The following is a 144,179-nucleotide window of genomic DNA, read 5'->3' on the forward strand; positions in this document are numbered from 1 at the left end:
TAGTAAAACTCGAGATATGGGAAGAGGCAACAAAAGGGAAACATCTCCTGAACCATAACAGACTAGTAAGACGGTCGGTCCAGAGGCTTTTGGCTGCTGTTAACAGGGCCAAGTCCAGTAATAGCACATTGAGTTACCTATCAATGAACTCCTCACCCGACGTGGGAACGAGCATTCCTAGCATCTCATGAAATGCCTCCCAAATCTGGATGAAATTAAGACTGAAAGGGAAGGGATTGTAAAATAATGTTGCCCACTATCCAGTTCTATAAGAATCAAGTCATTAGCCACGGCAGATGCTGACTTATAATACACCCTGAAAAGAATTCAGAGTGACAATCAGGATGAGGCACTCTGTGCTCTGGGAAAACTGGCAGAACTGGCCTTCAGACAGCCAGAGATTTTCAGGAGAAAACTTTAGGAACTCAGTTTCTTGCATCTTCCCATACGTAGAAAAGCTCTAAAACCATTAACTAAGATAGCTGTTCCTCAGAAAGGGCAGCAACCTTCTACCAAGATGTGATTGATGGCATGTACCCTCCCCAAGTGACTAACATTTTTAATGGTTCCTTGTAATCTCTCTGATATGGAAACGTATGCAAGCGCACGTGCACTCAAAAAGATTCCTTCTTTCTTCTTTTCATTCCTGTGTGCTTTAGTCAGAAGAAGAAATGTTTTAGGAATGAAGGTATAGTGAGAAACTCGAGAAACCATTGATATTACCTGAGATGAGCTGTGGTTAAGGGGAACCCAAAAGAACGACATGAAGTAGTTCTTTCTTTCCAAGTATAGCCAAATAATGATTAATACATTTATTTAATTCCCTTTAAATGAATCAGGTACCCCTCTTCCATGGGTAAACTGTTGCACCGCCTTTCCCTTGTGTTTCTCAAAAGACTACAATAAAAACATTCTCCTGAGAGGTTTACTTGGTATATTTCACTACCTTTTTTTTTTTTTTTTTTTTTTTTTTTACTGCTTTTTATGTTAGATGTACACACTTCACATAGTGGTTGAACATATAAGAAAGATATATCTTTATGATGGCTTGATGACACTCTGCCATCCTTACAGGAGATTGCATTTATTCAGAAACTATGAAGCTGTCTATTTGAAATTATCTCTAATAAAGTTTGTTAAAATATCAATACAGGGACTTCCTTGGTGGCACAGCGGTTTGGAATCCGCCTGCCAATGCAGGGGACACGGGTTCGAGCCCTGGTCCGGAAAGATCCCACATGCCGAGGAGCAGCTAAGCCCTTGTGCCACAACTACTGAGCCTGCGCTCTAGAGCCCACGAGCCACAACTACTGAAGCCCGTGCGCCTAGAGCCCGTGCTTCGCCACAAGAGAAGCCACTGCAATGAGAAGCCTGCGCACTGCAACAAAGAGTAGCCCCTGCTCGCCGCAGCTAGAGAAAGCCTGCACGCGGCAACGAAGACCCAATGCAGCCAAAAATAAATAAATAAAAAATAAATAAATTTATTAAAAAATAATTAAATTAAATTAAATTAAAAAAAAAAAAACAACAACAGATCCATTTGTCAAGCTGCAATCCTCCCCACACCCCAGCCTCTACCCCTGTCTCAGCAAACTTAAAAAAAATGGAATTGTTATAAAGTTCAGTAGATTCCCAATAGGGTAATGCCCTAGGAAGATAACATAAATAGAATCTGATATATCTGTCTCAAATGGTTTTACTGAATTATGCCCCAATGATTTTGGAATCTTGATAATAATTTATGTGGCTAAAATATTTCCTTAAATGATACAATATTCTATAATATACAAATAATAGTGCTTCCCATATGACTTTTGTATTTATATCCATTTATAATATATCAAGGCATAACTCCAGGTTATTTGAAGAACATTGCTTGATAAAGAGCAATGAAGACTTAGGAGTTTATGGAAATTCTGATATTACTTCCATCATCTTCCCCTACCACTGCTCTTATCATCCACAAGAAAATAGTTTGTTCATGACCTCAATTTGAAGTCTTTTACTCAGGTATATAGCATGTACAACAGGTATTGTAGCGCTTTAAAGATGGCAAAATTGCTTTGACACTCCTCCCACCAAGAGGTTGTGTCCATGTCCTTCTTTTCTAGAGTCTGCATACACTTTGTGACTATTTTAACCAAAACAGAATAGCAGAAGTGAGCTGTGCCAGTTTCTGGGACCAGGCTGTAAGAGACTGGCAGTTTTCACTTCCTGTCTCTTGGAGCACTGTCTTGGATCTCCACCTCTGGGAGAAGCCAGCTGCCGCGCAAGAAGCCTGACTATCCTGACACAGTTGTGAATGCCAGGAGTACCTGCTAAGTCTTTGCTGGTCCAGCCATCCCAGCCTAGGCACCAAGACAATTGTCAAGGAGCCATTTTAGGCCTCCTAATCCCAGCAAACACCCCATGAAGAAAAATGAAGATCTCTTACATATATCCCCAATCTAGCCATCCCAGCAGCTCCCAGCTATTCAAGCAACCCAGCTGTGGCCACAAACATCATGTATCAGACACAAGCTGTCCCCACTGTGCTTGCTCTAATCCCTGACCCACAGAATCATAAGCATCATGGATACGGCCATTATCTTGATTTTGGTGAGAGTTTCACAGGTATGTATGTATTTGTGTGTATCAAATTGTGCCCTTTAAAAATATGCAGTTTATTGTACATCAATTTTGTAACAATAAAGCTATTGAAAAAGAAAAAATTTAAATTATTGCTGTTCTATACCACTGAGTTTTCAGGTGGTTTATGATCTGATGAGAGATAACATGAATATGCACCTTCTATATTTTATGTTTATTTTTTTCTGATATTTAGTAAAATTAAAAGTATAAATTTGGGACTTCCCTGGTGGCGCAGTGGTTAAGAATCTGCCCGCATAATGCAGGGGACACGGGTTCGATCCCTGGTCTGGGAAGATCCCACATGCCGAGGAGCAACTAAGCCCACGTGCCACAACTACTGAGCCTGCACTCTAGAGCCCGCAAGCCACAACTACTGAGCCCACGTGCCACAACTACTGAAGCCCACGCATCTAGAGCCCGTGCTCCGCAACAAGAGAAGCCACAACAATGAGAAGCTCACGCACCGCAACGAAGAGTAGCCCGCGCTTGCCGCAACTAGAGAAAGCCCATGCACAGCCACAAAGACCCAACGCAGCCAAAAAATAAATAAAATAAAATAAATTAAAAAAAATTTTTTTTAAATAAATAAATAAATTTGACATATACACTTAAAAGATATATCAAATACTGTTTTCTATAATACTCAATTTGTTTTTATCTAATGTCTATGTGATCAAGACTATAACATAATTAAATGTGTTTGATTTAAAAAAATCATATTATGGATTGGTAGTAGTAGTATTGGTATCGTTTTTAAGTTGAGTGGTTTTCCCACCAGAACAGATTCTAGGCATGCAGTATATTCAATCCTATGTTCCTAGATCCCAGTCCTTTCTCTAGACCATAGCAGGTGTTCAATAAATATTTACTAAAATAATAAATGAAGTATGAAATAAACACTTAAGTAGAAAACTGTCCTTTTGTTTTAATATCTTCACCTTGGACATCTTAATTAAAACATATTGCAAATAATTGCAGTGCACCAGCAGAGTATCTGAGGTACTCAATATTAAACCAAAAATGCAGACACTATGGAGTACATAACGATAGCAAACATTGATTGAATACTTCCTAAATGCCAGACATTAGACTTGGTGTATTCATTCCTACTATTTGGCATTCTTTTCATTCTCAGTTTTACACACGAGGACACTAAGACTCAGATAAATAATGTACCTAATATTGTAAAAAGTTTGCATGTGGCAAAGCCAGATCCTTTTTTTTTTTTATAAATTTATTTATTTTATTTTATTTATTTATTTTTGGCTGCTGTAGGTCTTCGTTGCTGTGCGTGGGCTTTCTCTAGTTGCGGCAAGTGGGGGCTATGCTTCGCTGCCCTGCACGGGCTTCTCATTGCGGTGGCTTCTCCTGTTGTGGAGCACGGGCTCTAGGAACACGGGCTTCAGTAGTTGTGGCTCGTGGGCTCTAGAGCGCAGGATCAGTAGTTGTGGCGCACGGAATTTGTTGCTCTGCGGCATGTGGGATCTTCCCGCATCAAGGGTCAAACCCATGTCCCCTGCATTGGCAGGCAGATTCCCAACCACTGCACCACCAGAGAAGTCCAAGACAGATCCTTTTGACTCCAGAACCTAAGTGCCTAATCACTACTTCATTCTTGTGCTTCATTAGAAAATAACATTATGACCACAAGTCTAACCAACAAGATAAGACATATAGAAGAACACAAAAGAAAGAAAAGTCAATAATCTTTATTCTGCCCATTTCTTTTTTATTATAGGCCAGATGTGCATGATGGTTATTGCAATTGCATGTTATGAAAGATTACGCAATGGTAAAAACCAAATTAAAGATTCTCATGCAAAGAATTTTTAGAGAAATCAACTTCTGGTCAAAAAAAGTCTTCCTTTAACCAAATCTTAAACCTCATTCCATCATTGTTCTCTGTAATCTTAGGAAGCATTCAGAAGATATGATAATATTTTCCAAAGACCTCAGGTAGCAAATGAGGGAGATGAACAATTAAATATAGAGGAGATATTTTGTTTAAAATTTTTAATATTAATATTAGCAAGCACACTTTCAGGTTTATGCCTGATTTATATATATATTAGATTTATATTAGACTTATTAATAATAGCGAGCATATTTGTATGCTTGCTATTATTTATTATATATATATAAATTAATATATTGACTACATATGTATTACTTGTAAATATACTTTTGATAACAAAACTGGTATCCAGGACAGTAAGAAATTAGGGAGGAAGTATGCTTTATGAATAACTAGTTGTAATGAGCCTTCTTGATCTAAACCAAAAAATATCAAAACTTTTTATTTTCTCAATAAATGTTTATTGTTTTAAGTTATGGCAGAAATGTTTCAAAAGAGCTATTCTTCATTTGCTGTTACTATGACTATATTTTTTACTAATTGTACTAAATACTTCTTTGTCCACTAAACATTCATAAGCATGAAAAATCAGATTGGTTCAAGATGGCAGAGTAGAAGGACGTGCGCTCACTCCCTCTTGTGAGAGCACTGGAATCACAACTAACTGCTGAACAGTCATCAAAAGGAAGACACTGGAACTCACCAAAAAAGATACCCCACATCCAAAGACAAAGGAGAAGCTGCAATGAGATGGTAGGAGGGGTGCAATCACAATAAAATCAAATCCCATAACTGCTGGGTGGGCGACTCACAATTTGGAGAACAACTATACCACAGAAGTCCACCCACTGGACTGAAGGTTCTGAGCCCCACATAAGGCTTCCCAACCTGGGGGTCTGGCAACAGGAGGAGGAATTTCCAGAGAATCAGACTGTGAAGTCTAGCAGGATTTGGTTGCAGGATTTGATAGGACTGGGAGAAACAGAGACTCCACTCTTGGAGGGCACACACAAAGTAGTGTGTGCACCAACCCAGGGGGAAGGAGCAGTGACCCCATAAGAGACTGAACCAGACCTACCTGCTAGTGTTGGAAAGTCTCCTGCAGAAGCGGGGCAGGGGGGGCAGCTGTGGCTCACTGCAGGGACAAGGACACTGGCAGCAGAAGTTCTGGGAAATACTACTTGGCCTGAGCCCTCCTGGAGTCCGCCATTAGCCACACCAAAGAGCTTCTAGGGTTGAGTGCTGCGTCACCTCAGGCCAAACAACCAACAGGGAGGGAACTCAGCCCCACCCATCAGCAGACAAGTGGATTAAACTTTTTTTAAAAAATTAATTTATTATTTATTTTTGCCTGTGTTGGGTCTTTGTTGCTGTGCGCAGGCTTTCTTTAGTTGCAGCGAGCCGGGGCTACTCTTTGTGGCGGTGCGCAGGCTTCACATTGCGGTGGCTTCTCTTGTTGCGGAGCACAGGCTCTAGGCGAGCAGACTCAGTAGTTGTGGCTTGTGGGCTCTAGAGCACAGGCTCAGTAGTTGTGGAGCACAGGCTTAGTTGCTCCGCGGCATGTGGGATCAGACCAGGGATCAAACCCATGTCCCCTGCATTGGCAGGCAGATTCTTAACCTCTGTGCCACCAGGGAAGTCCATGGATTAAAGTTTTACTGAGCTGTGCCCACCAGAGCAACACCCAGCTCTACCCATCACTAGTCCCTCCCATTAGGAAGCTTGCACAGCCTCTTAGATAGCCTCATCCACCAGAGGGCAGACAGCAGAAGCAAGAAGAACTACAATCCTGCAGCCTGTGGAATGAAAACCACATTCACAGAAAGACAGAAAAAATGAAAAGGCAGAGGACTATGTACCAGATGAAGGAACAAGATAAAACTCCATAAAAACAACTAAATGAAGTGGAGATAGGCAACCTTCCAGAAAAAGAATTCAGAATAATGGTAGTGAAGATGATCCAGGACCTCGGAAAAAGAATTGAGGCAAAGATCGAGAAGATGCAAGACATGTTTAACAAAGACCTAGAAGAATTAAACAACAAACAAACGGAGATGAATAATACAATAACTGAAATGAAAAATACACTAGAAGGAATCAATAACAGAATAACTGAGGAAGAAGAATGGATAAGTGACCTGGAAGACAGAATGGTGGAATTCACTGCCACAGAAGAGAATAAAGAAAAAAGAATGAAAAGAAATGAAGACAGCCTAAGAGACCTCTGTGACAACATTAAACACACCAACATTCACATTATAGGGGTCCCAGAAGGAGAAGAGAGAGAGAAACAGTCTGAGAAAATATTTGAAGAGATTATTGTCGAAAACTTCCCTAACATGGGAAAGGAAATAGCCACCCAAGTCCAGGAAGTGCAGAGAGTCCCACGCAGGATAAACCCAGAGAAGAAACATGCCAAGACACATAGTAATCAAACTGACAAAAATTAAAGGCAAAGAAAAGTTATTAAAAGCAACAAGGGAAAAATGACAAATAATATATAGAGGAACTCCCATAAGGTTAACAGCTGATTTCTCAGCAGAAACTCTACAAGCCAGAAGGGAGTGGCATGATATATTTAAAGTGATGAAAGGGAAGAACCTACAACCAAGATTACTCTACTCAGCAAGGATCTCATGCAGATTTGATGGAGAAATCAAAAGCTTTACAGACAAGCAAAAGCTAAGAGAATTCAGCATCACCAAACCAGCTCTACAACAAATGCTAAAGGAACTTCTTTAAGTGGGAAACACAAGAGAAGAAAAGGACATACAAAGACAAACCCGAAACAATTAAGGAAATTGTAACAGGAACATACATATCGATAATTACCTTAAATGTGAATGGATTAAACACTCCAACCAAAAGACACAGGTTTGCTGAATGGATACAAAAACAAGACCCATATATATGCTGTCTGCAAGAGACCCACTTCAGACCAAGGGACACATATAGACTGAAAGTGAGGGGATGGAAAAAGATATTCCATGCAAATGGAAATCAAAAGAAAGCTGGAGGAGCAATACTCATATCAGATAAAATAGACTTTAAAATAAAGAATGTTACAAGAGACAAGGAAGGACACCACATAATGATCAAGGGATCAAGCCAAGAAGAAGATATAACAATTATAAATATGTATGCAACCAACATAGGAGCACCTCAATACAAAAGGCAAATGCTAACAGCTATAAAAGAGGAAATAGACAGTAACACAATAATAGTGGGGAACTTTAACACCTCACTTACACCAATGGACAGATTATCCAGATGGAAAATTAATAAGGAAACACAAGCTTTAAATGACACATTAAACAAGATGGACTTAACTGATATTTATAGGACATTCCATCCAAAAACAGCAGATTACACTTTCTTCTCAAGTGCACATGGAACATTTTCCAGGATAGATCACATCTTGGGTCACAAATCAAGCCTTGGTAAATTTAAGAAAATTGAAATCATATCAAGCATCTTTTCCGACCACAACGCTATGAGATTAGAAATGAATTACAGGGAAAAAAACCTAAAAAACACAAACACATGGAGGCTAAACAATACACTACTAAATAACCAAGAGATCACTGAAGAAATCAAAGAGGAAATCAAAAAATACCTAGAGACACACGACAACAAAAGCATGATGATCCAAAACCTACGGTATACAGCAAAAGCAGTTCTAAGAGGGAATTTTATAGCAATACAATCCTACCTCAAGAAATAAGAAAAATCTCAAATAAACAATCTAACCTTACACCTAAAGGAACTAGAGAAAGAAGAACAAACAAAATCCAAAGTTAGTAGAAGGAAAGAAATCATAAAGATCAGAGCAGAAATAAATGAAATAGAAACAAAGAAAACAATAGCAAAGATCAATAAAACTAAAAGGTGGTTCTTTGAGAAGATAAACAAATTTGATAAACCTTTAGCCAGACTCATCAAGAAAAAGAAGGAGAGGACACAAATCAATAAAATTAGAAATGAAAAAGGAGAAGTTACAACAGACATGGCAGAAATACAAAGCATCCTAAGAGACTACTACAAGCAACTCTATGCCAATAAAATGGACAACCTGGAATAAATGGACAAATTCTTAGAAAGGTATAACCTTCCAAGACTGAACCAGGAAGAAAGAGAAAATATGAACAGACCAATCACAAGTAGTGAAGTTGGAACTGTGATTAAAATTTTTCCAAAAAACAAAAGTCCAGGACCAGATGGCTTCACAGGTGAATTCTATCTAACCTTTAGAGAAGAGCTAACACCCATCGTTCTCAAATTCTTCCAAAAAATTGCAGAGGAAGGCACACTCCCAAACTCATTCTACAAGGCCACCATCACCCTGATACAAAAACAAGACAAAGATACTACAAAAAAAGAAAATTAGAGCAATATCACTGATGAATATAGATGCAAAAATCCTCAACAAAATACTAGCAAACAGAGTCCAACAACACATTAAGAGGTTCATACACCATGATGAAGTGGGATTTATCCCAGGGATGCAAGGATTCTTCAATATATGCAAATCAATCAATGTGATACACCATATTAACAAATTGAAGAATAAAAATCATATGATCATCTCAATAGATGCAGAAAAAGCTTTTGACAAAATTCAACACCTATTTGTGATAAAAACTCTCAAAAAGTGGGCATAGAGGGAACTTATTTCAACACAATAAACGCCATATATGACAAACCCAGAGCAAACATCATTCGCAATGGTGAAAAATTGAAAGTAGTTCCTCTAAGATCAGGAACAAGACAAGGATGTTCACTCTCCCCACTATTATTCAACATAGATTTGGAAGTCCTAGCCACGGCGTTCAGAGAAGAAAAAGAAAAAAAAGAAATCCAAATTGGAAAAGAAGATGTAAAACTATCACTGTTTGCAGATGACATGATACTATACATAGAGAATCCTAAGATGCCACCAGTCAACTACTAGAGCTAATCAATGAATTTGGTAAATTTGCAGGATACAAAACTAATGCACAGAAGTCTCTTGCATTCCTATAAACTAACAACGAAAGATCAGAAAGAGAAATTAAGGAAACAATCCCATTCACCATTGCAACAAAAAGAATAAAATACCTAGGAATAAACCTACCTAAGGAGGTAAAAGACCTGTACTCAGAAAACTATAAGACACTGATGAAAGAAATCAAAGATGACACAAACAGATGGAGAGATATACCATGTTTTTGATTGGAAGTATCAATATTGTGAAAATGACTCTACTACCCAAAGCAATCTACAGATTCAATGCAATCCCTATCAAATTACCAATGGCATTTTTTACAGAACTAGAACAAAAAATCTTAAAATTTGTATGGAGACACAAAAGACCCCGAATAGCCAAAGCAATCTTGAGGGGAAAAAACGGAGCTGGGGGAATCAGACTCCCTGACTTCAGACTATACTACAAAGCTACAGTAATCAAGACAGTATGATACTGGCACAAAAACAGGAATATAGACCAATGGAACAGGATAGAAAGCCCAGAGATAAACCCACGCACCTATTCTTAGCTAATCTATGACAAAGGAGGCAAGGATATACAATGGAGAGAAGATAGTCTCTTCAATAAGTGGTGTTGGGCAAACTGGACAGCTACGTGTAAAAGAATGAAATTAAAATACTCTCTAACGCCATACACAAAAAGAAACTCAAAACAGATTAAAGACCTAAATGTAAGATCGGGCACTATAAAACTCTTGGAATAAAACATAGGAAGAACACACTTTGACATAAATCACAGCAAGATTGTTTTTTTACCCACCTCCTAGAGTAACGGAAATAAAACCAAAAATAAACAAATGGGACCTAATGAAACTTCAAAGCTTTTGCACAGCGAAGGAAAGTATAAACCAGATGAAAAGACAACCCTCAGAATGGGAGAAAATATTTGCAAACAAATCAACGGACAAAGGATTAATCTCCAAAATATATAAACAGCTCATGCAGCTCAATATTAAAAAAACAAACAACCCAATCAAAAAATGGGCAGAAGACCTAAATAGACATCTCTCCAAAGAAGACATACAGATGGCCAAGAGGCACATGAAAAGCTGCTCAGCATCACTAATCATTAGAGAAATGCAAATCAAAACTACAATGAGGTATCACCTCACACTGGTTAGAATGGGCATTATCAGAAAATCTACAAACAACAAATGCTGGAGAGGGTGTGGAGAAAAGGGAACCCTCTTGCACTATTGGTGGGAATGTAAATTGATACAGCCACTATGGAGAACAGTATGGAGGTTCCTTAAAAAACTAAAAATAGAATTACCATATGACCCAGCAATCCCACTACTGTGCATACACCCAGAGAAAAACATAATTCAAAAAGATACATGCACCCCAATGTTCATTGCAGCAGTATTTACAATAGCCAGGTCATGGAAGCAACCTAAATGTCCATCGACAGACAAATGGATGAAGAAAATGTGGTACATATATACAATGGAATATTACTCAGCCATAAAAAGGAATGAAGTTGGGTCATTTGTAGAGATGTGGATGGACTTAGAGACTGTCATACAGAGTGAAGTAAGTCAGAAAGAAAAACAAATATCGTATATTAACGCATATATGTGGAACCTAGAAAAATGGTACAGATGAACCAGTTTGCAAAGCAGGAATATAGACACAGATGTAGAGAACAAATGTATGGACACCAAGTGGGGAAAGTGGGGGTGGGTGGGTGGTGGTGGGATGAATTGGGAGATTGGGATTGACATATATACACTAATATGTATAAAATAGATAAGTAATCAGAACCTGCTGTATAAAAAAAATAATTAAATTGAAAAAATAAGCATGAAAAATCATTGTGCTCTGTGTAAGAATGTTGAAAAATATAGATTTTCTCAAGAGATATGAATGACAACTTTCATTATAGTTTTGAGAATAAACTCTAGTATTTGCATATTATTTTGTTTGTTTGAAATAAATACATCATTGGAGTGCTGATAAATTTCACTTCTGGATCAAATGAAATTTTAAATTTAGAAGGTATATACCAATAAATTTTTTAAAATTCGCATTAAAATTTTTAAAAATTCTCATTCCAAAATTTCTACCAATAACTTATGTTTTTAACATATCAAAACATATATGTTAAAAAGAAAATAAGACATTATTTGTACCAGTTTATTCCAATACTTAAACTATAATAGTGCCCCAGAAATGGGAGGAAAATGACATTGTCAAGGTAATTAATTTTTCTAGTTAAAAATTAATATTTGGTAATATGACCTGACCAAGTCCATTGGCTTCTTTTCCTTTATAATTTCACTGTGTTCTCATATCTGTTGAAATGTTATCTATTTTAAACACTCAATTGCCTCATCCAGCGCTTGCCAATTTTTTAAAAACATTAAAATAAGTAGCTCTAGTTGGTAGTTTCCTTAAAAGAGAATATTACCTTACGGTACTTAAATTCAACTTCCTCAAAACTTCTGTATAAAAGCAGCCAATTAATCCTGCCATAGGGGGCTCTGAGCTCTACAGTGAGTAAAATTTTTCTTTAAAAATTGCCAGTTTCACTGACTTATGCTCCATCACAGATGTTTTAGTATTCTGCCGGGGAAATTAGTAATGCCTGCCGACCAACATGTTATATTTAGTGTACTGCTTCATCAAGTGCTAAAATGTATGTCTCCATGACTAGTGATTGCTGAGGCTCCTCAAGTTTGTAAATTTCCAAACATGTTTCTTACTATATGGAGTAAAGTGTTAAGTTCATAGATTTTGATGACATTTAAAATGATTACCCAGCAGTAATTATTGGGTAAGAGAAAAAATTGCAATGCTTCCTATTTCTTTGAAATTATGTAAACAGAAGCCTTCTCGACATGACACCTCAACTAAAATTTAGGGGCATGCCCACATTTAAATATGTAAATCCAATTCATTTGAGTAAATATCGAGTTCCATTTATTTTTTGCACATTCCCAAGTAGCATCTTAATAAAATTTAAACTGATTTCATCTATTGAATTCTGTAACTTTAAAAGATAATCTACCATGAGTCAATCAGAGCATTATTTACATTGCTTATATCAAATAAGCTTAAATTGATGAATGTGTAAGGATACTAAACAACAAATACCATCATTGGTCACCTTTGGAGGATATTAAGGAACCAACTCATTATTCCGAATATCAGTAAATAGAGGGAAAGAATCAAACATTTATTCTGCCTTTCCATAAAGAAATGTACCTCAGAACAACCAAATGGTTGATGAAGGAAAGTTTCTTTTTATAGAGTAGCTGCACAAATAATAGAAAAAGGAAAGACAATTAGAGTAATGCCATTTTACAACTCTAAGTTAAATTAATGGATTTAAGCAAAGATCAATGACTTCAAACATCACAAAAAGAGAAACAACCAGGCATATGTGCCTTCTGATAGAAATATATACCATCACCTATGATATAGTCTTTTGAACCTGAATCTGACCAAGTCTCTAGATCTATTGATCAATTTACAGAAAATACAAGAAGTACAGAAAAGAGGAAGGAATGTATTAAATGACAGCGTGAGGTGCAATTGGCAAAATTCACACTGGAAATTATAGGACAAATAACTCAGTTTCTTGCACAAATAAATTGCAAGGAAAATACAAAGAGATGGATAAATTCAGACATAACATTACATTGTATTTTTAGACAATATTTTTTTACTATTCGTGTTTCAGAGATTTTTCCCATCAACTTATTAATAAAAAATTAAGATAGAGATGTAATCTATCTTTCTAATTTTGAAACTATTGTTTCTCTTTTCTAGGGTAAAACAATAATAATAATTATAAAAATCTCAAGCTAGAAAGTAGTCTCTCTTCCACTGAAGGAGGAGAAAAAGCAAGCCTGTAAAATTCTTTAAAACTTCAGCTAAGGACAGACAATCTTTCCATTCTTACCCTGGAGTCCTGTATTAGTTTGCTAGGGCTGCCATAAGAAATACCAGACTGGGTGGTTTTAACAAGAGAAATTTATTTTCTCACAGTTCTGGAGGCTAGAAGTCTAAAATCAAGGCGCTGAGAGGTCTGGCATCTTCTGAAGCCCCTCTCCTTGACTTGCAGATGGCTACCTTTTGTTGTGTCCTCACATGGTCTTTTTTCTATACACATGCGCCTCTGGTGTCTCTCAGTATGTCCAATTATTTTCTTCTTATAAGGACATCAGTCACATTAAATTAGGGCTGACCCTAACACCCTTATTTGAACTTAATCACCTCTTTAAAGACCCTGTCTCCAAATACAGTCACATTCTAAGGTACTGGAGGTTAGAGCTTCAACATGAATTTTGGGGGGGACAACATAGCCCATAACAAGTTCTTTCAAAAATATAACCGTGTTTATTTGTAACATCAATGCCATATTAACTGCTTAAAATGGTTTGAAATCTAGAAAAAACTTGATGTTGAGTAGAGAAACAAATGTTGACTCAAAAGCTAAGCCCTTGAAGCTCATGGAATTAATTACAAAGCTACACTTTGCAAATAGTCTGTAGCCCAACACTTCTAATCATTCCTTGACTCTCACACCCTAATTCTCCAGACATGTGTCCTCCAATATGGTAGCCACATGTGGCCAGTAAGCATTTGGAATGTGGCTGGTCCAAATTGAGATGTGCTATTAGTCTAAAATCACTGAATTTCAAAGACTTAGTAAGAAAAAATATATAAACTATCTCAGTAATTTTTATATTGATTACATGTTCAAATATCTTGGATATATAAATTATTGAAGTTAATTTAATCTGTTCCTCCTTATTTTTAAAAAATTATGGTTACTGAAAAAGTTTAAAATTACATGTGTCTAGAATTATATTTTTATTGGATGGTGCTTTCCCAAAATGCAGGTATGTGTCATTTGAATTAAGACTTGCTTTGAGGGCTTTCTTAGACTTCTGATTTATAACTCTCCCCAAGGATCCCTTTCCTTTTCTCACCCCCACTAATTTACCCAGGTACAGAATTCTAGCACTTTATCCAGTCCATAACACACATTTCAAAACTAAGGAACACTTGCCCAATTGTTAGGAAGACAATCTGTAATGCCAACTTAACAAATTCAACTGAAATGTTATATTCATTGAAATTTTAAGTGATGAGTAATCCTGTTGCCTTTCACCTTTCCCTGGAAATGAGGGAAATTGTAAAAAGATCAATTGACAAAGATATTCTCATTTCGCATTTACTAGTAGTACGAAAAAGTGTTATGCTCTAGTTTTATCAAAACACTAGAACTGAGGACTTCCTCGGTGGCGCAGTGGTTAGGAATCCACCTGCCAATGCAGGAGACACGGGTTTGAGTCCTGGTCCAGGAAGAGCTCACATGCCGCTAAGCCCGTGCACCACAACTACTAAGCCTGCACTCTAGAGCCCACGAGCCACAACTACCGAGCCCCGTGCCACAACTACTGAAGCCCGTGCGTCTAGAGCCCATGCTCCGCAACTAGAGAAGCCACTGCAATAAGAGAAGCCCGTGCAGAGCAACAAAGAGTAGCCCCGGCTCTCTGCAACTAGAGAAAGCCCGCGCAGCAACAAAGACCCAATGCAGCCAAAAATAAAATAAATAAATTTATTAAAAGAAAAAAAAAAACCACTAGAATTGAGATTATCAGGGTTTCTAAAAATTTTGAAGGAATTATTTTACATACTTTCAGCTGCTAGATCTTATGATGGAATAGATATTTTGGTTTGTTTTAAAGTTGATGTTGAACAGTTGAGAGGAAGAACTATAGATAGGAGTATTTCAGGATCAGGAATTTATCACTTTTTCAGGAACATAAAACATGGTTAACATTCACATCTTTTAGAAGTATTTATTTTCCATTTTTGAAATAGCATTGTTGGGTGTAATTTAAAGGAGTGCTACAACTTGAATACCCAGCAGGGACTGGAGCATTTGAAAGCATTTTAAAATTCCTGTTTGCTACACCCTGCTTTAAGCACTTTCATATAGCTGGGAAGTGGAGAGGGAAAAAAATGCTCAATTTGCACAGTGAATGACTAAAGGAAAGATAAAAGCTAATAGCCCTGTTACTTAACTAATTTTTTAATTTTCAAAGCTAACTTGGGCTATGTTAAACTACATGCCCCTCCCAGTTGGACCTACCTAAAATATATAAAAGCAAAAAGCACCCTTCCCCCAAATCCTTAACCTTAACTGCAGTTTTATTAAGTTTATATTCATATAAGGGGAAATATAAATAAATTACGTTTTCTCAAATATATTATCAAGTTCTATCATTAAAATTTTTATTTGACTTGTGAGCATTGTAACTCACCTTCAATGGATATAATTTTATATCCTAAGTATGATGTAAAGCATACCTTCTAAATTCCTTAAATTGAATAAGTTATACTTACCATCAACACTTAAGATTTTAAAAATTTCTCTAAAACTTGCAATTTAAAATTAAATTTGTAAAAAATCCTATTTTAGCAAGCTTGTTTATATCAACTGGTAAAACTTTATTTTACAAGCAATAGGAATTGGATCAAATGATTATTATAATTCAGAGGAATTATTTTATAACCATAGCAAATGCCATTATACATACTGCCAAAACAGATTTAATAGACAATACTGAACTGTACAAGAGTTATTTATTTTTCCTTAATCTCAAAGCTATTTTAGTAATACAAAAAGCCATATTAACATTTTTCCATTAGAAAACAATGTGATGTACAAAACTTTGGATGAAAAGATATATGTCAAATTTCACTTAATCATTTGGTGGAAAACCACCACTCCATCAATACCACCCAAAGTGTTTTAGGCAATGATTAAAATCAAAGTAAGCATCTTAATCAATTCCAGCTGTTAAAAAAACAAACCTAGCAATATAGTTTGCTACATAGTATTTTTGACTACTCAGGAGTTACTTTTTAAAATCTATTTTTTTTCTGAGTCCTACCACATACCAAGTGCTATACTTGTCCAAGTGGGTATTTAAGAAGAAGTTGGTAAGGTGGAAGACCCCATAAAGCGGTCCTTTGGTTACCAGATTTGACTTTTAACTTTCCAACATCCTCCAAGATCAAGAAACACCAACTAAAATTACACACTCCTCCAAGTGTTATTTGATTTTATTAGTGGGGAGGGTAAAGAGGTCATGAACTATTATTTATAATTCATTATTCCAATTAAAACCGTATGTCAAAAGCTAATTTATTTTTCTAATGAGTTTAAGATTTGACATTCAGTTATTACAAATGTGGTTCACTACTGACTTGTGAACCCTACAAGGCACACTGCTCAAAAACAGCAAAGCAGGTGTGCATAAACGCTTTTCTTTGCATTTAGTGAAGTAATGATATTTGATACCCATCTTTATCTTAAAATTCCATTCAGTTTAGGGTCCAGTGAAGAAAATAAATCCAGTTATGGGTGGTAAAGAGCAAAGAAGGTAAACTAGTAAGGATTATTACTATACAAGGAAATTTTATTCTCTATCTTTTCCTTTGAATAACAAGATGCTAACACACTACTTTCATTAAAAAAAAAAATGCTTGCAACTATTGAATTGAGGCAAGTACTAAAGGCCCATAAACTGACAAAGTCGTCCATTCACCACCATTACTTCTTTACATAAGCTTGTTTTCCTAAGTATAATGCATACTCTAAGCTATAATTTGGAAATTAGCCAAGCACTAAGCAATTACAACAGCAGGTAATACACCATCAGTTTTTGAAACACATTTGGTCACTTTTCATGACCCACCTGCAGTTTGGATTAAATAGACTCTCACTCAGTATAAATTTGTTTTGGGATTTGCATGACAAAAAAAAAAATGTAGTTTTATGACATTTTCGCATAAGACATTTAAAGAGTCTTTGGGTCATACCACTTTTGTATTAAGTGATTCATCCTGACATGCTATTAACTACAATAAAAATAATTGTTCAATTTTTAAATGAAAACTAAACGCAGATAAATGGTAACAGATTTGACATGGAATGTTGTAAAATATTCCTGTACGTAATCTGATACTACTGATTACAAATTTCCGAGTTTGAAAACTTCAGATTAAAAACCACAAGAAAATTTACTCTTGATGGCATGCGAGATCTTCTTCAAAATGAAACTAGAACCTCAAAGTCTCAGTATTTTATCAAAACATAAAGAAACACAACAAATTTGTACATTTTATTCACATTTATTTTTCGCTTTTAGTGTGCTCACAGAAAATTAGAACACCTTAAGCAGGAGTTTAATAGCAATTTTTGTAAGCAAAGTTACATTCCATCTCTAAGTCAAATTGGTCAAAGCTTCTCCAGTATTTACAAAACATGATAGACAAGATGCTACACAAAACCATTGCATCTGAAGATTTTTTCCTTATTCTCAAAGACGACTGGAAAAGAAAGCATTGTCTGCTGTAATCAAAAACATACCACAGTATAAACAGTAACCATTCCACTTATCACAGCTTGGTTGAGTTTAAAATTTGTGTTTAAAAGGTCCAAGATGACTGCAGTTTTACAAAAATGGGCAGGGTGGAAAGTTGCAAACTTCATGTGCTTCTGGATATCAAGATTTGTTTTTTATACAATAGTCACAGTTAAAAACACCCTGCTGGTAATACATAATTACACTTTATTAAGGTCATAAACCAGCAATAAACAATAAAGCCTATACAACTTGTAGTTCTACTTAATCACTGACTGGTACAGCTAACATGAGATAAGTGAAAAGTTCCTATGGTTTAAATGAACTCCTAAGACTATGATCTTTTTAAAAATCTGGGTATTGGTGTGTTTTTTTTTTTTCCTCTTTCCTTCTTAATCAAGACTTGTAGTGTTGTAAACCTGCCTCACAAAATACATCGTAATAACTTTTCTTTAAAAAAAAAAAAAAAAAAGACTAAGCCTTTACACCATCCTTTCTAGTGGTACATTATCTTGGCAATGTTATGCACCACTAAATTTCTCCATCGTGGCTCCTATCACTTCATCGGATATCCCTTTTTGACCCACCCATCTCCTTCATATATGGGCATGTCCATAGATTGACAAAGAAAGTTTACATTTTTGAATAAAGATGCAAAGTATGCAAAAAACATTAATACTGATGCAAAAAATAAAAATAAAAGAGAAACAAGGCAGAGGAAGGTAACTAAGCTCTCCTCGACCTGTTGGAATGGTGGTAACAGAATGATCTGAGATGGGATCTGTGGGTAGGTGGTTAAAAACAAAATTTGCTGCTTAAAAAAAAGTAAAATAAGAAAAGACATCTTTAAAATCAATCCCTGGTTGTAGACAAGTTCTCCAAAACCAGTACCTGGCACCACTCCAACAAACAAACGGGGGGGAGAAAAGTTCTTCGATTATCTCAAAAAATCTTGCCCTTTTACTCTGCCGCCTCCGCTGGGGGGGCTTCTGGACTGCACTCGGGCTGGGCCTCCTGTGTGGGAGCTGCGCAGGCTGACGACGCCGCGGCGGCCGCCGCCTCCTCCGCGGGCGCCGCCTCCTGCTCCGGGGGCGCGCCGGGCCCCGCGGCCGAGGGCGCCTCGCAGGTGGCCGCGCTGGCCCCGGCCTCCTCGGTCTTCTCCTCGGCCTTGCTGGGCTCCTCGGCGGCCTTGGCCTCCTCGCTAGCGGACGGCTTCTCGGGCGCGACGGCGGCCTCCTCGGGCTTGGCCTCCTGCGGGTCGCCCCCCGCCGCACCCTGCTCGCCCGCGGCCGCCTCCTCGCTCGGCGCCGCCGCCGGCTCCCCGGAGGCCGCGCCCGCAGCCTCGCCGGCGGCCGCAGCGGCGCCCCCGGCGGCCTCGTCCTTGCCGCCTTCGGCGGAGGCGCCGGCGGTGCCTTCGGCTTCACCGCCCTCTCCCGCTTCCTTCTTGTTCTTCTTGAAGGAGAAGCCGCTCAGCTTGAAAGACTTCTTGAAGGAAAAGCGCTTCTTTTTTTTTTTCGGGGTCTCGTTGCTGGGCGAGGGCGTGGCCCCGTCCTCGGCCTTGGGCGAAGACGTCGAGGAGGCGGCTGATGCGGCCTCCCCCTCCGCGGCCGTGGGCGAGCCGGGCTCGGCGGCCTCGCCCTCCGCGGGGGCCTCCTTCTCCGCAGGGCTGGCCCCGGCCTCGGGGGCGGCGGCGGCCAGCTCATCTTTCTCGGCCGCGGCGGGCGACGCCGCCCCGCTCCCGGCGGCCGCGGGCTCCTCCTTGTCGGCGGCCGGGGCGCTGCCGTTAGCCTGCAGCTCCTCCTTGGCGCCGGGCTCGGCGGCCGCGGGAGAAGCGTCGCCGTTTACCTTCACGTGGCCATTTTCCTGCGGGGCAGAGAAAGCGGGAGGTCACTGAAGGGGGCCTGGGCATGTCATCCCCGCCCCCACTCCTGGACCGGGAGGGACTAGCGTCCCCCGGGGCCCCTCTGGTTTTGGAGACCTTCTCCTTCATGGGGAGGCGAGATTGGATGCCCAGAGGAGAGTTCCTCGAAGACCTGGGGGCAGTGCCGTTTGGGATGCCTAAAGGCACTGAGGAAGCCTCGACTACGCAATAAATGCCCCCGAGGCCTTAAAAGGGCCGAGTCTGAAACGTGGAAAGCAAAGGGTAACCCATTCCAACCTTCGCCTCAAGGGCTTTGGGATAAAGGAGTCACGTAATATATGATACGCCAAACGCCCTTTGGAAGGAGGCACAGAGCCAAAGCGGGTGATCTGCGCCTAGGTTACACATCCCCCTTTCTCCCTAAACTCTAAAGGGGCGCCTTCAAAACACCAAGAACTCCCAGGGGGATCCCAGCGTTCCAGCCAGAAGCGCCTGGGCTGCGCGCGCAAAGGCCCTACGCCCGCCAAGGGCCTGGGGTCGGCAGGGGGCGCTGCGGCTCCACGGCGCGGAGCGGGGCGCAGGCGGGCGCGGAGGGGCGGGGCGGCCGGGCCACCCCGCCCTGCCGGGTCGGGCCCTGCCCGCTGGCCAAGGCGCCCCCAAGCCCGGATAGCGCAGCCCGGAGTCCGCAAACAAAGCTCAGGTGGCATCCTGGTCTGGATAAAACTAACAAGGCAGGGGGAAACCGATTATTTCAGAGGTCTCGCTTCTGCTTCCACGCCCACCTTCGCCAGTGATTCTGCGAAGCCCGGGCGCGCCCAGGCGGCTCATTTTGCATTTTTAACGGGTTCAAAGCCTCTTGGCAGAGCTTGCCTTCCCTATTAGGTTAGGGCAGGCGAAGCAACACGGCCTCTGCTCTAGGAAAAGAGGCGTGGTGGGTGCCCGGTGTTTGTGAAGCAGCCACCCTTGGCCGACCTCTCGGGCCCACCCAACCGTAGCCATCCGCCTGGGTTCGGGCATCGCAGGGGCAGCCCCCGCAGTGGTCCAGGCGGCACGCACACCAACAATCTCGACCGAAACACAAGAACTGCCTCTTGTTGACCACTGGACAGGTTCTTCAAGGACCCACAGAGTCTTCCCACCCTAGGGAGACCATTTAAAAGTCAGATGGGTGTGTAATTCCAGAGACAACTACGAATAAAGATTTAGAACAGTGGGAAAAGCCCACCGAAAGGTAGTGAAGCCCTTCTGCCCAGCTCCAGCCAGCCAGCCAGCCAGCCAACAACCTTTTCAAGAACCCAGGGCACGCCGCCTCGGCATACAATAAGACAGCCCTTCTTCCCTCCTCGCCTTTCTCCACCGCCATCCCTATTCGCCCTCCCCCCCCCCTTCCCTACCCACATACACACAATCACACCAGTTCAGAAATCTTGAAGGCGACCCAGTCTCGACAACAAACACGAGAGACACTCAAACACCTTTGTGCCCACTAAACACAGATGCAACCTGGCTGGGTGCGGGGGTGTGGGGTAGCACCTAGCTAGTCACGTTCTGCCAAGCTCCAAACACGCCATTTTAGACGATTTATCCTTCATTCCTCCCGTCTACACAAGAATTCACCAGGATTCTCCGGGAACCACTACTTTGGGGTGGGGGGAGACCCCACCTATGAGAAATTGACAATTTAAGCTATCGATTTCCATTCAACTTTCAGACTGGAATCTGGTCACGGTCCTCTCCGCCGAAGGCGCTTCGGGCACGACCAGAAGGGAAGGGGAAGCGTCGGGACTAGAGAAAGACACCAAAGAAACGACCAGAACCACAGGTAGAATTTACCTGCCCATTCGCTTTAGAAGGCGACGAGGCCACAGCCGCCTCCCCAGGCCTCTCCGCGGCGGCTTCTCCCTTCGCAGCGGTCTTGGAGAATTGGGCACCCATGCTGGCTTCTTCAACAAAGAAACTCAACAGATCCAAGGGGGGAACAAAGAGCTTCGGGTTGGTGTAACGACGGGGCAAGCAGCAGCGGCGGCAGCAGCAGCAGCGGCGGCAGCAGCAGCGGCACACACACCGGAGGGAGGGGGGAGTGGGGGTGGTGAAGAGGACAGAACAGAACCGATTAAATACACTCCGGATAAAAAAATTTTAGTCGAAGAGATCAAAAAGCAGCAGCGCAGGAGGGAGGGAAAAAGGGTGGAAAAGTCGAGCACAAAAAAAGGAGCCCAAGTGTAGTTTTTTAAAAAAAGAAGTAATAAAAAAATCCCAGATTTGTAGCCGCACTGTAGACAAGAGGAAAATGGAGAAATCTCCCTGGTTGCTAATAAGATGCGGGGTCCAACGCCCAAGTGCACAGATGAATGGGCTCGCGGGCGCTGACGCGGCCCCCGCGCGCGCCGGCCAATCCGCGCGCCGCACACAAAGCAGGGGGCGGGGCCTGCACTGCCGGCGAACAATGGAGCCGCGCTTTGCAAACGGTTTGAAAATCAGCCTCAGACCGAGAATTAATGTCCTCCAAATAAATAAATCAATTAAAAAATACATGCCTCTCGCCTCCCTCTGCTTGAAAATAATAATGCATTACTTGATTGGCTTGCTTTGTTTGTAATTAATTAACGCGGGAGGGGTGGTACTTGTGGATGGGGGCGGAGAAAGCGTTAACTTGACTCGCTTTGACTCTTGTCGGTCTATATCCGTGTCTGTCTCCCTCCCCTCCCTCCCCTCCCTCCCCTCCCCCATCTTTCCCGTGTGTTTCTGTGTATGTGTGTATGTATGCGAGTTTTTAAGACAATGGTGGGGATATGTGTGCAGCATGTTTTCTGTCTCTGTGTTCCATATTGGTTTCACAGATACTGCACAGGGTTTGTTTTTCTAACGGTTGCAAATGTGAATTAGCCCCAAATTGAAAGGTATTTAAACCAAGAAGATCGAATTTCATCAAACGAGATCGCGAGTTAGAATTAGGTCTGTAGGCCAGATGTAGAAAATGCAAAAGCAGCAAGCAGACGAAGCCACACTCCCTTCTCTATCCCACACTGGCATGAAATAAAATATTTCGAGATTGGCCTGCGGCGCTCATCAACCCCCCGCCCTCCCCATTCCCAATTAGTGATTTTCCCCCCAACAATATAAAGTGAGGGCCATGTACAAAAGATCGAAAAGGTCTGCATTTTATCATTGTATGAAATGACAGTTTTCCTCTATGGTGAAATGAGACACAGCCTAGAGTGTACGAATCCATATTTACAGTTGGGATGCAATTCGCGTCGATATGAATCTTTTTCAGCCTACTGCCAGGATCGGAGGGACTCTTTTCTTCCTGAACATGTGTGAATGTGCACGCAATCGAGTGGGCTCCTGGAAGGGAGGGAGGCAGCCGCGACGGAACTCTGAACAACCGGATTGACTATTACAGTTCTAAGGAGAAATTACATATTGAGAGATAGCAAGAACATCCCTGAACGCTCCAAGTCTAACTTGGGTTAGAGAAAAGGCTTCTATAAGGGAACCCAGGGTACCTCCATCTGCGCCCCTTGCCACCGAAGTACCAGACGCTACTTGTGCGTGAAAGACAGCGCACTGATTTAAAGAATGGAGGGGGAGGGGGGAGAGGCAAAAATCAAGGATACACCCTTATAAGCATTCTCCTACCACCTACATTTTTGCTCCCAAAGTTTTCACTCGTGTCCAAATCACACTACTTTTTCTCGTTTACATTTAGTGATCCTGAAATGAATAATCTTTAGCTTATGGAGGTGAGAAGCAGTCGGAGGAATGGTTCACGTCTCCCGGTGCTGGCTCTGAATTCTCAAAGTTTTATTTTCCTGCTCATTGTAGGGAAATGGGTCACAGTCTGAGTGAAAAAGACGGTTGATTCAAGCCAATAACTCTTTGTTCAAGTACTGCTTTGAAAATCACCAAGCTGCAGATCGTTACATGAAGCTTCGTCTTCTCACTGTCCACTTCTTCAGATGCGTCATTATTCAATCACGAAGTCATATTCCCCAGAGCCGACGTTAAGACGTTTCCGTAGAAGTGTATCTTGCCAAACTTGTTATCACCCTAAGGGAGCCCGCTGGCCTGGCCCAAGACCCCAGCCGCCGCGATGGTTACGAATCCCTTGTATTAGCGTCGTTCCAACTTGAAAAGCCAACTGGGCTGATCCAAAACCACCATCCAGGCGATTCTCAAAAGCTCTTTTAAGCTGTTGATTTCCCCCTACCCCCAACGTGAATCATGCCCCTTCCTCTGCATCCCCCTCCCGGTTAAACTTGGGGTGATTGCTAGCTCGCTTTTCGATTTTCTCCTGACGTGTTCTTAGCCCTCCATTTGGGGGCTGCTTTTATTGCTCCTTTGTTACCAGGCTGCGGTGTAGCTTTCCCGTCTTTTTCTTTCTCGAATGCCTATTTGCCTGGTATCGGCTTGTCTCCTTGGCAACGGCCAGGGAAGATTCGGAGCCCCAGGCGGGGGGGAGGGGGAAGGGGCGGAGCCGACGGGGGGTGGGCAGGGAGGTGGTGGAAGGGAACGAGACGCAGAGCGAGAGACAGGGAGACAGACAGCGAAGCAGATGGCCGCGCGAGGGGGCGGAGTCCCGGCGGGGCGTGGACGTCGCGAGCTCGACGGAGCCAATCAATTCCCTCAGCTGCTCCGGGGCTAGAAAACAAGGGTAAACACGTAGATTCACTACCCATGAGCGGTCCCTAGTTTAGGGTAGTAAAGTTGGTTTTCTTTCGATAAGAGAGCGCATTTTTAGCGTAGGTTGGAAAGCCGACAGTCCCCAGTAACTGGCAGGGGGAGGCGGTTTGCGGGGCTCTGCCGGGGGGTGGGAGCGGGGGCGGGGGGCGCTGGGTCAACCTCTCCTCAAACTCTCCCGGCGTCGGGCCAGCAGGGGGGAAGCCGCGAATGCGTGAGGCGAGTGAAGGCGGAGGGTGGGTGAGGAAGGAAGGGGCTGGGAAATGGGAAGAGGTCACTCTGCCTCGGAAACTACATAACGACTGGGAAGGACCTCCAAACAAGACTGGAACCAGTAGGAAGTTGTACAGTGTAAGTACATAGTTCCTCAGGAGTTCCGTGTTCTTACACCCAGAGCTAAAGGTTTCAAATCAAGTTCTAAGTATATAAATATGATTATTTATATATATATATGACTAAAGAACCCAGGTGGTCATAGTGAACATGTAAAACTGGTAAATGCCTGTAACCAACTCACCAGGAGGAAACAGTCATTTATTCTCTTTTCACCACGCACAAAGGTATTTCTAAGAGGATGACGATCTGTATATGGTTTTCTCTAGAAAAAGAACGATTTCTTTAGGATACCTTAAAGTTATTTTTTCCTTAAAATGTTAGCAGTAGAAGGGAATTTTTAGATAGTTCCACAAATTCCTTGAGGGCCTGCTGTATCCCTCAAGGCCTTGTTTTCCCATCAGTGAACAAGAGAGATGCAACGCAATCTTCGGCCTCCAGGAGCTTACTTTCTTTTTCTGGCCGCGTGGCTTGCAGGATCTTAGTTCCCCAACCAGGGATTGAAGCAGTGCTCCCTGTAGTGGAAGCCTGGAGTCCTAACCACTGGACCGCCAAGGAATTCCCTAGGAGCTTGCATTTTAGTAGATTGCTTTAGGTGAATTGGATTATCTAATTTCATCTAGTCTCTTACCAGATGAAGAAACAGCCCCGGGGAAGTTGCCAGATTTTGTCAGTTGGTAGAGCCAGGAATAGAGCTCACCCCCTTGATGATTCCACATCTCCAGCTTCTTCCACTACTCCTGGTGCTGACTAACCTTCCCTAGATGGCACAGATTCATTGGATAGGTTGGTTATTCATAACTAAATTATTTCTTCGGCTCCTGCTAAGTACTAGGAAGGGGCTAGACATCAGTTGACACCAGGGAAGAGGATGAACATGTCTGTCCTCTCATGTAACTTCCACTTCGCATTATTATCTCTTAAAACTTCTTAGAATATGAAGAAAGAGAACAAAGGATGGGATTAACTGTGTGCTTAGAAGAAAGCAAACAAAAAAACAATAACAAAGATGCGGGCCACTTTCTAGATTCCAAATTAAATATGCCTTTTTCATTTGAAAGCATTCATTCAACATTCATTCATTCACAAAGTACAAGATCGCACTGTGTTAATGGTGTGGTGCTCCATTTTTCATCTTAGGTTTTATATTACCTGAACTTTAATTCCACAGAAATTGATTAGTGTGGAATACAGTGTGGAACAAAGCAGGTACAGCCCGTCATTCATTCAACAGGTATTTATTGAGTTCCTATCATGTGCTAGGTATGTGGAACATATCAGTGAACAAAAGAGACAAGAAATCTTTATGGAGCTTACATTCTAGAGTAGGGAGAAAACAAACTTTAATAAATGTAAATAAGCAGATTATATGGAATACTAGTAGTACGTAAGTGTTGGGGTGGGAGCAAAGTAAGGGGCATATGAGTGCAGGGTTGAAATTCTATATAGGAGGTCAGGGAAGGCCTCATTGAGAAGATAAACTTTGAGCAGATTTGAGGAGGTGAGGGAATTGATAAGGTGCACCTAACCTAGCAAGAGAAGGAGAAATCAGAGTTGAACAAAAAGATCACAAAGAGATAAGTCATTATAAATAATCATATGTGTTCTGAAGGGAAATGTAGGGTGCTATAAGATAGTCTAATTTAGTTAAGAGGGTTTCAGAGAGCCTTTTAAAGGAGTGACATTTTAAGAGGAAACCTAAAGGATAAGTAGGCATTAGCCAGGTGAAGTGGTGGAAAATTGTGTTCAGTTGGAGGAAAGCCCCTGAGGAGGGAAGAGTTCAAATGGGTTTGGGGGGAACGTCAAGAGATTGGTTTGGCCATATTTTTGGGTGCCTATAAAATGTTCTAGTGGAAAAGTTAAATGTGCAGATGTAGGAGTCTGGAGCTCAAAGACTGGTTTGGAATGCAAATATAGATATGTGATCATTCCAGATGTAAATATTTTCTGAAGCCAAGTCATGAAAGTATACAAAGAGAGTACAGAAATGCCTAAATACCTAAATAACTCTAAATACCTTCTGCCTTAAGAGGCTGGGTAGATATTTGTCAATTATACCTTAATAAAGCATAACATAACATAAAGTAATAAAGTAAAATAAAAATCAATGAATAGAAAAAAAGAGAGGTCGGGTAGAAAAGGAGGCTAGCTGGCAAAGAAGACTGAGAAGGAACCTCCAAGGAGGAGACAGAAAACCAGGACAGTGTGGTGTCTGGAAAATCAGTGAAGACAGTGTCTCAAGGAGGAGTGATTAGTTTTGTCAAGTGCTGTTGAGAAGTCAAATAAAGACTGAAAAGTTTCCATTGGCTGTTGCTGGTTACAGAACAGCATTCTGTATACAGAATACAGAAGTTACTAGTTATGGGCTCCAGAGCAGTTTTTATCCTGTGTTGAAAGTGGAATCCAGATTTAGTGTGTTAAAGAGTAAATGGGAGGTGAAGAAGATGACAGCATAAATAGTCCCTTCTTTGTGAAGCTTGGCTGGGTAGAGGGTGTAGAGAGACAGGGCAGTAGCTGGAAAGGGATGGTATAATGTTTTTTGTTTGGGTTTGTGTTGTCTTGGATGGAAGATATTAGAGCAAAGTTAACTACTCTGGAAATTAATCCAGTAGAAAGGAAAATGTTACAGATATAAGAGAGAAAAGGAATAGTGAATGGAATGAGGTCCCTAAGAATGCAGCAGGGAATGGAGATGTAGGGCACATGCTGAGATACTGACTTTTGAAAGACTCTACTCCTTTCCTGTATCAGGGGAAGAAGAGGATGGTCAAGATTGACTGGCTGGAAGATGAGAGAGCTCCCTCCTGATGGTTTCTACTTGCCTTTGAAATTCATCAGCTAAGGGTGAGGAAGAGAAGTCGGGGTGTGATTATATTATAGAAGGTATGGAATAATAATTGGGAAGCATAGGATTGAGACTTTTGGGCATAGTAAGATTTTAGAGCAATAATGAGTACCCATTTGAGGTTGATAAATCCCAATGATGCTTAGTCAGTATATCAAAGTTTCTCTCTCAAATAAACTCTTAAGTGAAAAATAGTATCTATTACAATCCTCTTTAAGATTACCAGCTATTCACTTTCCCAGCCTATACCCAGTTTTTTAAAATTGAAGTATAGTTGATTTACAGTGTTGTGTTACTTACTGCTGTACAGAAAAGTGACTCAGTTATACATATATATGCATTCTTTTTCATATTCTTTTCCATTATGGTTTATCACAGGATATTGAATATAGTTTACTGTGCTATACAGCATGACCTTGTTTATCCATTCTGTATATACCAGTTTGCATCTGCTAATCCCAAACTCCCAGTCCAACCCTCACCAATCCCCCACCCCCTTGGCAACCAATCTATTCTCTATGTCCCTGATTCTGTTTCATAGATAGGTTCATTTGTGTCATATTTTAAGATGCCACATATAAGTGATATCATATAGTATTTGTCTTTCTTTTTTTTTTTAATTTATTTATTTTTGGCTGTGTTGGGTCTTCGTTGCTGCACGCGGGCTTTCTCTAGTTGCGGCGAGTGGGGGGCTACTCTTCATTGCGGTGCACAGGCTTCTCATTGCGGTGGCTTCTCTTGTTGCGAAGCTCAAGAGATGGGCTCTAGGCGCACGGGCTTCAGTAGTTGTGGCACGCAGGCTCAGTAGTTGTGGCACACAGGCTTAGTTTCTCCGCGGCATGTGGGATCTTCCCGGACCAGGGATCGAACCCATGTCTCCTGCACTGGCAGGCGGATTCTTAGCCACTGCGCCACTAGGGAAGTCCCTGTCTTTCTCTTTCTGACTTACTTCACTTAGTATGATAATCTCTAGTTGCATCCATATTGTTGCAAATGGCATTATTTTGTTCTTTTTTATGGATGAGTAGTATTCCATCGTATAAACGTACCACATCTTCTTTATCCATTCATCTGTTGATGGACATTTAGGTTGTTTCCACCTCTTGGCTATTATGAATAGTGCTGCTATCCAATTTGTATTATGCCTATACAGTCAATATCTGCACAAAAATATAGATTAAACTAGGTCTGCTTTTATAAAACTCCATTTCAGTTAATCCTGTATGATTTTGTACAGATATGTATAAACAGAATGGAAAAGGGAAGAGAACCTACTGGGTGCTAGGCACTGCACCACGTGAGCCTGTGCTAGGCTTGTGTTTCACCCTTACAACAAACCCATGGACTTGAATCATTATCCCCATTTTATAGATTTGGAAATTGATGTTCAGTAAGGTTTGGAAAGTGAAATTCAACTAGTGTGTTAACCATTGTGTGTTGAGGGATATCTGATTTTAGGAATCTAATAAAATCTCAAATGGTTGTAATAGCAAAGTGGGATCTCATAGTAGGAGCTTTATTAATTTTTTAATTGGTACCATGTACTGAAATTTTAACTTTAAACTTTGCTTTAGTGTTCTTTATTAACTATCCAATAGCACTCAGATAGAAAGATTCTTTCATGGTTAGGAAACATCAGAGCCACTGATTATCTGATCTGAAGGCTCAAGGACTAACACCTAGAATAGGAATGAAGCTTCTGGAATGTTAGATCCCCTCCAGATACTTAGGTGATTACTACAAAACCACTAGAAGCTGGAGTATATTTTTAATTATTGCTCTTCAGGTGTATTGATCGACTTAGCAAGAGTTTTTATATTTGAAAAAATCCCAAAGGGTAAGATACACTCTAGATTAGAGAAAGGTTAAAAAAAAAAAAAGCAGGAAAAACCCCAAAATTTTAAAGAAAAAGTTTTCTCCAGAAATTTTGAATCAAAGCTTATCTACAGTAGCATTTTCTAGAATTTGCAGTATTTACCCTCTAAGGGACAGGCTGAAAACTTTCCATATCAGCTTTTGAAAGAGCTGAGTTAGGAGAGGGAGATAATTCCCTTCCTATCTTTGTTTCCAGAGGTAACAGGCAAGTAAATAAAGAAAAACAATCAAAGTTTACATTAAAAGGATATGGTTCCTAGTCTTATAGAGTTATCTAACTAGTCAGCCAGAAATGAGAGTAGAAAATTCACATGGAAAAGAAGTTGAATTTTCAGTGTGACATCATAGGAACCATGCAAAGGTTAGTTTTTCATTGTTATTTCAAAGTCATGGGGCTTCCCTGGTGGTGCAGTGGTTGAGAATCCACCTGCCAATGCAGGGGACATGGGTTCGATTCCTGGTCTGGGAAGATCCCACATGCTGTGGAGCAGCTAAGCCCGTGCACTGCAACTACTGAGCCTGCGCTCTAGAGCCCACGAGCCACAACTACTGAGCCCGCGTGCCGCAACTACTGAAGCCTGTGTGCCTAGAGCCCGTGCTCCACAGAGAAGCCACCGCAATGGGAAGCCTGCGCACCACAACGAAGAGTAGCCCCCGCTTGCCACAACTTGAGAAAGCCCACGTGCAGCAACGAAGACCAAACACAGCCAAAAATAAATAAATTTATAAAAAAATAAAAATAAAGTCATAAATACTTTCTGATATTAAAAAGTAGATTAAATCCCTGAGATACTTGAACTATTCTATGGCTCAAGAAATTAAAGCATAAAATCATATCAAACATTTATCTTTATTCCAAATGATAATGGAGTTTTTAAAAAAGGATATGTTAACCTTTAGAAATCACTTGTTGCAACCAATAAATTGACAAGTTTTTATTAAGCTGCTGCTAAACCAGACTTCATTAAGGCCCCCTCCAGTCTGATGGACATTTCAGTGCCTTTAGCGCTCTGTTAGGCTTTCTGATGGGATGATTGGGAAGGATGATGACATTCATTTGTTCAACCGATATTTATTAAGCGCCTACTTTATACCAAGCACTGGGTGATAGTGCTTTGCTTACGATAGCTCACTGAATCCGCAAAGTAATTTTATAAGGTAGAAACCATTGCTTCCTATGTCTTCACAAATCAAGTCCTGCAGAGGTTACATAACATGCTCAATTTTTTGCTGCTTTTAAGTGGTCCGGGCTGGGTTGGGTTCTGAATCCAGCTCTTGGTGGTTCCAAAGCTTGTGGCACTGTTTCCCTGGATACCATGCTGTCTTAGAGTAAGAATTTTATGGGCTGTTTCCAGTTCTCCTGGAGGTTACAAAAATGCCCAAGAGACACTAAAAATTAACCAAAAGGCATTCAACTTCATTTATGCATTGTGAGAGAAGTATTTAGGGCCACGTCTATAAAATGAGAATTAGCATTCAGAAAATCACACACACATACACACACACACACACACACACACACACACACACTCAAAATCTGACAGATCAGATTCTTGAACCTGGAAACATCCTTAGTAACTTTATCCAGAATATAGTTATTGCAAATCAGATATTGGTGTAATTAAATAAAAACATGGTTAAGTTGCACTCAGGATCTCACCTCTATCTTTTCTGGAGGCAGAAGTGTGAGTCTGGCTGAGGGCAGAGTGAAGCCATTGGAATGTAGGTAAAATAGAGTGTAGAACTAGAAAGAGGAAGTTACAGTTGGGAAGGAAATCAAGATATGAGATGGGAGGTGAGATCAGAGATGAGAAGGTGCAGGACCACTGTAGGAAGACTGTAAGTATTCCTGGAAAGAAAGAAAATCACAGCAGAGAATGTAGGGGTGATGTCAATGGGGCATTCTTCCATTAAGTCTGCAGTTGGAATTTGATTTACATTGTGGTTGTAGGTTTTAAAATTTAAAGCAATTTTACATATGTTTCATTTAATACCCACAGTAAATTAAGGCATCAATTAAGTTAATCCCCAATTATAAGAGAGTTAAGTAATTTGCTTGAGGTCCTAACTATAGCTGCTCAGACCAGCCAGTGTCTTGTGGTCGGCTGGGACAAACAGGGACTTTCTCACTGCCCCATCCTGCTGTCTCTGCCCTTGTGTAGCATTTTTCCACTCCCATTCCACCTTGATACTTAATAAAAGGATAGTCATGCTGCATTTCTAATTGATTTCGAGTTTTGTTCTCATTGCTTCAAATACTACTTCTATGCCAGTGACATTAAAATCAGAAATACCTGTCGTAACTGCCACCCCAAATTCCAGATCTGTATTTTCTGCTGTCTCCTTACTGATCTGGGCATTGCTGTGTGTATATTTCTCACCACTCCCTCAAACTCAGGTTATCATTTTCCCACCCAAACCAGCATCACATTCTGAAAGGATTTCTTTAGCTTTCTTGGAGACATTTTTGACTCATTTTTCTCCCTCACTTTCCAGGCTAAGAATAGAACCAGATATAAGACCTCCTTTAGGATTCAGTGGACACTCTACACAGTATATACATGTATTAAATCCTTATGTAGTACACAAACTAATACAATGTTAATATGCCAATTACATCAATAAAAAAAAAGACACACACAAAAAAAGAATTAAAAACTAAAACAAACTAACAAACTAAAACAAAGCCTGAAACTTTTGCCTGTTTGGTCAGCTCATAAACTTTTCTTTCCATCTCCATGTCTTTCTTTCACGTCTTGGACACATTTTTCCTTATGTTACCTTTTCTCTCTTTAAAATTACCATTCGTTAGACTTTACAAAATATAAAAATAATTCAGTAGCAAGGAAAGTACTGGAATCCTCATTGTATTATTTATTACAGCTCAGAACACCCCATGGATCATCTTTGTCAAATTATGTTGATTTTTTCCTTTCAAACATCTTTGGTATTTTCTCAACCAGTGCTAAAATTGAAATCTAGGTTTTCGATGTGTTCTGCCCGAATAACCTCCTAGGTAGTTTCTCCCCTCTCTAGGGCATTCTATGCCACAAATATCTCCCCTCTAACTCCCTTGATCAAAAACTGACTTTCAGTTGCCTGGGATCTAACCCTCCTTTCCTGACTTCCAAAATACTTTATAATCTGTCCCCATAATCTCCAGGCAGAGGAGTAGTTTGGGTCATTGAGGGACAATTTATTAAACTCTTCCCTGTAATTGTTTCATCCACCTCCTGGCAAAGAACTAGTAATTACGAGTTGTTAGTATAGCCCCATTAAATATTCGTTATAGAGAGAAGGTTGAAGAACTTCTTCTTCAAGGTATTTCATAATTTAAAACAACTTAGGAAGCCAGTTCTCCACTGGCTTCTCTTCTTAGGGGTGAGAAAGGAGCAGATTTCAAGGAGATGGTGAACTGATCTCCCTTTTTGTCGAAGAGAGAGTCCTGACTTTGAACTTCTCGTGTCCTTTTCCAGTCTCGTATGTTTGACCCAACCACAAGAACCATTGCACCAGAAGGGGCAAAAACCCTCTAAGAGGGAGAGAAGAGAAAACAGCAACTGGTAAATCATAGACATTTCCTCCTGATTACGTAGACAAGACCAGTTTTTCCTTCCTGATGAAAATATTTTTTCATGTCCGTAACATTTCATTTTCTCACACTAACACTTAATTTCCTTGGCTGGATCTCCTGTCTTTTTTTTCCCCCACCATACTTTAAATGTCCTAACTACTTTTCGTGAATTTAAACTACACAATGTCTGTTAATTGACTAAAACAGGTAATATTTCCCCCGTATTTGTTTTATATTCTTTTCACTAGATGGCAAAAACTATCTGCAACTTTTGAATTTACAAAATCCATGTTATTATAATTGTGGTTTCTTGAGAGTATCCCATAATAAGCAAGAAAGAATTGTTATATTTTAGACTTTAGACTTCATCACTACTTTTTTGAAAAGAATTTGATTTTCACTTGATTCATTCAATTTAATGGTAGAAAACAGTAAAACATTATTTGACACCAGATAGGCAAACATCTACTTGTGTTGTTATGTCCGTATCTTTCAACTTAATTCTTTTTTAAGTCCTTAATGAGTCTTCAGGATGATTTCGTAAAATATATTAAGATGCAGTTTATGTCACTGTTTGAATATATATATTACATTATATATTATTTATATTTACATTATATATATTATATATCACATATGATTATTATAGTGTAGTATGCATGGGGTACAACAGGAAGTTGAGAACATTGATTTTCATTGTCATTGTATCAGCACTCATAGGAACAAGCAACTATCCTTTGAAATGATCACTTTGTCAGAACACCCATCAGACAAGTGCCAATCTTCAAATCAGTTTGGGGAACATTCCTCTTTGGGTCAGGCCTCACAAGCCACACAAGAAACTCTGCCTCAATATTTTATAACTGTGTTTTATGATGATAATTTTTATTACTCTAAACTGTATACCACTTTGATCACTGACTTTAATAATACTAACACCTTCTAGGTACATGAAAAAGTGTTCAATTAACTTTCAAAATATAATTTTATTCACTGTGCTTTTGGCTGTCTTTAAAATTAATACTTATCTTTAGAGAGTGTGCCACTCTTGGGGTGAAGCAGCTGTGGTGTAGTGGGACTGCGGTGTTTGAGGACATAGGTTCAATTTCAGGTTCAAACACTTGGTAGCTATGTTGTGACCTTAGACAGTTGACTGAGGTTCTCTGAGCCCTTTGCAAGATATGGATAAAAATTCATATCTTAAAGAGTTTTTCGGGTAATGTATTATTGTTGGTTTAAGATGTACTCTGTAAGAGGTTTTCTGTTGAGATTTGAATGAAAATAGGCAGGAGATAAGAGAAATGTTTTGAGATAATGCATGTAATAGCCTGGGACCCAGCATTTAGTAAGTCCTCGATAAATGCGGGGATTCTTTTTCTTCTTGGAATAAGGGGGAATCAGGGAAAACCTCAGAAGAGATTTTGAAGTAAAAGGGAAATAAGCAAACATATATCAGCAGAGCTGTTATTAAGTACTCGTTTAAGGATTTGCAGTGAACCCATATCTTGACTTCTCTCTTGGGCAGAATTCCTGAAGGAATTCTGAGAGAAGCTGACTAGAGACTAGAGAAGGTGCTAGAAGGCAGTAGAATTGGTAGTTGTCTTTTTCTTCCAGTAAGCCAGCTGCTCTCATGAGGGAGGTGGGATTATATTTCTTAATTAATGTTAATTTTAATTGATGTTTAGACTTTTACATGATTAAGCAAATGCTCTATCTTCACATTTTGCTTTTCTTATAACTGTCTTTTCTCAATCTGTGCTTTTCCTGAAATATGCTACAAACCAGAGCTGTTTAATATAATTCAGCGTTTTGCCCTCCTTCCTTGGACATCTCTTCATCTGAGGCTTAGCCAGCAGAGAGGTGTCAGAATAAACCACAATTTGAAAAATTTACAATATATATTTTTTAATCCCACCCTTCTCATAGGAAGTCCAGATAGAGTAATGAGTATCTTCAGGTTCTCTCTCTTTTTTTTTCCTGAGTGCTAATTAAAAATCTTGTTAGCAGCAATCTATTAATAATTTCTTTATGCCCTGAATTTCTTTGAGCAGTATTTTGTTATCCATATACAAATTTTATTTTTGCAGTTTTTGCTTTTTCCTCCAATTTTGAAAAAAAAATTGAAAAGAGGGTCATAATTTATAACAATTATGATCCTCACAATGATTATCATCATCATGATGATTACAAAATATGAAACACGTGTATACCAGGAGGCAGGAAGCATCATTCATTCTGCCTCGTGTAGCAGTTAAGAGTTCTACGATCAAATAAACTTAGTTTTGGGTCTAGGCTCTGTGAAGCAAGCATTGGTACCATTTCAATGATGGGAAAGATACCAAGGTTTGGAAAGGTGAAGCGATTTTGCTTAGATCACACTGAAAATAAGCAGCAAAAGTACTCTCAAGGGCCTGGAAATTGCGTTTAAAAGTGCCCTTTCCCTTACAGAGCAAGAACCTTAGAACTTCATGGAAGATTGGACATCACATTCAAACTGTGTTCTTGCTATGCAGCGCCACCAGCATCATGTGATTCAGGGTTGATGTCTAGCCCAAATTTAAACGTACTTTCATGTTGAATAATGAATCTGACTGAAGGAAATGTAGCATAATCTCATAAGTCTCTGAATCATAAGAAATTGGAGCAATAGACTCTTATAAGGTTAAAATTTCTCAAATTGGAGTAATACTTAACGTTGCTAGAATTTTGGGATTTATTTATTTATTTATTTTTGGCTGTGCCGCGCGGCATGTGGGATCTTAGTTCCCCGACCAGGGATTGAACCTGCGCCCACTGCATTGGAAGCGCAGAGTCTTGACCACTGGACCGCCAGGGAAGTCTCTGGGATTTATTTTTAAACTAATATTTCTTTAAAGGCCTCACATAAGTGAAACCTCAGCAAAATTTCTTAAATATTAATCTCAAACTTCACCTACAAAATAAAGCTATAAAATGTCATCACATTCATAAAACTGAAAAACATTATAATTAAGCTTAGCATTTGTCTTTTATTTATTATGGTTGCAAAAGCATAGTAGTAGTTTTAGCAATTATCAGTACAGCATGACTCTATCAGCAAGTGCTTTGACACTAGGATAAATCTGCAAATATCAATAAATAAAAGCGATACTAGAGTTCTCTTATCAAAAGCTTAAATGGAAGTAAATGGGTAGATTCTGGCTTAGCGATGCATCCTAACAATTTCTACAGGTGGACAGTCAGGAGGAAGCCTGATGCATTGTATCCCTTGATTATACAAAAGTCTCCAGCAGTTTCTCTAGAATAAGTAGGTATGTATTGCTAATTCTATATCACAAGGAGAAGAACTCTGAAAGATTTAACTACCTCTGTATCATTTTTCTATATTTTTAAGCACAGGGCCTTAAGTAAAATGCAGTTATGCCTGTTAGATTAGATCAAATGTAACAATAAAAATTTGAAATGTGTAGTGTAGTCAGCCCATTTAAATGTTGATCCAGTCAAATATAGATTTAGTAGATGATAAAAATCTGGCTTGTTCTAAATACAGAAAGGGTAGGAAAGGCACTGACTGAAAGGATCAAAGATGAGGGGATCCAGGTTGCCCAGAATGGAGGCCAGTTGAAGTAAAGATCACAAAATAAAATAAAGAAAATATGGTTTGCCTTGGCTCAGGAGGTGCCTGAATTTGCAGTGCTTGTGGAGATACTCATCAAATACTGGAGAGGGTCTGGGTGTCTTCTTGAAGCCGTATGTGAGGATGAGGATTCTGACATCCTTGTTTTCAGGGGTGACTCCTACCTTAATAATGAATCAGTTATGAAGCTTCCTTGATACCTGTTATGCAGAAGCCAAGTGGAGTGTCCCACAAGTGAATGATGGGACTTAAAGAAGTATTGTATTTTAGTGAAACTCTTATATCGCTCTACACAGGGGTCTCACAGAATTTTTTGGCTCCGACTTTTGGTGTCTGTGGCTCTTCTCTGGTGAAATCGAACCTGGGAAGGCATGGCGCAGAAAGTGATCCAGTACATTAAATACTATTTCTGTTCTTTGTTTTGCTGTCTTTCATCCAGGTCCTCTTCACAAGAAAGTTATTATTACTATTATTTTTTTTTTTTAGGAAATTTATTATTTTTAAAAAAGAAGTGTTTCATTTTGAAAATGAAAATGTTTATAATAATTACATGTCAGCTTCAATATCTCTACTATTTGTTCCTTGTTCTCATTGCTGCTCACATGAAACCCTCAAGCTCAATCAGGTAAACCTCCACTCTTTCATGAGGCAGCCACACCTGGAATGAGAGCACTTGGGATCTGGTACCCAGACAGGAGGTGGAAGTAGCCCTCTCAGGATACCAGTGTCCCAGCTTTTCACAGAGGAATTGATGCTTCTTTGGCTGACCCCTGTTTTCTCTGCCAAAGAACATTTGGAAGAGAGCTTTGCATCATGTAACTTGCCTCGTTGGCAATTTTGTTTCTTTCCTAGCCAAGAAGAAGCAAGGGGTTCATCAAACCAAATTTGAACCTTCAGCTACTCCACTTGAAAAATCATGATGGTTGGTGTAAGAATCAGCAAGGTCTTTGAAGTTCTCTGTCATGCAAGGCAAATTATAACTGGCTTCTTAACTGAGATGTATGTGTCCTTTTGAGTTGTTTGGTATCCTGGGCACAGAGTTCCCAGACTTCCATAATCATCACCATGGGTATTTTTATATTACAATTATATATTATGTTTCATCTTTCTCTCACTAGGTATGTTTCATCCTTTATTTGAATAGTTAGGCCAAGAGAATACAAATTTAGTCTTGAGTCGAATAAATTCAAGTTGCACAAAAATTAAGTGATTACTGAGAAAGAAGCATTTCATTACCCTCATACTGGGTTTTTATATCCAGTAGAGCACCAGTAATGGAGTTTCTTGTAATCAAGTATGATAGAAGTTCACTAAGAACCTGAATCTTCTTTAGACATTACCAATTAATAGAAATGAATATTCCATTTAAAGTTATTATAAAATATTGGCTATATTCCCTGTGTTGTACAATATATCCTTGTAGCTTATTTATTTTATACATAGTAGTTTGTACCTCTTAATACCCCTCCCCCTACCTTCCCCCTCCCCCTTCCCTCTCCCCACTGGTGACCACCTGTTTGTTCTCTATATCTGTGAGTCTGTTTCTGTTTTGTTATATTCATTCATTTGTTTCATTTTTTTTGGATTCCACATATAGGTGATAATGTAAAGTATTTGTCTTCCTCCATCTGATTTACTTCACTGGGTGTGATACCCTCCAGGTCCATCCATGTTGTTGCAGATGGAAGAATTTCATTCTTTTTTATGGCTGAGTGATATTCCATACACATATATATGTTTATACACTCATATACGTGTGTGTGTGTGTGTATGTGTGTGCGTGCGCCACATCTTCTGTATCCATTCACCTGTTGATGGTTGCTTGGGTTGCTTCCGTGTCTTGCCTGTTGTGGATAGTGCTGCCGTGGGCATTGGGGTGCATGTATCTTTTTGAATTAGTGTTTTCCTTTTCTTCGGATGTATGCCCAGGATTGGGATTGCTGGATCATATGGTAGTTCTATTTTTGATTTTTTGAGGAGCCTCCATGCTGTTTTCCATGGTGGCTACACCAATTTGCCTTCCCACCAACAGTGTACAGGGGTTCCCTTTTCTGCACATCTTTGCCAGCATCTGTCGTTTGTGGTCTTTTGATGATGGCCATTCTGATGAGCATGGGGTGATATCTCACTGTGGTTTTGATTTGCATTTCCCTGATAGTTGGTGATGTTCAGCATCTTTTCATATGCCAATTGGCCGTTTGTATGTCTTCTTTGGAAAAATGTCCATTTAGGTCTTCTGTTGGGCACTGCTTTTTTGTAGTTCTTCTTGCTCATAGCTTTTACTGTCTGGTGGGTCCCCTGGATTTCTCTCCACTCTACTATTGGCTGAGTCTATGCATCTCAAATGCCCCAAGTCAGGGGATCTTCTAGAGAGTCAGTCACTACCCATAGAGCACATCTGTTGGACCGGGCTCTAGCATCAGGTCAGCACCAGCATAGAGACAGATGGTTATCCTGGTTTAGGAGTTGCTCCAGGCTCTGCCCCAAGCAAACGTGGCCAGGGGATTGATGTCGTGATGGCTACATTGGAGAAACTTCTCAAAGTGGTCTGTGGACACACTTGGCACCAGTGTAACTGGCAGAAGAAATAACCCTTCCAGGAGAATGACCTTTGAGGTCACTTCTATTTCTAAGAGTCTCTGACTGCCAATTCTGAATGAGATTCAATTAGTATGTGTTGGATGATTGCTGCATGCCAGGTATTCTCCCATACACTGTCTCATTTATTTCTTGTAACAAACCAGGGAGTGTTTTTACCTTAGTTCATTGAATCTAAGATGCTACTAGTTATAAGCTGAACCATTATTTTATGTACCATTAAGATTGAAAGAAAATTGCCAGTTAAATTTTGACACAATATTCTCTTATTACTTAGCTTTTCATTGAAGTGTGCATATCAAAACAGCTTTCTTAGACTTATGCAGACATAGTTTCTTATTTACATATCATTTATTGTATATACATTGAAAAGAAAATAGAGTAAAATAAATCAGTTAAGGTGTTCTGGAAAAAAAATAGAAATGGATATTCAGTAAATCAATCAACATGTATTTATTTAATGCTTCTTTTTCTTGCAATGTTCCAGTTTTTTTAAAAAATATTCATTTATATATTTATTTATTTATTTTGGCTATACTGGGTCTTAGTCGCAGCATGTGGGATCATTTAGTTGCGTCATGCGGACTTCTTAGTAGCGGCATGCAAACTCTTAGTTGTGGTATGCATGTGGGATCTAGTTCCCTGACTAGGGATCGAACCTGGGCCCCCTGCGTTGGGAGCATGGAGTCTTACCCACTGGACCACCAGGGAAGTCCCTATTTAATGCTTCTGAGTTTAAAGATTTTAAAGTACTGCTGTCAGACTCTGTCCTGATGGCAACAGAACTCCCTAGAACCTGGAAGGGATGGCATTCTCATTGCGCCCAATTTGAGTGCAGTTATAGTGGATCATTCTTTAGTGAGAGTCAGCTAACCAACCCCTCCCCTCGACCCCTACCTTTGATCATTGGCCTCACACACTAAAACATTGACTTCCTGTTATGCTCACAGAAAATAGAACCATGAGGTGCTCATGAACTTTTAAGTTGAAGTACCATTATTGAAATTCATGCACTGTGACGTAGGTGTGTGATCAACACTTGAAATAAATGATTAGTATTCTTTTCTTCTCTGAGATTAAGAAAAACTATAATACGAGCATATGTGATAAGAACTGCCCTCTCTTCTAATTGCCCTGCTGTCTCTAAGTGCTTTTATGCCCTTTCTAAGCCCAGTTTTGCCCTCGCTGGTTGGCCTGTGGTAACTTAGCCTGTAGGAATTTTCTTCCAGGGCACAATCTTCTGTACCAAGAATCAGCAACATTTTTATGGAAAGGGTCAGATATATTAGTTTCCTAGGCTGCCACTAAACATACCACTAAACAACAGAAGTTCATTTCTGTTAGTGTTTGAAAACAACAGAAATTTATTCTCTTACAGTTTGGAGGCTCTGAGGAAGAAACTATTCATGCCTCTTTTTGAGCTTCTGGTCATTGCTGGCAATCCTTGGTGTTCCTGGGCTAGTAAATGCCTCACTCCAATCTCAGCTTCTATCTCCACAAGATTCCTTCCGTGTATTTCTGTGTCTTTTCTTCTTATAAGGACACCAGTCATTGGATTTAGGGTCTCCTCTATTCCTGTATGACCTCATCTTAACTTAATTTGATCTACTAAGACCCTATTACCGCATAAGACCACATTGTGAGGGTCCAGGCTGACATGAATATTTTGTTTCTGTTGAACCCACTACAGAGGGCCATGAAATTACTCAACTTTGTTGTCACACAAAAGCAGCCATAGACAATACATAAACAAATGAGTGGGCTGTGTTCTAATAACATTTAATTTATAGATACTGAAATTTGAATTATATATAATTTTCACATGTCCTGAAGCACTGTTCTTCTTTTGATTTTTATGCAACAATTTAAAAGACATTTCTTAGTTTGTGGGCTGTATAAAAACAGGCGGGGGTTGGGGACAGCCAGACTTGACCCATGGGCCGTAGTTTGCCGACATCTGATATATAGTGTTGGTCAGCAGACAGAGGTAACTGTAGGGTCATATTTCTTCCTTCTGCTCAGAAACAAAAGAACCAAGTTCTGAGAAAATCTGTTTGTGATTTGCATGAAGCAATTTTTGTTAGATAGCTTCATGTTTCAGCAGAGAGGAAACCAGACTGATCAGTAATGATGCCTGTTTGGCAGCATCATTCCCAGTGTGCTTGCCAAAATTTTGGTGAGGATTTTGCTGTCAAGATTAAGAGGTGATGTACGCTTAAATGAAGAACATGACCTGGAGTCCTTATGTTGAAGGATTAGAGCATTTCCCTCATGGGCTCATAGTACTCCTGGTGCCAAATGTTTGAGTATGCTTTTGAGGTGATTTTAAATTAAAGGCATTTTGTGACTTAGTACTACATGGCATTCTGGTGAGATGTTGTCAATCCCTAGATACTCATTCAAGGCCAGTTATTAGATAATACTCTGCACATCTGAACAGACTTTATCTTCTAATGCTAAGAGTTGTTAAGTCATCCGGGGGTAAAAATAAATCTAAGCATTCTGGTTTATCATGAAAATTGTTTCTAGTAAAATTTATGTAATAAAAATTTGTTGAGGCTGTTATTAAAGATTGTGATTATATATTTGCTTTTTCTAATTATAAAACCAATACATGATCTTTGTAGCAATTAAAATAATTCCAAAAATTAATAATATAAAGAGTGAAAGTTTCCCATAATCCCAATTTCCAGAGATAATTTCTGAAGAGATGTTGGTAGTTATTTTTCCAAAAATTTCCACCCCATGTAATTGTGAAAGCAAATGAAAAAGTATACTGAACAGATATTTTACATGTTTCAAGAGATTTGGGGACAAAGTTTATGAACATAAAGAGCAAAGTATGATTAGGTATAAATACCTAATTACACATTAAACTCATAGTATGCTGATAATAGGATATGAAAAAGTCATATTTCCTGTTCTTAAGACATGTATCTTTTGTTTCCAAAAAGTAGAGAATGACTCAGTGTAAATAATAACTTGTGTGTGTGTGTGTGTGTGTGTGTGTATATATATATATATATATATATATATATATATAGTGAAATCCTGTTATTCAGAAACTTACTATGCCTTGGGTTCAGTGATAGATCTTTTCTCTCTACTACAGAGAGACTCTAAACAGATATCCAGCTTCTTTGATGACATCAACATTTTAATGAGGTTTTACCATCCATAAAACATATTAGTAGAGGTTTTATCTGGCTGGGAATTGAGAAAATCCTGTGAGCTTCAATTTGGTGTAGGGAAGAGTTGATTGCCAGCATCTCAAGTGGATTTCAGTGATGACTGGTGTGGTTTATGCAATTAGCAGCCCAGAGCAGAATGGCTGAATTATCATTATTCCTAGATGACATGGAAATCTTGTATACAAAAGTGGATAGATAATCCTCCACTTGTACACAAAATGGGTAGATAATCTTAACACTTACAATATGCCTACAAGATGCCAACATACTCTGTTACCAGTGTCTTATGGGCTTTGGAGCCAGACAGACCTGGGCATGAATCCTAACTTTATTCTCATTATCTATGGGAGCCTTAAAAACTGAGTCTTGGTTTTCTTATCTACAGAATGGGTATAAATAGTACCCACTTTTGGTACTATTGTAAAGAGTGTTGTAAAGATTAGTGTTACTGTGTGTGTAAAGCACTGAGCCAGTGTCTCACATTTAGTAGGAGCTCAAATAATGTTATTTCTTGTTTATTGCTACTATTTGAGAGGTCTTTAGATGATTGAATCCAACCCTCTTATTTAACAGAAGAAGAAATTGGATTCAGGAGGCTTATTGCTCTTAGGTTGCTCGGGTAGTTGGTGGCAGACCAGAAAGGATAATTTTGACACTCTGATCCTTACTTCAGTTTTCTTTCTGTTATTCATTTATTCATCCATTTATTCTTTATTCACCGTTTATTATGTACCTGTTAAGTTCCAGGTATTGTGCTGAACCTTGAGAAGATAAAGGAGAATAACATATAGAATGTGCTGAGAAGCTCACAGTCTAGTGGAAAACAAATGTATAAACAGATAAATTATCGGTCAGTTTCTTAGAGGCTATAATGGAATGATTTTATACATATTTATAAAAAACAGTTGAGATAGTTGTCTAACTCAGCTTTGGGGAGCCATTAAGGCTTCACAGAGGCAGCATGATATTTGAGTCTAGCCTTGAAGTATATTTTAAAGATTGCAAGGCAGTTAAGTGTGTGTGTGTGTTTGGGAAGGGATTGGTTGTTGGAGGTAGTACTTTAGATAAAAAAAATAGCCTGTGCAAAAGTGATGGAGGTGTTAAAACATGGCCTATTCATGGCAGCTTTGATAGTTTGATGTGGTTTGGGATGTGGAAAGAGGTGAGACCAGAGGATGTAACGCAGCATCTCTTATTCAACTGAAATGCTGTCATGCATTGTCTGGTAGCTAGAGTACTAATGAGAGTTAAATGTACATAAGGGGATAGATGAGCTTCTGTGAACTGATTTGGGAAACTGCTTACCATTTATAGCACTGCTTGGGGATAAAATATGGTCCAACTTCAAAATAACGGGACCAAAATAAACATTTGGAACCCAAATTGTACAAAGAAACTCCTTATAATGGTCGATTTACACATAGTAGGAGCTGAATACATACTGGCCTAATATTTGTATACAGTGGTCCAGTTATTATAGAGTTACTTTTGATATGAAACTTTAGAACGACATAATAATTTATGCAATTCTGTAGAGTACAGTAAGACTTTATTGACCTCTATTACTATTATAGGTCTCTGGTTATTAATTCACCATTACAATCTGATTAATGTTATTTGACTCATTTTCCTGGGACTTAATCCAGATAAATTTGATATTGATGGTTGCTAATTGGGCAAGGGGAATAGTCTGTACTGTCATAACTATGTGTCCTTATTTAATTATATTATATCTCCATATCCAGTTGAAATTTTGTCTCACGTACTCAGTATTTTACTACCTTTGTCTATTCCCTGTTTTTGATTTTGTTGAGGTGACTTATAGAATTTTTTTTGGTGTGCATGTGATTAAAAAGCCCCACCATGTGTCTCTTTTTAGTGTAATCTAAATTATATCATCTTTGGAAAATAATATGTTTTCAGTCTATTGCTCTAGACCTGCTATCCTAACATAACCATATTTCCACATTCCTTCTTATTTTGTTGATTCCGTGATTTATTATTTTTCTTCTTGGTTTTTCATGGAGTTATCACTGGGGCATGTTTATTGCATTGTATTTACTCAGAAAATCTTACAACTTTGTGATATAATTCTGAATATGATCTGATTATAGATATTTTAGGCTTTGTTTTGTTAAAAAGGATTTCTTATTTACATTCACTAATTTATATCAGTCAGGATCATCCACAATTCAGAAATAAGAAAATTTAGATAGGCTGGAGGGAGCTGCTCAGAACTTTGCTGTGCTAGGGACAAGGGTAGGTGAGGAGTGGGCGAAGAGGGTGGCGTAAAGTGTCAATGTCAGGGTTTAGTTGAAGAAAAATGTCAGCTAAGGGGGTCTCTGATAACATTTTTGCAATTGGTTTTAAAAAACTTCACCAAACTACTGTTTACTTCCTGAGTCATCTTTAGGGATTCTGAGTCTTAAAGGATTTGCTTGGTCCCTTGATTCCATTAGTTGAGTAACTTTTTTCAGATAACATGATAACTGCACACAAATATAGTGTTTTAAAGTCTTAGAGGTCTTTTGAGCATAGGAATAGTTATTCCCTAAACAAGTCACTGAAGAGAAGTTTCTGGAAATTTCTGTAGCTATGGCAACCACTTCAGGCCAAGGCATCAGTTAGCTTTTGCTACATAACAAACCACTGTAAAACTTACTTGTTTAAGAAAACAGCATTTATTCCTTCTCCTTTCTTGATGGGCTGGGCTGGTTGAGGTTGGAAGGTTGAGGATGGACTCACCCACTCACATGTATGGGGCCTCATCTGGGTGACCTGGACGATTGAAATGCCTTAGGCCTTTCTCCATATGGCCTCATCCAGCAGGCTAGCAGGTCTGGACTTGTTCATAAGGTCCCAACAGCAAAAGAACACAAACACCAATGTGCCTTTTTCAAGTCTCTGTTGTGTCATATTTTCTAATATCCCATTGGCCAAAGCAGATCATACAGCAAAGCCCAGATTCAAAGGTGAAAATATAGACTCTATCTCTTGATGGGAGGAACAGCAAAAAGGGCTTGAATAGAGGACTTAGAGAAATTTGTGATCATTTTGAAATTGATCCCAGCCAATCACTGTAGAAATTATCCTACATGTTCAATAAGAGGTTATAACAGTGAGCACAGCTTTCTATGGCTTCAAAAATTACCACACTCACATACAATATTTGCTACAAGCTAAGTCTATAAAACTTAAAAAAAAAAAAAACAACCTACCAATTTAGAAGGCTGAATTTAAGAAGGGAAATAAGAAAATCCACTAACATTTCTGTATTGCTTCACATTTTACAAAGTGCATTCACATATATTGCTTTTTAAAAAAATCTTTCAAGCCTTTTAGTGAGGTAAGTATTAGATCATTATCCTCATTTCGTAGGTGTGTAAACTGATGCCCATACATGTTAAGAATCTTACTCAAAATCACTTACCTAATAAGAGAGGTGGGTTTTGGACTTAGTTCTTTTGGTAGCCATGCCTCCAAGCTGTACCCAGGTGTCTCTGGGGGTGCTCCATTAATCATTTAATGCAGCAAGGGACAAATAAAAGTAATTATTAGCGACCTCTGTAATTCTTTAAGCCATACCACATATACATCATGCTCTCATTCAATGAAAAGTCTGAAGATCGGTACTTTTTCATTTCTGGAAAAATTGTGTGTATAAATGATACTCTCATTAAGAACTTAGTGAATTCTTTTTCTGTCTGTGTTTCATTTCTGAAGTTTGTTAATACGTATGTTCAGTTGTTTCCACAGTACACTTATATGTTTACTGAATATCACAAGAATTGCTGAATTTCACAGATTTTTTTGGATCCTAAATATTAGCAATTCGTACATCCATTTTACTGTAGAAAAAACTGGTTTATCTTATATATACATGTATACTGAAATTATGCATATATATGTACATATATATATGTGTGTGAGTATGTATATACGTATATATACATATCACCTTATGTCTTTTATTTCACTCTGCACAGGCATGGTTCTCCAACAGAACTTGTAGACTTTCCACGCACTCAATGTATAGCATGAGGGAGAAGTAGGTTCCCAAAGATTTCTTTAGTGAGAGATCAACATTCCTTAAGCCTGTACTTTCACACAATGTAATACCTTACATGCTTGATGGGAGGTTCAAATTAGGTAATGTAGGTAAAAATCATTTGTAGACCCTTAAAAGCTATAGAAACATGAGCTATTAATATAAACATGCCTTAACAAAATACCATTAAGAGGAGCCAACATAATTATTTTAAATTCTTAATTACTAGATTTATAAAAATTCAAGGACTCTTGGAACCACTGTCTGTACCTTTCCTATTTCTTTAGGCTCATCAATACTCAAGAAATATTCCGGGCTTCCCTGGTGGCACAGTGGTTAAGAATCCGCCTGCCAATGCAGGGAACACGGGTTCGAGCCCTGGTCCGGGAAGATCCCACATGCCGCAGAGCAACTAAGCCCATGCGCCACAACTACTGAGCCTGTGCTCTAGAGCCCACAAGCCACAACTACTGAGCCCACGTGCCACAACTACTGAAGCCCGCGTGCCTAGAGCCGGTGCTCTGCAACAAAAGAAGCCCCCGCTTGCTGCAACTAGAGAAAGCCCGCGCACGGCAACGAAGACCCAAAACAGCTAAAAATAAAAACAAATAAATTAATTAATTTAAAAAAAAATTCCAAGTCTGGGAATAATCACAACTGCTCGTGACTGTACAGAGCCAGGAACTTAGTCTAGCAGTGAAATTTTTATGGTTAACTTCTCGTCCCCATCCCTGGGCCTCACCCCCCCAAAAGAATGGAGAGGGCCTGCAGAATCTCCTCAGGGGTCTGTTCAAGAGGCAATTAACATTCCTACCTGCCCACTCTCCAGCTGCTCCCTTCACACTGTGCAGTACTTAGACCCGTCCTCACCCTTGGTCTGGATTCTTTTAGTGACTCCTAATTATATTCATGCCTTGGCTTTCAGGCTGAAGTAACCTTTATGGCCAGTTTATGGGCTATTTTCAAAGAAATTTCCTAGTGTTTTATAGGGACTTTATTTACTTTTATAAGACCTCTTCAGTGTATTCATTATAAAGAACCATATTGGTTTGCTTTTCTACTCTTTCCTTCATGCTGCCACCTCTACAGGAAATTACATTGCAGGCAGAGGCTTCATGCAGAGAAAAGATGTCTCCTTATTCAGTGGAAGCAATTTCTGTCTTATGTGTTACTTTGATTGTCATAACATTCTCAGGCATGAACTTCACTCTCTTGATTAATGTTTATAATCTCCTCTTTAGGAACCTGTAATGTCAGTGCCTGTGGAGGTGGGAAGCTCAGTACATGGCGGGCGGGAGAGTTGATACAGTCAGTCAATGCATAAAGAGACTGGGGTCGCCAAAAGGTCCCACTGTCGAAGGAAGCCCTGGGACTAGTTCTATCTGCTCTAAGTAGTCAAAATTGGACTACTCATGGGCTCTCATGACCCACTGGACTTGGGACAGGATACCCCAGCCCTCTGCAGATATGTCTACTTGCTGCTGATTTGCTCTGTGACTTTGGGCAATTCCCTTATGTTTGATACCTTTATTTCCCCAACTGTAACATGGAAAGTGTCTACATGGGGCTTATTATAAATAGGACAAATGGTACGTCTGTGAAGCTGCCCTCAAGGTCTCCTGCTCTCAGAAAGATTAAGACTAGAATATCTTCCTCCCCCTGGAAAGAAGAGATTTCCAAGAGCAGCGTAGAGTTACAGGCACTGGAAAGGCATGCCTGTATCCATCATTCCACGGGCTCTCAGATACTGCCCACCTCTGGAATGACACAACTATGTCAATACCTCTAGTAGATCGTGATGCAAGATCTGGGCAGACTTGAAGTTTAAGGAAACACAAAAGGCTGGAATGTCTATTGGATTGATAACTGCTCATGAGCCATTTAGATAAGCTTTTCTAATCTTTGTCATTAAATTCGTGGGTAATTTCTGATAAATCACCTTGTACTTGGTGTCCATTTTCATTATTCATTAATTAATTCATTCATTGTTATTCAGTCAGCACATATTCTTGGAGAACCTAGTATGTCTAAGACACCATAGAATGCTATCCTAATTTTAGGGTTCAGGTCTAATGCTCCATGCATTTTTTTACCTGATACTCTCAGTTGCAGGTAATCTCTCTTTGCTCTGGTTTCCTACTTTCTAACTTTCTTATAGTACTTACCACATAATGATACATATTAATGTTACTTCTGTACATGTTTCTTTCTTATACTATAATTCTTATATATCATTAAATACTTAAACTGCCTGGCACACCCCCTTGTATTTCACAGATAGATATGTAATAGGAGACATATAGAAAAATAACAATAGTATAAGACAGTATATGATGTTATTTGGGCATATAGCGCTGCATGTAATAAATGCTTAGGGAATTAAGAGAAGGTGAATTGACGAGCAGGGAAAGACAGTTGGAAGTAGTCAAGGTGGTAACAGGTGGAGTTGGGGTGAAGACATTCCAAGTAGTGGAAAGGCATTAACAACTGGCACATATGGAAACAATACATCTTTGGGGAGCCAGGGGACATGACAGACAGTAGCCACTAGAGGATGGGACATTGCAAATGCCAAGCTAAGGCAACTAGATTCTTCTGAGGGCAAAGGCTACTACTCAAGAATTTTTGAGCAAGTGAGTGACAAGATCAAAGAGAGATTTTAGGAAGATTCCTCAGGTAGTATGCAAGGTAGCGAGACAGCCTGGAAACTGGGGGTATTAGACGAATTTGTTACTAGTGCAAGAGTACATGAGAGTATGTGAGCAGCTGGGCACAGATATAAAGGCATGAGGCAGTGAGACTAGAGCAGAAGAGTGCACTCCAAAGAGTATGAAGCAAGGATCAATAGGAAGATGTGATTGAGTTTGAGGATAAGGAAAAGGGTGGAATAAAAACTGACTACAAAGTCTTGTGTTTGGATGACTTTGAAAATAGTGATACTGGGACTTCCCTGGTGGCGTAGTGGTTAAGAATCCACATGCCAATGCAGGGGACATGGGTTCCAGCCCTGGTCTGGGGAGATCCCACATGCCGCAGAGCAACTAAGCCCAGGCACCACAACTACTGAGCCTGCGAGCCACAACTACTGAGGCTGCGTGCCACAACTACTGAAGCCCGTGAGCCTCGAGCCCATGCTCTGCAACAAGAGAAGCCACTGCAATGAGAAGCCTGCACACTGCAACAAAGAGCAGCCCCTGCTCGCTGCAACTAGAGGAAAGCTGGCGTGCAGTAACGAAGACCCAATGCAGCCATAAATAAATAAATAAATTTATATTTAAAAAAATAGTGATACCATTTATAAAAATTGGAAAATCAATTTTAGAGGGATAACAATGCATTCAGCTTTAGGCATTTCAGCTTGAGAAATGCATTAGACTCTGTGGGTGCAGAGGAGGCGGGAATTAAGCAGCTTGTTAAAAGGTCAGGACTGAAGCTTAGGAGGGAGGTCAGGGGTTAGGAAGTAAATACAGATAAAATAGAGTTGTCCAGCTACTTGCCTTTGTTATACGCTCCTTGATGGCAGGACCAAGTACTGTTTGCTTTTGCTATCTACCTGGCAGATAGTAGGCATTTTGTGAATCATTTTGCTTGAAAGCTACCTAGAGTCATAAGCAACTCTGTGCTCCCTGTGCCTGTGATTGAGGTACAAAGGAAACACATGTGAAATTCGCGTAACAGGGAAATATTCAGGAAATAGTCTCAGTCTTTTCTGTCTCCTGGGAAATATTTTATTAATACAAGTTACCAAATTAAAGTTTATATTTGATTTAAATATAAAATAACTTGAAAGGCTTTAAGCCTGTTACAGGTAGGATCCCTCGGTTAATTGGTATTTTGTACTTGCTGACTTCTCAGCTCCCTTAAACTTCTAAGAAATCTATGTTTCTCTAAGTTAGGTGGAAAAAACTCCACCTAGATAAATCTACTAATCCTTGAAATATTGAGAATGTCCATTACATCGAACATCTCTATTTTTTTCCCCCATGTTTCCCCATAAATTCATCCAGTACTGAGAAATGATTGCGGAGCCTTGAGAAAGGGTACTTTTTGGTTCAGCTTCTGTAGCTTTTTCATCTGCTTCTCCTCTCCCAGCCTGGGAGAGCTCAAGCCATGCATCTTTCCAAGCGTGGAGGGAAGAAGTCAGCTTCCCCAGCTCTGTCAGTTCTCAGAGGTGCTGGACTGGTGCCTGGTCGCCCCTGGAGAATTGCACGGCCGCCAGTGCAGCTGCGTTCCTAGTTACACGGTGACCAAGAAAAGTCCCTTTCTATGCACTGATTTCTTAGCCCGTAGACATTGAGGCACCAGGATGTTGTAGGGATTCGGGAGGCCCTCTGCCCTATAAATATGGCCTCCTCAGAGGTGCCCCCTCCTCCTCCTTGCTCTAGTCAACCCTACAGTTTACACTGTAACACAGCAAAGAGATTGCAGCTGTCTTTTCTCTCTTCAGGAGAGAGACACTCATCCCTGCCGAAGTGCAGAGAAGGAAGGAGGATAGGATAGTAGAAAAGGGCCTTTTTTTGGGTGTCCCTTCAGTGGCAGAGCCCTGGATTAGGGCACAGCAGGAGGTCTGCTACTTCTAGCTGTGTGACACTGTTCAAGTTTCTCTACCACTCTATCTCCATTTCCTCTTTGCAAAATGAGCAACTCTAACTAGATGATCTCTAAAGCCTATTTCCTCTCCTAATATTCTAGTTTTTAAAAATTTTATGGGATGAAAGAGAATAAACATTCCAAGTTGGTCTTGTCATAATCCCACTGGAGTACTGGGCAATGTCTAGCTCACAGATAAACACTTCTTTATGCTTTTTAAAGTACTTTGGGAGGAAGAGAGTAAAGAAAAAGTAAAGTTCAGGGGATGAAATTGATCCAGACAATTCCATTAAATTCAGGAAACTACAACCTTGAAGTAGTGTTCCTAAATTGGCCAGAACTTGAGTTCTGAGGAGGTAACCACTTCCAGGCTGAATTTCAGACTTACGCTGGCCTTGAACAAGCAAGAGCTCTCAGCCTGAAGGACTGTGGTACAGTAAGGAGGCAAACTGGCTTCGAATTAAACTGTTCCATCTAGCTTTGCTCGTGGCTGTTAGGGGTTATGCTGTCAGTTACCACTGTGAGTGAGCAGGAGGGCCCGCGTGGATACTTGGCAAGGCTTGGTATCTATAGGGTCATGTGCATTGTTTGTGCTGAAATCCCATAATGTCCCCAGGCAGTTTAATTCTGTGGTAGAACCAACTTGAATAATTAAACAAAGCAAAGATTTGACAACACTGTGCTTGTGGTACAACACAGCTGTGATTCCATGAGCTCAGCAGGGAGAAGGAGTTGGGGGCATCTGTCATAGCAAAAGCATGCTTTGTAACAAATAACAATTTAACAGGCATCCAAAGTGCTACAGAACAGAAGCTACAAAGAATATGGTCTGTCAGGATTGAAGAGGTCATGGTGTCTGTTTGGGGCATGTTAAAGGGGTAGTTGATCACATCTGCTTGGTCACCAGCATCCTTTGAAATGAAACTGTGCCAGGGGAGAGTCACTACACCTTACTCTCCTTTTGTAAACACTTTATTTTTTTTAATTGAGCATTATACAAACTGGTTTATAGATGATCAGTAAGTAAACAGCTGTGGGGAGAAAAGATCACTCTTTGGAACACTAAAAGTTTGATACCTTTTTTGTGTATCTGTGATAATCCTAAAGATAGAAAAAGACTACAGACTCTTTGTCTATTACATGTAACAGAAGTTTGTACATTTGAAAGGATTTCTTCCCTGCTACCTTTTCTTATTGGGTAAGGCTTTTTAAAAAATCAAAAGATTCTTAAGAACTAACTAATTTGCTGATGCTAGACCCTGAGATCTGTATCCCCAAAGGATTCTCTTTTATTTTATCCTGAATGTGATGGCTCTTTGTGTTCCGGAAGAGTACAGGGGATGCCTTCCAATAGCTGTTTCCTCCCCAGTCACATTCATCCCTGCAGAAGCCATTTGTACAGCAAGTGAGAACTGGAGCATGTTAAGCGTCGGAATAATTCTACTGCACGGTATTTCCACAGAGCAGAAATGATCTTGGATCTTAATGTTCAATACCTTTGAACTGCGGGGCTCAGCTACATAAGTAGATCAGCATATGATTCTAAAAGGCAGTCATATTATGTGATTTGTGTGTTTTGACTTCAGAAATCTCCAAGAATAATTAAGTTACTGTCATACTTTTGTGATTAACATAACTGCAATGACAGTTTTCTCAAAAAATCAATTTACATCAAAATTCAACTTTTTTTCACTTTTAACATGGGCAATGTATGTAGTTTAAGATCACAATAAAATGAAATGACGTATTTCAGATTTTATGGAAGGTGTGTGAAAACAAATAATCAATACTGATTTTTTAAAAACTCTTTGAAATCTTCCTTTTGATCTGGGCTGTCACGGCATTGATTATTTTTCTCCTTCTGTTCCTATTTATTTTTCCCTTCTTGACTCCCTTACTCCTCTTTTGGAGACTTCCCCCCTGTCTATGGAATGAGGTTCCACTACGAGTCCACACTCTTTTCGTTGCACAGCTTCCCCACCGTACAGTGTCGTCATCCTGGTTTGGTGACTGTGGCACCATCCAAATATCTGTCCATCTCTCCAGTTCCTCCTCCTTCAGACTTCCGGCCTCTGCTGCACAATAGCTGCCTGATGGGTCAGTCTACACAGCCCAAGTCATGTTTTACAGAAAGTTCTTCACTTTACTCAATTCCTACAGTCTGCCACCCTCCTCAAAACGCTGAGCTTTTCTCACTTGGCCATTCCAGAACTCTGGCATTTCTGTGTCCCTGACGGCTCACCCTCCCATTCTTAGTTCTCTCACACCTGGATATTTTCACTTGGTCTCCCAGTCTGAGGTTTCTCAACTTTGATCACTACAAAATATTTCAGAACAAAAATTTCTTTTCTCTCTGGTGTGTTTGCAGCCCGCTTTGCTTCAAATTCATCAGATGTTTCTCATCTTTACCTTTAATTTATCTGTACATAATTTTTAGGTCAAAGCTCCCAGATTCCCACTACTTAAATTTCTTCATTGTGCTACTTGTACCTTGTCTATAAAGTCTTGCCCACTGTTGGACACATTCCTTCCACAGGCTTACTTCCAAATGTGTTTAACATCTTTTCCTCTGTTCTGGAGCGTACTCCTTCCTTTTCTTTGCCAAACCCACACCTATGCCGGGTAGTGGTTTAAAGCCTGGGTGCTGGGGCCAGATTGCCTGGGTTCAAATTCTAGCTCTGCCATTTACTAGGTAATTCATGTTGTGCAGGACACAATCTCTGAGCCCCTGTTTCTTCATCTATAGCATGGGAATGTTAACAACAGACCTTACTTAATAAGGCTGCTGTGAGGAGTGAATGAGTTTACACACATGAAGTGCTTAGAATGCGTCTTCACAGAGTGAGCACTGCTTACGTATTAGCTCTTATCATTCACCCACATTCAGTGTTTCACTGGCTTTTACAGTCTAAGGCCGCATCTCTCTCCCCAATCCCTTTTGTTTTCATCCTCTGAGGATCGAACATAAGATTCTGCACATCAGAGTTGATCAACAAATATTTGTTGAAATAATCTAGACAGTGTTGGGAGACAGCTGAATTCCCTGGATTTGGGACTTGACTTTTAGTTGCCTGAGAATGGAACAATCATATGTCATTGTCATATGTCATATGTCTTATACTGTGTCCCTGGCCCCTGTAAGAGGGCCTGACATATGGTAAATGCTCAAAATATGTTTGTTATAAATGCTCAAATAAATGAATGAATGAAGTGAATTGTGAAATTTCTCTAAGTTTAACTTAGGAACCTCTTGGATGACAAAGAAATAATATAATTTATTTTTAAGTTAAAAATAATTTGTATTATTAGTAATAATAGTATATGTAATATATAATATAAACATTATATATAAATATATAATATATATACACATACAAAATATAAGTATAATATATAGTATATCTGGTAAGTATATATATTGTAAAACTATATACATATAATTTTTAAATATATATACTTTTGAAAATTAAAAAAAAAGATAAAATGTATACAATCCCATAACCAGAAATATCTATTTGGTGTATATATTATTTTTTCAGATATTTTCCTGAACATGTATGCATAAATTTTTAAAACTAAAATTGGATCATACTGTACCTAATATTTTATAAACTCTATGACTTTGTTTATTTAAAACTGTAGTGTGCACTAGATGTCTACTGTATAATGAACACCAAAAGTGGGTTAAACAGGCCATCAAGCTTTTTCTTTTTTTTTCCTTCACATCTACCCTTTCAGTCCCACTTTCTTACCCTTATGGTGCCTACTTTGAAATATTATAATTTAAAATGCAATTTCCAAGGTGGTGGGGGAGAGAGGGTGGGTCTAACTTATACTAGAACATAATTAGCCTTCCAGAAAATACACTTAATAACTTTGTTTAACTCTACAACTTTGATTTTCCTTTTAGAATGATTTTTTTAATATTTTATTTTACCTGAATTTATAGCTGAAATTCCCCATTGATTTTAGAACAAACACTGAAATTAAGGATTTAATAATAGAGCATAAACGTGATACACACCTAGGTAGAGGTTTTCAAGGAGATCAAAAGCATTTTTTTTCTATTCAGAAACTATACAGTTCAACTGTATTGGGGGGCCTCACCACTAGCTCTCTCTCCCTCTTAATAAGTGTCAAGAGAGACCAAGGACACTGTTGCTTCTTCCAAATTCCATTTTTGTTTACAAAGGACTCTCAATTTTAAAGGTCAATATAATGTCAAAATGGCTGAGCAAAAAGGCACAAAAATTGACAGAAAAATGACCATGATTTAATCAAGAAGCCACCATTTACATTGTAAATGAGATAAAGTAATAGAAAATATGCTGAATCAAAATAAGAGTTTGGGCCACACTAATGAAATCCTCAGGTGGTAAGCCCTTGAGTGAACACACACCTTTGCTTGGCCTTGTGCAGTCAGGTCTGGGAGAGCCCCAGCTCTGTGCTGTGAACCAGGAAGTGTCAAGTTGTCAGTAAGTTATCTTTGCTTTCACAAATATTTACCAACCACCACCCTCTTCTCATGAAAGGAAAAAACAAGGGGAAAAACAATTTAAAAAAGGAACATGAATTTCATGTTTATGAGGTATCATAGATAAGGAATTACAGTTAAGGGGCCTTTTTTTGTTTTATTTTAAAACAGTAAGATTTTTGACTCTCTTGATTCTCTCAAACAACATTTGCAAGTAAATGTTTAACAAAAGCTCAAGGTGTAAGGAATGATTCTCAGGTAGAATCTATTTAAGTGAAACGTACATAAATATCCAATTTACTTTACAAGTTTAGCTGAGTTTTGAGTCTGCAGGCTAAGAGGATAGAAGGAGGGGAAAAAGTAAAAATATATATTAAGGCTTATTTGTGTAATTTAGTTATGATAGAGATAAATAATATTTAAGGAAATGCCAAAGCTAACTAACCCTGCAGAAATAGACAATTTCTATAAGATCCCTACACTAAATTATACCTTTAAACAAATAAAAATTATAATTTATATACCAATCAGAGTGTCCTCGTAAGAGTTTGAATTATTGTTTGTGTCATGTTTTCTTAGTCCATTGGTTAATATTATGCTCAAGTCAGAGATATTTATTATTCCAAAGGTTTTATTAAATGGGTTTTTGGTAATGTCTCTATAGCTACTGGTAGAAAAGTACATTTTTGTGACATTAAATTTTATTTGCTTAGAGTCTGTCTTCTAAAGGTGTAATGTCTAAAGAGAATGACAATCTGAAAGGACAGTGCTGCTTCAGCTGGTTAGTTTCATTTCTCCCTCCCTTTAAATCTGTCTTTTGCTTATGCAACACCAACAGAATGGACTGATTTCTAAAGTATTTATTTACTTTGTAAAGATACTAATTTTCCAACAGACTTTTCATATATCAGAAGGTCCTTGGGAATCAAACCTTATCTCTCTTCTTCCTTCTCCCCACCCTCCCCTGTTTGGTAAAACCTGTGAATTGTTTCATTGACCTTGAACATTTTGTTCACATCCTCTGAAGAAAGGCAAAGGTACAAAATGATGTTTTTGAAAGTACTGTGTTACAAAAGAAAGACTACCTACTAGTCCGTGTTCTGGGTAATACGTCTCAGGCTTCCAATTTGGGAATGCACAAATAACTAGAATATTAAAGTTAGGTGGAAAGAGTTTTAGTGATAAGTTCAAAATCCTTTGATTTCCTAGAAGTAGAAGAGTTTTAGGAGATCATTTAGTTCTGCTATGAACCTATACAAAATATTATCAGACAAATTTTTCTTACTATAAATATGGTATAGAAGTTCAATGCAAAAATTTGTGAAAAATAACAAATACTTCTGTGCACTCTATCTAGCTTAAAATATAAAACATTACCCTGATCAAGCTGGGATGAAGTGAGAGAGTGGCATGGACATATATACACTACCAAATGTAAAATAGATAGCTAGTGGGAAGCAGCCGTATAGCACAGGGAGATGAGCTCGGTGCTTTGTGACCACCTAGAGGGGTGGGATAGGGAGGGTGGGAGGGAGTTGCAAGAGGGAGGAGATATGGGGATACATGTATGTATATGTATAGCTGATTCACTTTGTTGTACAGCAGAAACTAACACACCATTGTAAAGCAATTATACTCCAATAAAGATGTTAAAAAAAAAAAAAGAATCCCTACAGAGACATGGATTCCTAACACAAGTCCAACAACTCATATAGCCTTGTCTGGTCCCATAATCTCTCAGCTCCTCAATTTCCCCATTCATACAGTCAGGATGCTATTATTACCTTCCTTAGTGGGGTCTTTTTTTTTTTTTCCCCAAAAAAATAAATAAATAAAAAGACGTTCTCTCCTCTGACATCATAAAATATTCTCCTAGACTAATAACGTTAAAGCTTTATTCACACTTAAAAAAATAAATTAATTAATTAAATAAAACATTACCCTGATCGATCGATACATGGTTTAGTTTCGTACGTTTTTTCAACTTGATATAAATAGGAATCATGATAATAAGTCACCAGCAATGTTTTAAGTTCTGATTGTTCCACACCCTTACCAACACTTGATATTGATGAGCTTTAAAATTTTGCTTTTCTGGTGTATGGAAATGATATCTTGTGATTTTAATTAGCATTTCCATGATAACTAACAAGATTGAATTATCTTGTATTTTTTGGATATATTCTTTTTTTCTTTTCAATGATGCCTATTTTTCTATTGGGTTATTTATATTCTTAAAATATATAGAAAATTTTCATGAATTTTGGATAGTAAGTCTATGTCAATTATGTTTTGCAGATATGTTTTCTCAGTTAAACTTACATTTTCACATTCTTTGTCATACATATTATGGAGGTCTTATCTACAATCTGCAAAGTGAATTAACTTAAGTGTACAGAATTATTATATATGTACATACCCATATAGCCATCACCTAGATCAGTACGTAAAACATCTCCAGGACTACAGTAGAATCTCTTATGCCCCCTCTCTAGTTAATGCTCCTGCACTGCCTGTGCTCACAGTATTCTACCCTCTACCACTCTGGATCAGTTTTGCCTGTTTTGAACTCTTAGTGCATGGAATTTTATAATATGTTTTTTTTGTATAAGGGATTTTTTTTCAATGTTTATTTTTTTGGCTGCGTCGGGTCTTAGTTGTGGCATGCGGGATCTTCTGTTGCAGCATGTGGGCTCTTTGTTGCAGCACGTGGGCTTCTCTCTAGTTGTGGCATGAGGGTTTTCTCTCTCTAGTGGTGGCACATGGGCTCCAGGGCGAGTGGGCTCTGTAGTTTGTGGCATGTGGGCTTTCTTGTTGAGGCTCACGAGCTCAGTAGTTGTGGCGCGTGGGCTTAGTTGCCCCGTGGCATGTGGGATCTTACTTCCCCGACCAGGGATCGAACCCACGCCTCCTGCATTGGAAGGCAGATTCTTTACCCCTGGACCACCAGGGACGTCCCCTGTATAATATGTTATGTACAATTGTACAATCATACAATAATCATACAAAATGTACTATTTTATAACTGGCTTCTTTCACCCAATATTATATCTGCCAGACACTGTATGTAAAAATATTGTTCTTTTTCATTGCTATGTAGTATTCCACTATGTGAACATTTTACAATTTTCCATTCTATAGTTGATGCACACATGGGTTCTTGTGTTAGACTATTAAACATTCCTGCTATAAGAATTCCTGTACTTATCCTTTGATGGACAATAGTCCTTACTGTCCCTGCATTTATAGTCAGGAGTGGAATTTCTGGGCATAGTTGTATGTATGGTTGGCTTTAGTAGGTATAGCCAGACTGTTTGGCAAAGTGGTTGCACCAATATATGCTTGGAATAACTGTGTGTGAGTTTCAGCTGCTTTATGTCCTCATCAACATTTGGTATGGTCATTCCTTGAATTTTAACCACATTTTATTAGATTGGTCTATATGAAATCATCTTCTCATAGGCAATTTTATATGGTTTAATCTAATAGACTCTCATTTTTTCTTTAATTTGCATTCTCTTGGTGACTAATGATGTTGAACAACTTTTTGTAGGCTTAATGGCCATTCATAAATTTCTTTTATGAAGTGCTACTATTTTTTGCTCTTTTTTGTTTTTTTTTTTGATTGTCAGTCTTTCTGATTTTGATTTGTATTTCTTTATATATTATGGATTTGAGTCCATTGTTAGACATATGTAGTATCTTCTTCTGGCTTGTGATTTGCCCTTTCATCTCTACATGATGTCTTTTGGTAAACAGAAGTTCTTAGTTTTAACGAAGTCCAATTTATAAAATTTTTTATGGTTAATGTTTTTTAATGAAATCCAATTTATAAATTTAAAAAATTTATAATATTTAACATTACACAAAGATTCGTGTTTAAGAAATCTTTGCCTACTCCAAGGTTGTACGTTTTCATTTAGAACTCTGTTTCAGCTTTCATATTTAGGTCTATAATGCATTTTGAAATTTTTTTTTTTTTCGTATATGGTATGAAGAGGTCCAGATTTATTTATTTATTTATTTATTTATTCATATTGATATCCAGTTGACCTTAGCACAATTTATTGAAAAGATCACTTTTTTCCTACTGAATTGCAGTGACATCTTTGTCATAAATCAGATAATTGTATCTGTGGATCTCTTCTATGCTTTCTGTTTTATCCTATTAGTATATTTGTGTCCTCTCTATGTACCTTTTGATAGATAGTATTTCTAAGTCTAAATATAGTCAGATATACAATCTTTCTCTTTATAATTTGCACATTTTAATGTCTTCCCTAACTCAAGGTAATAAAGATGCATTTTCATATTATTTCCTAAAAGTTTGATAGTTTTATCTTTCAAAATTTTAAGGTTTTTTTTTAGAATTAAAGTATTTAATGAAGTTGCAACTGATTTTTGAGACTGGTAGAGATCCAATTATATTTTATTCTGTGTATATTCCAATTGTCCCAGCATAGTTTATGGAATAGTCCCTTTTTTCTTCTTTGAGCTGCTATTCCAGTTCTTTCACAGATTAACTTTCCACATACTCATGGGTTTGCTTCTAGGCTGTATGTTTTGTTCCATTGGTCTGTTTGTCTATCCCTGTGTCAGGATCACACCACTCTAACTACCATAGCTTCAAAACCTCCAACTGGGCTTCTTTAGGAATATCTTGACAATTTTTGGCCATTTGCATTTCTATATGAATTCAGAATAAATCTGTCAATTCCATAAAAATCTCTGTTAGGATTTCGTTTGGTTTATATTGGATCTATAAGGTAATATAGTGAAAAAATTTATTTACTTTTTAATTTAAAAAAATTTTAATTGAAGTATAGTTGACTTACAATGTTGTGTTAATGAGAAAATTTATAATATTAGATTTTCCTATAGATGTGTGTAGTGTATCTCTGCAGATTTTTTTATAGGATTTTCCTTAATGTCCTTTAATACACTTTTATAATTTTCTTTATGAGGGTATTATAATTTATTTGTTAGATTACTTACAGGAAAATTATATTTTTGTTATATAAATGATATATTCTTAACTATTTTAATCATGAAGTCTAGTGTATGTTTACAAAGACCCTAGCACACACGTATGCAGTTTAACAAATAATTATAAAATGAACACCCTTGTTATCACTATTCAAGTCAAGCTATAGAATATTTCCAACCCCGTAGAAAATATTCCAAGTTGCAACCTCCCAGCCTCTCCCAAGAAGAAACCACTATAATGCCTTTAAAGTAATCAGATCTTTATTTTTACTTTAGTTTTCACACCAAGATATGCCATCCTAAATAATGTAATTTAGTTTTGCCTGCTTTTGAACGTCATATGGATGGAATCTTTATGCATTCTTCTGTCATGTTTCTCTTATTCAATATTATGTTTTCTGATTCATCCATGTTGTAATGGTATCTTTTTTTAAAAAAATTAGATTTTTCTAACTTTTTTTTCCTGGAGTTTAGAAATTCAATTGATTTTGCCTGTTGATTTTGTATAGGAACTTCACTGAACTTTCTTACTATAGTTAATTTTTCTGTGGTTTCTTTTGGATTCTTTCTATAGATGATTGTATCATCAGCAAATTATGAAAGCCTAGTTTTTCCATTACAATCCTTATGCCTTGTTTATGTATTCAGTGTTTTCATTCATTTCTGCTTTACTGTGCTGGTTAGGATTTCTAGGGCAATGTTGAACAGATTTAAGAGGAGCTGATATATGTATTTGTTCATGGTTTTAAAGGGATTTCCATTGCTTATGATGTTTATTGTATTTTTTATAGATATCTTTTAATAGGATAAGGAGGTTTCTTTTTTTCCATTTTGATATGACCATTTAAACAAATCATGAATGGATTGAATTTACTCAAGTGCTTTTTTTGCATATATTGAGATAGTCATATAGTTTTTCCCTTACATCTGTTAATGTGGCAAATAAAATCACATTTTCAGACATTAAACTATTTGTTTTCTTGTGGTAAACCTAACTCGACCTTTATATAATATCTTTTATATACAGTGTCAAAGGCAGATTTATAGTGAAGCTAAGAAAATTTAAGCTTCAGGACCCCACACTTGCCCAAACTCTCTCCAACATCTGTCAATCTATATGTATATTTCTGTTCCCAAAGTATATCATTTTAATTTTATTCCAGGATTGTAAGATTGCTTAAATGCCACATAGGGCAAGATTTATTTTATTTTTTTTCAAAAATGTCTTGGCTGTTTGATTGCATTTTTGCTTTTAGATATATTTTTAAATCAGCCCTCCCTCATTTAAAAAAAAAACAGACAGATCCTGTGGGCTTTTGATTGGGTTTATATTAAATTTATGGTTTAATCTGGGGACAACTGACATCTATACAATCTGGCCATGGTGGAGTAACAGGGGCCAGATTTACCCGTTGTGTTAAACAACTAAAAGCAGGACAAAATATGTAAAATAATGATTTTCAGACATTAGACAACAGTGCAGAACTGTGACCCCTGAGAGAGGAAAATAAATGAAGAGGGCCCTACAAATAGGCTGCCATGCAGTGGGAGAGAACCCACACAGAGCCTGGTGGGCTACTTGAATTCTGGATTTTTAGCTCAGAATTCAGGGGTGCCAAGGCTGCTAGAATTCATAAGGCAGAGTACCAGAGGAAAGAACTGAAGAGATCTCTGGAGTTCTGCAGAGGGTTCTTCTCAGATCTGCAGCTGGGTAATGATCAGCACACATGTGTGAGGAAACTGTCTAAGGCCAGGGAAAGAACTTCATGAAAAGATCAAGCAGACAGTCCCCAAATCTCATACAGTACCAAGAATAGTTTGTGTTCCCATCATCCAGTGTCAAAAGACCTAACACACAGGATATCAAGTAGAATATTCACAAGGGATACTTGTTGGTGACACAGTCCTAGACCAACAGGCTGTTCTGGTCTCACCTAAAAAAGCAGGTTTCAAAAGGGCCAAGTAACTTAACCATGTCCGAGAGCAAGATCAAGAATATTTGTAAGAATACAAAAACATCCAGGACCCAACAAAGTAAAATTCACAGTACCTGGCATCCAATTTAAAAATTAACAGGCATACAAATAAGCAAGAAAATGCAATTCATAATGAGGAAAAAGATCAATCAATTGAAATTAATCCAGAAATGACACAGATGAAAAATTAGTAGAAAAGAACATTGAAATGCTGTTGTAAATATACTCAATATGTTCAATAAGGTAGAGGAAAGCATGAACCTTATAAAAAGAGAAAAGAAAGATATTCTAAAAATTACAGATCAAGTTTTAGAGATGAAAATAGGGGCTGGGGCTAACAGCAGATTAGAAATTATAGAAGAAAAGACCAGTGAATTTGAAGACAGAGCAATAAAAACTGCCCAAAATGAAACATACAGAAAAAAAATGAACAAAGGATTCATGGGGCTAGCTCTAGAACAATGTATAGATGCTAAATATGTATCTAATTAGAGTCCCAGAAGAAGTGGATGAAGTGAGGTCAGAAAAAAATTTTTGAAGAAATAATGTCAAAATATTCCAAATTTGATGAAAATTATAAATCTAGAGATCAAAGAAGCTCAGTTAACACAAAGGGCAAGAAACATAAAGGAAACTTCATCAATTCATGTCATAATCAAATTGTTTAGAACTGATAATAAAAAAATCTTAAAAGTGGTAAGAGAAAAAAACCCATAAACAATGTAAGCAGAGTACAGTTGGGCAACATCTCTAAAGTACTGAAAAAATAATTCATCAACGTAGAATTTCATACCTGCCAAATTATCTTTCAAAAATAAAGACGCCTTCAAACAAACAAAAGCTGAAAGAATTTACTGCCAACAGGCTTGCGGTATAAGAAACATTCGTGGAAGCCCTTCAGGCAGAAAGAAAATGATACCAGGTGTAAATCTGGATCTATGCAAAGGAATGAAGAACACCAGAAAGAGTTAATAGGTAGATAAATATAAATGACATTTAAACAAATCTCTTTAAGTGATAATTGAATGCTTAAAGCTAAAATAATAACAACATATTGTGAATTTTATAACAACAGCAACACATGTAGATATACAATATATAAAACAATAGCACAAAGCCTGGGAGAGGGAAATTGAATGTACACTGTTGGGAGATTCTAATGCTATTCATGAAGTGTAGACAATATGGAGCCTTCTTTTCCAGGATCACTGCTTATTTTTATATTTCTTCATGTTTTCTTTAATGTCCTTCATAAACAGATTAATTTTTTTACGTAGGCCTTGCATATTTTATATTAAGTTTATTTTTAATTCAACTTTAATTTTTATCAATGAACACATGTACATAATTTGTCATATGATATTACAAAAACAGTATTCTTCCAACTTTCTCCATCTCTATTTTCTAGTCCACTACAACAAATGTTTTCCAATCTTTAAGTTATTTCTAATAATATTTATTTTCATATTTCTAATATCATTCTTATACTGCTATTTTTAATTTTTCCATTTATTTTATTTCCGAGTTATTTCATGCTTTAGGAGAGAATTTAGTGCTCTTACATTACCCCCACACATACTGCTCCATCCCCACATACTCCTATTTGTTACATCATAAATTTTTTGTTAAATAAATATTCAATGTCAATATTGACATGATCATAAAAATTTTGTTCACAGCTAAGCTACACTATGTACTATAATTACACAAGTGTGTACTTGTACAATCTTATTTTTTTCTCATTTGCTGAGTTTTTTGTATACCTATCGTTAATTGAGCCTCAGACTTCCCAACAAAGCTACAAAATTTATTTCAGTATGGTCAGTTAAAGTAATATGTATATTTCACTTTTTCTTTTAAAAATCTTCCCTTTTGGCCTGATTTCTAAGTGACCGTAGTAAGCATAGATTGTCTGCTAACAAAGTTAATCTACAATGAACATGTAGAGTGAGAGAGAAATTAATCTCAGTCTAATTAACAGATTTGGGGGAGGGTTGTTTATTACTGTAGCATAACTTAGCCTGTATTGACTGTTGTAATATTCCTTTAGGTAAAAATAACTGCTCTGTCACAGCCTGAACTTCAGTCATCCCATGCTTTGCCTCTGCCATCAATCTAGGAAGCCCTTTGACCTTTTCATTTTCTTTCATCCCTGTTTTTTTGAATCTCAAGTCTTCCTTTTTCTTATTTTACTCCCTTGTTTTGGTGGCACGTATTCTTCAGTAGCTTCCTTAGAAACACTCGTGGAAAGCAAAGTTTTTGAGACCCTAAATGTTGAAATGTGTCACACTAGATATGATTTATAACTTGGCTGAATTCAGGTATTTATGTTAGCAATATTTTCCCCTCAAAATTTAGAAGACATTAATTCCTTAATTACTTGCTGAAAGTGTTATTATTTGAAGTCCAATGCCATTTTAATGTAACCTGTTTTCCTTTCTGGAAGTTTGCAGAATCTTCTCTTTGTCCTAAGTGCTCTGAAATTTCACAGTGATATGCCTTGGTGTGCCTTTGTGCTTTGTAACTGAATCTGGAAACCCATGTACTTTAGTTCCGGAAATTTTCTTACATTGTTTCTTTTACTAAAGATGTCCTCCCTACCATTTTCTCTGAGCTCTCTTTAGAATTCCTATTATTCAGATACTGGATTTCCTCGGTTGATCCTCTAATTATTTTATCTTTTCTCTACCATTTTCAAACCCTTTATCCTTCTCTTCTAGTTTCTTGGAGATTTTCTCAATCTTATCCTCCAACCTTTCTCTTGGTTTTGCTTTGTTTTGCTTTCCATATATATTTTTACATTTCCAGATCATTTTTATGTTCTCTGAAGGTTGTCTTCCTCTCTTTTTCTTTCTATAAAGATTTTTTTTGATGTGGAACATTTTTAAAGTCTTTATTGAATTTGTTACAGTATTGCTTCTGTTTTATGTTTTGGTTTTTTGGCCACAAGGCATGTGGGATCTTAGCTCCCCGACCAGGGATTGAACCCACACCCCCTGCATTGGAAGGCAAAGTCTTAACCACTGGACCGCCAGGGAAGTCGCAAGGTTGTCTTCCTTTCTTCCTTCTTTCCTTTTTCCCTTCTTTCCCTCCTCCCTCCCTCCCTCCCTCCCTCCCTCCCTTCCTTCTTTCTTCCCTCCTCCTCTCTACAGTTTTTTTTTTAAAATAAATTTGTTTATTTATTTATTTTTGGCTGCGTTGGGTCTTTGTTGCTGCACGTGGGCTTCCTCTAGTTGCGGCGAGCGGGGGCTGCTCTTCGTTGCGGTGCGTAGGCTTCTCATTGCGGTGACTTCTCTTGTTGCGGAACATGGGCTCTAGGCGCATGGGCTTCAGTAGTTGCGACACGCAGGCTCAGTAGTTGTGGCTCGCGGGCTCTGGAGCGCAGGCTCAGTAGTTGTGGCGCACTGGCTTAATAGCTCTGCGGCATGTGGGATCTTCCCGGACCAGGGCTCAAACCCATGTCCCCTGCATTGGCAGGTGGATTTTAACCACTGCGCCACCAGGGAAGTCCCCTCTACAGTTTTAAAAAAAATCGTTTTATTGATCTTCTGCTCCCTGCATTATTTCCCTATGTGCTTGTTTATTTTGATCTTGTTAGGAATTTTAACCAAATGTCTGAGGATCCTTGACTATTCATTGATATTATGAGTGAGTCACTAAAAAGCTAACTGGAATCTCTGGGAACGTGAGATTCACCATTATATTTGTTGTAAAATTCTGGTAGGTTCTATACAATGCATTTATTTAAGAACATTTATTTCTGTTACTAGCTGGCTAAGATGAAATAAAAAAAAAAAAGAATGGATTTTGTATTTCAACAGTGCTTTCTTGGCATCTATTGAAATCGTCATGTACTCTTTAACGTTTAATCTGTTAATGTAGTTTCTGAATGGCAGGGTTTCTAACAGCAGTACTTCAGAAGGGCTTTGTTGTCCTTCTCTAAGGAGAAGCTAAAATTTTCTGCTAAAAAAGGGGAAACGGGGGCGGGAAGGCAGACAATGCTGTCCATGCTGCCCATATTTAGGTCTGGGGTTGCACTCTCCTTGCTCTATGCAATGCAGAAGTTAAGATTTTACTTTTCAAAACAAGGATTTGACCCTAGAAAGGCTATGACATATTTTAAGGAGTCAACTAAGTTTGTTGTTATTCTTAGACTTTTTGTGTTTAATATAATTTTTTGCTTTATCAACAGCCCAAATGGAATTAAATCCCTTACAAGTGTGTCGTCTAAAGCATTTCATTTGACACATTTTAAGGGTAAGAAAGGGTGTTTACAAGATGTTTTTTCAATGAGCTCTTCATCTGTGGTTTAGCTACTTTCCTTACCACAGCATAGCTTTCCTCCTACTCTTTATCGTCACATGGCAATCAAAAGACCAAGACTTTTTTTTTCCTTCTGCAGTATTTTACTATTTTACATACTTCCCCAAAGAAGACGGAAGAGTAAGAGGCCTGTTCTGATCCTTAGCATTGGCTACAAAAGAGTGTCTGATTTGCCTGGTATGCCAAAGGATATTTAGCTAAGATTTTTCCTTAAGCATTAAGCTAAAAAGTCTTAGAAATTATTGGTAGATTGAAAAAATGAAAAGCAGCCTACAGGTGTCATGGAAGAGACTTAGATCTTGGAACCAAGCCAGGAGGTGTTAGGCTCACTTCTCACTCACTGGCAAGTCACTAGCCTCTCTGGGCCCTCGTTTCTTTGTACATAAAATAAGGAGGTTTGACTTCACTAGGTTGTCTCTGTGGTCTTTTGGGGCTCTAACATTCTTTTGTACTCAAAACAATAGCAACTCTAGAAAATATTCAATAGGTGGACATATGCACTTCATTGTTTAATTAAATGTAAACTTCATTAATATTACAATATTTCAGAATTGAATATTTTTCCTTTTCTGAACACTTTTGTTTTTATTTTTTTTTAATTTTTATTTATTTATTTATTTTTGGCTGCCTTGGGTCTTCGTTGCTGCACGCGGGCTTTCTCTAGTTGCGGCGAGTTGGGGCTACTCTTCCTTGCAGTGCGCAGGCTTCTCATTGCGGTGGCTTCTCTTGTTGTGGGGCATGAGCTCTAGGCGCACGGGCTGCAGTAGCTGTGGCACGTGGGCTTCAGAGTTGTGGCTCGCGGGCTCTAGAGCGCAGGCTCAGTAGTTGTGATGCACGGGCTTAGTTGCTCCTCAGCATGTGGGATCTTCCTGGACCAGGCCTCAAACCCATGTCCCCTGCATTGGCAGGCGGATTCTTAACCACTGCGCCACCAGGGAAGTACTTTTGTTTTTAAGTATATGAAATAGAAGGCTTCCTGGAGAACTATAAAATATCCCCATAGTAGGCAGAATAATACTCCACAACCCGAGATGTCCATGTCCTAATCCCTGGAATCTGTTAATGTGTTACCTTACATGACAAAAGGACTTTGCAGATATGATTAAGTTAAGGATTTTGAGATGGAGAGGTTATCCTGGATTATCCAGGCGGGCAAAATCTAATCACAAGGGTCCTTATATGTCAAAGAGGGAGGCAGAAGAGGTTAGAATGATACGATGTGAGGGATGAACCTGCCATTGCTGGCTTTGAAAATGGAGGAAGGGTGCTCTCAGCCAAGAATGCAGGCAGCCTCCAAAAGCTAGAAAAGCCAAGGAAACGGATTCTCCCCTAGAGCCTCCAGAAGGAATGCAGCTCTGCTGAAACCTTGATTTTTAGCCTCATAAGACACATTTTAGATTTCTGACTTCTAGAACTGTAAGATAATAAATTTGTTTTGTTCTCAACTGCTAAGTTTGTGATAATTTGTTATAAGCAGTGGTAGGAAACTCATATTTCTATCATGTTGTTCACATAGTAGCAAACACTGTTCTGCCTAATTAACCAAGAATTGTGCTATATTGAGCTATTTGTTTATATTACAGCTAAAGGAATAATTAGAAAATTAATTAATTATGCTTCTGTGTACCATTATATTTCTAAGTTTACTTCCTGGGACTATGTTTTATTCTTAGAATTCATAGAACGTTGGATCTGGAGAGAAGCATATATATAATCTAATGAAGTCTAGTACTGTCTTTTTACAAGAGAAGAAATCGTGACCCATTGAAATTAAAACCCTGAGTTTCTCCGTCATCATCCAGCTAGCTGCCTATAACACTAAGATTGCAACTGAGGACCTCTGGCTCCCAGTCTAGCAGTAGTTCCACTACACCATTCTCTTTCCAACTGAAAGTGTTAGGACATGAAGATGTTTAATAAATCTCTTAGTGTGAAATGTGGAGTATGAAATTCAAATGCACCTTGTATGACAACGCATTCTCACTTGAGAAGCGGTGTAACAGAGTGGATCTGATCTAGGACCCCGGAGCAAGATTGCCTTTATGCACATCCCGTCCCTAGTACTTCCCAGCAGTGTGACCCCTGACAAGTTACTTAACCTTTCCATGCTTTCATTTCCTTATCTGTAAAATGGAGATGGCAATACTACTGAACTCACAGGGTTATGGGAAGATTTAAATATATTAATAACAGTAAGGCTCACAGAAAAGGGCCTGGACCATATTTAGTACTAAATAATTATGAGCAATTACTGTTATGAGCTGTGTAATAAAGACAGACTATTTCAGTTAAATAAAAGAACATTTTTTATTAATATTTTTAAAATTTTTAATTTATTAATATTATTAATATTTGTTCCTGCTGTGGTTTTAGCCACCTCCTATGGTGAAGGCATGAATACATAATCCTAAAACAGGGGCCAGATGTTCCGGTAAGTGGCCTGTAGACTGAAAGTCTTGGCCTCTTCCATGCCTGCAGACGTTCTGTGGATGGTGAACACATGACTGTCATGAGTGCTCTTGCTAATTAAAGTCTCATTAATTCCAAAGAGCTGTACAGTGACTAGTTCTATGCTGTCGTTTCTGCAAGCTGCATTGTTTCAAGGACAAAGCGGCTGATGTTCTGTTTCGTTTCTTTCATAATGCTGAGCATGGGTATCTGATAGAATTGCTTAGGCTGGCAAACTTGTGAGCGGAAGTGCTAGATTTGTATGCATCTTCAAGAATGAGGCAGTTCAAAGCTAAAGTGAGCTAGGAAAGAAACAGGAAGTGAAAAAGTAGAACGGAAAGACATAGGTAGATAGAGGAAGAAAAAAGAGGAAGGAAGAAAGAAGGAGCCATGAAAGGACATGAAAGATAAATGAAAACATTTAAATGGAGAAGAGACTTTAAGAGGCAGTTTAGGCAAACAGGAGACTGTTTTATCTGAAGTGTTTCTGATGCCTAAACCCGTGCTTCTCAAACTTTAATGTGCATCAGAATCACCTGGGGGGCTTGTTAAACTAGTTTCCTGGGTCCCATTGGCAGAGATTCTGATCCAGTAGGTCAGAGTGGAGGCCAGTAATGCAGTAACGCAGATTCTAACAAGCTCAAAGGTGATACTGATGCTGCTTGTCTGGGGACACTGAGAACCTTTGGGTTAAACCGTATTCACACAAAATAAGTATAATAGCTTTTAGCGTCATTTTTATTTAGTTATATTTTACATACAGTAAATCGCAAGGATATTAATGTTCTTGGCTTCCTAACATAAGTAACTCCCTACTAGGTCTTAAAAATATCTACCTGTTCCCATATACTGTCTCTGTCAAGGATACCAAGAGACTTTTTTGAATAAAGTCCTAGTGGCCTGATACTATTTTTCGTCAGAATGAACTTCAGTAAGGTTGTTAGCTTTTTGAAGAAAAACATATATTTCTGTAATCTGGAATTGAATGCCAAAGAACTAGAAAGCACCTATATTACTTTGACTACACCTGGAATTCTCCTGGTCTCACCTAAAGTACAGCCCATTTTCTGTCTCGTATTTGTGATCCCATTTGAAAGGAGGATATTTTGGTGTGTTACATTGAATTCTCTCTCATTCTTTGGGTTAGCAATTTACTGGATGTCTATAATAAGTAATCTGAGATGTTGGGCAAGGAAGCTATTGAGTTGAAATCCTTCAGCTGTGCTTCTTGAACTTCATGTACATCTGAATCCCTAGGGATCTTGTTAAAAATGCCAATTCTGATTCAGTGGGTGAGGTGTTGGGTTCTAAATTCTGCATGTGTAACAGGCTCCCAAGTGATATTGATGCTGCCAGTTTGCCGCTCACATTTTCAGTAAGGCCCTGTATGGTGTGTGAGGGTGGTTCTCAAACTTAGCGAGTATCAGAATCAGTGGAGGGCTTGTTAGAACACAAGAGTTTTGGCCTCTACACCTGAGTGTCGGGTTTAATGGGAGTGGGGCCTGAGAATATGCATTTCTAAGTCCTCAGATGATGCTGGGGAAAGTGCAGGGAACACACTTTGACAACTGCTAATCTGTTGACCAACCTCTTCATTTTGCTGATGCTCATTGACTTCCCAGAAATTTACACTGCTGGTCGTTAAGATCTACCCTTAAATGTCTCTGACAAAGTCACCAATGGTCTCTTCATTGACAAATCCAATGGACTTCTCTGAGTCTTACATTACCTGGCTTCTCAGTGGCTTCTGACTATTGTTATTCCCCTCTTGATACCCTCATCTCTCTTGGTTACTCTCATAGAATTTTCTTTGTTTCCTTCTTACTTCTCTAACTCAGACTCTATTCTATCTCAGATTCCTTTGTAAGTTTCTCTTTTTATCCACCCCTGTGCTTTAATCTCACAATTGTGCCTGACATCAGCCTCTTATCCTCTGTTACCTAGACCACATCAGTGCTCTTATAATGAATCTCTCTGCCTTGAGTCTCTAAGCCCCTCTTCCCACCTGTACCAGAGTGATCTTTCTAAAATACAAGAGTGGTGATATTCTCACTATGCTTAAAACCCTTTAGTAGCTTCCCATTTGTTCCCATTGTTCCATTTGGATGCATTCCAAACTCTTTAGCTTGGCTAATGTGGCTCTCTATAATCTAGTTCTTATCTACCCTTTCCTCTTGTCACACCTACTTTGGAATCTTAGTAGACATACTTAAAAACAACCAATTTCAGTAGAGACTACATGACTTCATGCCCCCATACCTCTGTTCATGCTCCATTCTCTTCCAGCAATTCCCTCCTTCCCATATCCGTTTAGCCAGCAGACACCTTCTCAACTTTCACATGTCCCTCCTCTTTGAACCCTGGGTGACCATGCCAGGAAGCAGTGACCATTTTCTTCTTGTGCCCACACATTATAATGACATCAGCTATCCTTTATTTGTACTTCTTAGTTTACATGTCTGATTCTTTCTATCAGATTATAAAGCTCTTGAGAGCAAAATTAGTTTTCCAGCTCAGGGTCCCTGTGCATTGCTCACTGCCTGACACGTTTGCCTGTTTGTTTTCTGAACAAATGAATGAATAACAGAGTTTGAGGAAGCAGCAACTGATAAAGACCTTGGGTGACTGTATTAGTTTACCAAATCTGCTGTGACAAATGACCACAAATTTGGTGGCTTAAAACAACAGAACCTTATTCTCTCATAGTCCTGGAGGCCAGAAGTCTCAAATCAAGGTGTTGGCAGGGTCGCACACTCTCTGGAGGCTTTAGGAGAGATTCCTTCCTCTCTGTTTCCAGATGCTGGGGGCTCCAGCTGTTCCTTGGCATGTAGCTGCATCACTTCAATATCTGTCTCCGTTTTCCCTTTTTCTCTTCTTCCTCTTCTAAGGACAGTTGTTGCCTTTGGGGGCAACCTGGATAATCCAGGATGATCTCATTTCAAGACCCTTAACTTAATTTCATCTGCAGAGACTCTTTTTCCAAATAAGGCCACATCCACAAGTTCTGGTGGTTTGGGGGCCACCATTCAACCCACTACAGCAACTATGAAAAGAATAAGGATGGTATTCATAAGTAGAAATAGGAAAGAGGCAGAAACTCCTCTCCTGCCCTCTGGATCCCACTTAATAACAATGAATAGAAGGTGGTAGACGTGCACTCTGTTTTTTCCAGTTCTTTTCAAACCAGTTATCACCACAAGCTCTTCTTAAAAAAAAAAAAAAGTACATGCGTGTGCATGTGTGTGTGTGTTTTGAGGGGCATGGGTCAAGCACTAAGAATATTCTCCTTTCTGCCTAAATCAGACCAAACCTCCTTAAGCTTCAAAAGAACAAGCAAAAAAACAACAGAAAGCGAAAGGATCTCATCTATTTGTCTTTGAAAAGTAATACTTTCTGAACTGATTTCTGTTTTCTTGTCACTTTACATTTGTCCTGGAAGAGAGGGAACTGTTTCACTTCTTGTTATGGTACCTTGCCTTCTTCGCCAATTAGGCACTTAAATACTTTTGATGAGAATATGAATTTGTATTGGATGAGAACAAGCAAAGAAGTAAGGTTGGGATAAGCAGTTATGGAAATTGTGGGAGTGGGAGACTGGGCAAAGGCCTGGGAACGCTGGTCCAGATTCCAGCCTCACCACTTACTCTGCAGTTTGCACATGATCCCCCAGCACTGAAGCCAGGGTTTCCAGAGCCAACAGCTTTCATTTCCATTAGTGAATGACTTAGTCGCCAAGATCAAACCTTTTTCCCTCTGACTTTGCAATTGAAGGTCGAAGGCTTTCTCATGTAGTCTACAGCTATGGGAGAGCTCAGGAAAAGTGGGGAAAATGTAAAAATACAGGATGAAGAATCTATAGAGCTACAGTTCCCTGTATTTTTCCACAAGACAGGAGAACAGCACAGGATACTGTAATTTGTCAAACCCCCAAACAAAACAAAACAGGTCTGTTGTTAATACAGACAAACGGTCACAGCTGCAGAGAAGTTTCCACATAAAATCTTTCAGTCCTAAATAGTCGTTTTCCAGTTTTGTGATCGCTTTTCCAGGATTCTTTTTCCCCCTCAGAGTTTATTCATGTTAACTGTTTGTTCCATGTTACAAGGTCCCTCCTGTTAGATATATTTCTGACAGTGCTGCTTTCCATACAGTAGTTTTAAAAAATATTAAAATATTCTACTCAGTTTCATCAGTACATTTCAGTTGACACAATAACTTTAGCATTGAAATGTTTTGATTACATAGAAGAACTGCTGTTATACTCCCCCTCTGTACCCCCATTCTCAGCATTTGGGTGATACAGCTCCCCCCCTGCAACCCCCAGAAGCGTGTGGCTAACTGCTGTACCACAGATTAATGCAGTGAAGCTTGAAACCCAGGTTGTCATACAGCTCAAATGTAGGCCAGGTGTGTTGAGAGTTTTCCAAATGTTTGACTATATTTTGGTTAAGTTAAATTTTCTAAGCTGGCTTGAATTGCTGTAAAAGTGAGAAAGCCAGGCCGAAAGAACTGGTGTTTGATCGTTTAAGGCTGAAATTTAAACCTCAAGCAAAACTTAGGGAATCCAAAACTGATTCAAACAGAAAGAAGAAAGTTTTATGTGACATTGCTCTGATGGAAACTGATGAGTTATACATTTTTACTGTTGATTCTTAGCTTGTCTTCCTCTTTTGCCAGAATATATTTATCTCTTTGGGAATAATACCATGTTACAGTAAAACTGCTTTCATTTTGACTGCATTTGTGATACTCAAAGAGTTTGATGTTTACTTATGCCCCGACGAGAAAGAGTTTCCAAAGAATGGTGTACAAGCTTGTGAGATAAATGTTTAAACCATGTACGAGAAAAGGGATATCTGGGCCTTTGTAAAGCACTTTACCAGAAATAATTTGAATATAAATAATTATAAAATCAAAATGACAAAATATTCATATGTAAAAGCAGAGTCCAAAGTTTTTTACTTGGCAAATTCTATGGACTTTCAGAATTATTCAATATAAATGAAAGTAATAAAAATTGAACTTAAATATAAAGCAATTTTTATAATACTTTTTACAGTGTGTCCACTTATTCAGATGGTCTTTTATCTGAATTAGTAAAATATTACTGTATTTGAGTCATACACACAAATTTTCTGAAGATACTTTTATTTACATACCTTTTAAGCTATAATTTTATAGATTTTATTTTACAGTTAAAGGAAAGAAGGAAAAATAAACATGAAAATTAAATGTTTTATTCATTTTTAGATATGAAGTATTACAGGTTTATTGTCAAAAATTAAGGAAATATAGAAAACTCTAAAGAAGACAAGAAACGGGCTTCCCTGGTGGCACAGTGGTTAAGAATCCGCCTGCCAATGCAGGGGACACAGGTTCAAGCCCTGGTCCGGGAAGATCCCACATGCTGCAGAGCATCTAAGCCCGTGTGCCACAACTACTGAGCCTGTGAGCCACAACTGCTGAAGCCCACGCGCCTAGAGCCCATGCTCCGCAACAAGAGAAGCCACCACAATGAGAAGCCCGTGCACCACAACGAAGAGTAGCCCCCGCTCGCCACAACTAGAGAAAGCCCACGTGCAGCAACAAAGACCCAACATAGCCAAAAATAAATAAATAAAATAAATAAATAAATAAAATAAATAAATTTTTAAAAATATTGAAAAAAAAAAGACAAGAAACCACTTCTAATTCTACCACTTAATAATAATCATTGTTAACATTTTTAGGATTATTTTTAGCATTTTTGGGTGTATATTATCTTTTTAAAAAATAAATCAAGATCAATTAATGTGCCAGTGCTGCTGGAACAAATGAATATCCATATGGAGGAAAACAAATGAACTTTGACCCATATTTCACTCCATACACAAAAAATTAATTTGAGATAGATCATAGACCTAAACTTAAAACCAGAAACATAAAGCTTCAAGGAGAATAAAAAGAGGCTATCTTCATGATCTTGGGAAAAAGATTTCATGGAAAAAACACAGAAAGCATTAACCATAAGAGAAATAATGTTAAACTGAATTGTGCAAAATTTCTCTGCTCATTAGAAGACACCATTCAGATATGACCAGACAAGTCATAAACTGGGAAAAAATATTCTCAGCATGTATATATGACAAAAGACTTACATCCAGAATATATAAAGAACCCCCCAAATCAATAATAAAATAATATTATACAGTAATTATTTATTGCTGTATAACAAATCACTCTAAAACTTAGCTTAAAGCAACAAACATTATCTCATACTTTCTGAGGATCAGGAATTTGGGGGCAAATTAGTTGGATGGTTCTGACTGAGTGTTGCTTATGAGGCTACAAGTAAAATATCAGTTGGGACGGTAGTCAGCTGAAGGTCTGACTGGAGCTGGAGGATTCATTTGCAAGAGATGACTCATATGGCTATTGGCAAGAGGCCTCAGCTCCTTGCCACGTGGGCTTTTTTATAGGCTGCCTGAACATCCTCCTGATATGGCAGCTGTCTTCCCCCTGAGTGAGCAATCCAAGAGAGAGAGCAAGGAGGAAGTCACGGTGCCTTTTATGTTCTAATTGAGACACCCACATCATCACTTCCACCATAGTCTGTTTATTAGAAGCAAGTCACTAAGTACAATCCAGATTTAAGAAGTTTGGTTTCATCTTTTGAATGGAGGAGTATCAAATTTAAATCACTACAGACACTTCACAAAAGAAGATGCATATAAATGAGCAATAAGTATAGGAACAAAAGTGGTCAACTTCATTAATCATAAGATAAATGCAAATTAACTCCACTGTAAAATACTATGTCAACCCACTAGCAGGGCTAAAATGAAAAAGATTGACAACACCAAATGTTGGAGAGGATGCAGAGCAACTGGAACTCTCATCATTGCTGGCGAGAGTGTAAAATAGTACACACACTTTGGTGAATTTCCTAGCGGTGTCTTATAAAGTTTACACTTAACTCATTTCCACTTCTAGTATTTTCGTGAGAGAAGTAAAACATATGTCCACAAAAAGCCTTAAACACGGCAATATTAAGTTTATTCATAAACACTTAAAACTGGAAACAACCCAATGTCTATTAACAGGGAGAAGGAAAAACAAATTTACACAGTGGAATGCTTACAAAATGTATATTTATACAATTGAATATTACTTAGCAATACAAAAGAATGAACTCCTAATATGAATCTCAAAATGTAATTACCTAATCTAATTAATTATTAAGCAGAAGCAGGTAGACATAAAAGAGTAAATATTGTATGATTCCATTTATATGAAGTCCAAGAACAGACAAAACTAATCTATAGAGACAGAAATAAGAAAATGATTGACTAGTGAGAATGGAGGAAGGGGATCAATTGGAAATGGGCAGGAGGGAATCTTATGGGGTGGATGAAGATGCTCTATTTCTTGTTTTGGATGGTAGTTACACTAGTGTACACAGTTTCCAAAACTCATAAAACTGAACACCTAAGATCTGTGCATTTTATTGTGTTAATAATGCTGTAATAAAAAATAAAAATGAAGATCATATAGTGTTTTATTTACTGCTTCTTTGACTAAAATTACATTGTGAGTGTTTTTCTATTCCCTTTATTACCTTTTGAGAAAGTGTTTTGATGGCTACATATTGTTTTAGGATATTGACACCATACAAATATAAATATCATGATATGAATAAAATTTTATATCAAGATATGAATATATCAATATTTAATTTAGAAATATTAAGATTAATCTCAAATTTTATAATAAGCATGAGTAAATTTTCTTTTATCTCTAAGCATCTTGTTTTGTGTGCATTTGTGATCATAGGAACATTATATTTAAGCTTTTAATTCAAGGATATCTGGTGTTCCTAATTAGGTAATGAAGGTTAATGGTCTTTCATCATTAGAGGTTTCCTGCTGAATCTTTCCCCCCTCCCTTCCTTCCTTCTTCCTCCTCCTCCTCCTCCTTCTCTTTCTCTCCCACTTTGTGTGTTTTTTTTTTTTTTTCCGGCCATGCTGCTCAGCTTGCGGGATCTCAGTTCCCCAACCAGGGATTGAACCTGGGCCACAGCAGTGAAAGCCTGGAATCCTAACCACTAGGACACCAGGGAACTCCCCCACTTTGTGTATTTACCTAATTTTTTATTTTAAAAAATTTTAATTCTATAGAAAAGTAAAATGAATGACGAGTATAATGAATACCTGTGTACCTTCACCTAGATTCACCAATTCTTAACATTTTGCTACATTTGCATGCTGTGTGCACATGTGTGCGCGTGCGCGCGTGTGTGTGTGTGTAGGCACATACATTTTCTTAAGTTGCAGATGTTACTTCAGCATGTGAAAAATCCTGCAAAATCACAATAAAATGATTACTCTCAAGACATTTAACATTGATGCAATAATATTATTTAATACAGAGCGCATATTCAAATTTTCCAAATGGACCCCAAACTTCCCTTTATACTTTTTGTTGTCGTTGTTTCAAGATCCAAACAAAGATAATGCAGTGCATTTAGTTATTTCCTTAGTCTCCTTTAATCTACTCTAGAACAGTCCCTCTACCTTTTTTGTTTGACATACATTGATATTTTGAGGGATCTAAAACAATTGTCTTGTAGAATGTTCCGCAGCCTGGATTTGTCTGATTAATGCATCATGATTAAGTTCAGGTTAACATTTTTGGCAAGAATACTACAAGTTATGTGTATAATGTGTTGCCTTATATAATGTCAGTGTATTCCTTTGCTGGTGAAGTTAATCTTGATCTCTTGGTTAAGATATTTTCACCAGATCATTCTTTGAAACTAAAAAACAATCAGTAGGATGATCATATGAGTATTGTGTCCTCCAATAACCCTTCATCCGATAGTTTTGACATTTATTAATGATCCTTACCTGACTCATTTATTACAGTGATGGTTACAAAAATGGAGATTTTTGTAATTCTGTCCTGTTTTTTACACTTATTATTAGCTGCATTCTTCTGCACAACAGTGCTTTTCTCTTTCTTCCTTCTCTATTTTAGTATCATGGACTCTTAAAAAATTTTTTTATTTAATGTGTTATCTCTTTTGGACATTTTAGTGTTCAAATTTCCCTGAACTTGGCCAGTGGAGACCAGAGCAAATAATTTTAAATCATTTTAGATTGCTTCAGGCCATTCTAAGCCCCCCAAAAGTCCTTCCATAGATTTTCAAATCAAATTTATTTCTTTAGTGTTCAAAGATGGAGTCCAGTGGTGTGATGGTAAATATTTAGCAATCAGCTTTCTCAGAAAAAAAAAATCCTGTTTGTGGTGTTTGCTAATTTCCATGGTCTACATACTCCTGCCTTGGTTGATTTCTAGTTGCCAATGGGGAGAGAAGCATGATAACTTGCTACCGTTTTGTATTTCTACCATGCAGGTACAATAAATATAAATAGCTTCAAGAGCATATGTAATAGTCAAACATAATCAAATTATTAGGAAGTGATGAGAGTTTTGAATTACCTTTTTTTTTTTAAGAAACTTTTTTTTTTTTTTTTTTTTAATTAATTAATTTATTTTTGGCTGTGTTGGGTCTTCGTTTCTGTGTGAGGGCTTTCTCTAGTTGTGGCAAGCGGGGGCCACTCTTCATCGCGGTGCGCGGGCCTCTCACTGTCGCGGCCTCTCTTCTTGTGGAGCGCAAGCTCCAGACGCGCAGGCTCAGTAGTTGTGGCTCACGGGCCTAGTTGCTCCACGGCATGTGGGATCTTCCCAGACCAGGGCTTGAACCCGTGTCCCCTGCATTGGCAGGCAGATTCTCAACCACTGCGCCACCAGGGAAGCCCGAAACTTTTTTTTTTAAATTAATTAATTAATTTATATTTTGGCCGCATTGGGTCTTCGTTACTGTGTGCGGGCTTTCTCTAGTTGTGGCGAGCGGGGGCTACTCTTCGTTGTGGTGCATGGACTTCTCATGGCGGTGGCTTTTCTTGTTGCGGAGCATGGGCTGTAGACGTGCGGGCTTCAGTAGCTGTGGCGCACGGCTTAGTTGCTCTGCGGCATGTGGGATCTTCCCGGACCAGGGCTCGAACCCGTGTCCCCTGCATTGGCAGGCAGATTCTTAACCACTGAGCCACCAGGGAAGTCCCTTATTACCTTTGTTCTTAATGTCATTTGTTTAACCGTAAGTTTGTGTAGTTTAATTTTTAATAATATCTGTGTTTAACAACTGGCTCACCAAATTCCTTGCCAAAGTTTAACAATTGGCTCTTAGAGCAGGTACATACCAGCTTCAGTACCCGATCCCAGTGTCTATTACCAATCAAGGTTTGAGCCTGACTTTTGGCTTCAGTATTAATTAAATGTCAATAAAATTATACTTAAAACCAGATTGGAAAAATCTTAGCATATTTTTTCCCCAAAGAAATCACTTTGTCAGAGAATCAATTTCCCTCCCTCTTCTCTATCTGTGCTTGATGCTCTTAGTTTAGTAATGTCAGAAACCATAACTATCTTCAATTTACTGAATTGGAAAGTTGGTAAGAACTTCAGGTAATGTGTGAAGGAGAAATGAAAGACTGTTTAGGGACAAGAGGCACTCGTGTATCATCCTGTCCAGATCTTCTGTAGGGGAACATACACTTTCTTCTGCCCTTCCATCCCTTTTAGAATCAGCTCCCCTTTTCCTGGTAAGTGTCCTTCCCCCACGTAAGCTATGTACCTTCTCCTTCCCACAGTTTGTTCCTTGGACATTTTTTAACTGGATCTGGAAAAGAGATTCAGTCCTTCCCTGGAGGAGAGAGTGTTATGTAAAACATGGGAGAAACTGGCAGGAGAAGTTGTGTGACCAGAGTTACCCCCTAGCCTCAGTGCTGGTAGCACCACTGCAAGGCACTGCCCCATGTGCTCTGTGTCTCTCGTGGTCCAAGGATGCACCTCCTTAAAGTGAGATCGAGAAATTAGGGTTGAGCCACCAATTGCAAGTCCCTAAACACTGATTCTTGAAATGAGAAGATAACTGTCATCTTGTTCAGCTCAGTTCAACTTTATTAAGTGCCATCCTTGTGCAAAGAAACAATGTTATATGCTGGGGGAAAAGGAGGAGAGTTACATCTATACCTTAAAGGATCTAGTCTAGTAGGAGACAAGTGTGTTATATCAAATACGTATAAATACATGGACATGGCATGTCGTACTGCATATCTATACAATGAACACTCAGCAGCCATTAAAATGATCATCTATATGTACATTTGTGAAATACTACATAGCTACTAAATCACATCTCTGAAGAGTATTTCTGAATAGAGGAAAAATCACTATATGCTCATTACATACACACACACATTTTATATATATATACACACACATATACTCATGTATATACTCTGCATATATATATACATATGCATATACACACACAAGTATACACACATACATACAAAGCATATATAACTAAAATTAAAAAACATACATAAGGGGGTGGCTCTGATTTTACTTTTTTAACAGTATATATAGGTAGAAAAAGGACAGAAGGAAATACTATAAAGTGAAGAGTAGGTGGTGGATTGTAAATGACTTTATTTCATTATTTTTTTTTCTGTTTTCATAATTTTCAGATAGAGGCTAATGTGGCTGACATCAGTACTCAAAATATTTTATTGTTTAAGATATTACGCAGTTAACATAGGTCTTAATTTTTGCAGTATATTAATCTTCTAGGATTAATACAAAATACCAGAGACTAGGTGGCTTAAACCCGAATTTCATTTCTCATAGTTCTGGAGTTGGGAGTCCAGGATCGGGGTGTCAGCACATTTGGTGTCTCCTGCGGCCTTGCCCCGTGGCTTGCAAATGCCCTCTCTGTGCCCTCACATGGCCTTTCCTCTTTGTGCTCGCAACTCCTTGTGTCTCTTCCTTATCTTATAGGGACCCTAGTCTGTTGGATTAGGACCCCACTCATATGATCTCATTTACCGTAATTACCTCCTTAAAGGCCCTCTCTTCAAATGCAGTAACATCAGGGTTAGAGCTTCAACCTATTTAATTTTGGGAGTACACAAATCAGTCCATAACAAACAATTTCAAAAATGAGCTCAAACTTAAAAAATTGATTCAAGATAAAGCAATGGAAGCCCTGAAACTAAAAGAAATTTTCATGTGGCTTATTTTAACTGGTGATTATTTTTAACATCTTTGTAGACTTGAAAATCAGTGTCTAGCTTCTAAATAAATGTTGCCCTCTCCATTTCCCAGATCCGCTACCCAAATATTTTCTTAATTATATTGTCATCTGATTATGTGAGTATAGATAATATTATTGTTAAAAATACTCTGTACCTTAAAACATGAGTTTATCTTTGAAACTTTATTTTATTACAATGCATTAATTTTCTTTTCTAAAACACAACCAGGTGAATCCTCTACATAAGATAGATAAAAGCACATATTTTTCTCTGATTTAAAAATAATATATGTATGGGAATTCCCTGGCGGTCCAGTGGTTAGGACTCCATGCTTCCACTGCAGGGGGCACGGGTTTGATCCCTGGTCGGGGAACTAAGATCCCACAAGCCTCGTGGCCTGGCCAAAAAAATAAAAATAAAAATAATTTTTAAAAAAATATGTTCAGTGTAGAGATTTTAGAAAAGACAGAAAAGCACAAAGAAGAAAAGCATACACTTTATCCCAATGTCCAGAGATATCTGATGTTACTATTTTGCTATGTATTCATGACTGGCCTCCAAGATGGCATCCAAACAATCCTCACCTCCCGATAGTCACACCCTTGTGTAGTCTCCTTGCCTGTGGAATCAGGCTGATCTGTGTGAGCATTAAAATCATTTGGAAGTGGCTATGTGTGAATTCTGAGAGTAAATCATTAAAGAAATCACAGCTGCTGTTTTGCTCTCTTGGGAGTCCAACCACCATGTTTGGAGACACTCAGGCAACCCTGGGGAGGCCTATGGGGAGAGGAACTGAGCCCTCCCACCAACAGTCAACATCACCTTGCTAGCCACATGAGTGAGCCACCTTGGAAGTCGATCCTCCAGCCCTGGTCAGACATTCAGATGACTACAGTCCTGGCTATCATCTGCTTGCAACCTCATGAGAGAACATCAGCAAGAACTGCAAACTCCACTCCTCCCAAATTTCTGACTTATAAAAACCATGAGAGATAATAATTGATTATTGTTTTTAGCCCTTAAGTTTTGGCATGATTCATTACACAATAGATAAGTAGTAGAATATTCTTCCAGTTTTTCTATTTATTTTTTCATTTGACAAATGTTCACTAACACTTGCTACATCAGTCAGGGTTGACCCAGAGAAACAGAACCAGAAGGGAATATATATATGAGGTGTGTGTGCACACGCGTGTGTGTGCGTGTGTATTATTTACAAAGAATTGACCTATGTATGCTCTCATGGGGGTCACTAAGCAAGCCTGAAGTCCACAGCACAGGCAGGCAAGAAGGAAAGGTCATGAGCAGGTTGGAGCCCTGCGAGCACAGGCTGAAGCTTGTCCTTAGGCAGCAGGCACTCAGGAAGGAAGACCTAGGGGAAAGGGAGAGGAATTGCACATCCAGCTGCTGTTCTGAAGTCTTTTAGCTCAGGGAAGTCCTAAGCTTTCTTTTAAAGGTCTTCCAACTGTTGAAGCCAGGTCCCCTAAGGGTAATCTCTCTTTGTATTAGTTTGAAGTCAACTGACTTGGGACTTTAATTACATTTGTAAAATCCCTTCATAGCCACACCTAGCTTAGTGTTGATAGAAAAACTGGGAGAGAGAGAGAGAGGGATGGAGGGAGAGAGAGAGGGATAGAGGGAGAGAGAGAGGAAGAGAGAAGTTTTTATAATATTATGAGGAATTGGCTTACATAATTATGGAGGCGGAGAAGCCCCGTGATCTACTGTCTGTGAGCAGGAGATCCAGGAAAGCCAGTGGTGTAGTTTAGGCTGAGTCTAAAGGCTTGAGAACCAGGGGAGCAGATGGTGTAAATCCCAGTCTGAGAGCCGGAGAAGATGAGATGAGGTGTCCCAACTCAATCAGTAAGGCAGGAAGAAGGGGTGAATTCCTCCTTCCACTGCCTTTGGCCCTCAGTGGATTGGATGATGCCCACCCACATTGGGGAGGGTGATCTACTTTACTAAGTCCGCTGATTGAAATCCTACTGTCATCCAGAAACTACCCTCAGAGACATACCCAGAAATAATGTTTAATCTGGGCAGCCTGTGGCTAGTCAAGTTGACACATAAAATTAACCGTCACAGCTGGTTTCTCCATATTATCACCAATCTAACATGCTACTAGTTGACTAATTTTGCTTATTAAGATTCACATAACATGAGCCAGCAAGCAATATTCTACATCAATTCTGTGTCTTTCTTCTATGACACATAACAGTTTTTTAGAAAGGTTTTTAGAAATGTTCATGCTGTTTTCCATATTGATTAATATATTTAAGACATCAATACAGAGCTATAATAACTGACTTAAGAAATCATCCTTAAAAATTAAACATTGTTCAAAGAAAGCAGTTTGCAGTGTTTATTAGCTATAGATTAATATTGTGTCTTGCTTTTGGATTGAGGTTTTCTTCCCATTTTCAAAATACTTTCACATCTGTATCTCACATGATCTCCACAGCATCCCTGAAGGTAAGCAGGGCAAGATGTCACATAACAAAATGTACAAGTTTGAAAGAGGTCTTCTGGTTCATTGTGAGCCTACTAAGTATAAGACTTAGAAGGTACAAGGATAAGAAAGACTGTTTCTATCTTAAGGAGTTGTCCATCTTGTAGGGGAGAATAATATGTAAACAGATAGCTCTAAGAGAAGATTTGATGTGGCAAGTAATGTTATGGCTAAGCAGACAGGAACGGGTTTGGGGAACACAAAGGCAGAAGAATCAGACTGAGTGAAGTCACAGAATTTGCCAAATACATCACCACAGAGCATATCACGGCGTTCTTGGCACATGTTTGAAATGAAAAGTTGGGCCAGTGAAAAGTCACGAATATAAGTAACAAAAGTAATGTTTGAGTCTGCCTCAAATAATGTTTCTTTGAAACTAAGCAGAGAAGATATTATTTTACCCAATTGGGGAAAAAAAAGCTTTTTGGAAAATGTTAACCCTTCCAAGGCCTCAATTAAACTATGAATTTTCTGTGGCTGAGAATTTTCATCAAGACTTTATGACATTGAGTAATATTTGATTTGGGAGAGGACTGGAATCTTTTAGTATTTGAAATACATTTATCATTTTATTTATTATTATTATTATTTTTAAATTACTTTATTTATTTATTTTTGGCTGTGTTGGGTCTTCGTTGCTGCGCGCGGGCTTTCTCTAGTTGCGGCGAACGGGGCCTACTCTTTGTTGCGGTGCGCGGGCATCTCATTGCGGTGGCTTCTCTTGTTGCGGGGCACGGGCTCTAGGTGCGCGGGCTTCAGTAGTTGTGGCTCACGGGCTCTAGAGGGCAGGCTCAGTAGTTGCGGCACATGGGTTTAGTTGCTCCTCCACGGCATGTGGGATCTTCCCAGACCAGGGCTTGAACCTGTGTCCCCTGCATTGGCAGGCGGATTCTTAACCACTGAGCCACCAGGGAAGCCCCTATGTTTATTATTGAAATCTTTTAGTATTTGAAAACCTGTGAGGCCGAACACAAGTGGAGCAGGACTAGAGAGAAAACAGTGAATGACAGGAGCATGGAAACCTTTCTGCTTGATGACCAAGGTCAGGACAAAGCCTGAGAATGCATTCCTGGCCCTGGGGTGGTTGGCACTACCAACATGTGACTGGTGGAACCACAGTGCCTGCCCTCCTGGGAGTCATCTTGCGTCCTGCAAGCACTACCAGACTAGTGTGTGCATTTCTTCCATCAGGGTCCCTGCATCCTCTAATTGCAGTCAGTGGAACCTACCATCAACAGGAGCGATAAAGGCAAGCTCTGTCCTCTCTGTGTCGGGGGAATGAAACCAGGGGTCATTTACTTTACATATTTATCTTTTAAGTGACATTTTCTTCCAATTGTAGCTAAGTAATATTGTCAGTAAGTCAGGGTACTCTGTCACAATATGCTAGTAACCTCTCACTTAGCATGGTGATTCCTCTACTGCTATTCTGAAGTGTTTTACGGGCACAGTTTGAGTAATATCATTGTTTTTTTAGACTGTGCTCAGGACTAATCCCATTAAATCAAGGCATGTATATATGTATGTACATATGTATATGCATATATGTATGTATGTCTGTATATGAAAGTCCATTGCAATAAAACTGGTTAGATTGTAGATCTCTACAGGATGAAACTGTTCTGACAGCTTGTTTATTTCAAGCACTCTTTCCTTTAATACTCTTTTGACCTCCTATAAACTTAGACTTTCTTAGATTTCAAAATACATAAAAGATTATTTCTAATATCTGAAAAAAATACAATTATTCTTTAAACTATTAATAACCAAAGGAAAAATATGAGGGAAATATTCAGGACTTAAGGGAATGAGCTATCCTAATTTTTATATAAAGGACTTGAATAATAAGTATACGTAATTGTACAATATAGAATTCAACTGGATGAACCAAGAAAGAAACCTTTTATTTTATGTGTATATTATCTTGATTTGGATTTAGAAACCCTTAATGAACTGGAATTCAGTAAAGTGAAATTGTAAGGAAACATCATTTGCTTTCTTAGGATTTCTCTATAAGAAGAAGAAAGACAAATCACAGAAATTGGCAGGATGCATGGTGGTCCAATTGAGAAAAGAATGTGACTACACCATACTTCTGCTAAGGGTCTATGAGTAGCTCTAAAATACAAACAAGAAAAAACAACTCACTTCAAAGACCTTAAAAGGCAACAGAATAATTGCAGGGTATTTCTTGGGGTCAACATAGATTAACATCAGTATGTTGTACTTTCCCAGTCAAATCTGCACAGCCATTTAATTGTAATTGTCATCGATGACTCTAACGCACTGTAACATTTTCAATCATAAAAGGGATTAAAGCAATTTTTACTCTGTTTATTAAAGTAGGGAATCTATTTAAAAATATTAGAAAAATTATCAACCACTAAGTTTGAAACAAAAACGGGATTTCATTTGAGTCCCTCTGAGGTTTTCATTATTTAGAAGATCTTGTTCCTCTAACTTCAGGAAATCACTGACTTAATGTTCCATTTTGTTTCGGTCTAGGTATTGCTACTTCTGAAATGAGTTTCAATAGCTAAAAGCATAATCTATTTAGGAATTACTAGAACCCTTTCCTGAAATTCTGAAAAAATTAAAAGTTTCAAAATAAGAGTGTCATGGAATTTAAACTAACTGCTCCCAAATTAATTATAAATGTAGTCATGATCAAATGATCATGTATATACTGTATATACTGTATGTGCTGTTTTTTGTTTGTTTATTTGTTTTTACCATTATCAGTGCTAATTCACTCAACAAGGAAGATCCCAAATGTCTGGGAAAATATTATCTGCCTGGTTTTGTGATATCCATAACAAAGGAAATTTAGCCAGGCATCCCATTCTAGATTTGGTGTGGATGACAGGTTTGACAGGAAGAAGAATATGTTTCACAGATTGAAGAACAGAATGTCAAAATGAGTAGATATTTTCAAAAAACATTTAAAATATACTATCTATATAGAAAGCTGATAAAAACATTGAATTAAAAATAGGAGCTATCTCTTTAAGTTGATTTATGTGGTCTGTATTAACATTGAATATATCAATATTTTATGTTCTATATGTCCTTTGGTAATCTTCTATAATATTTTCATGCACAAGCTCCGTATATGAACGTGCACTTATTGGCAGTAAACTCCACCTTCCTTTTACACCAGGACTTATTTAAAGCTAACAAATACATTCTGGATTTTAGGCATATATGCTATAGTATTTTTTTTTCCCACAAATTAATTACTTTTGTAAAGATTCTATAAGGTCTCCTTCTTATTGTAAATATTATGAAAGCATGCATAGAGCATGGGGATCTTCCATCTAAGGAAGACCTTTTTCTGCTGGTGATTAACTCAGCATCACCAAGCAGTACCCTTTGGGTTCAGTTTCCTGATCTGAGAGTTGAAGGTTTACAATGGCTAATTGCTAAAGATCCTCTTCATGATTATATATAGACAATTATCTTTGAAATTTCCTTTTAAAATAAGAAATGTGGGAAATTTGGGATCTTTTAGAATAAGAACTTAAGAAAATAGGAATCAGGAACATATAAATGGATGTTACCCTAAGATATACGCTTTCATCATAAAAATATTCACTCAGAACTAGGTAAAAGGAGAATCCCAGCCTCAGTATCTGCATGTGTTGTATATTTTTTGGTTTTAACATGGTTTAATATACCGTTGTGCCAGCACTAACAAAATGAGTTTTCAAGCAATAATGTTTTCCCTAAGGAAAAAATTAAATGCCAATTTTGTCTGTGTGGGAAGTGTGTAGGCAGGACTCTCAACTTTCAGGAAAATTTCTGTCTTTATAGAAAGATATTTTCCAGCTACCCTTTGAATTACTCCCCTGAGAATGAAAAGACTATGAAAATGGAATTGTCACAAGACTTGCTTGATGGCAGAGGTGATCTGTGGCTGCTTCCACCTTTGCTGGAGTTGAGAGCAGAACCTGAGGAAGGACAGAGGAGGTGTTGCAGTGTGGCTGGGGAGGGAGTGGGCCCAAAACTGCTTCAGAAAATGGTCTGATTGACCAGCGCCCTGTGATGGCTATAGATTGTTGACACGGTATAGGTTGAACTGAGTGCCACCAAAATTTGTCTGTTGAAGTCCTAACCACTAGCGCCTCAGGATATGACTTTATGTGGAGATAGAGTTTTTACAGAGGTAATCAAGTTCAAGGTCATTAGGGTGGGCTTTAATCCAGTATAACTGGTGTTCCTACAAAAGGGGGAAGTTTGAAGACAGACACACATACAAGGAGAACACCACGTGAACATGAAAAAGGCCATCGACAAGCCAAGGAGCAAGACCTGTAACAGATCGTTCCCTCACAGCCCTCAGAAGGAACCAACCCTGCCAGCATCTTGGTTTTGGATTTCTAGCCTCCAGAACTGGAGACAATAAATTCCTGTTGTTTAAGCTACCCAGTTTGTGGTACTTTGTTCAGCAGCCCTAGCAAATTAATACAACACCCAACCTGAATAAATTTAAGGAGTAAATAAGCAGCAGAAATCCTGATTGTATTTGAGTCATTCCAGAGAGTAAAGTGAAATTTTATTTGTTTGAAATGGAATTAAGTGGGAGTTTTTGTGATTTTTATTTGTAATCAAAAGAATTTTAACTGAAAACAATGACATATACATATATAGCTGTTTGAAATCTAGCACTGTATTTTTACAGTGCTGGATTCTTAATATTACACTGTACAAACTTGAATAAGATTCCAGCCCAATACTATAGTTTTGCTAAAACATCACATTTAGAGTCTGTGCTGTGGGACAATAAGTAGGATCTTACACTTCTCTTATTGCAACACCATGGATAGGTATAAAATAGGTAGGCGTGTTATTTTAAATTCCATCCTGTACTAAGTCACATGTTTAGAATTTAGTATATTACCAACCAAGAGTAAATTTTTAAAAAATCAACTCTCATTTGGGGTTTTTCCTGACTTTGTTTTGTTTACTACTTCAAATATTGTTATAGTTAAGAAACAACTGACTACATCTTGTTAAAGCTCTTTCCTAAGAGTCAATAATAAATTATCTGCCTTATATGAAGCTTGAGTCAGTTCTAGCAGAGTGATACCCTTTTGATGGAGAACTCAGTGAACCAGCAGCTCTCCTACCTAATATAATAGTCTAGAACTTGAGCTATATAAAGACCTCTGAATAAACAATACAAATGTTACAAAGTCCACACAAGAAAGCTCAAAGCTTTATTGACAGACATGGCCCTGAGTCCTCAGCTGATGTCTGTGTACTCACGCTTTGTATGTAGTTCCAACAACTTTGTTGATGTAGTTCCTAAGTCCAAAGCAGAGTAAAAGTCATAAAAAGAAGGGGACATTTTACTCCTCCTATGCACGATGACCAGACTCAGAAGGAAAATTTAAAAACTCAGTGGCTAGGAGGGAACCAAAAAGGATAAAATGCTACAGTAAGTTGAAAACAGTTGCCTGGAGTCATTTAATAACAGAAAAAAGAGTTCTTTAGGTCTTGAGGTCATTTTTATATTAGAGTGTGATATAATAATTGATGCTCAAAGTGGCCCTGAGTCATTTTGAAAAAATAATTATTGTGATCAATATGCCCTGTTTAAGGTGGTAGAAAATTGCATAATATATTTAAGAATGATTTCCATTTAAAGTTGTTCAGGGCTTCCCTGGTGGCTCAGTGGTTAAGAATCCACCTGCCAATGCAGGGGACATGGGTTCAAGCCCCGGTCCGGGAAGATCCCACATGCCACGGAGCAACTAAGCCCATGCGCCACAACTACTGAGCCTGCGAGCCACAACTACTGAGCCCACATGCCACAACTACTGAAGCCTGCGCGCCTAGAGCCCATGCTCCGCAACAAGAGAAGCCACCGCAATGAGAAGCCCGTACACTGCAACGAAGAGTAGCCCCCCGCTCTCCACAACTAGAGAAAGCCCGTGCACAGCAACAAAGACCCAATGCAGCCAAAAATAAATAAATAAATAAAATAAATTTTTAAAAATTTATTTAAAAAAAAGTTCAAATATCAAAAGGATTTGGCACTTTCAGAGGAAAAGATTTAGTAACTGGAAAAAATTTAGTCTCTACATAGTTGCGGTTTTATTAATATCCCAATTAAAGTATTTCCTTTGCTAAGATGCCTCCATTTATGATTGTACCTTAATTTATCGGACTTTACTTCATAAGATAAGGCATTTATTCCACTGGTTGAAAATAAATTATAAAGCAATACTTAAATGTTTGTAGTACTCTTATTTATTAAGGCACATTGAAAGCTGTATTGTGTCAGAATAAGGGACGCCCACAATATCAGCATACAGGAGAAATTCACCAAGATGAATGGATTTCGAGTGAAGAGATTTTATTAAAATGTACGCCTCTCATTTTTGGAGCTCTACAGCTAAAGGAGAAGCAGGAGACCATAAACAAGGTGGTATATTTTCAGCAGTGTTTCAGATATCTTCTTTTTCTCAGCATCAGATCAACTGGTACATTGTTATTCAAATTATATTCAAAGAGTCCAATAATGTCAGTTTAGGATTGAAAAACAAAGGCTGAGATCATATCAGATGAAGTTCTCAGTATTATAATTAAACGAAGGTAATGTTTATCATATTGAACAAAGAAACTGTCTAACAAAATTTACCCCAGGTTTTGAACCATGGGCTCACGTTTGCCTACTCTTTGGTGACTCTGCGACAACACCTCTAAGTGTGAAGTTAGGTGAGGGATGCTAACGAAGGAGAACAGCTTATTTACAACAGCATTGCAGGCAGAGTTCTTTCAGAGTTCAAGCATACCATCTTTCCTTCCCAAGGAGCAATTGCCTTGCACATATGCTCTACGAATACCAAATACAAGGAACCTGGTTTTTAATTACGAAGTAAAATATCATTCCAGAATTGCATGATTGGTGGTTGCCTTTTGCAATGCAATGAACATAAGGGAACCTGACATTAAATGTCTGATGTGTTGCCATGACATTTTCTGGAATTTTATTTTATGCCACTTTTAAGGTGCAAACTACGTTAAATTTGAATTCCTTGGTGGGTAATAGAGTGGTACAGAATTAAAGAACCTAACTCTGATGTTGGAATGTCTATCCTCACAGAATGTATAGTTCAGATTTTAGAAAAAAAGTAAATACAGAAATAGAGACACACTGGGGTCTTTATTCTCTCCTTACAGTAGTTATATGTTTTGCTGGATATAGAGGCCATTTAGTCAGGGAGGGATGTCTCTAGCTTTCCCTTTGAGTAAAGGGAAACATAATAGAGTGGAGGAAAAGACCATGGCAGTCAGTGCCCACCACATTTGAATGTGCAGGCCACTGAAACTGAGAGAAAAGGATCACAGACTGTGTAGTGTGTATATAGGTATGCGCGGGGGGGAATTGGTTTCATGACCTCCCGCAGATACCAAAATCCACAGATGCTCAAGTCCCTTAACTAAAATGGTGTAATGCAGTTGGCCCTCTGGATCCTCCGATTCTGAATCCACAGATTCAGCATTCCCAGACTCAACCAAATGCAGAATCCGTGGATATGGAACTCCAAGATCGGGGGCCGACTGTATTCCTACACATTACAGAGTTGCTGGAAGAAGCAGTAGTACAACTGACGTTGCTCTAGTTCTCTCTATTCCAAAGTGCCTTTTAGAGTAAATATTATTTGCTCAGCAGGTTTCAACCCGTATAAACCGGAGGATAATGAACGCTAGTTTTTCCCTTTCCTATACCTGTATTTTCTACAACTGCAACCTTCTTTTGTTCATTACTCCCCAGAGATCTCTGACATTCTGAAAAGTGGAGAGCCCAAATCTTAAAGCTGGAAGACACTTCAAGACATCCTCTGTTCTGTCACTGTAAGAGCAAAGGGCAATTAAGTATCATGATTATAATATGGGCTTATATAAATAAAACATAATATAAAAAGCTGGGTCATCCTACTTGAAATGGTTTTCAAAGGTTCAGTATGGTCCAAATGCCTTTGACCTCTAAAACACCCAATACAGCTAAACATGATACAGTAAATTTAGTGAGTGAATAGTTACTATTTTTTAGATTATCGTGAGGAGGGTTGATACAGAGACTTTAAAAATCTATTGTCTTGTTTTTAAGTATCACACCAATAGCTCATGTATGCACTTTTACTCCAACAGTCAGCTGAACGTGTGGAAATAAATCCTTATTTCTTTCCTCAGCCCCACCTAGACTGTTCTTGCCTTCCCCCCTGCCTGTCCCAACCTTCAGAGCCAGTCCAAAAGGTCACCATCCATGGGCCTGTCTCCATGAGACCTCAGTATTATAATTTTCGTTGACCTTTTACTCATTTTCTTGTATTCCACTGTTCCTAACAGAGTGTTTTGCATATAGCAATTATTTAATAAACGTTTGTTGACCTCAGTTAACAGCTGCCCTCCTGCCAACCTTAAGATACAATTTAGAATTTTCTTAGGGTCAGGAACTAAGTCATCTGCTTGTTGACCTCTTCCCACTCCACAATGATAAAATGCAATCTAAAATAGATTGAACTGACCTCAGTGCTTTGCTAAGAACTACTTACATGCAGTAGTATGCTAAAATTACATACAATAAACTGAATCACTTTGCTGCACACCTGAAACTAACACAATATTGTAAATCAACTAAATTAAATCAACTAAACTCCAGTATAAAATAACAATTAAATTTAAAAAAGAAAAAAATTACATACAATACATTTATTCAGATTTACCATGTATCAGGCACAGCAAGGTCACTGTGCTAAGACTTTTATAATCATGATCTTACTTATCTCTCATAATTTTGTTAAAATAGGTAATAATGTTACCCCCATTGAGACCTAGATTCATTAAGGAATTTGCTTAATCCTATTCAGCTCATTAACGGCAAACCAAAGACTTGAAACCGTGCACTTAACTACTGATTCTATTGTGCCTCTTCAGGTGCCCAAAGCAAGTCAAGAAGTAGGAAGAACTAAGTTCTAGAGTTTCTAGTGCATGGTTGAGCAAACAGGTCATCTGATTTCTTCATGCTTTTTTTTTTAAACCAATATTATAAATCCAGTAGTATATCTGTACTACTAGGTACATAGAAGGCTTGAGGAAATATTAAGCCAGCTTCTAAATATGGCATTTATGGAAACATGATACTTTAAGTCAACTTTTAGTCCAAGAATTATGTTTCATTTATATCAAGTGCTATAATTGACAAAGTATTTTCATATATATTATGTCATTGGGTTCTTAAAACCATTCAGAGACTATTATTATCTGGCTTTACTGAAGAGGATTTGAGTTTGTGAAAGGTGAGGTAACTTCCATCAAATCATACAGCAAGTAAGTGTGTAAGAATTAGTTCTTTTTATTATACTCATTTTATTTTATTTTTATCATACTCTTTTTATTATAATCATTTATAATAATGATTCTGGAATATCTCAACACATATTAATATCTCAACATATATGTGCATTTGTAATCGACTTCACTAAACTACTAAAAAAAGTTTACAGTTTACTAATAACAATAATAATAGCAGCTTTACCACTTTCACACAGGTTGAACACATGAATTGTCATCCAAACCAGGACCCCCTGAGAATGACAAATGCCAAACTAATTGGGAAGCTGAGACAACAGTCATAAATTGGACCAGCCCAGGCAAACTGGGACTTGTGATCCCCCAATTGAAACAGCACCTATCTTGTGCTAGGTCCTATTCTAAACACTTTACATGAATTAATTCGCTTAATTCTCAAACCTTATGAGGTAGGAATTATACTCATTTTTCAGATGAGAATTTTGTGATGTGTTTAAGGTCACACAGCATTCGTGGATTCTTTTCAGTGCTCTATGCTCTACTGAATCTCTTCGCTTGCTTACAGTAGGGAAAGGGAGAGCAAAGGCCAAAAGAATAAAGACCTGGGTAAAGGCAAGCAACGGTTATGAGAATTTCGTAGGTGAAAGAGACAGCTAGCTGTTTTCTAGTGCCAGTAGCAGGGTTGGGGGAATAGTTTGTGGGAAGCAGTGGCAATTAACTAAGGAAGTATAGATAATATATCTAACAATCTTGCTGGTTACTCTTTTTTAAAAAATTATTGCACATTTACACACATTAGTGGTGGTTTTGATGTACTTGCTACTCTTGGATAATTATTTAATGACCTGTGAACAATTAGCTAGGTAAGCCCTCTAAGCAATTGACTTTTGTATGTTTCTAGGTAAGATGAGTGAACCAATCAGGATTAATTTGTTATATTAATTGGATCCAGCCTGGGATAGATCCCAGTTTCTCACTCTGAGAAGCCCTCGGGCTTGTCGTGCCTCTGCTAAGGCTAAAGTTTGTTTGTTTTTTCCTAAGTGGGTGTCATCAGTGTGAAGTCCTGGACCCTTTCTCTTAACTACATTCCTTTTCTTCTCTGCTCTGTCGCCTCTTAGTTTGTTGAGAGAAGGCTGTTGGCATTCCACTTCACTTGTCAGGCTGCATATAAAGGCAGAGATTGGAGATCTACAAGTGAAAAGAAATATTTCAACAAACAATGCCTGGTACTTTCAATCTGATCACTTTACAAACAAGCAGATGCTTTCTTTATTGTACAGATGACCTCATCAGGGAAAGTAGATTAAGCTCTGGATCACTCTACTCAGAGCCATCCTCCAGCACTTCTCAAATCACAGGCCTATTCTTCTGCTCTACTCTTCCCTTAAAAAACAAGGACAACCCTAAGTAACATTCATCTATTCATGTTTTTAAAAAAATGAGTAAATATTTATACCTCAAAGAGTTAAATGTAAATAATGTTTCACTAAGTGTGATAAATTGCATTCACAATGATTTTAAAGCAAACTGTGTTTGTGGCAGGCATTATGCTAGAATTTCTTTCATAACATTTAATTCTCACAACATTCTAGTACTACTTTCCCATTTTAAACATAAGATAACCACAGGTTAGAGAGATTACATAACTTGCTTAAGGTCAACAGTAATCTCTTCAAGAGACAAATATGCTGTCTTGGTTTCTACCAAAATTAAATTTTTTTTCAAAAAGGTGCACAAGAATATTTGCACTTCTCTTTAATAATATCAGTTAATGATATATCACTTTTGTGCATTTACTACATACTAATCATTATGCTAAATACTTTTCATATATATCTGTACTTTACTTTTACCAAAACCTTAGGAAAAAATCACTATTATCTGCATTTTACAGATGAGGAAATGGTAGCTAAATAATTTATCCAAGGTGATTAATAAGTTGGAGAGCTGGAATTCAAACCAAAGTATTTTTAATAGTGCAAGCGGAGTCCTTTAATAAAGCATTGATTTTGCACAGCATTGATAGTCTTTTTATAATTTTATATATTTTTAAATTTAAGTTACTTACACACTTTTTTCCACAAAATTAAATACAGGTTGATGACCTTAAATTTTCTATTCAGGATTCTTAAATACTTCTGCCATAGGATCTGGACACCAGTAAGCCAACCACTCTACCTAATGAGGTATAATTGAAACCGAGCAGGACCCTGTGGGACTCCTGGGTACAAATCATTTCTGTGCACCCTATTTCTTGTTTGTAGGAAATCGGCTTCTTTTAGCCTCCTTGACCTTCCCTGAGTTCCAAAGGGCAGATTCAAACAGTTGCTAATCAGGGAAGGGAGAGAATGCAGAAACAAGGGACGAGCAGTCAATAAACTATAGTGCAGACTTGGGGCAGGGTCCTGGTTCCTCAAGGAACATACATGACAGTATCTTTGAGCTCTTCCGCAGAGCTAAGGCCCCCCCACAGCCATGGAGGATGGTAACTTCTGGCTGAGTCCAAGATACCTAGAGCACCGCCCTGTTACCTCACCACCAACCAATCAGAAGAAAGTCACACACCTTGCAGCCCTCACCCCTAATTTTGCCTTTGACTGCTCTTCCCTTGTTTCTGCATTCTCTCCCTTCCCTGGATCTGGAGGTGACCATCCTGTTAAGTCTCCTGTTTGGCCACTGCCTGTTTCAGCTGCTTACAAAGTTTATGTCTGACAGGGTCCAACAGTTTCAGACTAAGATGTTGTTTCTGTGTGGGTGGAAGCTGGTTTAGATACAGAATACGTCCATTTAGATCAGGTGGAGAGAGACTTTTACTCTACTAGATAGGACAGCACCCACTCCTACTGGAAGTAGTCACAGAAGAAAAAGACCTCTGCCCCAATTCCCTGGAAATATCTTGAGTATGAAGTCTCTCAGGGGAGAGTTATTAGGGAACCATTGACCAAAACTGCCCACCTTCGCCAGGCAGGATAAGAACTGCTTGCATGAGCTGTTTCACAACAGGAGGTCCCAATAAGGAACACAGTGCTGCCAGGATAATTTGGGAGGGGCCAAAAAGAGGGAGGAGATGCCAGCCCATAATATGTCCTGCCAACCTCCCAGAAACCCTCACGCTGGAATCCATCTTGGCTGAGAGATGCTCCCGCCACCAGGAAGGACCCTGAGGCAGACCAAATATGGTCACGAACAAGATGATTGGCCAGAGACAACCCAGAAAGCTAACCCCATCTCCATAAAACCTGAGACTGCAAGCCACACGGCAGAGCCTTTCTCCTGGGTTCCCTTACCCTGCTGCTCTCCACTCTAGCACCCCATCCCAATGAAGTCTTTTGCTTTGTCAGTATGTGTGTCTCCTCAGACAACTCATTTCTGAGTGTTAGACAAGAGCTCACTCTCAGGCCCTGGAAGGGGTCCCCCTTCCGGCAACAATAATATAATAATATAATATAATATAATATAATATAATATAATAATATAATAAATCCCATTTATTCAATCCATCACTGGAGAGCTATGAAGAAACAGGGAAGGGACTTCCCTGGCGGTTCAGTGGTGAAGACTCTGCACTTCCACTGCAGGGGGCGTGGGTTCAATCCCTGGTCAGGGAACTAAGATCCCACATGCCATGTGGTGTGACCAAAAAGAAAAAAAAAAGAAAAAAAAAAACAGGGAAGAGTGAAGAAAAGGCATTTAGAAGCTCAGGTGTGAATCTAGAACAGTCTAAAAATTTACCCTTGACTCTTCTGTAAGAGAATAATACGTGCTATAGGTCAGGATATCTCCACCTCAGCACTGTTGCTATTTTGAGCTGGATAGTTCTTTGTTGGGGGTTGGGGAGGGGATGCCCTGTGCATTGTAGGGTATTTAGCAGCATTCTTGGCCTCTACCTGCTAGATACCAATAGCATCCCCCGTGTGATGACAATAAAGTGTCTTCGACATTGTCAAATATCGGGAGGGGGCAGGATGCAAAATTGCCCTGGTAGAAAACCAATGCTCTAAAGCTCTGGGAGGGCTTGGTGGGTCCAAATCCCTAACAAAATACTTGTTCTTCGTCTTTACTGTTTTCTTTTGCTATATTATATCTTCAGGTGTTGGAGAAACCAATTAATTGAGCACATGATTCTCAGATGTTGAAAGACTCTATTTACAGCTAATCAGTTGACTTTGATACAAACAATGCAGGTTTTTGTATTACAAAGGAGCTAAAGACATCAAATGACATACAGTTGTGTTTCATTATCAGTCATTAACTCCACCCTCTTCCAGATTATCAGGCAAAATATGCCATTTAAAAGGTCGGAGCCCACTTTTCCAGGATGACCTGACTTTATATTTTGTTGTTATTGATCACCTAACAAAATGAAAGAGGAAATGTATCTTGTCCCACAACATATTTTAAAACAATATCTTACACTGTTGTTTTCAACTTTTTTTTTTTAAGCAAGCAGAACTCTCTTCCTTAGACATCTGTTGGAAAAAAATTAGCGTTTAAAATAGATGAAAACAGTACCCTAGTAATATGCTCAGCTGTAAAGTCAATTTGTACTATTTGCTTATTATAGTCAGTCATGTTAAGAGACTGTTCTTATGAACATGGGTATTCAAAATGAACAGGAAAGATTAAAAAAAAAAAGTTAGGAAAGACTGTGGCAGGTTTATATCAGTTTTACCATCCAATTTTTTTCTTTATTTGAAAAATAAAATTGACTCAAGAAAAGTTATAGTTCATACTGTTAGGGATTAGTATCTGAATTTACACTTTTAGCTATACAGCCAGAATCTTTCCAGAATTAAAAGAAAAAATTCAGGCACATTAATTATTAATAAATGACACATTTGCAGTAAATTCAAATATCTACATAGAGGTGGCAAGAGAAAGTGGGTCAAGTGAACATACTGATGGTTTCTTATTTGGTATAGAACATTTCAGTGTAGTATAGATTTTCTTTTTAAATTATAATTCTTATATGTTATTGAATGTATTTTTATTATATTTTATTTATTTTTAATTTATTTGAAAGCATATTTTTATAATGAAATTTGAGCTCAGTATTTATAGAACAGTTGAGTCACCTCCCAGAAATTCTCAGAAAGACAGTTTGAAAAGCATAACCTTACTTTTTTTTTTTTTTTACTTATTCAAATGCCAGTGATATTTGTGAATCAAAACTACTAAGCATTTTATCATCTGTACTTGATAATTTTCATATGGAATGGTACTTAATTTTTTTTTAATAATGAATTAAAACCCTTTTATTTTAGCTCCTGTTATGAAGGAACTTCTGAGCACTTATACTTTATTTTTTCCATCTGTGTTGCAAATTTCTCCCCCCTAGTTCTTTAAAAACTTTTCTTTAAGATTTTTTTAAAAATGACTATATCAAACTTATAGAAAAGTTGCATGAACAGTTCAAAAAACTTCCATATCTCATGTAGACAGGATGCTTAAAACTCCAGTGTACATTTCTCAAAAACAAAGATACTCTCCTCTTAATCCCAAACAATCCTCCAAATTAGGAAATTGATACAATGCTACCTTTCAATCCACAGACCCCATTCAAATTTTGACAGCTTTTGCAGTCTTTTTCCTTTATGAACCAGAATCATGCATTGTGGTAATTTTTACCACTCTTTACTTCTCTTTAATCTGGAGCATTTCCTTAGTCTTTCCCTGTGATTCATGACCTTGACAGATTGAAGAGTACAGGCATTTCATTTGATAGGATGTCCCTCAACCTGGGCCTTTATGAGGTTTTCTTATGACCAGACTCAGATCATTCCTTCCTGGCAGGAAGACCTCAGAAATGATGCTGTGCTCTTCCCAAGTTGATCGCACAATGGAAGCTCAGGATGAGCATCTATCCCACCCCTGGTGATGCCAACCTTGAGCACTCGGTCAAGTTGCCAGCTTTCTCCACCTTAAAATCACCATTTCCCCCTTTTTGTAATTGATAAAGATTTTATGTTGAGATAATTCAGGGCTATGCCAAAGGCTTCAAACTCATTAAGCCTCCGCTCACCAGCCTTAGCATCTTTTCCTAATTCCTGCCTGAATTAATGACTATTATATGACTGTCAAATGGCGATTTTCTATTTCCATTATTTATCAGTTGGCATTCTAGTGTTGGATAGATTTTTTTCCCTTCTCCTTCATTTATTTCTTCATTTAATAGTTATTTTTTCATATCAGTATAGATTTATGGATTCCTATTTTATTCAATGGATTGTGATCTGTTACTATCATTACTCTGATGCTCAGTTTTCCAGAATTGTCCAGTTGGAACCTTTGTAAACTTGCTCCCAAGTCTTTTTGACAATCTTTATATCATTCTTTGAACACTTCCTTACGTTCTATGACAAAAAGATAATCCAAGCCCATATTGTATCTTCCCCACCCAAGTGCTGGAATCAATTGTTTATCTAAGGAGTCCTGGTTCCTTTTAGTGGAAAATGTTCTTGGAAACCAAAATCTGCTCTCAGACTGCTCATTGCTACTGGAGTGTCATTGCTTCTAGACTCTCTTGGAAAACAGAGCTGAACTTCTATATGTATATACATACAGGTGCATATATATGTATGTATATATATTTATATACACAAATCTATATTTATCATCTATTATCTAAAACTACAAATTCACTCTAATATTTCCAATTCCAGTTCATAATCTCAGGGTTATTTCTAGCTTTCTCTTTTCTTTCACTTCCTTTGACAGTGAGGAACCTGGCTCTCATTATTGACAATATAGTTACATTTTCTCAAAGTGATTGTCTATAACTAACCTTCCTATCATGCTTTGTTCCTCCTCCACCATCTTCAAGGGGAGGGAAGGAAAATGAAAGCATCTATACTTTTCAGTTTATGGGGCAATTGTGGCCCTGAGCATTCAGTACAGTGCATCTCTAGAAGTATTTCCTAATCATTTTACCTGTCTTGCAGTTTCTCTCCACCTCCAGGTTTGGTAGCAGAGTGATTATAGAATATTTTGTGGAATTAGAGAATAACGTTCAACAGTTGTCCTCAGTCTAGCTACTGTTTCTTCATTTTATCCCCCTTCCCCCTCATCTGTTCTGCCACTGCTGTTGGCTTATTTCTTGCTTGAATTGCTTTAACAGGCTCCTAAATGCCACAGATCTGGTTCCCTTGAAGATCTTCCACATAAACATCAGAGAGATCCTTTTAAAACACAAAGCCGAGTACAACATTCTACTGCTTTAAAATTTCTCAGTGGCTTCCCTATTGCTCCAGACTCATCAACGTGGTTTATAAGGAAATCTATAACTTGATAGATTCTTGTTTTCTCTCCAAATCCATCTCTAGCACTTTCTTTTCTGGACTTCCTATGTCAGCTACCACAGGTGCTTGTATGGATACAAAAGTCATTAAAAGAGTGCTTTTTGATACCAAGCTTTCTGGAGTTGAATTCTCTTTCATTGCCTGATTAAGCTTGTGTTTTGTTTTGTTTTTTTGACCCAGTTACTATTGCTATGAAACTGACCACCCAAAACTTAGTGATATAAAACAATAACCATTTTAAAGCCAGATTTTGTGGATCCAGATTCAGGAAAGGGCCAGTGGGGACAGTTGTACGCTGGGTCTGGCGGATCCATTTCTAAGATGACTCCTCACATGTCTGGTGCCTGGGCTGATGGCTGAAGAATGGTTTCTGCTGGTAGCTGGACATTTTACTGGCAGCTCAGGGATCCAACATGTTTGTTTCAGCAAACCAGGTGGAAGCTGCTTGGCCTTAGAAGTCACATAGTGTCACGTCCACTGTACTGTATTGATTGTAGCAAGATTCAAGGGAAGGGACATAGATTCTTTCAATGTTTTAAAACTGTTTCCCCTTGGAGGTAAAATGGAGGTACTAGAAGTCTGGGTTAAATGAGTATTTTATAAGGGGGCTAATACACAGTAAGAGGTTGATAAATATTAGATATTTTTGTTTTTCAATGACATTTCTGCCTGGAATTTGGGTCCTATTCCTCACTGGCTGATGAAGATGGAGATAGTTCAGCCCCTCTCCCCAGAAGTCTTCTCTCACTCTTAAAAGCTGCCTCAGGAAGTTTCCTGGTTCCCTGACTTCTACAATGCTTTATAAACGCCCATGTATGTGTTTATTTTCCCTACATAATCTGAGGCTTCTAGGGCAAAGACAATCAACAGAGTATCTCTAGCATGCAAGAACCCAAGACCCTGAGATAGGTTGATCATACATCCAATTTTCCTGGGACATTTCCCTTTTACACCTGCTGTTATAGTACAGTTAGTAGTAGTGCCACATTTTATTCTCAAAAAGTTACCAGTTTGGATGATAAATTATGCAGTATCTACTCAAAGAGCCTTCTAGAGTCTCAATCATGTTGGTAAAGGAAAGACTGCCTTTGACCCTCTGATACGCTTTCCCATCATAGCAGCAGTGCTTACAGGTAACACTGGAGCCTGGGAAACTTGCCTTTCACCGAGGGGGTGGGGAGGCTGTGAGGGAAATATGCCTTATGGTATCCCAGTGAGCCAGCCTGTAGTGCTGAATCACTGGCAGCATTTCCCAAAAGTGAGTTAAGAAACCATTTCCCACTGACTCAAAGGGTGTGGGGCTGTCACTGGTCCATACTGACTAGAAAGGAATCACCTGGTTTGCTTTGACTTCCGTTGAAAGGGTAGCGAAAGTCCACTCTGAAACCCCATTCCCTGTTGTTCTCCAAGGGTCTTCTGGTATTGTCTCCTAGATGTCTTTCAGGAAACATTGGCTGGTGAGTGCTCTTAGGTTGTGCTACAGAGGAGTTCGAAATGGAACAAAATTGAATGAGGACTAAATTGTAAATAAGCTAATGCTCAGATGTTTGTACTTACCTGGAAAAACAGGTTTAAAAGATCCAGGAAATAGAGCCATAGGTTCACTCAAGAAGGGAGTTTGAAAGAATGTGTCATCACCTCGGATAGTCCTGCCAATTGCCATTTTCAGAAGTGAATGGGGACTTTTTTTGCCTTTTGGTTGGTCGTCTTCATTTTTCAAAGCCCAGTTTAAGTCCTGCTTTGTCCAAGAAACTTTCCTGAGTTGCCACGGACAGCCTCACCTCTCCTTGACCTCTGCTTCTCCCTAACTCACCTTTATTTAAAAAATTTGCTTATCTGGCAATTCTCCTGTAAGGTCAATAACCTCTGATACAACATTTATGGGTGCCAAGCTCTGTGCTGAGTGCTTTGCCATAATCATTCCTTCTCATCCCTTACCACCAGGTAAGTACTGTTACCTACATTTTACAGGTAAGGAAACACAGGTAACATTGTATTATTATTTATGTTATTAGATTACATCGCCTCTCCCCATCTAACTTGTAATCCTCTCAAGAACTGCAAACAGGTTTCTTATCTCTTGGTATCTTAGCTTCCCCACATGCAGTAGGAACTCAAAGGAGCCAATTGTTGATGTTAATGGCCGGTTTTACTTTCTGTCTACTCCACGAAGATGGAATTTTAAATGTAAATACATAGGTGTGCTCTACAGGCCATCTTTAAAGCCCTAGAAACCTCACATCAAGCCAGGAAAATTAGGTGTGAAGAGAAGGAATAATACGTATGTGGGACTTGCCATTTTGAGAGTCCATTGATGTCTCTTTTGAGTCACAGGAAGCTTTGCTTCAACATTTGTTTAAAGGAGGAAGAAAATGTTGAAAATGTTAGGCACATTGTGACTATTTGAATATTCTCTCGGGTTGATTTCCTGCATTACATCTTTGAAAGTGTCCTGATTTTCATATGTATTCCAGTGCTGAGTGGTATTTCCTGTCTCAGCCTAAAAAATGGGATTTGACTCTTAACAGGAAGTGTCAGTAAAAGCATCAGCTGCAGTGACAGGGATGCTGCAGCAGTGACTAGCACGTTGTAACACATTTGAATTTTGATCTTAAAATAAGCCACACACGCTGAATAAGTATGTAAATGTATATGAAATAAGTATGAGTGCCTTATCATAATTTTAAGTCTGATTTTTATTGTCAAGAATGTTTCCATTTAAGAGTTTTTAAACTCTTGCCTTAAAGGGTTGGCCAAAGATCATTTTTTTGTTTTTTAGTCTCTTATATTCAAATTGTCAGATATTATGTGTGAAGAGGCCATTCAAGGCAGAATCATGAAAATTACAGATGGAAAATTAGGTCATTTTCCTTTTCCAATACAGGCTGCTTTCCTTACAGAATATCTTCAAATATTTTTTCCATCCTTGTTTAGAATGATGTACACGAATGATGGGGCCATTACAGGTTCCCCTGGGAGGTTATTCCACAGAATAATGGGACTTGCTGCAGGTATATTTTTTACCTGATTTTTGACCTAAACTTTTTTTTTTTTTTTGCTCAATTTCATTCTGTTACCCCTTGGACCACCTGTACGGTTCTTCACAGAAGGTTGCAGGATGCTCCTTTTGATAGGAATACTCAAAATAATTAAAGGGATCTAGGTCCATTTATGTTTGATGTGCATAAGTCTGCTTTGTTTACTGTGTGCTTATTGACATGGCCTAAGGAGGCATAACGATAGTGGGTGATTCTTAAACATAATCACAGAACTGGATAAGAAAAAGTTCATAAATATTCTTTTAAGTAGGTATTAAAAATATTAGGCCCCTTCTTTTGGGCATATGCCAGGTCTCTCATTTATGGGAAAATGAATGAAATAAACAACCTGATCAGTCTGGTCTTGGATTGTCTAGAACTTCTCCAGTAAGTTAGACTTGTACTAATATGTTCAGTTCGGCTTCATGCTCTAGCCGTAAACTGGGATTTCCAATATGCCGTATTCCAGAGACACCAACCTTGAGGCTTGATCTGTGCTTTATTGGTCTCTGTATGTCCATGGCTGAGCTCGTGCCTGGCAGATATCAGGCGCTTTGTTGGATAATTGAATCCAATGAATTATGCACTAATTAGAAAGAAAAGTAGTGAGAGCAGCCATGAATCTAGTATTTTTGACACCCAGCGCCAATCATTTTCAATACCCTTATATGAAAAATGTATTTCAGTAATAATTGTGCAATGAAATGAGTAATAACAGCCAGAAGAGAAATATAGACAATAAAATTTTATTATACTTAACAGATAATCATGCAAATAAATTAATTAAAAATAAAAACAAAACAAATGTTACAGAATAAAAATATTTTAGATTTATATATATACATATAAATTAAAATATAATACATTAATGATTTCTTGGGAAAAAGGAAAATATTTTATACTGCCATTTATTCCATTGCTTCCAGAGGCAGTATTGAAGTGACTCAAGTTTGCCTTCTTTGCCTTTACAATCATTGTTTTGAATCTATTGTTTTAAACACTTGAAGCTGTAGTACCCTAGGAACTGGAGATGCTAACTGCCCTCTAGGCAAGCTCAAAGGATTCCAAACCATTTTGAACTTACTCTCTAAGTGAATGTGGACAGCTGAGTCTCTGGGTATACAAATGGAGGTTCCAGAATATGATGTTTATTTAAGAATAATATGTTTTTATATATATGAAGATTACATATGTATTATTAAAACTCAGCAGTAACCACAGCAATTGCTTAGAACTTGGACCAACGAAAGATATTTTAAGTGGGAGGAGTATTTTATCATTGACAATGTTTAGAGTTGGCAGAGCATAGGGAAAATAAAAAGCAGTGTGCCTTTGAGCTTGTTATTTCTTTTAGATTATTACTGAAAAATTCTTAATATTATTTAAAAATTTTAAATTTCTCTACAGACAATGATGACTTGCTTGCACGTGGGGCAGACCGTTCCCATTTCCCTGTCCTGGGGTTCACCACTGTGGAGGATACTAATTTTGCTTTGAACAAAATTTTTGGAAAAAAAAAAAAAAGTTAAAAATCTCAAGTTATCCATTATAGTTTGACTTCCATGGTTTGCAGGTATCCAATACATATTTTTTGAATGCCTAACGAGGAGGGAGAGTGGAGGACGCGTGAAATCCCTCAGAAGGGGGCTGCGGGCATTGGAAAGTAGCAGGCCAGCATCAGGTCCCCGGGGGCAGAACAAGGACGTCAGCAGTTTAGAAAGGGAAGTGAGCAGTAGAATAAAGAACTGATGTTTTGTTCTGTCGGTGATTGTCATGGGCTGCTGGTGGGAAGAGCAGAAGCAAGAGAGTTTCTCTAGGCTTAACTTCCCATCTCATTCTTTTAATTTCTACCTTTGACCAGGGTTAGCCATACATGTTTTCCCCATTCTATTGCTCAGTTCCTGAGAAAACCCTTCCTCCTCTTCCTTCAGTGACTTATCTGCTTCTGTCAATAATCTGGAAATTTTGTGGTGGAACTGCAAAATGGTGAAACACTAAAATGCATCTCAGGTCACGTGGAACATTTGTATGCCAGATGCGTGGTACAAGTAGGGAGTACTTTGCATTAAGTTCTTTCTGACATGCTTCTCTTCTCAGGCTCAGTTTTCTCTTGCTGACTTAGAGTCAGCAGGGAAGCCTCCAACATCCTTTGTAGGCATTTTTATACACTTCCTCTCCAGTTAGAGCAAGGGTAACCAAGAAGTACAATTCTCCGAGATGGCTCTTAGCCATTCTGTTTTAGTCGTCATCACACTGTCCAAGAGAAATCTCGTACAAATATATGAGAATGCCCTGTAACCTATTTCATCTTGGCCCCTCCATCTCCTACTCTCTTATCAAAAATAGAATTTCAGCATACCCATTAGGATGGCTACTACTAAAAAAACAAAAACAAAATAACAGGTGTTGGTAAGGATGTGGAGAAATTGGAACCTTTGTGCACCATTGGTGAGAATGTAAAATGGTGCAGCCACTATGGAAATCAGTATGGCAGTTCCTAAAAAAATTTTAAAAAGAATTAATAGATGTAGCTAGTGGGAAGCTGTTGTATAGCACGGGGAGATCAGCTCGGTGCTTTGTGATGACCTAGAGAGGTGTGATGGGGAGGGTGGGAGGGAGGATCAAGAGGGAGGGGATATATGTATACATATAACTGATTCACTTTGTTGTACAGCAGAAACTAACACAACATTGTAAAGCAGTTATAATCCAATAAAGATGTAAAAAAAAATTAAAATAAGAAAGAGTTAATATATGATCCAGCAATTCCACTTCTGGGCAAGAGAATTGAAAGCAAGGAGGAGATATTTGCACACCCATGTTCATAGAAGCATTATTCATAATAGTCAAGATGTAGAAGCTGCCAAGTCTGTTGATGGATGAATGGATAAACAAAATGTGATATATCCGCACAATGAAATATCACTCAGTCTTAAAAAGGAAGGACATTCTGACACATGCTATGACTTGGTTGAACTTTGAGAACACTATGCTAAGTGAAATAAGCCAGTCACAGAAAGACAAATATTGTATAGCTTAATTTATAGAAGATACCTAGAGTAGCCAAATTCATAGAGACAGAAAGTAGAATGGTGGTTACCCAGGGTTAGGTTGAGAGGGAAATGGAGAGTTGTTGTTTAATGGATACAAAGTTTCAGTTTGGGAAAAAAGTTCTGGAGATGGATAGTGGTGATGATTGCACAACAATATGAATGTACTTAATGCCACTGAACTGTACACTTAAAAATGGTTAAGATGATAAATCATCTAATGTTACATGTTTTTAACCTCAGTAAAAATAAAAGAAAATCTGACAACATTATACACCTTAATCCCACAAAACTGCATGTGAAAAATAATTATGGGTATTTTACCACAATAAAAGATAATTAAAAAATAGAATTTCAAGTTTGATTGTTACACATCACTCTTCATATAAAATAACAGAGAGCTATTTTAGGGGACTTAGAGTCTGATGGCATGGGCCACATGCTCTAGCTCATCCCAGGCAAGTTTTGAAATAATGCTTGGTGGTTGGCGTGGTTTGAATACAGTGCATGGTTAAGCAGTATTACCTTGTTCTTTCCAGGTCAAAGAGAGGAACAGAAGAGTAAATCAGAAAAGGAAATGGCCACCACTGTCTAATTAGATGGTACCCTCTGAGATGGAGAGATTACATCCCCAACTCATCTACATCATGTTTAAAGATCTGAATGTTCACTTCAGCTCCTGTTGCATCTTAGTGGAGGCTGCTTGTGCAAAATGACGTTTGGCAAAATAAAGTAAGCAAATTGGATGTCATGTGAATTAAAAGCAAAGTTGGGAAGAACAGAAACCTTCAAAACCTGCAATGGAATATCCACCTTTTGACCTTTAGGTTACCAGGCCAGAGATGGCATGGGATATTAGTAAAAGAAAGCTATGATTACTTTGGAGACTATTGGGCAATAAGAAATAGCAATAATGATGCTTTGAATTAAGCCATTTCTCCCCAGGGCTCACATATGCAATAATTTCTTTTCACAATATACTGAGAAACCAGGGAGGAATGGGTATTATTATCTCCAGTTTATAGTTATAGAAGGTGAAACTGAGGCACAGAGAAGTAATCTGAGTTTGAAGCAGTGCCTCATTGGCAGGGGTAGCAGTAGAAAACAGGCTTAGTTTCCTGATCTCTGGGCCTCCTGTCTATAAATAGCTTGCCTTCTGTTCTGTTGATCCTACCCAACAAAGCTGCACCCCAATGTCCCCAAACATGGCGACAGTTGGCTCCCCAAATAAGCTTTTAAAGCAGAGAAGCCGTACAAGAAGACTGGGACCTTTAGGCCCCTCCAGAGGCTAGCAAATGTGTGGATGACCATCACATAACTTCAGTGTTGGCTGGTGAACCTCAGTTTCCTTCACTGTCACATTTCTCTGTTTCTAACTTCCTTTGAGCAGGGAGAAAAGACAACTGGAATTTCAGTGAACTCCATTTTCTTGGCTTAGAAGTCACAAGCTCCAGTTAAGTGCCACCCTGAATAAGTGGCTCCTTTGTGTTGAGGGAGAGACCACCCCCTGACCCAGAGATGCGGTTTTGCAACACGCAGATGGAGGTTTCCAGAAGTCCTCAGCTGGAGCAGCTAAATGTGACTGAGACAACACAGTCCCATAGACAAAGGTCAGACCTATTTTAATCTCTGAGTGAGGCTATTACTCTGGGACAAGGCCCTTCTTGTCTGATTTCCTGCTATTTTCAGTGATTCACAAGCCTGAATCTCTTTCATCTGGGAGTGCAGAGCCCCATCCCCCTTTTAGATTTGTTTGTGAGTTAAAATAGTTCCCATCCTCAGTCTTCTCGGAGTGTCTTCTTGCAGCCGTAGAATTCCTCAGGCTGTGACCTGGAGGAGTCCCTGGGAGGGAGAGTCAGGGCAGCTTGGAATGCAAGCCCAGGGGAGGAATCCGGAGTGTAACAGGAATTGGGGTTGCTGCTTGCTTGCCCAGAGGCTCGGAGAGCCGATAGATCAGTGGGGCTGACTCCTCTGACAGTGCTCTGGGAGGCTTCTGCAACACAGCCTTACGGAGGCTTGCCCTGTACTGTCTGCTGAGGTGTATGCATCATGCAGGTGTTTCAGTCCAAGTCCAGGCTCTATAGAATCCAATGCAATTAGGATGAAAGACGCTCCTTTAGTTTCTTGATGACACAGCCCTCATGTTCTGTAATTACTGGTCCATTTGGATAGAGTACCCTCATATTTATGGGTTATTTCTCCAAAGTGAATGCTGCAGTATAAAAGCCTGCTTATCCAGTTATCCTGTGACTTTTGAGTTTGCTAGTTCCCTCTTTTCTTTAAAAAAATTTTTTTAATAACTTTATCTACTGCGGAAACATCTCAAATCACTGTTTCTTAATTGTTTTATACCTCAGTTTGATGTAGACAGAGAAGAGTTTGAGAAATGTAGCCAAAGTTAGGCTTCAGGGAATCTGCCCAGAGTAATAATAATGATGAGTTGCCACTTGTTGATTCTATACTCCTTTCCAGGTACTATGCAAATGCTTTACACATATTCTCTAATTTAATCTACATAAGAATCCCATGAGATCATTTTACTGAAGACAAAACAAGGTTTAGGAAGTTATGTAATTTTCCCTAAATCACACAATTAGTTTGTGGATAGAACTAAAATTCCATCTCAGATCTTCATGCTGCTAAACACAATAGAACAATTTTGATGAAACTTTGAAAATAAATGTTGGATCTTCCCTAATGTCATGGTCTTTGTGGATATCATAAAATTAAAGATTTTCTAAATTTTCTTCTCATTCTTTTTAAAGAAAAGGTCCCTGAAGTCAGTGAGAAACTTTGGTGAGTTGCCCTTTTCATTTGTTTATAAGAGGAAACGTTAACTTCTGTGATTGTTCCACACATTCTTGTCACTTCCCTAAATCAAAGAAAAAAAGAGCCACAAAACATGGCTGTAATGCCTGTTTTCATATCAGAAGGTCAAAAAACAAAGATCCATGAGGAAATAGTGGGAAGGGAGTATTGTCACAAAAACACCAGAAGTTGCATAAATAAATAAATAAATAAATAAATGGTTTTGAAGGGGATGGAGAGAAGAAATTAACATTTTGTTTCTGAATTCTGATCCAAATCTAATGTTTTCAGAAATAACAATTCATCCCGCAAAAGACTGAAGGCTTTTGGATTTGGTTGTATCAACACTCCACCCACAAAGTAAAATTAAGAATTGATTACACCCCTCCCCTTCTCTCCTGAGGTCAAGCAAGCCACAGAATCCACTACTTTTGCTGTGGACTTTGTCTACACCCCAGAGCAAGGTGGAGAGATAAGCCAATTATCCAAATTTTCAAGTCAAAGAAAAAGTAATTTGGCTTTAATTATCTGGTAGAAAGTGTTTGGAAACCTGAATTATTTGGACGTATTTTTATCTTTGCTTGATATAAACAGAGTGACTTTGTGTTTAGGCCATTTCAATTGATAGTTATTCAAGATTTCCTAGTTACTGGACTTGTCTCTGCTCATGTGAAGAGAGGTAGCTTCATGTTCCACTGGGAGAGAAGGGCTGAGATCAGAGATTTGGTTTTTAGGTCACTGCCAACACTGAAGAAGGATGCAAACAAGGCTTCTCAGCCCCAGCTTTGCATGAGAATCACCTAGGGAGCTCTTAAAAGTGTACCAGTGGCCCTGGTCCCATATAAGGCCAACCAAGTCAGGATCTCTGGGGTTGGAGCTGAGGCCAGGATATTTTCTAAAAGCCCCCTTGTGATTTGAAAGCATCCATGGTTGAGAATCTTTGGATTCATCATGGATATTATCATGATGATGATGATAAGTATAAAAAAGATGGAAAATACTTCAGTTCCATTGTCCAAATGATCCACAGACATTTGATTTTTAAGAATATCAAAAAGAGATAAGGCAAAATGACAGCGTAGGTTTATCTTCTTGCCCTTTCCAATGGCACTGTGGTCTCGTATACCTGTCTCAAATAAAATATGCCTTATAGTTCTCAAAGTTAGTTATGAAAGCAAATTCTAAAACAGAAAACTCTTTCAGAAAGATGAGAAAGAAAAATCTCTATGTTCTGATGAGTACTACCAAATAGAGAACAACATTGACCAAAAACCATACTTTTAAATGATTCAGGAATCACCTTCACAAATCTTTTGGCTTTATATTTTACTATTCGCACAGGCACAATTATTTTCCATACCCATTTGATGGTTTAAAGAAGTAGTGGTTCTCAAACTTTATTGTGCATCTAAATTACCCAGGGAACTTGGTAAAATCCAGATTGCTGGGCTCCATTCCTGTGGTTTCTGGTTTGATGGGTCTGGGGTGGGATCCAATAATTTGCATTTCTAGTAAGTTCCCAGGTGAGGCTGGTCCTGGGACCACAGCAAACTAAAGTAGAACTTGAACACCTCTCCCCAAAAGCTCATTATAAGTTTGTGAAGAATAATGTGAATATTTACTTTAGTATTATTTTTATTCCAAAATGGATTTGAACAATTCTCTAAAAGTATACATAATAGGTTAAATTTTTAAATATAAAAAAAGTAAGGAAATTTGGGTGAAAAGTAAAGTTTGAGTAGTAAAATAAAATCAAACAACACATACATATAAAAGGTATTTTAAAAAGTAAGATACAGAAAATGAGATATATTTCACTATTTAACAAAATATACATTTGAGAGCATCAATTCTATATAGCAAATCTTATATCCTTCCTGAGCTTTTTCTTACTTCTGAATTCCTTTGAAACTTAGATAATATTTAGCTATTCTAAAGTAAAGTAAAAAAGGAAAATTGCCTGGCCAATCCTAGGGATACTGGCTAATGATGTGAGATTGCATTTGGCTCTTCCGTATATGCATAGACTGCTTTCAAACAGAATACAGTAAAATGAAATGAGGGGTGACATGTCTGGTTTATTTAATAAAACTGTGTACAGTAGATAACTAAACTGAAAAAATGATTTAGAGGCTTGAAATGTTTAGATTCATTATCTACACAGGAACACAAAATCAAAAGCAGGAGGCAGTGTGAGCAAATGAAGCAAGTCAGGTGGAGACTGTGGTCCCCTGACATGGCACCCTCTCTAACGGGAGCACGTGGCCCTGTGCTGTCAGATAGTTGATTTATTGAGAGAAGCTAGGGCAAATTTTTATACAAAATGTTATGAATTTTAAATGTTGACAACAAATTCAATTAAAATAAATAACACTGGGTGAGTCAAACAAAATAGATTTGGGCCAGATTTGGCTTTGCTAATTTGGAAACTTGTCTTCAGGAATTAATTTTTCCTGGTCAATTACCAACTCCTCTTTGCCTTCTGAGTAGGTTTCTACCCAGGCAGCTAATTGAAGCAGAGCCAAACAAATTACTGACTGCTATTTGCATGGCTTTCCTTTAACCCACTGGTTCTCAAAGTGAGGTCCTAAGTTGTATTAGCATCTTCTGGGAACTTGTAGAAATACAAATTAGACTTGCCCATCCCGAATGGGCTAATTTCAGATGGTCCGCCCCAACCTTACTTAGTCAGAGACTCTGGGAATGGAGCCAGAAATCTGTTCTAACAAGCCCCCCCATGTGATTCTGATGCCCACTAAAAGTTGGAGGGCCCCAATTTACTTGAAGAGAATTTAAGGCAGCCTCATTAAACCAGAACAGATCTACTGGGTTGGTAATAAGATGAATACCTTACCAGCATCCAGAGCCAGAGCGCTCTGGTTATGCAACATTCCAAATGGTGCTGGGTATCATTACCCTGTTAATAGATACCCTGGTATATTTCATTTAAAAAGATATAATTCCAAAGTAGCATGGAGAGTCTCATTTGAAAAGTTTGCTACAGAATATCTGTCACTTTAGGGATTGTATCAATGGTTATTTACTCTCTTACCAACTGCTCCTGTTGTTGTGCTTGGTGTCAGCTGAAAATATTCTCACTTCCCTTCTCACTCACATTTACCAATTTTCTGAGGGTCACTAGAATATGAGTATAGTTATAGATCCTTGTAACTAACCTTCTAATGGGAAAACAGCTTCAAATATACAAATAAGAGTCAAGATATATCTATAGAAGAACACTTATTCTCAATAAAAGAGAATTTAATCTTAAATCAGTATATTTACCAATATCCAGATGTGTGGTAACAAATACCAACATTTCAACTGCACATGCTATTTTCTTCCCTATATTTGACATTTTGTAGTTAGCTGGAGCACTATAAGAAACACTGGTGGGCACTAAGGAGGCTTGGTTTCTTCATGTCTGTCCCTATCCCTCCATGTGCCTTGGACGGGTCGTTTGTGACTTCCCTTTTTTCAGCCTGTAAAAGGAAGGCCTTGCACTGAATGATCTCTGAGAGCGTTTCAGCTCTGAAAACATTCTGTGATATTTAAGGCTTATTGTCATGTGGGGTTACTAGTCTTAGCTGAAGCTTCTTTAGTTGTTTGGCTGTCTGTGGATTGTATATTCACGTGCATTCCATTTAAATCACATGCTCTGAGCTCATTTACTTGAACTTTTATAGTAATACTTAAGCATTTATATATTGCTTTTCATCTTCAAAGCACTTAATATACTTAAGAATCCTTCCAGCAACACTTTGAGGTAGCTAAGTATTATTAAAATAGAAAGAGGAAGAGGGTGAGGGAGAAAGAGAGAAAGAAGGAGAGAGGGAGAGAAAGAGAGAGAGAGAATTGTAAGTCATTTAATGATTTGTCTCTGGCTAAAGGAAGAGAATATACCAGGGCAGCACAATTAGAAATTTTAAAAAATATTTTTTAAAAAGGGGGGTGGGGAGGAAGAGAGAATATACCAGGGCCAGAATGAAAACTGCTTCCCTGTTTCATATTAGACTTGGTATCAAATTTTCTTCCACCACACGTTCTTAGGGTTTAGAATCCTCCCCGCGCTGCTCTAGGATCTCCTCGAATCTTTGTAGGCTGAAGGCATTTTGATGTCGTCTGCCTCCTTGGAGGGCAGAGACCACATCTTGCACAAGTGCTCAGTTCATAACTGAAGTTTGCTGTTGGTGATGGTGTTATGGGTCCTTTCCTATTTTAAGCTGATGTAACCAAAAGCAGAAGGAAAGAAAGTGAAGGCTTCTATTGCAAGGAAGCAGCAAATCCATGGAGTAGATGCTTGGGCTGCTAGCTTGCAGGTTTGCAGTCTTAAATTTTCCTTGTTGGTTACCAGAGAGCAACGCCTTTTAAAATAATGCCAAACACATGTTGAACTTTAGTAACCTGTACTCTCTAATGAAAATGTAACTCTGAGCAGGGTGTATAATCAAAGACCTAATAATGAAAATATTTCTTAAAAATTTAAAGTTTGGTTTGAGGATTCATAATGCTGACACAGGAAGAAGAGTGTGAATGGAGAGAGAGAGGGTGTGCAGAAGGACGGCAGGGAGAAAAGGGCGAAGGGGAGGGAAAGGAAGATGAGTTCTCTGGAGGAGACTCTGCACAAGAACTTCAACTATCACCACAGTGTCCTCCAGACATGTTCAAAGACAGGAAGACCAGTGCTAAGAAATGAATGTCAGAAGTACCCGCATGAATGCGTCTCTTGTATGAAGTTAGATTGCTTTTAGCATAATGCTATGTATTTTACTTCAGAAATTAGATCAGATTAGACCTTTATTTTGCTATCCACTTTAATCCAAGAACTCATTTCTTTGTAAATTTCTAATCCACCATATAACAATTTTAGAGGTGTTTTATGGTTATAGAAATTTGTGAAACGGCTGCTTAAGCTATATTTATACATAAGCTTATATGCTCCGATTAAAAAAATAGTAACACACAAAAAACAACCTGAAGCTAGTTCATCAATGTTCAATGATGAGATTAAAAAATGGAGCTTCGCTGAACCGTGTTTTTAAGTTGGACAGTCTTCTCCTGGCAAATATTTTAGATGGCGTGCCCTGGGACTTGGTATAACTGCCTTGCTCACACTGTTGTAAAAACATGCATTTGCCTCAGAAAGTAGTTTCCTGTTTTCATATTTATTGGCTCGCTGAATTTTATTTTCCAAAGTACTGAAATTTACTATCAGATGAAAAGACGTCATAGAGGATGGGGCTGGGCGTGGCCTCCTGTTTGTTTCTTGCTGAGCTGCTCCTGGTGCTGGCACTTCCCTGAGGTCCCAGCAGGTATTGTTCCTGGAGCTCATCTTCCCAGGTTCTGAAATGTGAGGTTTTCTGTTGATAGAAAGTCGGTAGGGCTTTGAGGCGACTCCCTTTCTCATGCCGGTCTACTCATGACAGACCTGTTCATACAGACTTAGTAATTTGTACTGTGCAATGGAGATAGATAGTTCGTTTTTGGAATTGGTCTGGGATTCCAAAAAAGGATTCCTGGGTCTCAAGACATCCTAGGTCAGTAACCGGAAGATTTCTGATGGTGAAAACAATCACCACATAATGAAGGAAGCTGGCCAATCTTGGGGGCTATTTTGTCCAGGCAGTTGTAGAGCCAGGGAAATTGTCCTGTCTTCATAAGTGACTGGAAGTCACTTGAAGTCCTCAGAAGGTCCCTCTTCCTTACACAATGCTGAAGGAGTACTCGTAAATTTTTACTTTGCAATTCTTATTTTTCTTGACAGTGCAGCTATCCAGGTGGAAGTGATTTCTCTGTGCTCTGCAAATCTGTTCCTTAACAGCTTACTACATTCTACTTTGTATTTTGATGAACTGTCTACATAACTTATTTGCTGTATTAAATTTAAGTTCTTTTTGGTAGGAATCATATTCTATTAATTTCTATATCTCTTTGTGCCTATAATTCTGCCTTGCACTCCGTAGAAATTCAATACGTAGGACTTACCTATTTGTTGTATGTATGTATGTATTCTACTTATTGCCCCCCTTATTTTTTCTTTTTCACCAAATAGTTTCTTCTATGAGGTACCTGGATAATGATCTGACTAGAAAATAATCTCTACCCCTAGTGTTTAAAATATATTACGTCATGGTTCCACAATAATTTCCAAAGAAACACAGAACAGTCCTCCTCCTGTACAGCCATCAAGTGTGAAACCATGTGGTTGGAAATAGATTTTCTAGCCAATACAGCTTCCCCCTCACCAAAAATGCAAAATGCCGTTATTTCTTCAGACACTGTGGGAAATGTATCAGAATACCAAAATATAAATTGCTATATCCTGAAATTCTTCTCATATAGTTACTCTTAAGAGGGTACCAGGAAATAGTGTTCAGGCCCCATATATTTAAAATGTGTTAGAACATGCTTTTTGGGATTTTTGCCTAGCAGCATTGTGAGATGCAATTCAATTCAACCCACAATATTTCTCTAGAGTGAGTTTTAAGAAGAAAAAAAGAAGAAAAATGTCTAAGGCTCTACTTATTAATGCCAACTAGATTTTGAAAACTAACTCATCTAATTTGCTTTCCTAACTCTAATTCACTGACCCTTTAAATAGGTGACACTCTTCCATGGTTCAAAAACTGAAAGGTATAAAAACTATTTGGAGATGTCTCCTATCCTTATCCTTGTCTTCCTGCCCCCCCATCCCTATTTTTTTTTTAAGAAGTAGTTTCTTTTTTTTTTTTTTTAATAAATGTATTTATTTAATTTATTTATTTTTGGCTGTGTTGGTTCTTCATTGCAGTGCGCGGGCTTCTCATTGTGGTGGCTTCTCTTGTTGCAGAGCATGGGCTCTAGGCGCGTGGGCTTCAGTAGTTGTGGCTCACAGGCTCTAGAGCACAGGCTCAGTAGTTGTGGTGCACGGGCTTAGTTGCTCCGTGGCATGTGGGATCTTCCCAGACCACGGCTCGAACCACTGCATTGGCAGGAGGATTCTTAACCACTGTGCCACCAGAGAAGTCCCCCTATTTTTTTTTCATTAAACAATATTGCTCAGCAATCATCTCATATTGTGCATAAAGAGTTTTCTCATACTCTTTTATTGCTACAGAGTATTTGTTTGTAAGGATGTACCACAATTAATATAAAGTCTTCTATTGGTATACGTTTAGGTTGTTTCCATTATTTTAGAATTATAAACAATTATTCAATGAATAAATTTGTACAAATGTCATTTTGCAAATTGGCAAGTATATTAGTCAAGTAAATTTTCAAAAATAATATTACTGGAAAATTTTCTCTGTGCATTTATTAATTTGTTAGTATTGACAATTGTCATCATAGAGATTTTTGTCTAAATTTACACTCCTGTAGGTATATTTTCAAGTCATTGAATTTTTGCCAATCTCCTAGATGAAAAATAATATCTGAGTGTAATTTTAATTTGTATCTCTCATAATGAGTGAGGTCAGTATCTATTCATATGTTTAAGAGTAATTTATAGTTCTACTTTTTGAACACACTGTTCGTATAATTTGCCCATTTTTGGGTTGCCTTTTTTTATTATTGATTTTTAGGAGCTCTTTATATGTTAGAAAAATTATTTTTCAATTTAACTTGAAAAAATTTTTTGCCAGTTTGTTAAATGACTGGCTTGCATATGTGTGGGTCTGTGTTTCAGAATTTCTTTTAAATGTTGTTGAATTTATCAGCTTCTCTTATGGTCTCTAAATTTTGAGCCATATTTTAAAAGCCTTCCACACTCCAAAGTTAAAAATATTCTTCTGTGGTTTAATTTTTCATATTTAAATCTCTGATCCCTTTGGAATTTACCTTGGTGTACAGTGTCAGATATAGGTCAATAAATTATCTTTTGACATAATCAGGAAAACTAAGATAAAACCTTCCTATAGTTTGGAATAAAAACTGAATCTATTTACTAAATAATGGCTCATATTGGTTGTCTACAATGATTACTCAACCAAAAATCCCTTTTACTGCATATTATCTGTATAACTTCCAACTTTTCCAAACTCAAGATTCCAACTTTGAATTAACAAAGAGGAGTAACCCCTCATAAGACAAACCTAATTAATCATATTATATAATTTTTCAGCATATAATGAATGCCTTTAAAGGTCTATAGCACTAAACACAATAAATTACTTAGTTTGAGCTCCACATTCAAATTCCAATAGTCTAATATGACTATTAGACTAAGATCAAGATCACCCAAAAGTGAATACAGAACATTGAATTAGATCTAGAACATCTATATCATATAGTTCAAATGGGGTATAAAGGTCCAAAAAAGAGCATAATCATTAGATAAAAGGTTCTAATTGTAACTGGGAGGGCTTACTGAAGACATCCATTTTGACAATGCTTCTGAGGGAAATGGCTACAGGAGCAAATGGAACAGGGCCACAAAGTGCGCCTGTAGTAGAAAGAGCTTCTTGAAGCTCCCGGACAGATTTTTACTGGAGGGGGCAAAAAACAGGTGTGACTTGTTGACAGAATTTGCCATCACTTTTAAAGGCCTACTTAGGGAAACCAAGTGTGAAAGAGCCCATATGTTCCAAAGATAAGACTGTACAATGGAGCTGTTGCTAGAATCCTGTATCTCACCCCAGATAACAGGCACTTGAAGATGACCAGGCCAACGAGAACAGATGAAAAGGGCAAACCTCACTCCGTCTGCAACTGCACACCACCCAGTTCACTCAGGAGGAATGGCTCCTGGTTGGTATGGTCACTAATGACCACAATGAGTATGAGTTTCATGCATTGTTAGTAGCCTGTTAGTTGCCCTCAGCATGTAAGGAATGATTAACTGGACAAAGCTGTAGTCTTGGAGTAAATTGCTTTTGCAGATGTTCTAAATATCTCAGTAAAATATTCTGTGTAGATGTTTTGTTTTTTTTTTTAATTTTTTAATTTATTTTTTGGCTGCGTTGGGTCTTCGTTGCAGTGCACGGGCTTCTCATTGCAGTGGCTTCTCTTGTTGCTGAGCACAGGCTCTAGGTGCACAGGGTTCAGTAGTTGTGGCATGCAGGCTCAGTAGTTGTGGCTTGCGGGCTCTAGAGTGCAGGCTCAGTAGTTGTGGCACATGGGCTTAGTTGCTCTGCAGCATGTGGGATCTTCCCGGACCAGGGCTCGAACCTGTGTCCCCTGCATTGGCAGGCAGATTCTTAACCACTGCGCCACCAGGGAAGTTCCTGTGTAGATGTTTTTGTGTAGATGTTCTGTGTAGATGGGTATTTAAGGAGTTCTGAAATATGGAGAGAACACTGGACTGCATGTTAAAAGAACTGAGATTTAATTCTGGTTCTGCTATTTAGCTGCCTAGTTGTGTAAACTTGAGCAAATCACTTATCCTTTTTGGTTCTGTGTTCTAAATTATTCAGCTTTGCTCTAGGGATGAATAACTGTACAATCTCAGTGGCTTACAACAACAGAAAATAAACAGTTTTTCACATTCTTGACATGTGAGAAGATGGGTCATATGCATGTCTGCTGCCAGTGTCCTCTTCATTCCAGGCTGAAGGAGCTGTCTCCTCCAGGACATGTGAGTCTGTGGCAGAGGGAAAAGAATAGGGAGCTGGCAAAACCACATGATGACTGTTAAAGCTTCTGCTTGGCCACAGCATATGCAAGCAATGTCCCTTCACGTGCCAGTGGCCAAAGCACATGACCAAGCCCAGTGTCAGTGGGGTAGAGGTATATACTTCTTTACGAGGCATTGCATGTTACATTGCAATGGGTGGAATGAATTAATCCTTTCATATGAAAGGGAAATGAATATTTGGGAACAGAGGTACAATCTATTCCAAGTTCTAATCATAATTTTATCACTGCTTCCTGAATAGGCAACACAATACTCTCTCTGATCTTCAGCTATTAAATGGGGGACTTAAATGATCTCCATCATCCTTTCTGTTCTGACGTTCTATGATTCTGGGAAATAGTCATTTCTATTTGCTGTCAGAATCTGGCTACAAGAAAGGAATGTTGCTTCTGGTCTCTGATGACCTAAAGGCAGGGCTCTCCATTCTATCTCTGCTCCTTTGAGTGCCTAGGATATGATGAATGACAGGTATAGCTGGTTACAGTTAACTGGATTATCTCATTTCACTAGGTGATAACTGATGGAGTTTGGATTAAAACCCAGAGTTGTTGGATTCTCTAAGCTCAAATATTCTTGTATGTGTAGGTCTGAATTTCCCAAATTCATTTGTCAGTACAATACTTTTAAAAGTATAACATAGTGATGGGACGGCCACTGGAGCTCATGAGAAATAGACTTGGATTAACAGAAATCATAAAAGGGTCTCATGAAAAAATTAATTTCAATTAGAAGCTATCAGCATTTGATTTATATGCAAATATACAATTGATGTTGGGTAACATCAAAAATACATGCTGAAATTACGAGATACCTAACATAGACTGGTAATAATAATAGAAGACAGAGTTTGGCACCAGCTGCTGGGTAGGTATAGCTTGTGTAGCAATGGCGAACCTGACATCACATGATCTTGACTGTTACATCATTTCACTTGACTGTTTGACATTCTTGCCACACTCTTTTTAAAGGGAAATGATCACACACACAAAAAAGGGATACCTACGTGTTTGATATTTCTCTTATACATCTTCTAGAGTAATTTGAGAGGAAATATTGCTAATGCTGAGAAGGTTTTGTTTTGTTTTCTTCTGTGGAACTCCCATTAATATCTCACAGAACGCTAGCAAGGTTTACTTTGCTAAAAGATAAATGGAGGCATGTTAGAAATTTTAAGAGTTTATTTGAGCAAACATCCATTCAAAGTGGGCAGCTCCACACGGGAAGTGGTTTGGAACACTCCACAGACAGGAGCATGTATTATTGGCCATTGTGGATGAGTATGAATAGAAGTGGGTCTCAGTGAATCCCGGCTCTATACCTCCATCTGATGAAAACAGGTTTTTTTGGGGAGTGATGAAATGAACCATGAGTTAACATTTGCCCTCTCTTTTTGGAGATAAATTATAAGATGACTTTAGAGTTCACAGCTAGTAGCCCTACAACATGTAGGTAGAATCAAAGGTGCAACACATTTATCCGTGTTCCTTTATTAGCATTGCTTAGCTTTGAAAAAAGTATATATATATTAAAATATGTAATAATAAAATATATTAAAAATATTTTTTCCACCAGGAGATATATACTATAAATCTAGAGAGAATTTTGGATCAACCTTTGTTTTTTTTTAGTATTTATTTATATAGGCTGCGCCTGGTCTCAGTTGCAGCACATGGGATCTTAGTTGCGGCATGCGGGGTCTTTAGTTGCCGCATGCCTGTGGGATCTAGTTCCCTAACCAGGGATCGAACCTGGTTCCCCTGCATTGGGAGTTCGAAATCTTAGCCACTGGACCACTGGGGAAGTCCCCAAAATTTTAGATCAACTTTTAACTAGAATTATTTATTTCCTTTTATTCAAATCATGGGCTACATACTTGTGAACATTTCACTAAAGAGTGATGAGGATGAAAGATACATCTTCTTTGACATTATTCTAAAGGTTGATAGGATTTTAAGCTTCTGCCGGGAATTGAGCAGTCGGTTGCCTGCAGGCAAGTAGATAACCTCGCAAGATGTTCTCCATTTCTCTGGTATGACTTCTGATGTGCAGAGGTAGGAAATGTTATTTACAGGAGAAATGATTGCGTAGAATGACTTTTAAAAAATAACAGCTTTATTTGGCTATAATTTAGATACATGAAATTCACATTTTTTAAAGAATACAATTTAACGGTATTGCATTAGTATATTTACAGCATTACACAACCATCATCACTAATTTAAAACATTTTCATCACCTCCAAAATAAACCCCATACATGTTAGTAGTCACTCCTCATCCTCCCCCATCTCCATCCCTGGCAACCACTTATCTTTCTATCTCTCTGGAATGGGTATGGGCTATACCCATACCGGAATGGGCACTAGATTAATTATATATATATAAACATGTACACATTCTGTCTCTCTCTATATAGACATACACACAAATACACAATACGTGCATACACATATGTACATTTATATGTATGTACAAAGACTTTGTATGAGAGAAACTCTTTTAGATTGCAAAAATGGAGACACAGGCATTCAGGCATTCATGTGCGTTCAGGTGTTAGAGATAGCATCAGATCCCACAGGTTAAGGGCTCAGTCCTACAAGACTCCCCATCCCTGCTCCCCTCCCAGCACACACACTTCAGACTCCTATGGCAAGTCCAAGTTGTCATCTGTGATTCTGACCCATTGACTATGAAACAGGAGGAGAGGGAGTAGGGCACAACCTTCAGAAGAATGACATAGTCATGGAGGATATGACAAAACCTCGTTAGAACCAATTAGGCTCAAGATGGTGGAAGATTTGACTTCCAGTAAACCTTGAACCTCATTATATGCTCATTGTAATACATTAGCATATATGCTAAACAACACACCCACCAGTGCCATGACAGTTCCAAGGCTGACCATAAAAGGCCAAAAATTGGGTGGTGACCCAATTCCTGGAAATCGCTACCCCTTCCCCTGAAATAGTTGGAATAATCCTCCCACTCGTTAGCCTATGAAATTACCCAGCCCATAAAAACTAGCCACCCCATGTTTCATGGCTGCTCTCACCTTTTGAGACGGACCGCATTCTGTCTGTGGAATGTGTATCTCCCAGGGCCTCTCGCCTTCTGAGATGGTCCATGCTCTGTTTATAGAGTGTATATGTCTCTCAATAAATCTACTTCTTACCTATCACTTTCCCTCTCACTGAATTCCTGCTGCTCTGAGACATAAAGAATTTGAGCTTCAGTAAGTCCTGAGACCAGGTGTGCGATTTCAATTAAAAGACAGTGATTTTGGGCTTCCCTGGTGGCGCAGTGGTTGGGAATCTGCCTGCCGGTGCAGGGGACACGGGTTCGAGCCCTGGTCTGGGAGGATCCCACATGCCGCGGAGCAGCTAGGCCCGTGAGCCACAACTGCTGAGCCTGCGCGTCTGGAGCCTGTGCTCCGCAACAAGAGAGGCCGCGATGGTGAGGGGCCTGCGCACCGCGATGAAGCGTGGCCCCCGCTTGCCGCGGCTGGAGGAAGCCCTCGCACAGAAACGAAGACCCAACACAGCCAAATAAATAAATAAATAATAATTAAAGGTGCTAATAATTTAAAAAAAAAAAAAAAGACAGTGATTTTGAGTCCCAGCCCATGGGTTCAAGTCCCAGTCTGAGTTCTGGCTGGGTTCGAATCCCATCTGAGGTTATGAGGTTTCAGCTGTAGATGAAAGGTTCCCACAACTCCTTCCTTGGGTTCCATTAATTTGCTAGAGTGGCTCAGAATTCAGAGCAACATTTTACTTACTAGATCACCTGATTATTATAAAAGGCTATAACTCAAGAATAGGCATATGGAAGAGATGCACAGGGCAAAGTATGTGAGAAGGGATGCAGAACTTCCATGCTCTCTCTGGATGTACCACTCTCCCAGAATCTCCATGTGTTCACCAACCCAGAACCTCTCTGAACCCCATGATTTTAGGTTTTTATAGAGGCTTCATTACATAGGTGCAATTGATTTAATCATGGGCCATTGGTGATTGAACTCAGTCTCTAACCCTTTTTTCTTCTCCCCTCCCCAGAGGTCAGGGAGGTGGGACTAAAACTTCCAACCCTCTAATCACATGATTGGTTCCTCCAGCAACCAGCCCCCATCCTTAGGTGCATCTCAAAATTGCCTCATTAACATAAACTCAGCTGTGGTTGAAAGGGGTTTGTTATGAATATCAAGGTCCTCCAATCTCTCTTATCACTTAGGAAATTCCAAGAGTTTTAGGAGCTCTGTGCCAGCAAAGGGGATGAAGACCAAATATATTTATTATAAAAAACAATATTACAGCCATGGAACCACCCCTCCTCTGAGTTTGACTCTTTATCAAATCACTTAACAGCTTTGCTCAGGTGTTTCCCCATTTTTAAAATAAGGATGATAATAGAACCCGCACCATAGGAATTATGGGAAGGTTAGATCGAAGGACACAGGTGGAGAACAGAGAACAACGCCTGACCTGCAGTAAGTGTTATTTAGATGTTAACTATTATTACTGACATTTTAATATATCTCTCCCGACTCAACTATTTGATCATTTTTTGAAAGTAACTGACTGTTGGCTCTGTTAGTAGTTTATACAACAGGGTGACTCAGCTTAAATCAATGAGCCACAATTTCTCTCTACTCCACTGTCTACGTTATGAGTTGTGTTGCCTTTTCTGTGGTTTTCTCTGGGCTTCCTCATCACTACACCAACCACCAACTCTTACCTTCTCTAACCTGTAACAGAAAATCTGACAGATTTGACAAATCCTAATAGAACAGAGGTGTCTGTGTTGAGTACAGTGTCAACTGTAGTTCTGAACCAGGCTATGGAAGCAGGTCCACACGACACAGAGCCTGGCTACACACACACACACACACACACACACACACACACACACACAAAGAGCTCTGAGCTTGGTGAAAACTCTGAGGCTTCTGAAAAGAGGGAGGTATAATTTTCAGGCATCTTGCATGGAGTATCCACTACACTGTCCAGAATTTATTTATTTATTTATTTTTTTTTAATATCTTTATTGGAGTATAATTGCTTTACAATGTTGTGTTAGTTTCTGCTGTACAAGAAAATGAATCAGCTATATGTATACATATACCCCAATATCCCCCTCCCTCTTGAGCCTCCCTCCCACCCTCCCTATCCCACCCCTCTAGGTCGTCACAAAGCATGGAGCTGATCTCCCTGTGCTATGCGGCTGCTTCCCACTAGCCATCCATTTTACTTTGGGTAGTGTATATATGTCAGTGCTACTGTCTCACTTCGTCCCAGCTTCCCCTTCCCCACCGTGTCCTCAAGTTTGTTAGATATTTGCTATATTAAGTGAGAAAAGAAGAATACAAATTTAAACACAAAACTATGGAAGAAAATTAGAAGAAAATATACAAATTAAAAAATACATTTTGATTTAGTCAGTGAGTTAATGCTCTTTTTTTTTTTTTGGTTGCATGGCCTGTGGAATCTCAGTTACCCAACCAGAGATTGAACCCAGGCCCTTGGCAGTGAAAGCATGGAATCCTAACCAGTAGGCCGCCAGGGAACGTCCTATTTTTCCTTTCTAACCTTTAATATAACCAAATTCTATCTCATGTGCTGATACTACTTTATATAATGTACCTTATAGATAGTGAAGTCTAAATAAAAGTATTCTTTTTTTTTTAAAGAATAACTTTGTTTTATTATCATGATTTGTGAAAAAAAGGAGGGTAGACAGTTCAAGAAAGGACACAGACAGTGCTGTTTTAGGTCCCAGATTTCTTCTTTTTGATGGGTGATGGGACCTGATGTCATCCAGAGGCCATTCTACTGCCACCAGTGTTCTTTCATCCAAAAGATCTGTAAAGAGTAGAGGCTTATATATCTTAGAAATTTTAAAGGCATGAGCTGTGATGTATTCTTTAAAATGTAACCATTTCTCCATTTAAGGAGATGCGCAAGAAAAGCAGAGAGCAGTAGTAACTACCTAGATAATTTAGTTGGGGATTTTATACTTAAGAAAGGAAAAAACAATTCAGATCAGATTTCTTGTGTTGTCCAGTCCCACTTTTCCTAACTGACACAATTATATAGTCCTCACCATGTTTATTTTCATGATCGTGGAGACCATGTAAAGTCCTTGGTTCACCCTGCTTGTTGTGGACACGCTGACTCTTCAAAACAGAGTTTAAAAAATAATCTCTCTACTTGGAGGAATCTATGACATATGGCTCTCAGTTTGTTTGCCAGCTGTTTTCTGTTAACCTTGACTCTGGGAATTTTTTCCCCAAATAATTTATATATCAAGGCAGGATGCAGGTCAATGGGGAGGTGTACTTCGGACGTGAGGATGTTGAGGCACAGAGATGAAAAGAGAACTCGATTATTTTAGCAAATTATAAATAGGTCGCTATTTATACTTTTCAGTTCTTTCAATTCTTTCTCACTCCCCCATAGTTTTCCTTCTCTTTCCTCTTTCGCCTTTATCAAACTTTCAGATACACTCTGCTTTGCCCTCATCTGAATAACTTGTGTTTCTGGAATAATTCTAAACCTCTCTGAGTGGCACCACTTTTAAGGTCACAGGATCACGGAAGCAATTAATTAAAAACAGCAGCCTCTTACCTGATGTCTTCAGGACGACTTTTAATTACACTAAATGCCCTACTTTTCCCAATGAGGATATTCTGTAAACCTGCACATGGTTTTCCCCCACTGCCCTTACTGACAAACACTGTGTCCAGCAGGACTGTTGCTGCCTGCCAGCCCAAATCCTTTCTCTGTGACAAAGCCTGCCATTGTGTCCCCCATGCAGCCCCACTGATCTTTCCCAAAGGGCCTTTTAGAACATGTGCACACTTATTTCCATTCCCTGATGTGCTGGATGCAATAATAGCCAGAGAACCATGGTAACTTGCCTGGACTCAACGCTGTCTAGTGTTCTCTGAAAGCCATATCTGGCAGCGGGACGTGTGTGTGTGTGTGTGTGTGTGTGTGTGTGTGTGTGTGTGTCTAGTTGGGGGAGGGCAACCTCTGGTGCTTTTGTTGGAGGGTGAGGACGGAATAAAGAGCTTGAAGAAGTGACAAGGTGTCAGTGTCCTCCTGACTCAGCTGTTCAGGAGCCTAATCCCAGCCCACAACTGGATGTCTAAGGGATTGAAGGAGAACATTCCTCCTGGCTAATTTCCAACTGTTTCCAAATGCACTTGATAAAGTTCCATGTGATTTTTTTTTTTTTTTAATGTCGCACCTGCTCTAGCAATCCCAAAGCAACTTTTTTCCCCCTCCATTATACTCTACATCTGTTATTTTGCTGACATGGAAGCTAGCATAACAATTAGATTCATTACTTGCCCAATAAATTGATTCCAGCTAAGCTTAAAAGACCTCAGTGTATTCTTTGAGCATTTACCCAATGAGAGAACACATTTTAAAATCCTGTCTAAGAAGGATTTTTTTGAGTTAGACCAGTAACATGTCATTCATATAAGCTTGTTTCATTTAAAGGTGGTGATGACATGAAGTTAGAAAGCCTGAATGATGGGTAAGACAATGAGAGGTGGCTGGGAATCATTTTCAATTTCTCTTAAGCAGAAGCAATTTTGGGAAGGTCCTTAAAAAAAAAATCCTAAATTTTCTGCTTGCAGAACAAATTTAACAGATGAAGACCTTGATGGGGTGACAGTTGTGCTTTTTTCCCTTCACTTCTTTTCAATAATAAAAATAAAGAAATAGGTTCTTCTCTAGAGCTGAATTTATTTTTTTAAGAATAAAAAACACATACTTTAGTTAGGGCAGGGATGGATAAGGAAGGAAGGTAATTTGGTTCAGCCCTAGACACTGTCTTTGTGTGTGACCGTGTGGTGTACAGTAAAGTTTCACCAAACAGAACATCTTCTGAGAGAAAGAGAGTAAATAAACTGGCTAAAGGGATGCTATGGCTGGAGGTGCTAAGCCCCCAAAAGAGATGTTGGTAGTGGAGGTGAAGAAAGTTCTCCCAAGTGGGAAACTTAAATTGACAGGATAAACTTAAGTATACCGAAACACAGCCGGGGGCTTCCCTGGTGGCGCAGTGGTTAAGAATCTGCCTGCCAATGCAGGGGACACGGGTTCGAGCCCTGGTCTGGGAAGATCCCACATGCCGCGGAGCAACTAAGCCCGTGAGCCACAACTACTGAGCCCACACGTTGCATCTACTGAAGCCCACGTGCTCTAGAGCCCATGCTCCGCAACAAGAGAAGCCTCTGCAATGAGAAGCCTGTGCGCCGCAACGCAGAGTAGCCCCCGCTCGCTGCAACTGGAGAAAGGCTGCACGCAGCAACGAAGACCCAACACAGCCAAAAATAATAAACAAATAAAAATTAAAAAAAAAACAGCCGGTTTATATAGTTCAGACTCTAACTTAGAAATTATTTCTGTCTAAAAAGTTTGCCTCAAATTTTGTTTAAGAAACATTGATGAAACTTTTTTTAAATAGAAATATTCTTATACTTAAATCCTATACAGCAAATATAATTAAGCACCTATTATGCATAAAGAATTGTGCTAGCAGCTGCAGGGAATACAGATGAATAAGACAGAGCCTTCTTGAGGTGCTTCTAGGCTAATTGCAAAATACAGAGGTAAGAAAAAATGAGACCTCACCCAAAACCTCTATTTCAGGGCAAAAGAAGGTAAGTCCCACAATTAACATGTATTTTAAAAGGTATTTGGAGCTTTAAAATATAGAAAATGTACAGTTTGAAAAATGGATAGAATTCTAATCCATGAAAGGGTACTCCAGGTCCAGTTAGCAGGATGAGTTAAGACTGGAAATGTCTAGCCATGTTATTTTTTCCAACTAACTCACAGAAGTCTAATATGTAAATGTAACTTTAACAGTATGATTAGCATATATATATATGAATATATATAATTTGTATATGTATGAATTCATTCATATATGTATTAATTGTAATCTGAACCAGATTTTTATATATATATATAGTTTGTATATGAAATAATTTATAAGACTATCAATGAGGGGGAGAATATTAAAAGAAATGGTTTGTTTTCCAGGGTTCTGGGAAAACCTCTGGCGTACTTTGCCAATTGTAGGTATGAATGTTTAAAAGTATGAAATATGGGAGTTAGTTACAAAATATTTATTTTGCATGCATTCTTTGAACAAATATCATCGAGCACCTATGATATGAGCTATGTCTAGGCACTGGAGATACAACAATGCAAAATCCTCACTCTTCTGAACCTAAAGTTCTCATGGTGAGACATAATAGACAAACAAATAAGTAAATATATGATATGTCAGATGCTGATAAGATCTATGGAGAAAAATGAATTAAGTAACGGGGGAGGATGGTATTTTACACAGGTGGTCAAAGAAGACAGGCCATTCGAACAGAGACTTGAAAGAAGTGAAGAAACAAGCCAGGCAAAGATTTGGAGGAAGGGCATTCCAAGCAACAGGAACAGGAAGTGCAAAGGCCCTGAGGCAGGAGCATGCCTGGGGTGTGAGGAACAACGTTGAGACAAGTAAGGCTTGAACAGAGTGGGCCAATGGGAGAACATTAGGGGATTGAGAGCTGTAATCTGGGAGTGAGATAGGCCTTTGAAGTCATTGTAAGAACTTTTACTTTGACAGGAGTAGAGATATCGGATGCTCTTAAAGGGAGGAGCGCCATGATCTGACTTCCATTTACATAGATGCAGGTGACTTGGGCCAAGGTGGCAGTGGCAGAGTTTGGAATATTCTGAAGGAAGAGCCAACAGGATTTGCTAATGAACTAGAAGTGGAGAGTGAGAGAAGGGTCAAGAATAACTTGGAGGGTTTTGGCTTAAGCACCAGAAAGGAAGGAGGAAAGAAGGGAACAGTGGGAAAGCCATAAACCAAAACTGAATCACAATCTCCAAAGTTGGCCCCCAGATTTCTCAGACACTCTGTGACAGGTGGCAGTTTTTCCAAGAAGTTGATGGTGGTCAGACTCCGGCACAGCACCATTCACACAACTGCTGTATGGCATGCATCCACATGCAGGAAACCCACAGGTCTCAAAGGGCAAAAGCTGAAAAGGCTTCCTACAAAGCTTTGCTCATAAAGGAGGAGGGCAGATGCATTTTGAATTTTCAGTTATTTCACACACTGTGGGTTAACAGACCATAAAGTTTTATTTATATGAACTTTATTTTCTAGTGGGGGAAGAGAGGGATATAATGAACAAATAGGCAAGTGAATATATGATATGTCAGATGTTACATGGCCACTTGGAGATTATTTCTCAGCTAGCCCCATATACTCTAGAATAAGAAAACATTCCTTTTTCAGGACTAAATTAACATCTAGACTAGTGCTGTCCAATAGATATATAATGCAGGCTACAAGTTTAAGCTACACAGGCATTAAGAAGGAAAAGGAAACAGGTGAAATTAATTTTAATATATTTTATTTTACCCAGTATATCCAAAATTTTATCATTTTTGCATGTAATTAATATAAAGATTATAATATTACATATTCCTTTTCATATTAGATCTTCAAAACCCACTGTGTATTCAATACTTAGAGTATGTATTTTATATTTACTCAGACAAGTGTTCAGTAGCCATATGTGGGCAGTAGCTACCATTTTGGACAGCATAGATTTAGACAGTTCATAGATTTGGAGTCAATTCTTCCATATTTAAAAATCACAAAGAATGATCCAACTCTTTTTAGATCTGGATAGGTTCTCCTCAGGTTATGTGTATATAAAAATATACATCTACAAAAAGTTTAGATATATGATATTTAGATAGAACTAGACATGGCATTGCATTATTCATCAAAGTTAAGGTTTAATTGACAATCACTAAAAACCACCAAATGGAAAAAAAATACTTTCCCTTCTCTGACTTTTCCACTTTGGGGAAATATATTTCAATCAGAGGAAGGAGGATATCTTATTTCAGGGTCAGTGTGAGTGTGTGTGTGTGTGTGTGTGTGTGTGTGTGTGCTTGTGTACACATACTCACTGGCATGTTTGTTTATGTGTCCCTGTGTTCTCTGGAAGATGAGGGGCCTTCCCGTTTAATGAAAGTCATAATGCCATGGAAGTATCAGTAAAAATCCTGGCCTTAGCACACAGCAGAGTACAGCTTCCTGACTGCCAACCCAGTGTGGAGAGACCAGAATAATTATCTATGATAAATAAAAGCTATTGAACATTCTTGAAGTAGAAGGATATATTCCTTCTGAAAGAGAATGAGTCTTGAAGCTCTGTACCTATAATCATTAGCTATAAAGAATTATTTGTGGCCAAGTTTATATATGTATATATATATTAGTTATGATACTAAACCCTAGATTCAGCATTTATAGTTAGTTTTCGACTAGACATTAAAGGATAGAAACCAAATATATATTCTTGGCACATGGGATATTTAATGCAGTGGAATGGTTAGCCTTAAAAACAGACAAACTTGTAATTATTAGTTTGCGAGGGGAATGATAAAATACAGGATCTAGGAAAGTAGGTAGAGTGGGTGGAGGGGAAAAACCCAAATGTGAGAAGGTAATCAGAGAGGGAAGTGAAAGGACAGGAAAGACCAATGTACCCTACTTCGCTCTTTTGCCCAGAGATCAACCCAATCCCAGTGCACTCTTCCCCGTAGGCAGTCCCCTAGGCCAACACTCCTCCCAGCAGAGAGGACAGGGTAAGAGGGAATGCGGGTGAGCTTATTTCTCACACATTCCACCAACTAGAAAGTCACTCAGTTGTGGACATCTTTGTGCAACAAATGTGTCATAGCGAAGCTTATTAGTCTTGTTAACGAGGTAATGGAACTGCTCAGGGTAGAAGGAGAGCAAACATTTGGGACCTATTCTCTGCCAACTACTTTACACGTGACATCTCAATGAACCGTCACTTATTTATTATTTATATTTGTATTCAAATATTTTAAGTTGCAGAGATGGTAAATGAATATACGCTCATTGTAACAAGAAATTATATATGAACCCAGTGTACACATGAGACCGGTGAGATTCAGAGAGGTTAGGCAATTGAGTATGTGGTAGAGAATGGATTTGAAACTAAGCTGTACCTCCTTATCTTAAGAGTCTCCTGAATGACTTAGCTAAGCTATGGATATTTTAATGTGGAGTGAAAGTAGGGCGTAGAATAAGGGCTACTTTTGTAGAATGAGGATAAGGGGCAAAGGGCCGTGAAGATGGGAACACCAGTGCTACTTAGACCATGTGCTAATGGCCAGGTCCTTCAGGCTTCCTGCTCCTGATTTCCTTGTGCGTGTGTCCCGGTAGTAATCCTTGCTTGTTTTGTGGATTGAAGGAGATAATAGAAAGGATTTTTTACACTATATAGTAGTATATGTTAATACTGCTAATAATAATGGAGAGTGTTTGATGTTCATAAGGGTGAAAAGTGAAAGTGGAGGCTTTGGGCAGCTGTTGGGCAATGTGTAATTGATATCTCAGGGGGAGAGAAAAAAAACACCCCCCAAAACTGAGAAGGAAGTTGGGAGTTACCAAAGATACACATCCCATACTTACCTGTGTTGCCCTAGTCCTGACCATTTATCTTACAATTTGTTCACCAGATTTGTTCTCAATTTGTTCTCAGTCTCTTGATTGAGAGCCAGATGGAACCAGCCCATAATACGTACGGTGTTAGGATTCACTGCTAAAAGATCATTAATCAGCCAAGAAGATAAAGGATTTCTGGGAAGACAGTTTAAGCCAGTGGGGTCAATGGCATGGCAATGTGCAAAAAGAAAACTTCTGTCAAGTTTCAGTCATTTGTTCTTCTTTGAAAATAAGTTATTTTCGAATTGGGTATCTGTAGATGTGAAGACACGTTTATGTCAAGCTGGAAGAATTTTGAAAACATTGTAATGTACTTGATTATTGGGTGAATCCACGTGGTCAGCTAGAAAGAGACTCAAAATGAAAGTAGGAAAGTGGTCTCATCTCGGCTTTACCACTATCCGGTTATTTTTTTTTAAAATTACTTATGTTTCTTTTCTTTGATTTCTAATGATCTGACACTGTTCCAAAATTCTATCCTGTTAGTTCTCTGTTTCTGATGCTGTTTTTAGATGACAGTGAATTGCTAAATATTTATATCTAGGCATAGAACCCTCTCCTTCCCAACAGATTCCTGAGGAAATCCAAATCTTAGTGGACATATAGTGAGAGAGGTAGAGTTTTAAGGCTTCTTTTCTTTTCTTTCCTTGGCATTTTGCCTGATTTTTAAACTTCGCTCTGATTTCTTTAAAGCTGTGTTTATTGTTCTTGCTGGCATGGAACACTTATCATGAGCCCTGTCATTTCATGGGAAAAAAAAAATTATTAAGCACCTGGATGCCTTCTAGAACTTCTCTGATGAGACTAATAAATTTTACCCCGTTTTCCAAGCTGACAACAGTGCTCTTCAAGGCTCCAAGCCTTTGTCTGTGCTGTCCTGTTTCCTGGTTAGTATCTATAACCCTCTCCATCCTTGAAAACCAATCTCAAATATCACTTCCTCTGTAAAGCCTGCCAGAGAACTTCCACTTTTGCATTCATCACATTGCACCGTAATTGTTTGTTTACACATCTGTTTCCTCAACTAGACTCAGAGCTCCCTGAGGTCGGAAATCTCGTCTTGTTCAACTTTGCAGCTTCCTGTTGGCTGCAGGGAAGTCCAGAGCCAGAAAGGTGGCCCACCCTTAGCAAGTATGTGACCCTTCAGGGAAGTTTTCCTGCCTCCAAGTTTGCCCCTTCTTTTTCTTCCCTTGGCCTTATCTATCTTATCTACTTCTAATTCCTGTTATCTGGCAGCATTGTTTATATCTTAGTAAATCATCTGAAAAAAATTTTAAACTTGGAGGGTTTAATAAGGAAAATATTCATCTGCGTATTCCTGGGGCTTAACATACCACTGGTACCTGGACAGTACTAAGATACTCAATAAATGTATGTTTAATACACAACAAAATAACAGCAATATTTGAATGTTACTATGGACTAGGCAGTTTATATGTATTAACTCATTTAATTTTTCCAACCTAGAAGCAGAAACTATTTTTATCCTCATTGTACATGTAAGAAAACTGAGGCTCAGAAAGTTTAAGTAATTAGTACAGGTTACACATTTTGAAAGTGGCAGGGTCAATATTCAAACAAAGATGATACAACAGGAAGAAGCTAATTCATTTCTCAGTTGAATCATCACCAGGATTTCATAAATGAAAATTATGCATATTAATTGAATACCTAAGGACCACGGATGAGGTATAATTTTGGGTTCACATACGAAGCATGTGCGGTGGGTTTTCCCTTCAATTTACAAACCTATATTTTATGGGAGTTTGGGAAAATATTACCCAAGGGCTGCTATGCTCCTCTTAGGGAATATCGACAGCAAGAGGCACAGAACTGAGCCACATGAGTCTGTCTCCATAACGTGTGCCCAAAGCAGCCTCTGAACCCCTTGAATGATGCAAAAACAGTGTGGAATCAGCAGCAAACTGCCTAATCCTCATTTTAACCTGGGCCGTGCAACATAAAAGATTCAGTGATTTCTTAACTGACTGACTGAGTCATTCCAGGGATCCTGAGTTCCAGGGCAAGTGGGCCTTGCTGTGGAGAAAAGGCAATGAGAAGAAAGTCTCTTCCCCTTTCCTGCCGTCTGGGTCAACCTCCTTATTTCTCCAGCCTCATCACACTTTCTTTCACTTCGAAATCCCCACTACTGTTTCAAGTCAATATCACTAGACTAGCTCTGTGCCTCACCTCCTTCCTCCGTAAGATGAAGATAGTAATAGTCACTACCTCCCAAGGGAGAAGTAGGGAGGCACAGGGTGCAGTGAGATCTGTGTAGGGGCTGGAGGGGCGCCAAAGGAAGGGAGGGTGAGGTGGAAACACTAGTAGGGAAGCTCAAAAGATAAGTATGAGTAAAAGAGAGGATGGATGGGGGACTGGTGGGAGAGATTTGGGCTATTTCAAGTAAGGGTTCTGACTTATAAGAGACCAGTGGAGGGTGGGCTGATTCCAAAGCCTGTGCTCTTTCTCAAGCAGCAAATGGAGAACGTGACTCCTGTTCTCCTGATGCAAGTGAGACCACCACGGGGGTTGCTGGGAGAAAGAAAAGCTGACTATAATGCCCATTCTCAGCTAACTACCAGATTGTCACCCCTACTGCCTAGCCATTCTCAATCTGCCATTGGTACAATGACATCATTATATAAGACTACACACATTTGAGTCACTCCTTGGATGTTTTTCTATGATGATCACAGATTCTGATCTGTGCATTTGTATATCTAATATTGTATTCAGAAGAGGGATGAATCTTCTACCCACTACCCTAGATAAAAAAAAGCAGAATGATCCTGAGTCACCCTTAGGTGGGGCAATGTTGGTTAATTTGTCTCTATGCTGATGAGACTTTCCCTGATGTAAAACTGTAGTCATAGACCTAGGAAGGACCTTGAAAGTCATATAATCTCTTTCTTGGCTTCTCAACCATAACAGACAGATAAGGAGATTAAAGCCCAGGCAGTGATTTGAGGACTTGAGTAACTGGGTGTTTCCATTTCCAGCTCTGTTGGCCATTAGTTGACCAGCTGACTATAGATGAATCTCTTAACCTTTAAAACACTAAAGCTGTACTTTCTGAGTGCAATGCATTTAAAAAACTTTTAATCTTCCATCCCTGCTTTGTAAACAGTGAAGGACATGGACACATGCTCTACAAATGGCTTTGCTGTTTCTCCAGTGAGACAAATTTCCCAAAATACCATCTTCAGGTCGAGCAGACTGAGTTTGAAGACAAGGCCAACTATATCATTCATCTCAGTAGCATCCACCTGGAATGGAGGATTTTAACTCCAAGGGAAAGATAGATGGTGACAGCCTCTGGCACACACACACAGTGTACTGTGGTTATATCTGAGATGGATGGAAAAGCCCATCTGATCAAATTTACCTTGGATATATACAGCCCCCAGACGGTCATCCATTTCAGGTAAGGAGCTAAACTTTTCAAAGAGAAGCATCTCTGGGAAAGTTAACTCACTGTAGTTAACTTTCCCAGAGATGCTTCTTTTTTTTTTTTTTTTTAATGGTGATCATGCAAATATTTATTGGATGCCTATTATATGCAAGACTCTCCTTGCTACTGGTTAAATAATATTAAACAGGATATGGCGTTGCCTTGCTAGTAATTTTTTTTTAAACATCTTTATTGGAGTATAATTGCTTTACAATGGTGTGTTAGTTTCTGCTTTATAACAAAGTGAATCAGTTATACATATACATATACAGAGGTGCTTCTTTTTGATAACCCCTCACACCTTCGTGTGACTTTGTTGGATGCAGATAAGAACAGTCTTATGTGTGACTGAGGAAAGGGCAAGCTGCAGTGGGGAGTTGATGCAAAGGCTCTGTCCTCCCCAAGGGCATCCCAAGGAAGAACCTTATTATTTCAGGGAAGAGAAAGCAAGATTAAGGGAAAAAAGGAGATTGGAGAAGAATAATGGCAAAAGAGCTATTTTGCTATTTCCTAATGATAAAAATAGGATTACTGAGTTAGATAGGAAGAAACACCTTATAATTACATATGTATTTTTAGTTTTTTCTCCGCCTTCTTCTCTTCCCCCTCTTTCTTCTTCTTAGGAGACCTAAGTTACCATTTTCTAAGGAAAATCCCTGAGTCCCAAGGGACCAAAAGCTTTGCTTTGGCTGAAAACATGCCTAGAGGAAGTTAGTTATGAGTTCTAGCTACTGAGGACAAAGACATTTGTTGGGGCCTCTTTCATGCAAAAATGATTGAAATTTTTTTCCCCTATTTTGAATAGAGATTTAAAAAACAGCTTTATTGAGATATAATTCACATATCATACAATGCACCCATTTAAAGTATATTGGGTTTTGGCATATTACATTATTTTTTTTTAATTGTAGCAAGATATATACATATATGACATAAAATTTGCCATTTTAATCATTTTTAAGTGAATACGGAATGCAGAGTTTTTAATTCATCTTTTACAGGGGAATTCTGTGACTTATCTCTTGCTTGTAAATATGAATCTGAAAAGAAAAAAAGAATTGAAATATAAAAGACCAGTTGAAAAGACCTGCTAACATGGACTCTACTGTAAACGAGCAGCAAGCTATTAACTGTTCTTAGGAGACCCCATCTGCGGCTCCCAGAGGCCTTGTAGATCCCAGACTCTCCCAGCACCATCTGCCCAGAAGTACTGCTCCAGGGTCATTATCACAAAAAAATAAGTGTTCAAAAGGCGAGGGTTTCTCACAGCTTCCCAGCAACTCTGGCTTATTAGAAGATGGAGAAAGCTCTCCAGGTGATTCTGATGAGTGGCCCTGGCTAAGAGCTACTGTGTCATGTGGTTCTATTGTTCAGATTGTTGACTGCCATTATCTGAGGCTTCCTTGGTTCAAGATTTCACAGTAGCATCATTTTCATGTTTTGTCCATGTTTTTGGTTGAAAATCATAGTAGCTAACAATTCCTGAGCACATCCCAGGTGTTGTCTTAAGTGCTTCACATACATCATCTCTTGTGATTCCCACAACAAATCTGAGAGGAAGAGGCCCTTATTATCTCCTTTACACAGACAAGGAAATTGAGGTTTGGAAATCTCTAGTAACTTACTGGCCTAAAGTCAGGTCATATAGCTGGTAAGTGGCAGAGCCAGGACTCCAGCCCAGGCCCCAGCCCTGATGAGTAGAGACGCTGGGCCAGGAGGACAGATCACAGTAAGGTCCTTGAGTTGCTCCACGTAAGCCCCTGCTGTGGAAAGGTCTCCAACATCAAGAGCTGCATCAGGAAAGCTCTGAGCCAGGCCAGCCCTGAAATGATATTCCTACCCTCCAGGGGCTTTCAGTCCAGGGGGAGAGAGTACAAGGTAGACTCTAATAAGGTCTATAATAAAGCTACCGATAAAGTAAGTTGGGAAAACTTTTACAATTTAAATTTCTTACTAGCTGGATGCATTTTTGTCCCAGATACAATGATATGCAGTTGAAACGGACCAGGGTGAAAAGATACACACTATGCAAATCATTTTTTAAAGCTTATTTTGTATTTTCTGGTACTTCATACTATAGTAGCTGCTGAGCTAAGAGGCCTCCAAGGTCCTGCAGTAGCTTTGAGAAGACGATGCTTGCTTCACGCCCAGAGCAAACATGCTGGTCCTTCCAATGCTATTGTAATTAGTCTGTTTACTTGGAACACTTGAGCCGAGTTTACAGGGCCGCTAAGTAAAGCCACCATCACTTAAGGGCTGTGTACCTCTCCAGGAGAGATGTCAATTACTGCTTTGCAAATTCTATCAACTTCATGGCAAAATGGCAGTCAGCTGTCAATGTGAACACAAGATGAATCATGTAACTCAAGAAAGGTAGAGGAATTTGCAAAAGCAAACTTTCAAAGAGCTAGACAAGCCTGCAAGCATTACAGCCTTTGGTTCCTTCATCTTTCACATCAGCAAAGTACATTATGCTCAAAAAAGATATTAATCCTTTTTAGGTCCCTGACCTGTGTATGCCTCTCTAACTTTTCTCTTTTTGACGTTGTTTGCCTCTATCTTTGAAAAGTGCTGAAGCATAAATGCTATTCTAAACCGTGTTACTTGTGAAAATACTTTTAAAATTATTTTTGCTGCCAAAAGTAAAAGAAATTTTTGCTTATGTTACTTAATCATGGATTTAGAAGCCAGGGATGAAAAAGAAATAATCCAGGATAGGTATGTGTTAACATAAAATGGTTAGGTTAGCAGAACATCAACATCTGTGTTTTTCAAAGTGTGGGCCTCACACCAAGTGCTTCAAAATCTCTTTTAAAAAACAAACAAGCAAACAAACTCCACCCAGGACTACCTGAACTGAACTCTCTGGGATAACTATGCCTTTTTTATTTTTTTATTTTTTGTTTTTAGTTAAAAAATTTTTTTAATTGACGTATAGTTGATTTACAATGTTGTATTAGTATCTGCTGTATAGCTAAGTGATTCAGTTATACATATATATACATTTTTCATATTCTTTTCCATTATGGCTTATCACAGGATACTGAATATAGTTCCCTGTACTACACAGTAGGACCTTGTTTTTTATCCATTCTATATATACTAGTTTGCATCTGCTAATCCCAAACTCCCACTCTATCCCTCCCCCACCCAACCTTCCCCTACTATCTGCATTTTTAATCAGATTCCCATGATTCAGTAGTGTACTGTGGATCTTTTTATTCTTTTCTAATTATAAATGACATGCTGGAACATCCACAGTTCTGGCCAATCACGTTTTTCCCAGTGACTATGCTTGCTGCCACAGTGAGGGTTCCTAACTTTTTGTCATGGACCCCACTGGGAGTCTGGTAAGTCTATGACTCCTTTCTTAGGATAGTGTTTATACATGCATAAATAAAACACATAGGATTACCAAAAATCAATTATACTGAAACGCAGTTATCAAAGGAAAAATGTAATATCTGCCTTTTTTAATGAATATATAAAATGATAATACTGAATGGTAGATGTAATAACTACCAACATTTCAAAGCTGTGATGAGCATAAATGAAAATTTGATAGCCTTAACAATTGATGTATCTGTGATTGTATTAATGATTTCTATTTCTATTATTGGTATTGCTAATACCACTGCTTTATTGCCTACATTCAAAATAGAAGGAAATGCTAAAGATTAGTTAGAGGTTAGCAAAAATAAAGATGTGATTTTTTTTTTTCCTCATCAGGGAGTTCATGAACTTAAGATTAAGATTCCCCTTGTCAAAAGAGGTAGATGGTAGTCATGTAAAAACTTCTGTTGCTTCCCAGTTCAAATATGTCACTACTAAGAAATTTCTTCCTAATAAATTAGAGGAAAAGACTACACTAAATATAGCACATGGCAGGGCAGCAGACACATAAAGATGCTACTCTTGTTTGCCCTAGAGCAGTGTTGGGTGCCTGACCTCTTACTTGCCCACCTTACAGACTGATTGTGTGAAGTTGCAGACAGGTGTTGGATGTGAGATTTGGTCACCCCTCAGAGCAGCTTTTCCTCTTGGACCGTTCATTCTCCAGATCCCTGGAACAAGCTTCCTTCATGGCCTCCCACACTGAGTTGGAGAGGGTGAAAAAAGACTGCTTACATTATGCTGGTGGAAGATTAGTCCTGGGCCCTGGAGTTGCGGGTCTGAAATAGGAGTGTGAAAATAAACCATGGGTACATTTATTTTAAAACCTTCCCCCACAGCTCCATCGTTTCACTATTTACCCCAAAGTGCCGTTGCTGTGGGTGCTTCACCTTACGAAGGCGAATGAAGTGCTGAGAGCTCAGAGGATCCATCTTCTTGGTGGACACTTGGGTCTGTCCACACTCGGCTCCCATCATGGTGCGGAGTTGCTGAGTGAGTGTAGGACCTTCAGTGTGACCTCTACTGATTAAAGTGACCCTTCAATGACCTCCTGATGGTGAGGTCACTCACCTGGGGCGGTGAGGCACACCGAATTCGGTGTCAGGAGACAGGGTTCCACTCCTGGAACTGATGCTGACAGGCTGTGTGACAAGAGCAGCTCCTTTTCTATCTCTCTGCCAAGGGTTCCTCGGCTACAGTCAAGAGAGTTGTATTAGGTGACCTTTGTATTTAGTGATTGTATTGGTTTTCTAGGGCTGCTGTAACAATGAACCACAGACTGGGCAGCTTAACCAATGGAAATATCAATATATTGTCTCACAGTTCTGGGGGCTGTATGTCTGAATCAAGGTGTTGGCAGGGTTGGTTCCCTCTAAGGGCTGCGAGGGAAAGGATTTCTTCCAGGCCTCCTCCTGTGGCTTGTGGATGGCCGTCTTCTCCCTGTCTCTTCATGTCATCTTCCCTCTGTGTGTGTCTCTGTGTTCAAATTTCCCCTTTTTATGAAGATACCAGTCCTATTGGATTAGGGCTCACACTAGTGACCTCACTTTATCTTGATTACCTCTGTAAAAACCCTCTGTCTATATAATGTCCCATTCTAAGGTACTGGGGGTTAGGACTTCAATCTGTAAAGTCCTAACTGCTAATCACTGCTAATCTTGGATTAAGATTGGAGGGGACACAACTCAGCGCATAACTGTGATCTTCTGGGTCTTCTTCATGTTAGATGATCTTAGGTATTGGCTAAATGTTCAGCTCTCCTAGGTGTAACAAGTGATTCTGAGACTTTCCTACAAGAGCCAAAGCACTGGTTCCTGACACACTGAGAGGAAATGACCCGTTTTTGGCAGGTCTCTGCAGTGGCCAGAGGAGACTTGTGGGGAAACTCATTCCTCACCCCACAGAGAAAAGGCTAGAAAAATGTGACTCTCCTTTGGGAAATCACAGACAAGGGAGCCAGGAGGGGTAGCGCCATCATCGCCAGAGGCAAACTGAGAAAATCCACTCCCCCTCCCCCTTTCCGCCCCAACAAAGCCAGTTCCAGCTTGGCTCAGGCTCTCTGTGCCGGGAGGGAGAGGCACAGGGTAATTACTAATGAGTAATTTTCCCAGCCCAGGGGAGGGTCGTGGTCCCACCTGACCCACGCCCTTGCAGCACCGCCTTAGACACACAGGGCCAAGCAAATCTTCAATTCAGAAGAGGAGAGCCATCGTGGAGCCGACCAGCTTTCACACGCTTACTCTGGATTTCAACAGTAAATTGCTGGGTGTTCTCATAGTGTTATTTACTCTGTGGCACTTTATCTGTGTTTATAAACTATCTACTTGGTTTTCCTGCCAACTTCAGTGTGGGATAATTGAAAGTAAAAAAAAAAAAAAAGAAAGAAAGACACCCAGTGCCAAAGTCTGAAATTGTCATCTGTAAAACAAAAAGAATAAAAAGGCAGCTGACTTTCCAAGCTAAAACATGTACAATCTGATGTAGAACAATTATTTTAAAATAATTTTAAAAACAAAATCCAAAGGAGAGTATGTCTTCTAGTTACCAAGGGATTTTGAACAATTGAGAGAAAAAAACTATATAAAATCTTATGGTGATTTTGATTCCATTAATGTTTCCTTGTTACCTTAGATATATACCACCATCTATGAAATGTGAACAATGAACAGTTATCTAAAATTTTATTACAATGAGGTAAAAGCAATTTTAAATCTATTTGGAACTGTGAATTTTCAACTTCTAAATTTTTACATTAAAAATTTATCTAAATCTCTGTGTCAGGCATGCTATTTTTTCTTCCTACAAATAAGATGTCACTCTGCTCCGTGACATGCTTCTTTAACTTAGTTCTTTTTCTAAATTGAATTCAGTGATTTTGCTCTCATTGGGACTGTGCACAGTCTGGAATCCAGCTTGATCTTCTACTTCATTTCGTAGCTTTTACCCTTGTGTCAGCTTCTGGGACTATTTTTTTTTTATATACATATATTTATTTTCATGCTTTGTTTTTATATTACTCACAGAAAATGTAGCTGTCATTTACATATCCAGTCGTCTCTTTTTTTTACATCTTTCTAATGTTCATTTCCTGAACAATTTTCTGCAACTCTGCTTTACTTGTTAGCCACTCTAATTTTTGACTGACCTATATACCTCGATTTTAAGTGCCTCAGGGTAGGGATCTTGTCACTTGCTGTTTTGTAAGGTGTTCCAGAAGCTTCTTACGTGAGTTTGAGTTATCATGATATGCAAACCACTGTAATTATAATAGATTATGAACCTACGAATGCAGTATGTCCTGCAGATAACAGCTCGGTTAGGGTGTGGTCAAATAGTATGGATAACCAGAGGTGGGGGCGGGGGGGAGGAAAGGATTAAGCCAAAGGAAAGCTGGACATAAATTTGTTGAAAGTGTAAGGGAACCCAAACCTCTTGCAATGTGGCTCTTAGCGCCAAAGAGAAGCTGCTGGTAAACTCTCAAGCCCCGGAGAAGACTTGTACTTTAAGAGGCATGCAGAATAGGCTAAATGAGAAAATAGAAAGTCCGTGGCTGCTCATTTGGGGCTTGTTGGAAACCGGAAAAGAAAAACTGTTCCTCGAGTACAGAAAGTCAATGCATGTTTTAAAAATGTGGTGGTAATACAGTGCCCTGCTTGGAAACTGATCTGACTAGTCTGTGACCCAAATGAACTTCTTTCCTGTCTCTATATTGTTATGGCTATGATCGGTATGTCTCCTAAGAGCTTGGAAAGTGACAAGTCAGAAGTTTGGAGATACTTCTTCTCTAGTGTCAGGTCACTTCCGGTCACTTCCTCATGGGCTTTATCAAATCAACTGAACAGCTGTCCTCAAAATCTCCATTAGATATCTGGGGAATCAATATTTACAAATATCGAAAGTTGCTTTCTTCATTCTCTTTCAAAAAACAAAATGAGATAAAGGAATAGAAAATTTAGAAAAATTTAGAAAAATTGCAGTGTTAAGAAATTCAAAAACTAATGTTTATGAAAAAAAGAAAGCCCTCCTCATAGAGATTGCCCATGGGGACAGTGGCTTCTGGGAAGCCACTTTCTGGTTCCTGCCTCAGGGCTACTGCTGCAGCCACCCCCTGGGAGCACGGTATGGAGTGTGGATCTCCATCAGATCTCCAAGGCCCGGAGAGTGCAAGTATAAAAGAGCTGTTCAGACACTGGGGCTAGGATGCCGAGGCAAAGCTTTGCAGCATGTTATTTGGCTGTGTGAGTGCTCCTGAATCTCAGTCTCTCCTGAGGCTCCCAAGCTTGTGAGGAATTAAAGGGATGACGTCACAGGGTCTGGAGGGGCTATCACCCAGGTTGACTCAGGGAACGGAAGAGTTAGTGACCCCTCACAGTACAAGCTGACCTCCTGGAGAGGAATGTTGGCAGCCTCTGCAGAGGTCTAGGGAAGATCTCTCTCTGGAGGAACAAACAGGCACAAGAAGACATAAAGGTGGCAAGATGAAGGATGCGAACATTCCAGCTTTCCTGGCAAGCTTTCTGAGGTGACAGGCGTGGATGAGATTCACTAAGCAGATCTGGCAAATCTCCATGGTGCTAGCCCCTTAGGGGCTTTAGGCCTCTTTTTAAGGCAGCCTAAAATAAAATAAAAATAATATAGGGTGTTATGGACTGAATGATTATATGCATCCCAAGTTAATATGTTGAAATCCTAACCCAATGTGATGGTATTAGGAGGTGGGGCCTTTGGGAGGTAATTAGGTCATGAGCGTGGAGCCCGTATGCATGGCATTAGTGCCCTTATAAGAAGAGAGCTTGCTTCCTCTCTGCTCTCTACCATATGAGGATATGTACGAGAAGATAGCTGTCTACAAGCCAGAAATAGGGCTCTCACCAGACCTGTTGGCACCTTGGTCTTGGACTTCCTAGACTCCAGAACTATGAGAAATAGATGCTTGTTGTTTAAGCCACCCAGTCTGAACTAAGACATAGAGTATGTCCAGAACACCGTGGGAAAATGTATGTGGGTAGTTCACAAAAGGATGGAAAACTAAATATCTTTGGGGACAAAATGAGCATGATTTAGTATCAAAACTGGTACAAAGAATAAAACCAAGGAAACCCTGATTTAAAGCCTTTCTTTTTTATTGTCTTTCTAGGAATCTTCCCTATCATCTAAAAAGGTCCTTAATTAATCAGAAAATGTACACTCTGAAAACACTCCATGGGATTAGTAGTTTTGTTATTGTTTCTGACTCACTTTATACATAAACTGTAGCATCAAGAGTGTCAAACAGTGGGACAGTGTTCTCTCACTATAATCAAGCTTTGCTCTCTCATATCAAATATTGCTAATTAAAATATTTTTTCTTGCCATCTTCAAGGTTGTTTGTTACATAATTTCTTGTAAAATAAGCCACAAAGCTCCGTTGGTATTACTTTATGTCTTTGAAATGAAATCTAAGGAAGTGTACTTTAAAATTCTCAGTTATAACTGTTAAAATAGAGATTAAAGCCACTGACCTCAGGTGACCAAACAGAAATTATTTTTTTATTTTATTTTTTTAAATTGGAGTATAGTTGCTTTACAATGTTGTGTTAGTTTCTGCTGTACAGCAAAGTGAATCAGTTATAAGTATACATATATCCCCTCTTTTTTAGATTTCCATCCCATTTAGGTCACCAC

At 38.7% G+C, this 144,179-nt stretch overlaps 1 protein-coding gene and 1 long non-coding RNA gene across 4 annotated transcripts; one reads left to right on the forward strand and one right to left on the reverse strand.

The window, feature by feature from the left end:
* Positions 1 to 18,357: 18,357 nt before the first annotated feature.
* On the reverse strand, positions 18,358 to 22,143 carry MARCKS (myristoylated alanine rich protein kinase C substrate). The gene is made up of 2 exons (XM_061207429.1): positions 21,596 to 22,143; positions 18,358 to 19,764 (listed from the first exon to the last, which is right to left on the reverse strand). Exons 1-2 carry the CDS (start codon positions 21,695 to 21,697, stop codon positions 18,862 to 18,864), a joined length of 1,005 nt encoding a protein of 334 aa, XP_061063412.1. The 5' UTR covers positions 21,698 to 22,143; the 3' UTR covers positions 18,358 to 18,861.
* A 2,162-nt stretch (positions 22,144 to 24,305) lies between these two features.
* Positions 24,306 to 107,286, forward strand: LOC133102550 (uncharacterized). Of its 3 annotated transcripts, none has more exons than XR_009702988.1 (3): positions 24,306 to 24,419; positions 27,530 to 27,622; positions 107,218 to 107,286. It is a non-coding gene; the product is annotated as an uncharacterized LOC133102550 (long non-coding RNA). The 3 variants fall into 3 exon arrangements; XR_009702986.1 differs by lacking the exon at positions 107,218 to 107,286 and adding an exon at positions 32,975 to 33,041 and having other exon boundaries at positions 27,530 to 27,661; XR_009702987.1 differs by lacking the exons at positions 24,306 to 24,419; positions 107,218 to 107,286 and adding exons at positions 24,686 to 24,796; positions 32,975 to 33,059.
* The last annotated feature ends 36,893 nt before the right edge of the window (positions 107,287 to 144,179 follow it).

This window comes from Eubalaena glacialis, chromosome 12, assembly GCF_028564815.1.
Source record: "Eubalaena glacialis isolate mEubGla1 chromosome 12, mEubGla1.1.hap2.+ XY, whole genome shotgun sequence".
NCBI classification, from domain to species: domain Eukaryota; kingdom Metazoa; phylum Chordata; class Mammalia; order Artiodactyla; family Balaenidae; genus Eubalaena; species Eubalaena glacialis.

Coding starts and splice junctions, on each gene's coding strand:
- MARCKS (XM_061207429.1), bottom strand. CDS start 21,697: ATGGGTGCCCAATTCTCCAAGACCGCTGCGAAGGGAGAAGCCGCCGCG. Junction 19,765..21,595: donor CTTCTAAAGCGAATGGGCAG/GTAAATTCTACC, acceptor TCTGCCCCGCAG/GAAAATGGCCACGTGAAGGT.